The sequence below is a fragment of the Pelecanus crispus genome, chromosome 11 (assembly GCF_030463565.1).
Source record: "Pelecanus crispus isolate bPelCri1 chromosome 11, bPelCri1.pri, whole genome shotgun sequence".
Classification (NCBI taxonomy): Eukaryota; Metazoa; Chordata; class Aves; order Pelecaniformes; family Pelecanidae; genus Pelecanus; species Pelecanus crispus.
In genome coordinates this window covers 7,637,872-7,782,050 of record NC_134653.1, presented here as the reverse complement: position 1 = coordinate 7,782,050, position 144,179 = coordinate 7,637,872, and the positions used below count along the sequence as shown (strand labels likewise).

Sequence of the window (144,179 nt, the reverse complement as noted above, 5' to 3'; positions counted from 1 at the left end):
GAAGAAGTGCTTATAATGCTTGGAAACATCTCCTCCACCCATGGGGAGCTCACAGCCCCTTGGTTTTGCTGATGACAGTCAAAACTCATTCCACATTCCTGGTCATAATTATAGGAAAAATCAATCTGGGACCCCAAGGAGCAAGTCATAGGCTTTACCCAGCTGGTAGTGGTCTGACTCACCATCTGTTCTTCCCTTCGCATCATTTTCCTGTTGGGGGATGGTTACAACCATCAAATTACAAAGTAAAAGCCAATGTGGCTCTCCACAAATAATAAATAGCCAAATCTCCTAGAAGATGGTACACATAGAACATGGAACTGTGTTTTTCCAGTCTTTCAACGCTTGATTGTCGCTCACATATCCTTTGTGCCTTTGAACATCTCCCTTTGTACATGAACACTTCCTGTGCTGTCAATGATTTGTATGAATCATACACATTTCCAAATAACTACATGGCCCAGCACCTAATGGTAAGCTCAGAAACCAGAAGCAGTTTGTAAATCATTCACAGATCAACCAGAAAACAGAGCCTTGGAAAATACATAAAACATCTATAATATACTTAACAATATTGCAACAAAATGTTGATACCTGGAAATCAATAAGGTCTGACAGACTAAGTATAACTCTGCAGTCACAAACATGAGTTTAACTAACTTCAGAAATATTACCTGGGCTGGATGAAGATGAAAATTGGCCTTTTCCTTTACTGAGGGAAGAAAACAATGATTTCCTGCACTGTGGTCATGTAGAAATTTCACCCCCCTGCTGCCACGCCACTCTCCTGATAAGAAACTGTTTAATCTCCCTGACCCAGGGAACACCGATTCTGCTGATTCTTTGCAGGAAGTCAAGACATGCAATATGCCTTCATCTCAGACGTGTCCGGAGCCCTGAATGAAGCAACATGACAGGACGTGCACCAGAGCTGCAGTGAGGCTTGAGTCAGCCTCCTCCGGCCATAAATCTAAGTCATTGCAAAACTCCCTTCCATTTATTCCATCTGATCCTCTTCCCTGATTAATTTTGCAATGGTGTAATTTTAAAAGCACAGTTATGCTCTCTGAAGGAGGTACAGGATCTCTCAGGGAGTCTTGGAACAGCGTTGCCAACTCACATGATTTTTATCTCAAGTCTTATGATTTCTGAGCGTTCTTCAGCTATGGCTGCCAGAAGCATGCAATGACATGAGAAACTCAGCTAGCTCCTCTCTTAGTTTTTATTAATAGTAATTTTCTAGACTTTATGATTGTACCCTAAAGACCCAGAAATCAGAATGCAAAGGAAAAAGGGGCCAATTTAGTAATTTTAACTGTGATTTTTAAGATTACTATGTAATTCATAAAAACCTGACTCAAGATATTTTTCTATTGAAGTTGGCAGCACTGTTTGCTTTTCAGCCTCACTAGACTGCCCCTTAATATTATTCTAATTTAACTAAGTTATTAAAGAAATGGGGAATACAGCTCTCTGTATCTGGAGGCAGAACAGCAACCTGAGTCATTTTCTTCACATGCTTGCAAAGGGCTTGTCAGTACTGGATGAGGAATGGGGCCATCCGGATCGTGGGGAGAAGAGAAGGAGCTAGGTCCTGACTGGAAAGGCAGAGAAGAGAAAGAGAAGATGAGTTTGCCGTACCTTAAGGAAATGACGCTTCATAGAGCCTCCTGGAGGCAGGACAGCCTCTTTGGCTGCCACGTCCAGCATGAGACGAGATGGGCTGGCAAGAAGCAAAGGCACCTTCTGCAAAGCAGGTCCCCATGCACATGGCTGAGTCTGCTTTTCCTCTGGTTTCCACAGGACTGCAACTAGACCCAGCTCAGAGTCAAGGAAATACTGTTCTTGGGACAAAGAGGAGTCCGTGTTTAACAGCTTTGAACCCTGAGGGGCAAATTATACATATACTTGCAGTTACCCAGCTTCCAAGCTGAGTTTCTCCTTTGCCTTTCCAGGTGCCAGGGGCTATGCACAGGGGGTGCATTCACAATGTCACTGCTTTTCAAAACATAAAGGCTTGCAAAAAATGGGGGGTTTAATTCTCCTCTTGGACATTCAGAAAGGGTTTTGCTGAAGTCTATTGTGGCCAAACCATGCTGCTGACAGGGCCAAAGTCTCTATGTCTTTAGTATAGCAGCCAAGCTCCCATAAAGGGGAGCTTTGTTAGACAGTTTTGACCCTGAAGAGGCATATGACCATCAGAGCCGCTGTGTTTTTCAGGGGTAGGCAGGAGGTTGTGCACAAGTTGCTTTTTCCTCTCTAAGAAGAGCTGCTTTGACACCAGTTAGGCAATGGGGACCATTGCCTGTAAAGGAAGTGCCTCTGCCCAAAAACAATGTGGCAGAATATTCTGTGGGTACATGTTCCCTTGCTGAGCTGTAGCCCCGTCACTAGCTGGTGGCCACGACATGAGTCCTGTTATACTTCGCATCTTTCTGAAAGTGTTACCTACTGAAAGCGTTTAATTAACTGATAATTTTAACCTTCAGAACAAACAAAACAAAACACAACTGTTTAGCTCTGATGACTTTGGAGAAAACCTCAAAAACATAACCCGGGCATCCCCTGTAGGCACCAAAGGCAAGTGGAAAGGTTGCCAGACTTTGTATTTTGCTTTCAGATACTGTGGTTGTAAAGTCAAAATCCTACTTTTAGAGAACCTGACATCATTTTTGCATGGGAGGATGCATTAACGGCTTGTCTGGGCATTATCTTTGAGAGAAAAATCATTTAGCAGATATTAGCTATCTCTGGATAGTAATGGGCCAGTGAAGAAAAATGTGTTTTGCTTAAGTGTTCATTACCATTGCAAGTTTCACTTGCTTTAAAACAACTTGCATATTAAGTAGCAATAATGTAAGCCTCATTAGGGGCTGCCCATATGTCTGGCAGTGAAAGGATACATAGCTCTGGTACTGTGAAAAAAATAAAGACTTGCAACAGTAAGCTGTTCCCAACCTTTTCCACTGGCAATCCCACCCTGCCAAGCTCCTCATCCAGGTGGAGGCTCCCACTTCCGATACTGGGTTGACTTGCAGTCATTCCTCCTCTCCTTTATGAATAACTACTCGCATATCTTTCCATCTGTCAAGTGGTATATTACTCTCTAAGTGCAAAATAGATTACTGGTATGTCCATTACTAGATTGGACTACTAGTGAAATAAAGTGATATTCAAGGAAGATGAGTAAATGTATCAAAATGCAGCACTAAGGAAGCATTCATCGCAGTACAAATGGAGAATTATGCTCAGCTGTACTGAGCTTTGCCCCAGAGAGGAGGAGAGAGACCTAGAGAGCTAAGCTTTATAGCTTGATAATATATATAATATTACTGGGAGAAGGGTTTTGACAAATTGAACATGTAAATACACAAATTTGCATTTGTAAATTTGAAAATGTAAATTTGCACACAAAGATGCAGATTTCTAAGTGTACTGAATACTCTGGAAATGTGGAGATTTGGTTCTTTCTGAGTGAAAAAAATCAAGATCTGGTGTATTCATAGCCAGACCCAAACCAATAATAAGACAAATTTCACCCAAAGCTGTAAGATGTATTTTGCATGCCTCTAAGCAATGAATATCGGTATTTCCTGCAATCTATAATACAAAATAACTTTAATTTCTTCCAAGCATGCATTTTTATGAAGTTAGAGGAATAAAAATTCTGACCTTGAAACACAGTCACACTAATAGTAATAAACTACAAAATATGTATGATGCAGTTTATCATTATGCCTCACTTAGATGAGATTAGCTAATCGTGCAGCTTATTTTCCAAACATCTATATGCTGCTATTGTTTGTTGATTTGTTTGTAGTTCTGGCAGACAAGCCTCAAAAGGATGAAAAACATTATTAAGGATTTATTTACATTTTCTTTAAATATCAGCAGCATTATAGTATGAACGACACTTTTAATCACCTACCCAGTTCTGTGTTTATGATGTTGCCCATAAATTCTGAGTACTGATTCATTTTTTGACAAAGCAGTGCTGGTTTTATGCACAAACCTATGGAGCTTGCTCTAACCCTCATTAGAGTCAAGAATCAATGGCTGAGCATTTGAGCATTCAGCCAGGTCCTATTGGTATTTTTTCAATCTCTATCAATCACACAAGAGCAACAGAGAACTTGCAGCTTCATCTCAAAATCTAAAGCCATGTTAAATCTATAGTTTTAAAGCTAGTCCTTGGAGGGGCAGAGGTGAATGCACTGGCTTTTACAAAGAGCAGACCTACTCTTGTGGGTGACTTTTTAGCAGTAGCTCTGAAATCGGTGTACAGAGGAAGCATCTTTATCCCTAAATTTCAGATAGGCAAACTAGTATGAAGTTACACGGTACACCTGATCAAATCCATCAGTTTACCATTGCTAAATGTGGGAATCCTGCTCCCTTTGCCATCACTGCTCCTTCCTCCCCTCACCCCCAGTCTTGCCTGCGCAGCTCCAGCCTCCACTTTGCACAGCCTGTCCCTCGTGAGACACCCCACTGAGCCAGTTCAACCCACTAAGCAGCAGAAAACTACCCACTTTTTCCACCCGGTTAGCAAGTTTGCAGCAGTTTTTGTACCTCCAAAGCCAACTTATTGCGGAGAACTGCCATGATATTATCACAACATTATGTAAAATTATCAGCATCAAAAGCCTTGAGCCTGCTTTTACTGCCACTCACACAAATCAAGAGGAACCACACTAGTACATAAAAGAGCTGTAAGTGAGGGGAGACTCAAGGCTTCAAGATCCCTGGGTACCCCAAATTGCTCCTGCCTTTGTGGGCTGCACACATGCTGCCCACTCAGCACCTTGGATGCTGCCTCTGAGAGGGGAGGGAAAAAATCAAAGGCTGAGAACAAAAAAGGTAATTCAGCAGTTGTTTCAATCCTATACTTATTTTAAGCGTAGCCCCCAAGAACTAAGAGCTGGAAAGACTTCTTAGGTCATCCTAGTCAACTGCTTGCTAAAGCAGGAATACACTCTGTAGGTATTTTCTTGAGGGTTTTTATCCAGCTTATATTTAAATGATTCAAGTAATGAGGATTCCACAACTGACCAGACTTTGCTGGTTGGAAAAACACACTGACAACCAGCTTACATTTTCTTCTGCTCATTTTCATGTCGTTCCTACTCGCTGTGCTTCCTTCTACCAACCAGCACAACTTTTCCTGTGCTTTTGGAGCAGCTTCCCTGTCCCTGCTGTGCTGCACTTGGGACAGGATGGAGTGAGGGGAAAGGTTGATTCATGTGAAATGCAGCTTTAAGCACAAATTTATCTCCAAGATATTGGGAATATTTGCTCCTTGGCTGCTGGCATAAAACACAGCAGTCTTGGGAATGTCCTGAGAGGTTTAAAGCACAAACTGGTGGTCTTAACAAACTAGATACCCTGCCCTGCTGGGTGTCTCCAGTGTCACTATTGACAGCTGAATTATACCCCTCCCTTGAGCTTTTATTTAAGCCATTCAGGCTTCTTTTAAGCATCCCTCCATTTACAGCCCCCCTCCCTAACTGACATCCTTCCAATCTGTCCAAGGGAGCCTTTGTTCCCCTGACCCACTCCAGAGGAACAAGGCCCTTTGCAAATTTCAGACCATTCTCTCAATTATATTTCTATAGTAATGCTGGCACATTAGTTCCACTTATCCTTGGTTAATAGTTCAGCTTATATTCAAACATCCATTAACATAAAATCAACACAGCAATTTTGTATGAATTCTTATATCATTAATCCATTTAAAGTGGATACACAGTTCACACTCCAAATTCACTTAATTATTGACTTAATAACATTTAAAGAGGCGACGGTCTTTAGCTCTATTGGAATGCAATCTTCCCCCCCCCCCCCCCTACTTTTATAGGTTTTCCGTAGAAGTTAATTTTGCAACATTTGGGTAATGGTTGGAGGTGTGTCAGCTCTGTGAGAAACCCCCACCTAATTATAGGTTCAATCTCAGGAGGAACAACCTTACAGAGCCCATTGGCTGGTTGGTTGGCTCAGCTGCGGGAAAGGGGGTAAATGTCCATGATGGGCTGCATAAAATAGACCCCATTTGCCCAGACCCCTCTGCAGGAGGCAGCCCGTAGCATCCCAGCCTAGAGCATCCCAGGGGCCTCCTTTCGGCCTCCTCCATTGCCATGGCTGCAGGAGCCCCTCACATTGTCCTGCTCTGGTGGCAACCACGAGTCCTGCTGAGGAAGGGGAGATAATTACATCTTCCTCTCTATCCGATATAATTAGCTTTCTAGCTCTGGCACGGACAGTGGATATATCATGATAATTTCTAAGCACTACACACAAAATAAATAGTTTCATCAAAATTGTCTATGGAGAATCTTGTTTTCCTCCATAATTTGATTCAATACTTCTTTTTTCTCACTCCTTCCCCATCCCTCTCTTTTCTCTCCTTGTCATCATCCATGGCAAATGATGTTATTTGTGCTTCAGCTTCTGTTACAGGGCAAAAGCAATCAGCAGGTCTTGCATTTCACTTTGAAAAATATCAGGTTAGGACTTGTCTGAATCTTCGCATAATTTGTGCCGCTGTTGGAGGCCTTTCCCAGTGACTCATCTTCCTCCAGTGGCTCCATCTGGGAGCACAAACAAAGATCTGGGGAGCATCAGAAAAACATCCGAGAGCCATGGGGAAACGTGTGCATGGGTGACACAGGCCACTGTTCCTTCTAGTCTCCTCGTGTGGTCTAGGCACTTCCCTGAGGGCCTCTGGTGCCAGCAGAGGAGGGTCCCCAGCACCATGCAGTGCCTCAGGCTCACTGTCATGCCAGGTAGGGCTATCAGACTTGAGCAATAGGCAAGTCCATGCTGGACTTGCTATTTGCCAAAAGTCCTTGAAAACTACTTTGAGCCATCCCCGTGGTTATGGTACCTCATTTCAATTACCTTAGAGCCACTTGTGTTTGTCCTGGCTACACAGCAAGCCACATCTCACAGTACAGACATATCCTAAACACCCTTTCTCCTCTCCAAGATATCAGGGCAAGCCAGGCTTCCCTGCTGCCCGTAACACATTCATAGCACTATATTGGCAGGAAAATTTCACTATAATAGACACCAGTGGAGACTAATTGCATTAGGCTTTGGGCTGGAGAAGGGTCACTGGAGCCTATGAGGCTACTCTGCTTTTTCCTGCCTTTCACAGAGAAGTGAATGCTTGGAGGATCACATCAATGGAGAGAAGCCAAATTTTATTAATGCACTTCTGCCACAGACATCAGCAAAAGCAGAATCAGATGCACAGTGCCGCAGGTTATAAGCAAAGGTTTTAATTCAGGTATTGTAGTAAAGAAAAGAGCAGAACATCCCAGGAGAGACAATAACCGTAGCGTGTGGTTTCTTCTTCTCAGCTGGGCACTAGGATGCTTCCCACATCTTCACCACACTTAACACCGTTCCCTCTTAATTCAGGAAGATGGGAATTCCCATGTAGTGTTTGCTTGGGACTGCCTTTAAAAGAATGGGTAGGTACTTGATAAAACTAGGTGCAACTTTGCACCCATTTTATTGCTTGCTTGGTTATTGCTCTGGGAATAAATGTTGTTTCTTGGTTGAGGCTTGAGACTTATCTGCACCAGTAAAAGCAGTCCTTTTTTGTTTCATGTCTACTGATACATCTACTTATTTTATAAGGTAACACTGTAATCCTGCTTTTACTATAAAACACAATAAAAACATTGAAAGGAGTCATAAAACTGCCCCTCTCTGTGACATTTCACAAATACTGGCAAACATCTCCATGTTCTTCCTAAATTTGCCACAGATTTTCTAAACATTGTGTTTAGAAAACACAGTCCTCATAAAGAACAGCTTCTCTAAACAAGGTCCAGAGCCTGGTTTCAGGCATTCTGTGGATCAGCACTCTCACTGCAGGCATTTACATGTTCTTTGGGATCATGGCCCCTCTTGCAATTGCTGGGGAGATGAAGTAATTGAGCACTTGCCTGTCCCTACCTGCACATGCAGCAGCGATCGTGATTCTTGGCAATTTGAAGGGTATGACAAGACAGGAGAAAGTCTACTAAAAAACACAGACTGCTCCTAAACAGCCAGATTCATGTCAGGATACTCATTATATCGCCCAGGCAGTGGACAGTGTGCAGCACCCAGGGCAGTATGATTACAGCAAGGGCTGGATCTTGCAGTGGCCTTAGAGCTCAGCCCCACAGCACCAGCATCATACAGGAGGCTTGAGAGCGCAACAAGCTTTGTAACCAAAATGGCTATATTTCTACCTAGCATTTTCAAGAGAGGAAAAAAAACCCAAACAAACAAACCTCAAACTGTTTGGGTACAGCACATGAGCAGGTCATGCTGCAGAGCACACCCACAGTCTGCCCAACAAATCTCCATCAGACAAATCCCCCGTGCAGTGACTCAGACAGCGTGTCCCCCGAGCAGCGGGTCGGTGCATGCGCCCGCTGGCACAGGCAAGCTTTCTGGGCAGGCAGCCCTGCCAGCGCTAATGGTCTCACTGTGCGGCTGCTCATCCTCAAACGCCCAACCTGGGACATGTCCGGACAAACAGGGCTGCTGAGCTCTAGCCTCGAGCCAGAAAGGACTCAGCAGCAGGAGAAGAAAAATGCCTCTTTCCCACATGTATCCATTCACTCCTACTGGCTGCTGCTCCTACCTCCCCATTCCTTTCCATGCTATACATGAGTTAATATAAACTAACTTGGAGGGCTGCCCTGCTTTGGAGATTCATGTCATGCTTCCTGTTGGGCCCCTCGCCATCCTCATAAATATGTACTAAAATTACGGTCATTGTTCCCAGAATAGATCATGTTGTAATCAAATCTGGAACAATGTGGTTAAATATTTTCTCCATCTTACTGGGTCCGGCTACTTGCTGTGGAGAAACACCTTGGAGGGGACAATTTAAGGTTACCAGATCCCAAATTTAACACACACACACCTTTTCCTGAAGACACTTAGGAGAAAGAAAGGAATTGAGTCACTGCTGGGCTCCTCTGGGGCACCCGCCAGTGATACTCAGCTGGAGGAACGTACCTGTGGACACCCCAAACACAGTCAAGTCCTGTACACAGCTTCCCCCTTCCAAGGTGCTGCCCAAGAGGACCACAGAGAGGCTCAGAAATACCAGTCTCAGAAATAAAGGTGATTTCCTGCAAGCCAGCTGCCTACATTCCCATTGACTTCAGTGGGATGACAATTCAGAGTCGAGTTGTAGGCCTGGAAACCACAAGAAGGTCCAGTGGTGCACAGTTGTAAATCAGAGAACAAACACCGAGAATTGTCTTTATCTCTGGAAGGTGGAAGTTATGCAGACACATTCATACACACCCCGATGGAATTTGCACATAGCAAGTATTACAAGGAGGACACTACAGCACAACCTGCTTTGTCTTTCTTGCAGAAGCAGAACAAAGAAGAGCAATACTTTCATTTCCATGTTTGTATGAAAACAGCATAATACTGACTACTGTATATGCTTCTTGAAAGCTAGAAGGACACATCTATGCTGACATCTTTTTTTAGTACAGATGAAAGAGGAAAATGAGAAAACATGTTCATACCAATCAACAAGACAGATTAGGATTTTATCCAGTGTATGTTTTAGACAGATGGGCCTTTCTTAAGGCCTTGGATTTTCCCTTTCCCCACTTTTTGCAGTTAAGATAAAGATGCCCAGCCAACTATTGAGTCTTTTTCTATCTGTGCTGAACCAGGCCCACTCCCCAGAAGAAGACACCCAACACCCCATGCCCAGCCTTGCTTCCCAGAGCTGAGAATCGACCCTACTTTTTATAGAATTATGTGTCTCTGGTAATTCAGCTCTACCTGAAATCTTTAGATCCTCTCATGATTATCACCTAGAGCTCTATGATCTGCATAGTCCTAATCATTTCCACATAGATAAATGAGGTGCAGAAAGACTGAACTGCCTGCATATAACGTTAGAAAGTCTGTGTTAATGAAAGGACTTAAAGTCATATCCACCCAAATGCGTGATGGTGCTCAGACCACTGGAATTTTATCTGTAAGAGCATTTTATTGCAGCCCTGGGTCACAACCAGACAGCTTGTTTCATGGAGGAAATGTTCAGATGAATTTCTCTTCCACATTAGAACACACCACCACCATTTCAAAACTCCTTGCAATAGAAGTTTTGAAGGAAAAAGTTGCTTTGGATTTATCAAAACATTTGGTTTCTGCATAAATTACTTATTTTTTGACACTTTCTATGACAGTAGGAAAAATATAATTTGAAATTCCCCAAGGGGTAATTGAAGTTTCTTGTTTTACTACTGCAGACATGAACCATTATGAGACTGCTGTAATTTTCTTGTCTCCACTCCCCCCCCCCCCCCCCAAAAAAAAAAAAAGACTAAACATGATTTCACAAATACTTTTGATTCTGGTGGAATTCAGTCCATGATAGAAAGATACTCAGTGAACATCCCTGTGAACAGCTCTGTCTTCTTGTCAGAGGTACCAGTCAACTGAAGGGCTGCAGATGAACAAGCAAGTTCTGCTCTGCTTTTTTTTTTGTTTGCAGATGTGCATGCACTGCTGTAGTACCACTGCCTCTTTCCCACATTCCCCCCCACCCCCTTGCTCCATCAACACAACTTTTCTGTGACAGAGCAGGATGTAAGGCTTGAGTTGGTCAAGCTGTAGTTCGGCAGGATCCTAGAGGTGCTGGAGTTCTCAGATTATGAACAAGGATTTCAAATAGGAGGTATTTGCTGTAACATGAGGCAGATAGAGTTTTAATTGACTTTTCAGAGATGAGCAGGAATCTCAGGCTGCTTTTTAGGAAGAAAGGCCCATCAAAATTGTTACATCAGTTCAGCAATGGGGTTTCACAGTACTCATGAGATTCCTTGGAGGTTTGGGGGGGATTTTTTTTTTTAATTTTTTTTACTGTGCATCAAATATGTATTGCTGCCCATGTGGTGTTTTGCTGTAGGCTGCCACATGTTTTGCTATTGTCTCTTCCTTCCTCCAATGCCAGTGCAAATTCCTCCGCCTCATGTTTTATTTACAAGTTTTTGTGGTTTCTTGTTTTATCAGTTTAGGTGGGTGGGGGAAACTCAGTTTTATGAATTTTTTTTTGCAGAAAAGCAGAGAACAGCTTCTCTCAAAATCTCACAATAATCGTTTGCAACTTGTCAGGGAGTATCCTCCTTTATGGAAGATAGAATATAAGTTCCTCTGCTTTGGGTCCTGAACCGAAACAAACTTTCCTCTGAGCAGGCTGCAATAAAAAAAAAAAAGAAAAAAGCCAGCACTGCAGTTCTTTGTCATGCAGTAATCTGTGGCTGACAGCTTGTTTTCTAGTTGTTTTTGCTGTACTTACTGGATTAGGGCAAAGCTCCTCCTGTGCTACTCAGGAGTCAAAGATGGGAGGCAGATTTCTACCCTCAGAGTATCAGGATCCAAGGAAACAGCAAATGGAAAAAGACAGCACCTACATAAAAAATAAAAACTTTATACAAAGAGCTTAGAAAATACGGTAGTGTGCAGCACTGCTTCCTTCTCCTTGGGTAATGTAAAGGTTATACAATGACCATCTCTTTTCCTGGTCTAATTCGTTTTAGCAGAGACCACAGCTCCACCTCAGCACGTGGCACATCAGGTGATAAATTGTACCAGCCCAACTCAGAGCAATTCTTCGGAGATCCACATGTTGAACAGTCCTTCCTAGCCAACACGCAGGAAAAACAGCTGGTTTTTTTCCCCACGCTCAGGGGCTGGGAACAAACAACACTCAGGACCAGAAACATTTGCCTCTTGGAGCTAGCAAGGGGAAGAGGTCTGCATGAAACATTGTTTGTGCAGGTGAAAAAAAAAGCCTTCCTCTAGCTGAGAGGCCACCCATATTTTTTCAGCTGCATTCAGTACAATTTTATATTTGCATTTAAATCAGCACCCTCGGAACAGGGTGGAGTCCAGGTTTGAAAGCCAAGAGTCATTTGAAAACATCTTTCTCTAAGCCAAACTTTTCTTATTTGATATGGCCAGAAAGATGCGAAATGCTTCAATGGGGCCTTAGAGAGAGTATGGAGTTGCTCAATGTGAAACATCCTTTGAGCCTGCGTTCACACAACAGCTACACACTGCTCACAACACTCGCTGCCTGCTGAAGAGAAGAGTGCCTGTCCCAGTGCAGCTTATTCCTCCAAGTCTAGGGCTGGCTTACATTAGGAAGGATGTGCTGGTACAACTTGACCATGCATACCCCTAAGGGAAATACAGCTCACACCCATAAAAGAATTCAGTTGTCAGGATAGCTTCAGTTGGTTCTCTGAGAAAACAAGCCATTACAGCAAAAGGATGTTGTTGCTGTATAAAATGTGTGTCCACTGAGGCTTTTCTCCAAAATTAAAAAACTGAAGAAAAATCATAGTTCTGTGGAGAAGTAAAGTGAGGGTCAGCATTTGAGAAATTTTTTTTTTTTTTTTTTTAGAAGGAATTATATATAGTCCTGATTATTTTTCACTTCATTGAAAGAAATCAGGGTGGGTACTGTTATGAAACAGTTTTGAAGAGAGGTCACAAAAAGGTGGTAGAAATCGGCTATTTAAAATTAGAGGAAAAAACTTGTGTTTAAGTACAGTACAATTTTACTCAAGCAACTAAAAAAGATCAGTGATAAACATTAAATAACTCATAAAACTATTTTATTATTTATAATACTTACTACAAACATGGAACACAGATCTGAAATAGGAAATCAAGCCAATTTTTTAATTACTACTGATAAAATGCTTTAAACTCTACATTAGCTGCAACCAATACAGCGCCTTTGATTCCACTAATCGATCTTAATCGATTAAATGAATGCACTTCATCTTTGGATTTTATTGCCAGCATATTCTGACACTTTCTATTACAATCCATTTTGGAAGATACCTGATGATCATACCTGAATACCCTTCAATTTCATTCTCAGTTTCATCCTCTGATTAATTATCTGGTTTCAGCAAACCTGGAGCGCGTGTGTCCCACTTCTCATGAAAAGATGGCCCCGCTGGCTGCCAGCCAGCTGCTGACAACCCAACTTCCTTGCAGCGAGGGACTCCAGCACACAGACACATCTAAAACATGGCACATCCAACCTGGCCAAGAACAAATAGCTTTTCTACTTCAGTGTCTGCCTTGGTCAAGTGTTGTACTGCACAGAAGACACCTTTGGTTCATGTAATCTTTTCCATTAAAGGATCTTCGGGCATTTTTCTAATGAAGTCTCAATATACAGCTGCTTAATAGAGAGTTTTGTATGCATTTCAATATTCTGTTTAAATCTAGTTAATATTAAGATGTTTTTCCTCTGAAATTTACTCTGGGTTTCAGGGTGCAATTCTCATTCTATAGAGAATCTGCAGAGTGCTTATATGAAGGGGACGATAGTGGAGAAAACCTCAAGAATTTGGATAATGTGAAAACTGCATTATTCAAGTTAGACAACAGAATTTATTCACCTAGAAGGAAAATATTCCTTGACACAGCAGACAGTGGAACACCTAAATTATATTTTGCATAACAGTAATCATGAAAGTATAGGTACCCAAGCACTCACATAATGAGCAGCGTACTACAACCAAATTACTAGAGGAATACAGGCCTGTATTTGGGTTATTTGTCCCTAGAGACTTCAGTCAGAGCTCATCATGCAAACTCAGAATATAACCTGACCCATATATGCTATTAGAGTATTGCACATAGCACCACAAGGATTTCTGAATGCAAGGGAACACGTGTTAGCACAATCCCTAGAATCTATATTCACGAGACCAAGTGAGGTAGATAATATGCAGAGACCAGCAGTGCAGATAATTAAGAGGAAAAGGAAAATAAGTTCTGCAAGGGAGAAAAATGGACAATCTCTCTTGCTCTGTCATTGTTTTGAAGAGAGAGTGTTCCAAGAAAAGAAAACGCTCCTGTTTGGTTTTGAGTTATCCTAATGACTGGGGATGTTGTCATTACAGTGATTAGGTAAGGCTGAAGAATTGTAAACCTGCAAAACATCTTTTTGTCCTCACCACAAAACAGAAATTCAAGAAATACTCATCCAAATAAGACACAAGCCTTGCAAAAACTGCTGACCTTAGCAGGCTGCAAATGATTGCCATGCATGTTAATACCGCATGAAGGCTACCTCAGAACAAACAACTAAACCTCCCCAGCCTCCAAAAGCTACAGAGAGGAGAATTACAACCTGCAGATGCCTTTGTTACAGTCCAGAGTCTCCAACAGCAAGTACATCTGGAGCCAACAACTGGGATTTGCTTTTACTACCAGAAACATAATTCCTCTATAACACAGTATAAATCAATGTCTATTTTCTTTTTCAAATTGACACCTGCTAAAGTTTGTTTCCTAGAGAATGGTGCTTCCAAGTTCCTGCTGCACTTAAGTTTTATCTTATATATAGATCTATCTTATCTACTGCATGAGTCAAGTAGGGGAGGAGGCTTTTTTATCTTTCTTAGTCAACAGGGAAGAGCTTAATGAAAAAAATCCTGTTGTTCTTCTGTAACAACCTGCTTGCAGCTCCCAGCGAGGATCTGATACCCAATGGAGATACACTGATACCCATCACACTGCTACAAACATTTCTTTAGATCCAAATCACACACCTGAGTTATTCTACAAAAGCCCAGACAGCATTTCAATACATTTTTCCTCCATCTTCTGGACTTCTCAGCATGCAGGTATTATTATATTGTAATCCCTAGCTAGGAAGTTTCTTCATTAATATTAAAGATTGTTAAGTGTGATAAAGTTAACCATGTTTACACATGAAAGGTGATTCAGATTAAGACAGCAGTCTTCACACCATCATGGCTGTTTCTCAGTAACTCCTTGTGCAGACAGCTGTAATTCCAAAACATCCTCTCCAGAGCAGACCTTTATTTGGGCCATTCATTGAATTCACAAGTTAATATCTCTGCTGCCACAGTTTCAGGAGAACTTGAAGACAATTTAATCTTTCTAAAGAAATGCATTAATAAGTTTAACACCTGAAGGAGAACTGCCAAAAGACTATTTTGGCTGAAGTGCTAGGAATTATTTTGACTTTGCTAATTTATTTTTGCAAGGGAAGGCAAATAAGCTGTCCCAGAATATGTCAGCTTTTATGTTTTTAAAAGTTTCATACAGGGATTCATACAGATATGTTTTTCTTACTCTTTCTAAATTAGGGACACCAGACAATCAATTCATCAGGTATACTGAGGGCCATAGCCCTCACTGGCTTTGTTTTCCTTTATCAAAATGCAATTAAAATACATATTCCATCTTCTCCTTGCATCAAATTTGTGAAAAGAAGCCATTTTCTTGCAATAAATTCCTAAAGATTTCATGACATGAGCAGCAGAGCATAGTAGAAGTGCATAATAAATCAGTCCAAATTCTAGCTGTGTCTAAAGGGTTTATAGAAAGCTCTCTATCCGTTTTTCATACTCCAAAATCTGAATTATAATTAATTTCAGGAATCAACCAACCTACCCTTACTTTAAAAATGTCAAGCTGAGGAGTGCATTATGTGAGATTACAATTAATCAGAAGTGCAGGCACACACACACACATCTTCCCACTTGAATTCTTTGGCCAAAAAATTATTACAGCAGCCTTGACAGATACTAAATGATCTTTTCAAATAATGCTCACTGATGATAAATGTTACAGTTTGCAGCCTCGTGCTAATACAGAGCTTTTCAGCAGCAAACAGGCATCATTTGACAACTCCTGTGTTAACTCTAATGACACGCTGATGGCCATGACAGCTTGCTTTCTCTTGCGTTCGCTATCCCATCTGGAAAGGACTCCAGGAATGGAAGAGCCCAGCACGCTAAATTATATAAAAAGAATTATCAACATTCACGAAACATTAATGAAATGTTAGACATAACTGTTTCTTAGGACAATGTTGTTATTTACTCATTTTCTTGCACAGATTAAATGAGTTATTCATAACTGCTGCTGTCTCTGGCCCCAGTGATGCTTTCTAGTCTTATATTGCCCTGATGAAAGGCAACGGGGGTTTCTCTGCCTGGGTCTAATACTCTCTAAAATATGTGACTGCAACCCAGGCTACCCAAATGTCCTCACAAAAAGCAACTTCACATTTAGAGCAGAGCACTGATATGCTTTTACATATGTGACAGGAGCAAACACAAGGGACAGGGCTGTGTGGGCACCCAGCAGGCACTGCCCCTCCCCGGGCAGGGTCCTTTCCATGCCCTGCCTGCTCCCTGCCCCTGCCCTTCAGTGGCTAACCAGCCTTACATGCTGGGAGGGAGGAGATCCAGGTCATGAGCATCACCCACAGTTAAAGCAAACCAAAATATGAGTGTTCATGAGCTTTCCTGCCCCTCCTTTGCAGCAATGCCCGACCTTCCCTCTCTTCCTGCCCAGGCATCTCCCCAAATCTTCCTGCCTGGCAATCACACCAAGGAAAACTGTCTCCCTTCCCCTGCCTCAACTCCCGAGGCGCTAATGAAAAGGCTGGACATTGTCTGTACAAGGCAGTAGTCCCAGAAATATCATTTTGCTTCACTATCACCTGCAAGGGGTGAGAAACAAAAATAACCGCTCCCTAATTTAATATGGACTTCAAATAAAAGCACCTCCTCTTCCATTTATCTACCCATAGAGCTATTTTTGTCCAGTTCACTGGGAGAATTGTTACATTCTGTTGTGCCTAAAATATTTTGCTTCTTTAATCACTGCACAGGGCTCCTACCTGCAGTAAATGAACTGAGCCGACAAGAGAAATTTATTACAGCCATCAGCCAGAAACCAAATTCTTCTCTCATCAATTATTTGGGCCACTATTGTTTCTAGCAGTTTCTCCTCTTAGTAAAACTGATCACAGCTGAATGTTTGGCTGCTTCTGTAGGAAATGCCAAGACTTGTTATTTCATTATACATGTATTCTCCTTACTTGTATATTCTCTGGAAGGGTTTTATAAGTGATGAGAATTGTCTGGTTGACAAAGTATGACTAAAGTACAAGCCGAAGAGCTGGAAGATAAATTTGTCCTTGCAGTGCTGCCGCTGATTTTCTATGCAACAATTAATAAAAAGCACTTCCCCTCCCCCTCCCATCAGAGGCAGGGCTTGCAGTTTGGTTTTTCAAGGAGAGGAAAAAGTGCAAAGGAGAAAAGGTCTGGGCAAAGCCCATCCCCCTAGTCCAGCATTGAAAGGAGGACATGACTTCTGTACAACCCTCCAGGGAAGGATTGACAGAGCACAGGACAGTCTTATCGCCGAGAAAGCTCTTCGATACATGGGGAACCAAATGCAGAGATCAAGTGATATGGACTTAAAGCCTACATTACTTTTTCCTTCTCTTGTAGGGCACAGTTAGGATGCCCTCTTCCAAAAGAAATCCCCTTGCAATTCCCACCCCACCTCTAAAGCAGCTCCAAGGACCTGTGGATGGGAAAGCAGAGTCAGCCATAGCAAAGGCTTAGGAGCAAAACAGGAGGAGAGCCAGGAGAGACGCTGGTCTGGCAGGGAAAATGCAACACCACTAACCTGGGAAGAACTGGAGAGAAAACATGGGGGGAGCTTCTCTCAACTCAGAAGGGGCAGAAAACCACATCAGGAGTCACAGCTCTGCAGTGGCATGACCCATGTGAGCTGGGGAGCAGGAAGCTGGAAGTAAATGCATCTCCAGCCCCTGTGTAGGGGGCCCGGGCACAGGGCATTACACGGAGAGGGACTTGGTCATCTCAAGGACCAGCCAGCCTGTTTCCAGGACCCACCAGTTGCTGGAAGGTGAAGCTGGATCACAGGATTTATCACTGGAAACACAGATGATTCACTCGGAGGAGCCGTCCTGACAGCATCATAGAAACAGGAGATCACAGTGGCATGCGGGGAGATGACCAAGGTCTCCCTGCCACTGTGAACTTGGCACCAGTGGAAGGGCAGCAGCAAAGGAGCTGCTGGGAACAGGCCTATTTCCATATGTTTCTTTTTAAGCATGGCATCACCTCAGGAGGGACTAGTGTGAGAAGTCAGGGCTCTTCCCCAGGCTAGCAGGAGCTCAGCATTTCATAAAAGAGATGCTGGCAGCTTGGGGACCCTTGGCAAGCAGGTCCAAAGCAACATGCCGCAGGAAAGACACTTGCTTGTCCTTGAATGAAGGGCTTTAGCATATCGTGTGCTGTGCACACAGGCGGGGTGCTCCTTTTGGAGGACTAAAAACCATGCTCTCACCTCCCCAGAATGAGAAACCAGCGAGAAGGAACTGACAGCTCATGAAAACACTGAAATACAGAGCATGTTCCTAAGGGTTAGAAGCCTTTTCTTTGGCAGAGGTGCCATGAGAAATCCTTGCCAGGGTTGAGCACAGAGCAAGCTAAAGCAGCACAGAAGTAGAGGCCTGGTTGTATCTCAAGGACTTTCCTCATTCAGCCTAAAAGCAGCTTTTACAGCAGTTTTCCTAATGGCATTAAGGTGAACATCTCACAGCTATGCTATCTCAAACTCACTTCATGTATTTGTCCTGAAGTCTAGTTGAGCAGCCTTAACCAAAGATCACTTCAGCAGTCTCTAAAAGAACAAGTTTCCATAATACATATTTTTCCAGCTCTTTCCAGTGTCTATACAACATTTATTCAAAGGCAATTGAGAAGTAACAGTCAAAAAAGCAGGTGCTATAAAACTTCTTTCCCCCCGTGCTTGCAAGCCTCCTCATCCAAGCAGCCTGGAGGAAAGAACTCTGCTGTGAGAGACAAAGCAGAAAAGGTGCTGAGGGCAATTACTCTGACACTGGCAGGAAGATTCAGGGCTAACTCCATTAGGGCACTTTGGTGCTCCATTGCTCTGCCAGGGCATGTGAGGTCTCAGAAAAACAGGTTTCAAAAGCTAGGCAATTTAACACCTCTACCACTTAGTGAACTGAAATTTTATTCCCATAAGATGACTGTTGGGTCCCATTCATGTTTCTGAAGACAATTCCTGGCTGGAAGTGAAGCTCCCTTAAGTATAGATGCAACTGTGATAGTAAATGCCGTAAGTGACTTAATCTGCTAGCAAAGTCATCCACATCCCTAGTGGTGTAGCACAAGATATTCTTAATCTTGGTTTCATGGATTGTAGGGCTCCACACGGCAATGAAAATCTCTTATTTAATCCAGTTTTTAGAACTGGATTTCACACTTGCCTTGTGACATGAAGTGGAGAGAGAGGTTGCGGTCATGTGCATGTCTGATTCCTGACAAACCATTTTTATATCTGGTTTTGAAAAGACATCATTCTGCAGCCCCAGTCCAGGATTTCACTGAAGTCAGTAAAAAGTATGATTTGAAGAAACTGTCATTCACTTGATCACCTGAATTTTCCTCCCATGTTTCTCAATCATAAAACTCTTATTCCCTCATTTTCAGCTATGGTTCATTGAATTAGTTGTTTCAGAGGTCAAAACCCAAACCACCTCAAAGCTCCAAGCTTCTTTTCATTCTGCTGTTTCTAACCAACTAGAAAAGTAAGGAAGAAGTAAAGGTGAGACTCAGATCTCATTCATCCAGAACATAGAAGGTGGGTCTCCCCTTTGAGCAAGCTCACCTTACCTGGCTGAGCACCTGCATGCACATAAACAGTGTGAAGAGCAGTCAAATTAAGCTAGAGAAAAAAGTTTGTACACATCCTCCACCAGCTCTGAAGACATATCCACTGAGTATCCTTTGCCCCAATTCAGAAGACTAGCTCCAAAACCACTGAAATGAATGGGGTCTTGCCATTCACAATGAAGACTTTTGGATTACCTCCGTTATCTTGCACAAGTCATTTCACCTCCCTTTCCTTCAGTTTATCACTTTGCAAAGTGAGAATAAGAGTATTCCTTTACTTGACTGAATTACCTCTGAGATCTCCCAGTTTACCTTTGAGGTCTCCCAGTTGAAATTGCCAGTCTGTATTATTACAGTCAGATCAGTCTAAGACCAGCACTGGCAAAGCATGTCAGAAGACCTCAGCCTTGCAGGTCTAATTAGAACTCCAGGTTCTAGCAGGAACAGGGTGCTTAATCTGGAGTATAAAGAAAATTTTCTTGAATCTACTATATAAATTGATTTAAGAGATAGATGAAAAATTAAATGGTATAATTACAAAGGTTAACAAACTCAAGGGAGTCATTAGACAAACTGTGAAAAGATCATCAGTTTTAGAAAAGAGCAGAATCAAAGATAATAGAATTCAACTGTTTCAACTCAAGTTTTGCTCATTTTCCTCAGTTGAGAAAACATTATAAGCCCATGTCAAACAAAAATGTTAAATGGTAATTTCTACAACGTTTATCTTTGAGTATTAGGTTTAAATGAGGCTTTATAAGGTAAAGGCTGGTGACTATTTAACTTGCTGGAGTGGAAAAGTATTTAAGATCTTAAACATACTAAAATTATTGCTATAACCCATCATTTCCTGATCCCTTAACTCTTAGGGAGGATTTAAAATAAATTATATAAGCTCTAGTAAACAAATAAATATACCATATAGGAAACTAAAATTGAAGCAGACTACCTGAGAAGAAAACATACACATTGCAAGTGAATTTTAAGGGAGTGTTTTCCAAAGTACCTTGATGAATTAAGAACCTAATTCTCATTTATAGGAACACTTCAGAGCTATGATAAAGGAAAAATTTTCTCCAGGAAAATTTTTAACTAAAATTACATGACAGAAGTACTTATTTTATTATTTTTATGACAACAAAAATACACAGTGCAAAAAGGCTCCTGGAGCTCCTGATTGCTTTCATTTCAGTTCTCACCACAAAAGTGAAACAAGAGAATGAAGGGAAGATTATATTGCCAGGTTTCTCATTATTAATGGTGAAGGAAATAGTTGCCTTAATGCATTTGATTACATCTTAATAATCAGTCACCCAGTTCCTTTTCAAACATGCTGAAATGTATAACAGAAAAATATCTTTACACCGACCACAAACTGTACAGTCCTGACCACTGACAAGTTGTGACAACTGCACCGAGCCTTCTGGGAAAGTGTAAATATAACTGGCTTTGCACCCACATGAGTATCATCTGTCAACACGAGAGCATTATCAAAGCTGCAAGGAAGGCAGGGCCGTGCATTGCAGAAGTTTCCTGAGGTGCTTTCGGAATAATAAAGAGAGCAGTGCACATGCATATGTAGGAAAGGGTTGCTCAGTAAAAGTGTCCAATGCAAGAGCTGCCCTCTGAATTCCTGATGTTCCCAGGCTGTCCTCAGGGATATTCCTGGGAAAAAAAAAAGTTTTTTAATACTGGTAGAACCAGTTGAGGAAAACTCTGCACCTAAAGTGTGTCCAAATGCTGAGATAGGGCTATCAAGTGTGCCAAGCTGTTAAAAAACTGATCTTTAATAGAAAAATAAAAATCAGTCACTGGAATGTAACTGAAACATCCCAAGCATGAAATGGGCTTTCTTGGATTTGAGCTAAAGTAGTGCAGAGGACTTTCAGGAGCTGCTTCCCCTCTCCTCTTTTCCTGTTTTATACCTCTCGCAAGCTTTTGGGTCTCTCCTGAAGGGCTGACCAGCCAAGGCTTGCAGAAATTGCAGCGTGGCTTGTAAACTGCCTCAGTCTTAGCCTTTTGTCTGCTGCCCAACAGAACCAAAATTCAGCATCAGAACTGAGACTCCTTTGTGAAGAGCGAGTCAGCAGTCACACGGAAAGAGCAAAAATGCAAATCCACCACGCAGCTTCCTGTGGAAAACACAGACCTTTCAGCAACAGCTGTGTCTGACTACAGCTTTGTCTCCTCTATCACTTATTGCTAAGTAAAAGAAATTAGAAGTTTGAGAATTAAATGTTCCTTTAATAAAAAAAGCCATCTCAGTGAAGTCACATGCACAGGCTTGTATACTGGGACTTGGCACTCTGACACCCTTTGATGAGATATTGCAAGGCAGAGACACAGAATTTCTTCTATCCACCAGAATTCCTTGTTGCCTCAAACCCTAGGAGCACAGTCTCCAGCTCTCTTTTTAGTCCCTCACAGGTGGTTGTCCGGAGCAAGATCCTCGAGGGATGGAAATGAGGGAAGTGTGAAAATTTGCAAAAAATATGCAGTAAGGGAGACGCACATGGAGGAACAGTAGCTCAGCGCTACCCTGAGACTGCTGTAAAAGGATGCTGCAGATGGGAAGGGAATAATCTATTCTTCATGTGCGTGGTAGGTTAGACAAGAAATAATGAGATAAAATTACAGCTAGGGAAATTCAATTTGGACATCAGGAAATACTTTCTAATGGTAAAGATTGTTATGCCCTGGAACAGATAGCTTAGGGAGACTGGGGAATATATGGTGCTGGTGGTTTAAAGAGACAGATGAACTAAATGACCTCCTGAGGTCCTTTCCAAGCCCATTTTCTTTAATTTAGGGTAAATCATTTCAAATTTCTCTATAGACTCTTGCACCTGTATAACCTCTAACTTTCCAGACTTAGTGGATGTGCTTACTTCTGAATTAAGTGGGCCTTTGGGTTTTTTAAGAACAGTATGTAACCCAAGTAATAATAATTATAGTATTTTATGATATAGTTTTACCACAATTATACACAGACTATATAGCTCCACTTAATCCAAGAATGTCATTAGGCATCTGGCTATGCTGCCTTCATTCAAGAACATCAGCCATTTCAAATAATATTTTTCAGCTGCTCCCAGACAACATTCACAGGTTACAAGGCATCAGTCTCTGTATTTAACTGCCTCAAACACTTCAGTGTTGTTAACTGGAATGGCTCAGTTTGGCGTTACTCTGGGTGAAAAGTTTCTGATAGTGTGCATTGTAAAAATTCTGCGAGAAGGACCTTTTGGGGGTGATTTATTTAGTGTCATCACTTATTTTTATCAAAATCACACCTTGAAGAGCAGGCCTGAAGAGGCAATAAATGAAACCATACAGACCTCCTGCATGCAAAAACCGAAGCAAGGCTCTGATGATCGCTACGAATCTGATCTTGCCACCCATTGCACACAGTGGCATCAACCCAGCAAAGCACTTAAGTGCATGCTTAATTTTAAGCATACAGGTAGTGCCATTTAAGCTAATGGAATCACTTAAGTGCTTTGTTGGATCAGGGCCAGCCTCCTCAGCATCTTGCAGTGTCAAGTACGCAGAGCAAGGGCTTCATCTAATTGCATCAGACTTTAACTGACAAAAATCAGTGATGCAGCATTCAGACCGAACCCATCTCTAAGGCAGCTATTAAAATCACAGTGAGCATGACAGGTTTGTTTGTGCTGCCCCAGTGCCTGAAGTGTCCTGTTGGATTTGATCCACTATGCTTCATCTCTGGTATAAGCCCTTTCTCAGCAACTCTTGTCTAAGTCTTCCATCCAATATGCTCTCATCGAAACAATTGATTTGTTCACCCACCCCCGATGATTACACTAGCTTCTCACATAACTATGTTGTCTTTCATAGCAAGCATGTTCTATCATTTGCTGTTATCTCCTCTTGATGTACACTCACAGTTAGACTCCTTTAGAAAGTGTTTTCACTTGTGCTTTGAAACTCTTCATGCATCTGTGGAACAACAAAAAATTAATTGGGAGAAATGCTATTGATGCTGCAGCAGCTGAAGAGAGCAGATCACATAATGGACAAGCCTAGCATCTCCATAACCTGAAGAACAATACTCCTTAGATATCTAACTTATTATTTAGCTTCCAAGCAAAGGAATAGTGTGTACATAACGACCCATTGGTTTAGGTAGTCTCACCTATATATAAGCTCCTACAACAGCAACATTGCAGTTCTGAAACAGTCCATTTCAGCAAAAAAACCCAAGACATCTAATTCAGCACAGATGTAGAATTAACTTCTCACCACAGTGTATTCCTATAAACACAGTTATGAAAGGGAAAGAAATGACACATCTGGGAGATTGTCAGACTATTGAGTTTAGTTAATGCAATTACTGAAAAAGGGTGGTTGAGAGCTTTGTTAGTAGTGTGGGTAGAGCACGGTGACAGCAAAGTGCGAGTGTTCCTGCATCTTTATGACCCCACTCGCATGAGCAAGCCCTTTGCTTTAATTGCCTTTATCCAAGCATGAAACAAGTGCAGGGCTGATCCACAAGCCAGAATCAAGACATGGCAACCAAAACAGTAACTGGGAAGGAGGGGAAGACATTTCCAGAAATGCAAGGGGAGTTTGTAACATCTTTTCTCATTGCATTTTTCCATGGTCACAGTTAGAAAATAATCATCTTTCATCTATAGCTGCTGAATAGACATATGTCTGAAAGGCACAGTTCCCTATCAAATAGGGAGATATTAAGGAGGTGGGGAGGGTCATGTAGTTGGACCTTGCAATGGCAGTATTTCTGTAGTAGCTCTCCGAAATGTAATTATGCCTTCAGAAATGCAACCACATTTTCCTGTGCCTCCTGCAGGAAGTGAATTTATGCAGTTAAGAGCTCAGGAAGCAGTTTTTTGCAATACTTCAAAACGATACACCACTGAACACAGACAGTCCTCGCAGTAGCTGAAGGAAGTGAAATCCCCCAGATCTGTAGCATCTCAACTCTGTATGCTCTGGTAGTACCTGTGCTGCAATCATCCTGTAACAGACAGGGAGGCAGGAATAATTCAAATACAGAGGTAACACATAACAAAAACACATTTAAGTTAGCGTATTTGCAAACAGGATTCCTCTTCATGCACGGTCTGAAGAAACATGTCTCCCCTGTATTGGAGAAGTGTTGAATTTCTAAGTTCTTACCCACTCCAGACTACCATGGAAAGTAAATCATGTGCAACAACTTTGAAGATGTGAAATTTCAAAACCAACTTGAAACAGCACTTTCTGAGGAAAGACTTCACTTGTTAGCAACTTCATAAAGAATTTTGTCTTTTGTAATGACCTGTTAGAATTTGAGCCCTTGTATGCACATATGAAACAGGTAACAATCAGTGATCCTTGATGAACACACTTAAATGCACATGAATTTGGATACAGTAGCAATTTTGATACTCCAGATTGCAGGTGCACCTTCACATCTCGCTGACTATACGCAAAGTCATTGGGACCCTCCTGCAATTGAGTTATTCATGGGGTTGGACCCTGAATGAGTGCATGAGCTTTCCAATTGCTCTTTGCAACTACCTCATGTGTAAGGATCACTTCCTAAAATGCATGGGCAATACAAATATGAGGATATAAAAATCAGTTCAAGGAAAAACTAATTTTAAAATGTCAACAAGACTATCCCTCAGCATTTCCTCAGATCTCATATCAAGTCCTACAACTTGACAGTGGCTTTCTCTACCAGAGTGTTTTCCCTAAAAAACACATTCTAGCTGCAAAAATAATCCAAACACATTTTTCTCTTTTGTGCCTGTCCCACAGAAAAGGACTTTCAGTTTAACTCAAAATTTAGCTTTTAATCATATCTGCTCAAAACAGGGTTGAAGCTGTGATGCAATGCACAGCTTTCCTGCAAAGCATATGGTATTGAAAAAGCAAGTAGAAGGGAAAAACGACAGACAGGAAAAGGTTCAGACTTCTGTAGCCTCAGTTTTGCACTGCATGGTAATTATACTGAAGAATTCATGACTCACTTTGGTGCACTACTGTGCGCTGCTAAATTAGAAGTTTGGCAAGGACACCAGACAAATGATGAAAGATATAATATTGGTTTCTCTAGCATAACTCATCCCTATAGTCTCATGGCGTTTCAAAGGTCTTTTTTTAGCACGCTAAGAAAACAAGTTCTTTTTTAAGCAAGAGCAACATATTGAATCAAAAAATGTACTTTATGGAAGTTGGCAGAAATAGGTAAATTCCTCTTAAAAAAAATCAGCCTTTCAGGTAGTTTGGTTAACTGTTCCCTAAAACTTACTTCTGAGTCTACATGGAGTATCTTACATAGAGACTATTTAACACTGTTGTGCGTTAAAGCATGTGATGTGGAGATGAAGCTCTTCCACTATATAACATTCATAAAGGAATAAAATGTTTTCTTTACACCAGCTTACAAATGTGTATTGTCAAAATTATTTACATAAAGGCTCCCTAGTCATTTGACAGCTGCAATGATGCCAAGCACACTGGAAGATGTACACATTGGGATAGCACTTATATTAACTCTTAAAGACAAATCCTTTTCTCACAAGGATTGCAGTCATTCTGGAGTTATGCAGCATGTTGGAATTAATCCAGTTTTGCCAGATGCAGCCCATCCTCCATGTAATGCTGAACTAGTTATTCTGATTTGTAATGAGAAAGAATTGGTACCAGTCATAAGAAAGAGGCACCAGCATTAAAAGAGTTTGCTGTGTGATCCAGAATTAACTTCTCAATTACCCGGATACAAACAAAATAAAAATACCCAGCTCCCCAGTAGGGCAGGGATGGGAACTAACTTCTATTAGGCATTTGAACATCTTTTCACAAAAGTTACAGTAACATGCAAGTGGTCGTAAAGATTTTCACAGCTCATAGCAGTCAGAGGGTTTGAACATGAAGAGAGTGCTTAAAATGTTAGCAGAAGTCCTGCCTATGAAACTTGTCATTAACTTCAAGGCCCCCCCCGGCATAAACCTGGCAAACTCTCTGAAATAGTGGAGGCAATTATTAATGTTAAAGCTCCATATGCTAAACAACCACTGCCCTGTATATTATGTATTTTGTTTGATGGCAAGTATAGAGATTGCAAACAGTTATTTTTAACTCTTTTCAGTATACAGTACATCTGTTCTGTTTTTGATTTCCATTAAAAATCAGAGTCATTTACTGATCTGGCTGTCATCCAGATTTCTACACGAAACACATGGACTAAGCACAAAATAATGCTGTTTTATGTGCATGGGTCCATGTATTGTATTTATTATCTGCTACGATAATTAGAAATGCAGTTAAAAAAATGCTGGGGGGGCTTTGAAGGAACAGACTATCATACTTATCTTCTCATTTCCCTGAAGTTCCTGGGCTTAAAAACATTAAGAACAAGGTTGTGAAAGCTTTCTTTATGTTTACATGTTGCTGCTGTGACATACAATCCCATTGCCTTCACTTACTTGAGAAGGGGATCCCGCAGCTGGCTGTAAAAGGGACACAGATCAGCGTGTACCAGATACCTTGAACATAGCTTTAAAGAACACACATCAAGAAAAGCCTCCAACAATAATGAGCTACCAAAATATCTGCCAACATGGACCTCAGCCAGTAAGTCAAGCAAATTAAAAGCTGCAATCACTTCTTTGACAATTCTCCAGCAAAACTTGTCCTGAGTTTTGCTTCCCTGGTGAAAAACAGAAGATGATCAGTATGCACCAAAGGTCAGTAGGTTCAAACTATCTGAGACCAGCAAAGGAAGGAAATTAAAACGTTGCAAGGACACTGCAGAGTGCCTTGCCAGCAGCCTTTTATGCGCTTGCTCCAAAGCCTGCTGAAGTTGACTGGACATTTTGTAGATGCCACCAACTTCAGGTCACATCCTGGCTCATTGCAGGGCTCCTGTGCCCTCCTCTCTGCTGATTTCAAAGGTGGCAATGCAACATTAGAAAAAAGAGGGACTCTTTTTCTATATAGAAATAAGCACTGAATTAGGGCGAGAGAGGCCAACACACCACAACAATGCTCTTACTGAAACTTTGAGCTGAGTGCAGAAGATATAAAGATATTCACTTGAATTTGAAAATTAACTCCAAGGTCATTGTCTTGGCAACCTTTCAGCATTTGTTTTCCATGCCTGCATGCACAGAGACCTATTTCTAACCAGGGTCCTTATAAAATCAGCAGGCCTAAAACGTGAACAGCCAGATGTTCAGAAAAAGGTGAAATCCAAATTGTATATTTGATTTCTGATGCGATTACATAACCTGTCCAGGAGAAGATGAGCCAATACCCTGCAGCTTATACAAGTGACCCAGATGGAGCTTTGCTCATAAGGCAATTCCTGTTATTATTAGCAAAGGCACATCTGGCTGGCCAGGGCATCCCAGCCACAGCCAGCCCCTAGCACATGTAGGTCCCCACCCATTGCCATTAGGGGATAGTCCTCAACAGGGGGAGTTATGAGGCTCATCTGCCTTCTGTGGCAGATCATGACACAGAGATGTTACTGGGTTCCCTCACCCCAAGCAGGGCAAGTGCTCACCATGTGCCCGCTCACCCACGGGCCAGATGAGAAAGTACAGTTGTTTCAGATGTGCACAGTCTCAAATTTTTCCTCTTTAAGTACAATGTGATCTTCTCTCACTACAATTTATTCCTCTGGCCTTTATATGCCAGCTGCATATGGTACTAATTTCACACCCATTTTCAGATGATGCAATGAAATTAAATGACATGGCCACAGTAACACAGGTATGGCAGCATTAATGCAGACTCTGGGAAGAGCTCCTTCATTTTTGCTCTAAATATGGGTGTACCATTTCTTTCATATTGTGTTATGGCTCTATGGCTGCCAGATTTGCCAGACTGACAATACCATCTTATGTTATAAAACCTACAGTTCAATTTAACTTTAGTGTCCTTCAGAGGTTAACTTCCATGGGAAATCATTGTTGCAGAAATATGGCTTACATATGTTTGTGCCAGAAAACTGTTTCTGCTGCTCTTCTCCTCAACTGTGATTCCTGCTTTTTTTTTTTAATCATGACTCAGAATTAATCAAATAGAAGTTCAGCTTGGGTTTCAAGAATGCAAATGTGCATATTTAGCACCCAGGGCAAGTTTTCCCACTACTGGTGTTAGCCTGCCCAAGTCAAAAGAACTGCAGTTCTGGAGGATCTGGCTGGCAGCAACCAGAGTCACCACCTGCCCTTTGAATGCTGGGGTCTGGAGAGCAAAGAAAAGGAGAAAATAATTTTCCACAGACCTTTCTATTAAAAGACTTCAGAAGTGATTGCCACTGCTGTGTCTCTCACCTCTCTAAGCCTCAGTCTTTTTTTTTTTTCTCCTTGCTCTCCTTTGCTGCTGTTTGTTTCTCAGCCCTTCTGGCTGTCAGGTGCCAGTAAGTGAAGAACTAAATTACTTTAGATGGCACTTACTGTGGGGTACAAACAGGAGCACATCTGCAGTCTTCACCCATTTCTTGCTGCCACTGCAATGAAGGAACAGATGAGAAAGTGCTGCTGCGTCAGAACACAGCCTCTATAAATTTAATGGTGGAAAAGAGACTACAGGGGCATATAAACTGCCAATATTTCCCTCTGGGGTAAGGCTATTTGTATTTCAGTGCCTTCCAGCATCCTTACCCCTCCTGAACTCTTTTGCAGCAATGCCAGTGTATCCTTTCTGAGAATAAACCAAAATGCCAGACCAAGTATGGAGGGGGAAGTTCAGCTGGTTTCTTTACGAGGAAAACAGTTTGGGTCTGGCTGGACTCACGAGATCCATTGGCCATTTCACTTCCATTTTGCCACAGGTTTAGAACACAAAAACAGGTGGAAAATAGCGTGATTAAGCTCTGTGACTTTTGTGCTGCCTCTGTAATGGGTCCACCCTGGAGTGTGCTTGGGCATCTGTTACACACCATACACCCGCAGCAAGCCTTGTCCCTTACCCCAGTGCTGCTGTCACTCTGCCCTGAGCATCAGTGCAGGGGGAACACATTTGGAGCAGCTGCACAGCGGGACCTTTTGGCCCTAATTTATATGCTGATCTCCACATCAAGTTTTCAAGTAATAGCTACATGCCAAGACTCTGGGAAATAGCGTCTTCCTTAGTGCATAAAGTAATCCTATGGATTTTATTAGCAGTGGTACTTCATATCTTCTTCTGCACCTCTCCATAGGTGGCAGATGGGACAAGTCACACATTGTCAGACCTACATCGAAGACTCCCTAGGGAAAGCAGCCTCCTCCCCATTCTCATGCAGCCTTCATCCTACTGTTATGCACACCCCCAAGTCCTACCCAAACTCAAGCACATACTAGTGCTCTGCCCTTTGCCATCTGCAACCCCCTGCCCACTTCTGCCACTGCCAGTGGTACAAAGCAAAGCATCCAAGCAGTTCTTGACTGTCCACAGGGCTATTTCTGTGGTATCCCTAGAGACTAGAGGTAGAAGGCACAGCCTACCTCCTAATTTTTATTAGAAGGAACCTATAATTATCTTCTCTGGGTTAAGGAACAATAAAATAAATGAAAGAAAATAAAATAGGAAGTATAAAGCAAGTGTTCATATTGGACTGTAAGAACCTACGCAAACGATACTCAAAGCTGCATCTCATACTGTTTGTTATTCCCTTGTTTCATTATTCCTTCATGTCCTTCATTTTCAGTCCTTCTGTATAAGACATTTTGTTCTTTTGCTTCATAATTTTGTTCTTTAATTTATTTGTCCCTATTTCCTTTTGTTCTTCCTTTGATGTTTACCCCTTTAATGTTTCTTTCCAAAAGCTTTTTTTTTTAAAACCCTACCAGTTTCAATGTGCTGTCTTTGAAGCATTTTTGGATTTGCTGCTACTTTGCTCTTCATGCAATTTTTATTTTTCTTGCTGGCTTATGTGTTATCTGTGGCACAGAAGCAATCAGATACCAGGAACCTTACTGCATCACACTCCACATCTTAACTAAATACAAATATTAAGTTTCATTTTTACTCTATTACCCCTAACACTTGACTTACCTACCTCATTTCCATTTGTAGACTGGGATTCTAAAGTGGACCTTATAGATAACAAGCAAAAAAAATCTTTGTGGCCTTACATTATATGAACATCTCCGATATTATGAGTGTGGGTTTTACAGAACTTACTCCAGCAAAGTGTTGACCATTAGCGAGTTGAGTAGGACCTCTGCTCACACTGATGGTGTTATGGACAAGGTCTCTACCATGAGCTGAGCAGGACCTGACTCCTGGTGATGTCATTATGTGAAAGGGCTTCACCAGCCTTTCAATTCAATCTTAGTCCTTGTATGTCAAGCTGAAGACCCATGATCAGAGCTTCCGATGACTTCAGTGAGAAATCAAGGAGGCCAGCCAGGTTTTGCTGCCATCTCAAGCTGAAGGGAACTGATCCAAATGCAACAGCCTCTTCCTCATCACATCAAGGCAAGGAGCTCCAGGGGCATGGCACTACCCCTTTGGGGTCTCAAGCATTAGCCATTTTTCAGTTTTCTGGCTCTGGTTTTATATAAGTGCTGAAAGGAGTAACACCTATGCAAAAGACACAGAGAATTCCAGTCCCTGTGCCCTGACTAACCTGCCAGAAGGGCACAGTCTATATTTGAAGACAGCTGGAAAGGAAAGAGGGAGATGCATACCTTCATGCAGCAAAATGTGAGCATAGCAGAGCTTTGCAGCCACTGTTACTACAAACCCCTCATGCTCTTGAAACTATTAGCTCCAGTAGAAATAGAAGATATGCCATTTGAAGAAGGATTCATATTCATATGAGTCACCATATGTGGTGGGTTGACCCTGGCTGGATGCCAGGTGCCCACCAAAGCCACTCTGTCACTCCCCTTCTCAACTGGACAGGAGAGAGAAAAAAAATATAATGAAAAGCTTATGGGTTGAGATAAGGACAGGGAGAGATTGCTCACCAATTACTGTCATGGGCAAAACCAACTCGACTTGGGGAAAATCAGTTTAATTTATTACCAGTCAGAACTGAGTAGGGTAATGAGAAATAAAACCTAATCCTAAAAACACCTTCCCCCCACCCCTCCTTTCTTCCCAGGCTCAACTTCACTCCCAATTTTCTCTTCCTCCTCCCCCCAAGAGGTGCAGGGGGACAGGGAATTGGGGTTGCAGTCAGTTGATCACACATCATCTCTGCCGCTCCTTCCTCATCATGGGGAGGACTCTTCACACTCTTCCCCTGCTCCAATGTGGGGTCCCTCCCATGGGAGACAGTCCTCCATGAACTTCTCCAACATGGGTCCTTCCCACGGGCTACAGTTCTTCACGAACTGCTCCAGCGTGGGTCCCTTCCATGGGGTGCAGCCCTTCAGGAGCAGACTGCTCCAGCGTGGGTCCCCCACGGGGTCCCAAGTCCTGCCAGCAAACTTGCTCTAGCATGGGCCTCTCTCTCCATGGGTCCACAGGTCCTGCCAGGAGCCTGCTCTGGCACAGGCTTCCCACAGGGTCACAGCCTCCTTTGGGCACATCCACCTGCTCTGGCATGGGGTCCTCCCTGGGTGCAGGTGGATCTCTGCTCCCCCGGGGGCCTCCATGGGCTGCAGGGGCACAGCTGCCTCACCATGGTCTTCACCATGAGCTGCAGGGGAATCTCTGCTCCAGCACCTGGACCACATCATCCCCTCCTTCTTCACTGACCTTGGTGTCTGCACAATCGTTCCTCTCACATATTCTCACTCCTCACTCCAGCTGCAGTTTGTGTCCCATTGTTGGTTTTCTTCCCCCTCCCCCCCCCCACCCCTTCTTAAATATGTTACCCCAGAGGTGCTACCGCTGTCTGTCATTGGCTCAGCCTTGGCCAGCAGTGGGTCCATCTTGGAGCCAGCTGGCATTGGCTCTATCGGACATAGGGGAAGCTCCTAGCAGCTTCTCACAGAAGCCACCCCTGTAGCCCCCCGGCTACCAAAACCTTGCCACACAAACTCAATACATGATATTAGCATTTGTATGTATGGTAGTCATGTTTAAAGGATCTCAGCTGAGATCTGGGCCACACTAGCCCTGCTCTAGCGAGCTTTACTTGAGTTTCTGAAATTTTACAAGACAACAGCTACTGCACTGGTTTGTACCTATTCTGCATGTTTTCCTATGAGGAAGGACAGAAAACAGCAGACAGCCATGTACAGAACACTAATCTAAAAGATAACAGGAAAAGCTTTGCAAGGAGAGAATTCAATTCACTTTATAGCAAGAAAGTGTTCATTTCTCACAGTGACACCCAGAATGGTCAATGCTCGGTTCCTGCAGCCTCAGCTCTGTATACAAAGGTCATGATATTTTGTCAGCAAAGAAAACAAAGGTGCTGAGATGGGCTAGTCAATAATTGACTGAGCCTTGTTACTCACTGCAATCTCTATCATGTCACCATGTTCCTGTCTCAACATTTCAGTGAAAACCAGTGAATCACTTTACTGAAAAAGACTTCTTACCTTGGAAAAAAAATCACCATCACTGACAACAACAACAAAGACTTCCTATCTGGTTTTGTCAAAGGTCACTCAGCAGTTAGGTCCATTTACACTGTGACTTCTATCAGCTGTGAAGAACACAGAACAAAGCACACACTAATATTCACTCCTTTGGTTTCAAAAATTACCATGGAAACCTTTTTTATTTTCCTTTTTAAGTTACCTCAGTCTTCAAAGAACCAGAGAAGGAAAAAGCCTGCACTTGAAACCACTTTCACTTTGTATGTCTGACATTCGTGTTTGCAGCCCACCTAAGAGTTATAACCTTGACACATTTCTTGGCAACTGCCCAAAGTTTTTATCTTCCAGCAGAGAAGGTAAGTGAGCAACTGTTTTCACCACTGGATTACAGGTGCTATGCATGTATTTTCCCCATCCTCCTCCTAACTTGTATTCCACCTGAGGACACTGTTCTCTTGCTGTAGGCACTGTACAAACACAGAATAAAGGTTAGGCCCTGCCTCAAAGCATTCCCCCCTCTGAAGAGACAGAGCAGATAAATCAAGTCTTATTACTCCAACCTATATATGGAAATCCATGTTGGTCTCTCTCAACTAAATGACAGCCCCAAAGGCAATTAGGTCTGACTTACAAAGGAGTCTATGGCAATTATGCTTCCAGCTCAGGCACCTAAGCTGTCTCAAGTGTTTGAACCCAACCCTTGGAGAAGCCCAAGACCTGACAAAAAATAAGACAGCCAGAAAATAAACCTGCCCCCAGCACCCTCACACACTCCCATGCTTATAGATCTTCCCTCCCTCATAACAGCACGGCTGCTTTACCATGAGGGCTACACACATCCTCCCACCTTCAACAGCAAATGCAAAATAACCATATTTAATCACTAGAGTTTACTATTGCAGCATATCAATAGAACAACCCAAGAAAGTGAGACACTCTGAAAAAACCCTTAAGGAAACAAAGACAAATTTAGGACCAAAAGAGTGGAAATCGCTGACAGCAAAACGGTTCTAGGAAACCCCATCCTGTTGATGGGAAGGGGGAGAGAGGCACCAGAGACCCTCACCACCTCCCTTGGCAAGCCAACAGCAGAGGCCCCACATCATCATCAAGGGAAAGGCCAAGCCAGCTCTCAGCCCACCTTAACTCAGGCTAGAATGGTTTAATTCAAATCTCAAGGGTGTGTAGCAAGGACTGTGCAGGCTGGGATCAGAGCTGCTGCCTTGGCAGGGTTACAGCAGCACCAGGACGCCCTGGCAGAATCGGGCAAGGAGAGGCCCAAACCACAGGGCAAGTGGCAATTCATCAGAAAGGAATCTCACACCAAGCTAATAAACGAAAAAAAATGTATTTGTTGGGGACTAGGAACACACAGAGAGTACATTTTTAAATTTAAATTTTTTACAAAGTTATGTTTTCACTATGACATACTAAGCAACAATTAATGAGGTGGGAAAGAAAAAGGGCTGCTGGAAATTCAGGCATCTGCCTTTCACATGCCTTTCTCTAATCTCACAGTAAGTTTTATGGCAAGGCTTGATTAGGCAACAAAAATATCATCAACTCTTGGGAAAAGGGGATTTTTTTTTTTTTTTTTTAAAGTGACAACTATCACACAGGAATCCTCTATAGTCAAAGTTTTCAGTGTCTTTAATATCAAATGACCAGAAAAGGATCTGTGATTGTGACTGAATAGTGTTCAGGAAAACAGTGTTAAGGACAGGGAGAGCAGGAAAACAGAGGGGACTGGGGAAAAGAAGAGGTACAAGGAGGTCCTCACAAGCCCCCCTCTAATGAGAGAGAGTCACTGCGCTTTGCACTTCTAGTCACATCACACTGTCCTTACGTATTTAAGCAATCATGTATCCCTAAGGACACTACTAAGTTTAAGGGGGTTTGTGACTCAAGGACTTACCCAAAGTCCCAGTGTTTCAGACCTTCCTATATAGAATATTCTTAAGAGTTTGAATTCCTTGTGGGGTTAAAGTCAGGGGTATGAATTATTCTCCAGAGAAGTGAGACCTAAAATATCATCATTGTCTCTCTCCTGTTGTGGCTTTTATTAATAGATCTCAGAATGCTCTAGGGTATTCTTTCTATCAGATGAGGAAGGAGAATTGAAGCAACTTTCCAGCACCAACACAGCCAGGGAGCATCGAAGTTGGGGAGAGTCCTGGTGTCAGAGCAATTCACAGCCTGTTAGTTTACACTAACTAGTTGTAAGACTCTCCCATGAGGGTTTTTAATTAGTATTTTAATTTCTATTTCAGGCTGTGGCATGCTTAAAATGTCTTTGTGGTTTGCTCTCTTACTTCCTCAGGTTTTTTAAAATTACCTGATTGAAAATTTAGCCAGCCAAGAAGAAAAAAAGCTCAAGTTAAGTCATCAAAACATCCATACAAATCAAAATTAGACAGCAACAGAAAAAGAGTTCCCAGAAGAGCTTCTTCAGTATACAATTAAACTGTTCATGTGTGCATGCATTCATGTCTTTGTATGCACTCAAATGGGTCCATGTGCAACTGCACGCTGCAGCATGCAGAAGCTACCTGTGTGCATGTGTAACTACATCTTGTTTTAGTATCAGGACACATTTTCCCAAGGCATAAATCACATAGCTCCATCAATTTCAATGAATCTGCAAAATTATTTTATGTGTAATTTAGCAAACCATGTTTTACACAGTTTAAGAGATTCATGCACTATTACCTGAACTCAGAAAGTCCACAAGGAATACAGGTTATGTGATCACAATTCTTTTTAAAGGTATCAGCTGTTACAGGAAGATGAAATTATGATAACTCAAGTAGTGCATGCTCTATGTCATGCACATCAAGATAATTTGTTTTGACTTAGTTTAAATAATCATTTTTAGATAAGAACACAACATCCTAACAGCTAATTTTCTTTATGACATCCTTCCACTTAAGGAGGCAGTTTTTCAGCCTCTTTGTAGCATAGCTATATGCAAGATTACTACTCCATTTGAATGACTAGAGCAAATGTGATCCCTCCACAGGCCAATCATATTGCTCTAGCAACAACAACAGCTTTTGTTCTTGCATTGCCAGGCAGCTCTTTGTTCCAGCCAATGGAAGAATTAAGCATTGTGGACCAGATCCTCAGCTGATATAATTAGATGGCATTTCATTGAAATCAAGCCCAGCTGATACCAGCTGAGGAGCTAACCCTTGATCTGCAGCAGCAACAGCTGAGGAGTAGCAAACAGGCAGGGGAAAGCCTTCTGTTTCATTGTCTTAATATAATGACAAGTTCTCTGCTTTCAACAGGTTTATCAAGCAATCCCTGGGATTTTGGGTCATCCAGAATACTGTATCCCAAATTAAAGAACGGGAGCATTCAAAGCAAAAGGCTGAAGCTGGAAGCTTTGGCTTTCTGAAATCAGTTGAGGGTGGTGATGCATTTCCAGGATGAGCTACTACCCTTTGCCCAGCTCTGATGGTTTGACAGTACCAGCCAGCTCTGCTGGTAACAGGGGAAGCCAGTCACATGTCCCTCCTTTCATTGCTATTTAGCTCAAGCTTGCAGCTCAATTCTCCTCCAGTCAACCTTAGGAAAACTATTACAGGAAGGAATGGCTGGCCACACTGCCTGTTTGATTTGGGGATGAGATTTGGTTGAGATTTGTTCAAAAAAATTCACATAGCTAACAAAATCCTGGGCAGGAAGGCAACAAAGACAACATTAGTTTGCTTTATTTTTTTAAAAAATATACTGGAACACCACTTTAGACTGGTATCACTGATCCTTCACACACCATCAAGAAGCTGACTATGAAATCAAGCTTATGGAATTGGCTTCTGTTCAGTATCAAGCATATTCCTTAGCAATAAAGGTGATTTTCACTGTGTGGGAGGTTAATATGCAGTACCCATTAGATTGCCCATGTGATCTGTGTTTATAAGGCAAAGCACAAATAAATTGGGTCAGCACATGAATCTTCAGAGGGAGGAAAGAGAGGGAGAGCAAAAAGAGCACCCTAGGCAGCATCACCGCAGGGGCCAGGCAAAGCACATGGTGCCCTCAGGACTTCCAGCATCATAGATAGAGGTTTTCAAAAAGGAAAATCCATTTTTCCAGTAGAAGTAACAATAAAAATATTCCATTGATTGAAATTGTGCAATCAGGCCTGACTTACAGTTCACCCTGCTGCATTCAGGCTTTATATCAGAAGGCTGTAAACCGTTATAACAGAAAATAATAGCTGGGTATGTTTACTCACCCAAACTGTGCTTCATTTATTTACCTGAACACATTATCGTGTACACTGACCATTGTCGCTGCTCAGTGAGGCAAGCAGACAAAAATGGGAAAAATAAAGATCTACACAGATTTCACCAGCAGATAAACTATTAATTCATACACAAAACAATGAAGAAATGCCAGGATATACGACAACAACCACTCCTGAATTCTCGATTGTATTATTAAATAAAAGAAAAGGTAGAACATGCAAAAAGAAGTGTTAGTGTTAATTTGTAATATCAAATTAAAAACCCTGTTAGATCCAAAGCAATAGTGGCTTGTGATTGTAGTAATTCAATGGGAAATTTCCAATAACATTCAAATACTTCCAAGAAAACAGAGGAAAGATTTTAATTCAATGGCCAAAAAAGAAAAAAGAGTTGATGTAAGAGACTGGATTTCACTGAAATTATTGAAATGAACCGTATGCAACAACTTATTAATGTCATAATATTCTATTAAGAACTGATTATTTCCTTGTTTACATAATGCTACCAATCATAGGGGTAATGCTGGTCCAACACACAGCACAGCAGAAACGAAAAGCCATTTGCCACATACTGGAATTCCATATGAAGGCAGAGTTTAGATAAGGAGAAATATTTATGTTTTTCTTACTGACTCCAAGACCTTGGAAACTAAAAATAATAAACAACAAACTTCCGAGACTACCCAAATCAGGCATTATTACAAAGACCCTATGGTTCTATGCACATGAGTTCTGTGGTTAAAAGCTTGTTTGAAGAAAAGGCTGAACAACAGTCAGCAGTTACCAAAATTTTTTCTTTTTCCATCAACTCCAAGTCTCAAAGACAACTGTTTGAAACCAGGGAGAGGAAACTTGCATGCAGACACTGCACTTGCACCGAAAGTGAAGGGGCCAGGGCATCAAGGTACATAGACAGGGAGGTAGAGCTGAAATCCAGCTGGCTGGACACAAATCCCCATTCCTTCCCTTGCAGCAGGAAAAGGGAACCATTCCTTACTGGGGGTGGGTCACACACACCCCAGATCCAAGCAAAAGCACAAAAGCTCTCCTGCACCAAGTTCACACTTGCCTGGAGTCAGCAATGAGATTGTCCTGGGAAGCTGCACCACCCTTGGTAGCCCTTAGACCTTGTCCCTGAGCCTGCCTGCTCCTTATCTTGTACCTGCTGCCCAATTTCCAGGCTATCCTGACCTGCAGCCCAGCTCCTGACTTATCTCAGTGACTTAATGCATCTACAATCTGTGGCTTCCTGACCACAAACCACCTCAGCCCTCCCAACCCAGCAGATATTCAGGTTCCCATCTCCAGCCTGGACCAAGCACCAGGCTCCCTGCCAACCCCACAGGGCCACCAACAGGAATGCAAACATGAGATTGTCACTTACTCTCTGTTCCCAAACAGATTATTAAAGAGGCAAGAGGAGACCCTTCACTCACCCCCAAGGCACAGTGGCTCCAAAACAAGAGCAGGGTTGTATTCTTGCACCTACTCACTGGAAAGATCAATGGGAATGCAGGGAGACTGGTGTCCTCCTTGTGTTGAGTTGTGCTAGAGATGGAGCCCACACAGGAGAGGGAACCGCTAGATATATCTTGGCTTCACTCCCTTGCTTTGCCAATCAGCACGGCTTGGAGGCACAGAGGGGTGTAATATACTACTGATGCTAGTCATTAACAGTCTCCACGATGGAAGAAGAAAGGCTCGGGAAACAGAATTACACATTGCCCCTTAGTCCAAAGCAAAACCACAAGCTCGCTCTCTGCTAGTGTTTGCCAGCTAACCAGCACGTCTTATTTCACAGATGACCACATCAATGGGTAAAGGCATTCATAGATACTGAAGTTGAGAAACAAAGAATTATCTGATGTTATTTTCCTTTAAAGCTTGCTTTATTGCACTGAATAAGACAAAAGAGAAATCTGATTCAGGTAACAGCATCAGCTCATCCCTGCTGGGAAAGACCGAAGCCTGAAAGATACCAGGCAATTTAGGGAAAATATACCTGGAGACCCTCAAGAGGAAAGGAAAACTTCACACTGAAGGCAGCCCAAGTTAACCAGTTTGTAAGTTATTTCCCAAAACTTTAAGGAGGCTGGGAAGGCTGGGACCAGAGCCAAGAGACATCCTGTTGTCCGTGTGAGAATGGCACCAGCCCAAGTGACCCACAGGAGGTACAAGGGAGGATCACAGCAGGAGCTGCCCACATCTGTGTTACCAGCACTCTTCATCCTAAATCACCACAGAATGAGGGGTACTTGAAAACAGTACATTGAAACACCCCATGGGTCTTTTTTTAACCAGACTTGCTAAAAAGCAGGTGTTACTGCTTATTTAGCAAACTGAGGTGAGGTGGCCCTTGCACTTGATGGGCACCTCAAAGCAGTTAGCTGCAGGCCAATAGAGCCATAACTCCATTGCAGACCATCACAGGAGATTCTCCAGCTGGTGACACTTGCTGTTTCAACATTTTGACTTCACTAGCATATGGGTACTATTTACACTATGGAAAAGCTCCCCCCAAAAGTAGTAAGTATAATCTTGCAAAAGTGAGACTTGGTTCTTCCAAATCCCACAAGAAAGAAGGAAGGTGAGGGAAGAAATGCAGAGATATAAGACAGCTCCCCTTTATTTGCATCTCTGGGGAACTTCAGTCCTGGCAAAAGTTGCCCACAAAGGTCAGTTACAGAGGGGAATAGGGTACATCTACCAGTCTCCCATCTCCAGATAAAACTCAAATGTTTGAAAAGCTCAAGGGACAAAAATCTTATGGAATAGAGTTAGGGAGATTCAGCTCAGAGGCAGAGAAAATTTAGATGAAACCGTAGTTAACTGGACAGCCAATAGGCACCAAAGGTCATACTGAGGAGAACAAAAAAAAAAAAAAGTAGCTTCAAGGAATCAGCTACTTGTTCACAATACTGCTATTTCACCTTTTGAAAACTATGTAGTTAATTACATTTAGTTGCTTGTATTACATTTCAAAGCTAATCTCACTTTCACATTGAGTTACAACATGTTTGACACAATGTTCTGTTACTGCAAAGTAATAGATGTATTCAAACAACTTTAAGTTAAAGAACTCATTTAAGTAGTTTGCAACTTTCTCTTCATCATACCTGTTAAGGCTCACCCCTCATCTAATACCATAGCCTTCAGCTTTAGTAGGTCAAACACTAAGAAAAAAAATCCATGTAGCTAGAACCTGTAACCTACAAATGCTATTGTGCCATGCTAAACCAGATAATGTGTCTATTATCTATCCTCACATGAAGTGCTACAAGCACTTCACCCAGAACCCCTTAAAAAAAGCCACAACAAAGGGAATACACACAGGGAACTGCATACCCTGCACTCACCCCTCCTGGAGCACTGGCTTTGGCTGCTCTCCTCTGTCACTCCACTCCCTGAGGCACAGGCTCTAGCTTCCACCTGCCTCCTTTTGTCTCCTTGGGCTTGATAGATAATCCAACTCAGCTGACTTCCCTAAGAGACAGCACCAGAAGCTCAGCAGGAGAAAGGCTGCAGCCACAAAAAAAAATGCTCCAAAATAAACAGATACTCCTCCACATGCCACTCATGCTGCAACCCCATCACATGTCATATCCCCTTCCAGCAGCAGTGGCTTCCCCAGTTGAACCAAAACTGCAGGGCTCTTCCTGATGGACCTAAAAGGCCAACTTGCTAAACTAGGTTAAAATAAGCTGAAGTTTAGCTCACTGCATAGAGAGGTAGTTAACTTATGAACTGAACTCAATTTCCCAAGCAGAACCGTACAGACTTGCTATTGAGCCGTGACGGGAGGCAATGGTGTACAAGGAACCAGCGTTACTGTCCTCATAGTCAACTGACTTGATGCCCTTTGACTGAGCTGATCTTGGTGAAAAAGTGTAAAAAGATGGAAAGCCTTGCTTCTGGCTCCACAGCAAAATGTTCTGCTATGATTAAGTACACCTGTACTTGAAGGATCCAGGGTGATGTAATGGCTTCCATGGGAATCAAAGTGCTGCATCTGCAATGAGCTGTACCTCTGAACTCTGGTGCTAAAAGGTCCCCCTAGGACAGCAAGTCTTGTTCCTCCATAAAGGTACAGAGCAGTCCACAGGATCATGGCCCTGTCAGCTCTTTTTTTTCATGAATCTTTTTTTCCCATTGGAAAAGCAGTGACTTCCCTTGTGCAAAACATGTGTAACAGTGCACGGATGTGCTGCAGGGGAGTGCAGAGCACAAGGCTCTGCAGAAGCACCCAGTGAGCGAACAGTGCTTGGATGGAGCCTGGGTTGGCGGGGGGAATACTTTTTGGGGGAAAGAAAGACTTTAGTGTTGCTTAATGCAGGGAAAAATGGGCCAGCATGATCAGCGTTGAGATGATTCTGTAGAAAGCTGGTGGCGGGTAGGCAGAAGCACATTACCTTTATCACTCCTACTACAGCCCCACTCGGCAACTGTTTGAGCCCTGCTAAGAGCCGTAAAATCCAGGGGACTCCCTGCCCAAAGACAGAATCAGCAGCCCAGAGCACGCCTGCCTGATCACCTGAAGACCACTGGAGTGGCTCGTCCCTTCCTCCAGACTGCCCTCAACTTTAGGCAACCCTCAACAGCACTCGCTGGACTCTGGAGGCTGCCCTGGCCCTGGGACCACCAGCTCCATTAGCCATTAGGCCACCCAGACACAGAGCCGACTGCGCAGCTAACGGCAGCAGGAGCGGGCAGATTACCCCACAGCACGCTCACGGATTATCACAGCCCACAGGATCTCAGATTAAAAATAACGACTGTTCCTCCGGAGCAAGCAGAGCACGCAGCTTTCCGTGTTGACCTTGCTCCGGCGAGGGGCTGGGCGCTCTCCAGCCCAGACAATGACAGAGCAGAATCGCTGCTCCCAGCTTGGGCACACAGACCGCGCTTATACTTTGCAATGCTGTTAGTGCAGATTCCTCTCTCTGCTACCACTTTATTTATTTTTTTTTTAATTTTGCAAACCTTTGTGGAACAGACGCCCTCTCCTTGCCCCAGTTGGAGCTGCAGTAGAATGAAAAGGGGGGTGGGAAGGCGGGAGGAGAGGAGGAGAGAAAAAAAAATGCTTTTGGTTGAGGTTTTCCTGTTACTATCACTGTAGCATTTATTTAGCCAATCTCCTAACTATGACGTGAGGAAGGCAGGAATCATGGCTCGCTCATAATATTTAACACACCCACTGAAAGCTGGAGCTGCAGAGCTACTAGTCCAACCAGTCTCCAGAATCCAGTGTAGCTGAAAGAGGTTTTCACTCTGCACCTGCCAAAGATCTCTCCCCCCTCTTCCCTTCTCTCCCCCCTTCTCTCTTCCTTTCTCTCTCTCTCTAAGGCAGATCTGTAAGACCCAGCAGAGATCAAAGACGGGACCTCTTTGCTAAAAAGAACCTCTACTGATTTGTATTAGTTTCTTTCCTCTAATCCTTCCCCCCCCCCCCCCCTTTTTTTTTCTGTGCCATATTTAACCTTTATGTTGCAGTTGTGCCATCAGACAGTTTTGCAGCCAAAAAAAACCAACCCAAGCCAAAGCAAAAGCTCAGCTCGGATACAGCAGCCACCCAGACTTGATCTCAGTTGAACATATTAATCTCTCCCAAGCACTGGACGCGATGGATGAAGAAACTGGAACTGCTCTAAGAAAATTATTTTCCAGCTAATGTTCTTAAACAGTCTCAGAGAAGACAGGGAGCGAGAGCGAGCGGGAGAGCGCTTCTGCTGCATCACTGGTCAAATTCAAAGGAAGGGAGTCAGCGTTTCCAGCACAGCCAAATATTATGGATGATTTTTTTTCTTCTCTCGCCTTTCCGTACAGGTTTTCTTAATATTATTCTTCCCCCCTCCTCCTCCCCATGTTTTTTTTTTTTTAATTTTATTTAATCAGAGCTAGTGTCGGATGCCGGTTTCTCTTCAAGAAGCAGTTTTCCCTATTTGTTGTGATCCCTGTAATAAAAGGAGAGAGAAATCGTGAACAGATGGCTTTATATATTGCAATGCCGCTGGCATTGTTTTCCTATTGATTTTAAAGGCTCGCTCCGGAGCTCCTTTTTGCAATTTTTTTCCTTTTTTTTTTTTTCCCCCCTCCCCCTCCTAAGTTCTTGATGATACTGAGAAATGAGGACCTATTGTTCTTAGCCTGTTTATTTCTCGGCGCCTATGGAGATAACTTTATTGACTTGATCGCTCGCTTCCCGATCCGAAAGGAGAAAGCCAAAGCCCCGGGGGGGGGCTGGAAGACCCACGCCCGCCCGGGCTTTTTCCGCGAAAGCGCTCCCGGCCGACCCCGCCGCCTCCACTCCCTCCCCCTCCCCCGGTAATTTATTAGCCGCCCCGGCCATGAAAATGCTCCTGGTCCGCAAGTTCCGGGTGCTGATCCTCATGGTGTTCCTCGTCGCCTGCACCATGCACATCATGATCGACCTGCTGCCGCGGCTGGAGCGGCGGGGGACCGAGGGCCGCCCCGGCTGCTCCTGCCCGCCGCCCGCCGCCGCGCCGCCCCGCGCCGCCCCGCGCTGGCCCAGCAAGCACACGCTGCGGATCCTGCAGGACTTCAGCGCCGAGCCGGGCTCCAACCTCTCCTCGCAGTCGCGGGAAGCGGCGGAGCGGGCGGCGGGCGGCGGCGGGGCGGGCGGCGGAGCGGGCGGCGGCGGGGCGGCGGCGGCGCGGACGCGGCGGCTGATCGCCCCCGGGGCTCCGCGCCCGCCGCCTCCCGCCGCCGCCGCCGCCCCGCTGGCCGCCCTCTTCCAGCACCCGCTCTACCGCGCCGCCCTGCCCCCGCTCGCCGACGGCGACCTCCTCTTCAATGTCAACAGCGACATCAGGTTCAACCCCCGGGCCGCCGAGCAGCCCGAGTGGTGAGTAGCGGGGCGGGGGCGCGGGGCCGGCCCGGCTCGGCTCGGCTCGGGACCGAGCGTGCGGTGTGCCCCGGGCAGGGGTGCCCCGGGCGGGGGGAGGCCCGGCGGGTGGCTGGGCGCTCGGCGTGGAAACGTGGCACGGCGCTCGCCCGGCTCGCTGCCTTCCGTTTTACAATGTAGGTTTTTACCCGGGCGTTCGCGAGAATTGATGTCATGGCTGGTTTGGGGTAGGCGGCGGGTTGAGCACAGCGATTCGGTGTCACCAGGAGAAAGAGAAATCGTACACGGGCTTGCCCCGTTGCGTTCCTTCAAAAAAAAAAAAAAAAAAAGCCATGAAATACAGAATAAACTCAGGAGCGCGAGAAGGCTGGAGTGCTGAGGCCAAAGGGTCCGTGTGCCCGATATCCCCTCTCCAGCTGTAGCCAGAGGTAGGTGCCAGCAGAACAACGGTGTCAGGAGGGCGAGCACACAGTGAGCCTCCCTCTCCAGTACCTTCCTCGTCTCCCACGCAGAGGTGAAGGGGCTAAGCAGTGAGAGCAGGCAGTAACACACTACCTTTTCTCAAAAGTGAGGTCTAATATCACGAAGGCATTCATCCTAGCAGGTATTTCTGCCTTCGGCGTCTGATCTGTGCTACATTTTTCATCCTCAATTAATTCCCAGTGTCCTAGCACCTCTGCTGCTCTCCAGCCTTCCAAGCAGTTAGTTGCCTCTGGATCCTAAGTCCCTGTTGGCTTCTAAGAAATGCTGAGAAATTTCAGTGACTGAAAAATCAAAAGGCTTGTCTAATACAACAGCACCCTCTTCCAAACACCCTGACATTGTAATGTTTAAACAGCTGCATTGTGCCGTGCAAAAGCTCTGTCAAGCCGCAGAGCAGCCAGCATGATCTAAACCTTTAGAGAGGATAAATATTTCTGATTTCTGTCCCACAAGCATGTGTATTGTCCAGGCCCCTTCCATCTAATAATCAAAACTGACTGTGAAGTGAAATAACCTGAAAAAGTTTTGGTTTCTCTGAGAGGAAGAAAAAAAAAAAAAAAAAAAAGGGTCACAAATGTATGAACATCTGGAGATGACTAAAAACACAGAGGACTTCTGGATCAAAGATACCTGATAGTGTACCCAGTAGGTGAAGAGCAAAGTTATCATTGATGTCCACCATGCAGCTGCCTTTTGTACATACTTTCCTTAACGGCTGCAGCCAAAGTTCACAGAACTAACATGAAATTTAGGAGTTAAAAGTCATTTTAACGATTCTTTTCTGTAATAGTACCCTACTGCTCTGGAAGGGGCAAAGGCATCCAGAGTTACTCTTTAGCAACCAGTTCAGAGTGATCCAGTTTCTTCTCATTCTCTGTATTTAAAAAAGAGAAGAAGAGAGAGTGGGAGCATTTGGTACAACAGGTCAAGTTACTGCTGCACTCTCAGTTTCCAGCCCCAGGTCCCTGTGAAATGAAGGTTCAGGATGATGCTGTCATTTGGGTCAAACTTGTAAAGGATGTGTGCAATGTAATACAGCCTAAACACAGTGTAAAACTTGCAGCTCTGTATTTCTGCTATATTAGGGCCTCTGCTAACGCTCAGTGATGTCACCTTGAGTTTTGCTCCTGACTTCCATGGGCTTTAAATAAGGCGTGAAGAGCGGTGGTGAAAATCCATCTCCCCCTCGGCCCCAGGTGGGAGCCGGCTCCTGGCGTGCAGCCGGCGCAGGGACAAACCCGCGACTTCTCCCACCTCTGTAGCGCTTTGCCTTTCCAAGTTGTCACATTTTGAAGCCCTGTTTCTTGATGCCTGTTACAAACTGTAACATTATTTCTTTCTCCTCATTTTTGGGTTTTTGTTGTGTTGTTCTTTTTTTTGGTGGTAGGCAAAACGAAGATAATGAAGAATTTTTGCCAACTGGAGAAACCTCCATAGACTCCTACCCAAACTGGTTAAAATTCCACATTGGCATTAATCGGTACGAGTTGTATTCCAGACATAATCCTGCAATTGAGGCTTTACTACAAGACCTGGTCTCCCAAAAGATAACCAGTGTTGGTATGTTCGGATATATATCATTTTTTATGATTATTTGCTCATTGTTCAGGATCTCATTGCTGTTTGAATATGAATGAATATTTTGCATGGCTTCCCTCCGGCGTGCCTACAACCTTGCTTCCCAACTTCTGCGCTCATTTTCCCTGTTACACGTAAAGAGGTATCACCAGCTCTATATTACCTGAATAATTGAAAAGGTCTACCAGCAAGGCAAACCCCATTAATTTCGGAGATCTTTTAGTCACAATGAGGCTGGAAGTGCCCTATTCAGTTATTTAAAATAAATATGATAATAAAAAAAAAAAAAGGATGGCAAAAAGCAGATAGCATCTTGCACGAGCTAGATTTGTATTATTAGCTGATTATTATTTAAAAGGCTGTGTCTGGCAGCGCTCGTCTTCCCGAGGAAGGAGAGAGGCGGCTGACCTGCAGCGATGGCTGCGGGAGCATCCGGCACCGCGGGGCTCTGCGGCTCGGCGGAGCTGCAGCTTCCCCGGGCATCGGGCAGGGAGCTCCAGGCGAGCCGGCCTCCCGCTGAGCAGAGTTCAGCTCTGTTTGTTCTGCTTGTAAATCAACAACGGGGATGTGCCCGTGCCAACCTTTGGCTCTGGTTAAACAAGGTGACACAGTTCGGGGCTTTTCTCTCGGGCTGTTTAATGATAACGTGTGTCTCCTGAAATTTAGCTGTGTAGCTACGCAGGGAAAAAGAAAAACACAACCCCAAACGAAAGCCCTGGGATACTAAGCAAATGCACACCCCGCGGTTTCCAGAGGTAGAGAGCTGCAGCACAGCCAGCGGTTTCCGTCGGCCCCGCAGAAAATGAAGTTATTTGCGCTGACCACAAAGTTGCTAAGTCTGTTTCAGAGGGATGAAATAGCAGGAGCTCTGTAAAAGTGCTGATGGTGTGTTGGCACCGCGGGATGAGGTCAGCAGGTCTTTAACCCCGCAAGGCAAAAATTCCCCTGGCTTCAGCAGGAAATGGCCTGTGCACGAATAGCACAAGTAGCCCCAAGGTTTACATTTTCCATCGTGTGAATCACAGCGGCTGCTAAGCAGGAATAAGGGAGATCCTTGGTCATCAAGAGCAGGCTGATTTAGCTGATCCAGGTGGTGTAAAATGCAGGATGCCACAGGAGAGCTTGGCCTCCATGAATCGAGCTGCCTGGTAGCTGTACTCAGCACACAGCTCTGCTCGGGCAGGATTTTGCATGAAGCAGTTTGCGGTACCCAGGTGCCATCCCACAGGTTAGACTCACGGGTCCAGTGGACACCTAGCTCATGAAAGGTGACAAACACAGGCTCGTTTATTAACCTGTGATGGGTTTTCTGTCCCCAAAACTCTGGATCGGTGTAATTCATTAAGGAGCTCAGGTTTGACAATTAAGCCATGTTTTTTCCCTTCTCTAGCTCAGATATGGCATGGCCAGGTAGCAGCAGGCTCTGCCCATGCTCCTCTGGTCTGCGCTGGCGGGTAAGGAGGGCACTGTACGGACATGGCCTGGGTGATTCTCTCCTTGACATAGCCCTCATCTTTCCTGACCTCTCCCCTCAATACCAACTGATTTCTGGAATATTAGTGACACGTGCGAATGGGGATTGAGATTGATTGAATGGGCGCTTTCTAACACGTGTGTTAACGTTGCTCTTTGAGCACATCCATCGAGGAGGAAAAGATGCAGGCTGTGCCCTTCCCTGTCCCCTGCAGAGAGCGGCAGTGCCCCAGGCAGTGCCCAGGCTGTCCTCAGCTCTGCGCAGAGGTGATGCTCAACCAACCAACCTCCTGGCTCGTCTGTTGAGGTTTACACAAAATGCATTGGCCGTAGCGGTGTTTTGTACTGCATGGCTGCTAAGTGTATCAATCTCTGTTTACCTCTTCAACACTTGAGATCTGAGCTGTGTTGTCTATGCAGGAGGAGAGCGGTGTTTGCAGCAAACTTGGCAGCGTTCAAGCCATGAAGTCGTGTCATTTCTGCAGAGCAGTGGGATGGTTAAGGTTGATGTAGCAATGTAGAAGCTGGTGGGAGAAAAAGGGAGGTAGGAATGAGAAATAATAGTTTAGTACTCACTCTTCACTTGATCTTCACTTGTGCTTCTGGGCATGTTGCTTAACCTCTCTATGCTTCAGTTAACCTAGCAGCAAAATGCTTATCATAAAAAATGGGAGTGAAATCCTGACCCCAGTGACGTAAATGGAAGTTTTGCCATTTACTTCCCTGGGGCCATGATTTCACCTAATGTGTCACATAGATGTGTCATGAGGTTTCCATTAATTATGGTTTTGATAGAGCTTTCAGATCAACAGGGGGAAAGGGCCACGGGCCCACAGAGGAAGATTTATGATTGTTATTAGCGATTTCCTACGGGATTGTCTCTCTGTTAATGTTTGAACAAGGCTCTTCAGAGCACATTAGAGCCTCTTGTGCCCCTAACAAAAACATAAAGCCATGGTTTCTACCAGTGATTCAATACAATTTCCATAAACTAAAACATGAGATACATTTGGTATTGGTATCGGTCGCTGTGGGAACTGACAGGGAATGATAAATCCCAGTCTAAAATCGAGCCTATGGAAATGGAAGGGGACTTTTGCCAATATAAAGATGCCAGGATCTGAATTCTGCTGGTAGCATCCACTGCCTGCCTCTGTGGGGTTTCAGGAGCATTTATTCAGGTTACAAAGCAAGAAATAGCATATTGTTAATATATTTTTTTTTACATGGTGCAGCATCTCTTATTTTATGTTGCAAATTCTTTGGGTGTTTAAAAATATATATTTTAAAATAATACCTGCCAGTTTTCAGTTTTACTGCAGAGCAGCAGCAGGGATTCAAAAGCATGTAAGCTGATTAATAGAGTAATATGTTTGACCAAAGGACATTTGTAGGGCTGTTACTTTCTTTTGCATATTCCTGCATATTTTCTAATTTGTCTGGTTTTTTTCCTTATGGTCAAGTTTTGTTGTTTTGCTTTTTGTTTTCTTTGTTTAAGGCATCTGCAAAGATGCCAGGTGAGAAGTATAAAATAAATGGAAATCTTCATAAAGCCCAATCTTCAGATTTCTTTTTGCAAGCGGGATAATTAAAGATGCAAGCTTACATGCATTAGATGAAATGGGTTACTACTTTATCCAGTTTCTTCCCAGTATTCAGATTTGCTTTGGCTCTAATAGAATTAGGTGATTTGCTGTGCAGGTTCTTGATACCTACAGTAATTAGATCCAAACTGCAGCTAAACAACTTTCTTAGCCACATTGTACTTCCTATGCTCAGCTTACATTATTTATGGAGGAGAGTGGTGACCAGATTGATCCCCTGCCATCTATCAGAACCGCTCACACGACTCTGTAATGTGCAGTGTTATTTTAAAATGAAAACGGTGACAGAAGCAATTCCCAAGAGCAGGGAGCACCAAGGTGACATTTTCTTGATGTTAAAGTTTAAATGGAACAAATCCATGGATGGGAAGGAGCATCACATCCAGCTCCCACAGTGACACCTAGAGCTGGCCTTGAAAAGGACAGGGTTACCCAGAGCTTTCAAGCTGAGGATGTATTCTGTGCCCTGCATCAATATATATATTTCCTATTCGTTTTGTTCAGCATAAAGGGATAGCTCTTAATTTGATTTAGTTCACTGAAAATTTCCTCCTGCCATAAATAGGAGCCTAGAGAGAATTGTTTTTCCACTGAGCACTGAAACCCAGTTTTCAGAAGAAGCGCATGCACAGGCAATTGCACATTTCCTTTGCCTTTCATAACTGTTTATTGCATGCATAAATAACCATAGTTAGCTATTTTCTTGCATATTTACAAGACGTCTGTGCATAATTGTGGCAGCACTGTCAGCAGTTTAACAACAAATATGGCATGGTGCATCATTGAGGCAGTGTGGTCTTGATCTTGCTTGTACTGCTGTCCAGAGGAGCTGTGCTGTGGGATTGATTGCCTGTGAGCAGAATAGGCTTTTGTAATTCCTGTGTTTAGCTGCGGTTTATTTTTTTATTCTTTAAATTCTCTGGTTGGAAAAGTTTGGAAACATTACCTGACTGAGTTCATTTCTGAACCTGCGATGCCTTCAGTTTGTACAGACAGTAATTAGAAAGCAAGCATGCAAGATTACTCACGCAGTGAATAAATGCTGCAATTAACTAAGGTGGACTCTGCTTCAAGTCAGGAAAAAAAAAAAGAAGAAAAAGACAAGATGCTAAATATTGAACCTAAATTCTGGTGCTAAAGGAAATTATAAAAATCTCATCCAAAGGAAGGGAAAAAGTGCTGTTGAGAACATATAAAAAACATAATGAAATGTAGCACCATTGATTTACTGTATAAGAAAACAATGAATCTGCCAGGAGTCAACAGATTGATTTAACGTACAATTCCAGATGAAAGGAGGGGACTTAAAATGTACAACAAAGCCTCTGAATGATTTCACAGATCTCTTCCCCTCCAGAAGTCTTGTACTCTCTTGACTAAACCAAGAAAGGCCTTTAAAAACAAGTTAGCAGATTGGCTGAACAAGAACAAATTACGAGATGATGAAGGCTTGAAATTGTTTTGAAATATGTTCTTTACTGCTTGTACAGGGCCATGTCTCTAGCCTGGGGCAATGTATTACTTGTTAAAGCCAATCAACATGTTTATGTTAGATTTAAACTTGATCTATAGATAGAAATCCAAAATGGATCTAAACGACCTCTGTTTCAGATGTTACTGCATCCCAGGCTTTGACTGGATCTCACTTCTCAAGCATTAGCATTGCATAATTAAATACATTTTTAAATGTTTGTTGGATTCTGACCAGAAGCCAGGTTCAGAGGTCCTGTTGGGATTCTTGCTCTCCATCAGAAGACCACACGGTCTAGACAGGCCAGCAGGATGAGGGCTATCATGCAGGAGCTGGAAAGCCAGATCAATTGAAATTCCAAATCCTTTTGGGTCAAATCCCTTTGGGCAACTTTGGGTCTCTACTAGGGGTTAGTACCAGATGCTTTAGAAGAGAGAGTCAAGAAACCCTGTTTAAAAAGATAATTGAGAGATGATAGGTAGTGCATCTTTTACATTGGATGTTGTCTGTGGATCAGGAGGGGAATTCAGTTCTTGTATTGGTGAGGGGACAAGGTGGGGAAGTAGCAGACATGGCATGTGGCCATGACAGGGGGCTCACAGATGTAAATGGAGCGGGGAATTTTTTGCAAAGCCTCCTGAAGTTAGGAAGATTTCTGATAACACCCGACAGCCCTTGCACTGGGTTAACAGGGAAGGTTAATGCTACTTTCTGTTTTCTTCTACTTTGGGGGAAAAGAGGGGCTTCAAGTTGCCTGAAGATAAAAAGTAATGATTGTATTGGGATTTGTTTTTAACACTGTTCCAGTATGTCCAGGAGCTGTATGAGACTTGATTTGAGGTACCTGCTGGGAGCTAGCAGGTTTATAAAGTCTTTTACAGATCTGTTCATGACCTGTGATGTTACAGTATATTCAGAAACCTTAAAAATAAAAGGTGAATTCAGAGTGTGACTAGTGGTTCCCTTGGAGTCAGTACAGCCTTACATTGCAAGGCCTTCTTAAAAATACCTAAGCCTGCTGATCGTAAACGTGGTAGATTGCAATGGTGTAGCATCCTCCAATTTCTTGGAAAATTGTATATGCTGCTTCTGAAAATTCTTCAGAAATGTTCCTGTGGGCAGTAGGTGAAGGGACAAGGGCATCTCCAGATAAGCAAACAATGTTTGTTCGGGATAAGCTCCTGGAAGATGATGGGGCTCCCACTGTTTGGCCATAATGGGCAGAGGGACATGTTTAACTGAGGTCTGAGCAGGAGTTCCTGAAGGAATACAGCTCAGAAAATGAGAGGGAAGCCAGTACACAGATGTAACGCTAAGTTAGGACAAGGGAAGTAATCTGACCTGGAGGTCTGAGTGAGCCATCTCCAATGAGATCTGCTCTTTTCTGGCATTGCCACCCCCAAGATTTGGGCACCCTGAACTGTTCCCAAGTCTGCCTGGTTTAGGGGTGCATGAAGGGTTTTGCTGAGTTCAAAAGGACAGTCTAAGCTCAGATGTTTCCCTCTCTGTAGGGGTTACAATGTTAGACTCTAACTAGTCTTGACTTAGAGGGTGGCTTTGAATCCAGCATGGCCAGCACATCTGCGGCACTGAACGAGCAGCCAAAGTGGGAATATTTGCACGCGAGTCCAGATGACATAGGGGGAAGCCAACGTGGAGCTCTGGCACAGGTTGTTGTCCACGATGCATGTGGCTTGCAGCATGCCCTGCCGTGAGGCACGATGGGACACTGTTCCTACCAATGTCATCCTTTGTTTTGGGGAGTTCCAAAGTTTACTTCTAGCAGCAGTGGGGGGATAACATGCCAGCAAAATTGGTGTTTTGTGGAGGCAACTATTGCAACCAATTAAGGCAATACAATAAGATGGATCTAAAAAGACCAGGGAGATGCTTTTGTCTTACTTCGGCTCAATTCCTTCTGACAGGAAACCAGGCCTTTGTGTCTCATGGAAGAAGTATTCTGAATTGTTAATCTTCTTCATACATTTCCCTGCTTGGTGATGACACACTCATTGTTGAGTTCGACTGCTAACAAAATCGTTATCTGTCGAGTGTCTTCAGTTTGCTGAGAAACCAGTCCTCTTAGTGTATCTGAAACTTTGTGCTTAGAAGAGGGCATGCTGCAACATCCTTTTTTCTTCTTTGCATTGCTGTGATTTCCCAAATGCTTGGCTTCCCAGCTGTAGCTCAAAATAGGCTCTATCGTTCCCTTTTCGCTGATGGGCTTACAGGATCTTTGCTATATTTTGGACATATATGTCTCATGGAGGAGAGGGAGCCAATCTGTAAGCCCAGAGTTCCTCAGAATAGAATGAAGAAGCATAAATTGCATCAATTTTAGACGAAAAACTTCTGGTCTTCAGTTGGTGTGAGCAGTCTGCAAGCGGCTAAGTTGAGGTCAGTGGAGAAGGGGTGAGTTATATCTGACAGAAAGGAGGCAATTCTGCCCTTTGGTATTGAGGCTGATATTACTGACCTAAATGGAGATAGGCCACATGAACAGGGCTGCAAATACAGGTTATACCTTAAAGAGCTCAGCAAACCACGCACCTTTGGCAGCAGCTGGGCAGGGAAGGTGGTAGGGGTTGGTCTTGGGCATGGCCATGGGTCCCTGTGGGCAGAAGGCAAGGGCAGCTCCAGCTGCCTGTTTGCTGTCCAGGCTAACCAGGAGTGTTTCCAGACGGCATAGCTGGGCTGTGGTGGTCCTAGGGCAGCACATGTAGGTTTTTGGCTGGAGGATTGCTGCTTCTCATTGCCTTCCGGCTCCAGGGTAGGTATAAAAAGGTCACCTCCTACTCCTTCTTCCCTCAGGTCAGATCAACTGACCTGCTCTGCACAAGAGAGGGAGTTAATATGTGAAAACCATGTGCTTCTGCTTTACCTGTTCAGTGCAAGTTATTTAACGCCCTTTAATTTCTAATTATTTATTTGTTCCTGTGGGATAAACTGGAAATGCAAGAGAAGCCTGGGGTCAGCAAAACAGCAAGGCAGGAGGGATTTTATTCTCAGGGAAGTATAATTACACTGACCAGATTTGCATAGCATTTTGTTGCAGGAATATAGATTACAAGTGCTGAAACAGAGCTGATGACCTGTCAGTAATAAGGCAGAGAGATGAGTAATTAAAAGGACGTGCAGCTAATGGCGTTGGTTAGAGGAAAAAAAATGTACAAGCTATATAGGTGGAACAAGGGCAGCTCTAAGCCAAAATTTACAGAGCAAGGTAACTTGACATTTATGTCGTTCTCCAGTTGACACAGGTTTTGTCAGAATTATAAAGAAAGGGATTGATTGTCTGATCATTCGTAGGAAGCATTTTTCAAGGACTGACTCATCCACACAGACATGACTGCCATGGCCTGCCGCTCCGAACACAGAAGTGAATTAAGGAGGCAGGGTATAGGTCATTTCATTTATTCAGAGCAGTTTTGATTGAGATGGTAAAAAAGCAGCTGGTTTGCCAAAGTATATATTTATCTTTCTTAAGTAACTTTATAATCTAGTAAAATGCATTTTTATGAATTCTTACATATAAAAAAATTCACTCTGACTTAGAAACACTATAATCTGGCTGTTAACATGATATTGTCCAAATTGTTCAGACTGGTATGAATAAATGTCAGTCTTAAACTCCCATTTGCTCTCAGCTGGGAAGTGAGCGCATTTAATGTTTGAGCAAAGATGGTCCTCGGTGTGCAGCGTGGACCACAGCCCCTGCTGCCTCCATGTGCCCTCTCCCACCCTCCCAGCAGAGCCAGCGACCCACTCTGCACAGCTCTGTTCTCGTGTACGAGCCACTTCGGGATCCCTTGAAGTTAATGGAAGGGCTTACTAATTAATAGTATCTGCTCATACTTTTAATTAAGCAGACGTCTGCTGCGCATTGGACTGTACATCCCAGCCACAGTTGTCTTTGAAAGCACCCCATCTCCTTTGCCACTGTGTGTCCCTTGTTAAAAGGAACTGCAAAAGTGATTAAAGATGGAGAAGACAAGACTCCGATGGTCTGTTCCTATACATGCTGTTCAGTTAGGGTGTTTATGGAGCCCGTAGTGGCCAGTTGAAGAAGACAAAGACATGTCAGGGAGTACAATCCATTTTTAGTCCTGGCTGGCAGCTCAAAGCCCTCCCCTGTATTCTGCACCTGCTGAATAATCTGTTGTCCAGTTAGGATTACCCTGCTTGGTGCTCAGATACTGCAGTGCTGAATCTAATACAGAGCAAAAGATAAGTGATTTTGTTTCAAGGAAGCTGAATGTAAGTAGATCCACATGTGACATTTTAAAGTGGTTTTGTTTTTTTCCTACAGCGATGAAATCAGGAGGCACCCAGCTGAAGCTAATCATGACGTTCCAGAACTATGGACAAGCATTGTTCAAACCAATGAAGTAAGTAAAAAAAAGTCTATGTTGTAAAGTGAAATTGTGGTGGAATAGCCTGTTGCCATTTTCTAAGCTGTTAAAAGTTTGCTGTAGTGTCTCTCAAGGTTAATGTGTCTGGTTCCCTAGGCTTGCTGCTGAATGTAGAGCTTCAGGGGCTGTTGGAACCTTGCCCTACTAGCCTGGTCTTTGGAAAAGGTACTGAGGAGGCTTCAGATACATCACAGTCTTCTCAGGAATGTTATTCACTCTGATCTCTGTGAAACCTCCCATCATAAATACAGGATGTTTTCAGCACTTCTTTCTTATGTAAACTTACTCCACAGGTCTGAGCTTTATCTAGTGTCAGTGCTCCTCTGGAATATGGCCAGACAAGAGAGATGGTTCAGAACAGCTTTGGGAAGAGCTAAATAGTATTTGTCTGATAAATTATAATTTAATCCGTTGATTTATTGTTGTTTGTATTAAAGGGTTGTTTTAGTCATTTGGCTGCGGGTATGCTGACTGTGTAAATGAGTTTATTGGAGAGTGCTACGGCAAGGTAATGAATCTGGAGAGAAAGGGAAGGACTAGGAAGATGCAGCCTTGATTTGCACCTGCCCAGATCCCATTGAGATGAGGGAAGTTATTCAGATACAAAGCAGATGTAAATGAGTTCTGAATCCTGACCTTTATGTTTGTGTTGTACTAAGGAAAATGACTCTGTGCTTATTGTAGAGGGTTTAGTAAAGACACTTGGGGCTGCAAAATATTTAATGAAGCTACTCAATACCCTGTGTCAAGGGTACCACTGGAATAATAAATTAATTTCCTTCTTTTGTTCCCGCTGTAGGGAAGTTGAGTTAATTTCCTCTAGGATGGTCCATAAAAGACTAAAGTAACCGAGAACGAGTGGTTTGGAATATGTGTTGGCATTGCATTACAGCTATAGCAGGGAGCACAGCTCAGGGGGTAAGCTGCTGGCTAGAGACTGAGAAATTCCCTGTTTCACTATAGATTTTGCTATAGACTGACCTCAGACAAGTACAGCTTTGACTTGATCTTATTTGACTGCCAGAAGGGCCAAATAATTGGTCCCACTTTCCTTCAATTCACATTCGAGCAGGAACCCTCCGTATGTGCATTATGCTGGGAATCACAAGGAAATCCTATGAACTTCCAGGCAGCGCATGGCATTTGTGCAAAGGCCAAATGCCTCTGTGTTATTTCCCAAATTGCACACAAATTTATCCCTGTTTCTAGTGGATCACTGATTGCCTGGGAGAGGTCAGAGGAAACATAGATAATACTGACAAGTCAGAGGGAAGGTGCTATCAGAGAACATCTACTCCAACATCTTCCCTTCCTTTCTCTGCCCTCTCCCCAAATCCTCAGATCAGCAATGCATGGGTCCATCCCCCTACATCTGCAAGTTTGACGCATATAGGCACAATTCTTAATTGCGTCCTGTCCCACATGCAAAATCAAGAACCAGGTGGGTTCGAGCAGCCTTTAAGCGTTTGGCAGAATCGTGGTTGTGCTGTTGGCTTTTTGCATAGTGTGTGGTTTGTTTCTTCTCCATTTGCTGATATGCAGATAATCTCAATCTTTGTCATTGGTATGACATTGTAATTCTGGGAACGCTAATGAGGTCAAATCAAAAGTTTACCATTTCTACTGTACTATGCACAGCCTTGGCAAGATGATGGATGACAATAGAGCTATAGCCACGTTCCTGTGTAGAAGCAATTACTACCATCCACTAGAACAATAACAGAAAATGATGATGTCTTAATCATTCCCTTTGCTTGATTTGAAGGGCAGCAACACCCTATTTTCTCACTGCTCTTTGCATTGCATATACTACTGGAAGAAGCAGCATTCAGCAGCTGTGTTCCCAGGCACCACACCTTACAGTAGCAATGTGGCTGCGTTTGTTCTGAGTATCACTGAACATATCAGTTATCAAGGATGTTTGCAAGCTTTTGTCTGCATTCTGATAACAGTGAACAGGGAGCCAGATGCTCAGCTAGCGTAAATCTTCCTAGCTCCTTTGGCATCTGGTCCCATTGGCCTCTTTCACCAGCTTATGACTTGTTGTTAAGTTCCTGGACAGTTTTGCAGCGTCATTTCTTTATACAGAAATAAGCAGCCTAGAACTACAAAAAATAAAAAAAATTCAGGTTTAAAGCTATGAAACTTTTTCTTGTAGGACCCTCTTCAGGCCCTAGGCACCTTCCAGGCTGTTTCTGGTGCTCCCTCTTTTCTGCAGGGTACCCTTCTGATTCAGGCTTCACAAAGCTGGGTGTGCCTTCTCAGGACAGGAGGCTTCAGGGAGCTGACAGATCAGGGCCAGACACCTCTGGTCATCAGGACTGGTGGTGTAAAGGACACTTTTTTCTAAATAGCTTAATTTTTTTAATGAAACGTCATCCTGGTGGCTACTTCTGAGATCAGCTTGTTGAAGGAAGCCCTTGGACGATAGTCAGGACATTCCCATGTAGTGCACCCTGTGTGTTTCAGTTGTTACTGGGTTATCAGCTCCATGGCTTTTCAAAGCAGGAGAAAGTACGCTTTTCTCTCTCCTGAGTTGATAAGCCTCTTCATACATGCAACCTTCTTTATGGATCCCAGGTAACACAACCATTAGACAGCACTGAGTGCCCAGCTGCAAATGAAAACTGGGGCCTCAGTTCATCTCTTCAGTGCTGGAGGGGGCAATATGAGCTGCATCTCTATGTTAAATTGAACTGAGACACTGTTTTTTAGAGAAGAGAGTTGGTATCAGTAGGATTTCAGGCCTGATCCCAAGGAAAATTGATAATCCTGAGTTTCCCACCCTGTCTGAGATCTGAAGTACTGAAAGCTGGATGGTGTGAGGTACATACAGAGTAATATGCAGGCGTGAGGCCAGTCTCTACCTGGGATTAATTCATTTGGACTACCTGGAAAGCTGTTTTTGCTATACATAGCTGTACTCAGTGTCTTCCAAACTGAATTAATACCTGTCTGAGCAGGATTGTGGCAGATAGGGGAGACCATGGCCATGCAAACTCTTACCTGACACAGCCAGGCATCTGCTAGCAGAAGGAGAGGTCTCCAGACCTTTGGAAGTGACTTCTGCAGGGGAGTCACAGCAAAATGTATTCCCTGGCAAATTGCTTGAAACCCTGCAGAACTCATCTGACTTGCTCTGCCCTTTCCAAGCATCCCAATTCCATGTTGAATTTATCCAGGGAGCAAGCCAGCTCCAGAAAGGCCCAGGCAGGAGTTGGAAATGGGGAAACCAGAATCTGCCTTTGGCACCTTTTGTGCTCAGTGTTTGACATTAACTGACAGCTCTTCATCTGGACATTGATTCAGGCTAGTGGAGCAAATGAGAGGAGGGAAGCTTAACAGTCAGGGAAATGTGATAGCGGTAAATAAATCCTGATCAGCTGCAATTATTTTATTTATTTGTGGCTCTGCATCTTCATTTCTGAAATAATTCCCCATAAAGTATTGCAGAGGAAGCCAAATCTATTTATAAGTCCTATGGCCCAGTGTACATTCCTTTGCTAATTCCAAATGCGTGATAGAAAAAGCGAGTATTTGCTAAAACTCCAGGGAAGATTTAATGTATTTGCAATGTATCTTACAGTTAATGTGTAGTTTTATTTAGCTCATAACAGTTCAATCATACGAAATTATTACCATATGGGACAGGAAAAAATAGCAACCTCCCCTTCTCCTGTGATTAGTGTGTCTAACTGTACTAGTATTGTACAGCATAATAAAATTTATTTACGTGATCGCTGATATCTGCAGCCGTAGCTTTCTGTATGACTTATCAGGTAGGGATGGTGTACAGCCATAAATTTCAAAGGATTTTGGCTTATTTGTCCAAAAGGAACATGCGCTTTATAGTTTTATTTGGTTTCCCTTTGTTTCTGCTGGCTGGTGGAGTTAAATAGCTGGCTCAGCAACAAAACCAACACACTATTTTTTTTCCTCCCAAGGCTTTATTCTTGAAGGGGGAGATTCTGCTCCAGCAGAGTCAGTGTTAGGATTCCTATTGCATACCCTGGTGCCAGGATTTTGAAAGAGGTTTTTACAGTTCCTTATGGAAAAGCCAAATAGGATCGAATAGAAAATTATACCTTGTTATTGGAGTTGTGAGAAAAGTGTCTTGTGGTATGTGTTTAAGAATGACATCTCTCATTCCCAGTTTTATAGACTGCTTTGTAGAAATGTGTAGAAAGGGTATTCATTATAAAATCTTCGAGGTTTATTTGTTCCATTCAAAGAAATACTAGTCTATCTAATGAACTCACTTTTGACTGAAACAGATAAAAGCCAGCTCTGTTCCAACTTCAGATTTTGCTTGTTATTTTTAAAATCGTTTTTCTCCTGTTTTTACAAGTCACAGTACAGGATTGGTAAGAGCCACATAACTGTTTCTTTCAGTAGCCGAAGTTTACAGTTAAAGTCTTTATTAAAGTAGAACGAATTAGCATCAGGGTGTTAGCAGGCCAGAAGAGACTTTTGGGGTCACGAAACCCAGTCTCCTTGAATTGCAGGCGATTGTCTCATGCAATCCTGTTCATTAACTGATCAAGCACTCCTGACCATGTTGTTTGTACATTTTGCCCCCGCTATCCCTCCTGAAACGCGCTGCTGTAGAAATAATGCTACCCACTGGGAGCATCTCCTGGATCCTTCAGCCCTCAGAGACACAATCCATCCCAGTGCCAGCCACAAAATAAGCTGGTAGTCACAGTCTAGTGCAAAGATAGTGCTCTACAGAAATAAACCAAGCACACTCACCTTTCAGCTTCTGTAACGTTCCTCTAGCATATCTTTTGGCTCAAAGACATAGGTGCTGTTAGCTGGGCTGGAATCTGGCAGCCAAGGTCATGGGGAAGATAATATTTTTGTTTCAATTGCCAAAGCACAGCTTTTTACTGGCTTTTTAATGTCATACTTATAGCGACAAAGGATTAGCAACATTCTTTAAGTTTCTCTTTGATTTCCTTTTAGGATTGCTCAACAAATAATGCATCTTTTGCTAGGGATGTTAAATAGGCCAAACAATCCCCATAATACAAACAACTGTTGATCGCTTTCATTTCCTACAGTAATATTCCCTTTCTGAAGCTGCAGTGTGACTGTTGTACCTGCGAAATGCAGCCTCCAGGCCTGATTATCATATCAATTAGGCTGGTGTAATTCTTCAGAAATAGTAGCATTGCTTCAAAGTAAGAGGAGTTGAAATGAACTTCAGAATCGGGGCCACTGGAAGATTGCTTTCCTTATTACATTGCATATCATGCTGTTTTGAGGAAATACATTTTGCAAACCTGTTGCGTTTCAGCTGGCAGGCATCCAGTGTAAACATACTGCTATAAGTCAACATAGCAATTAAATCAAATTGCAGTGTTTTCTCTGAGCAGCTAGAGAAGTGAGATATGCATACAGTAGCTGCTATGCTAGAAGCCTTCTGGGATTAACACTTCGGCACACTGGAACGTGCTGCGCGAAACCCGACCGAGCAGTCGCTGGTCCAAGTACAAAGCTAGCCGCTATGTTTTATCACTCGGCTTAAGCCGCGTTACTGTACCGGTCACTGGAGAGCGCTGGTTCTGCACAAGGTGTGTTACTGGAGACCTAAGGTTGAATAAACTGGTTGGAAAGGTTGAAGCCAGTAATCCAAATATTCAGTTTATATAGGTGTATTTTTAAACCACAAGGAGTGCTGTCTCGTTACTTCATGAAGAAGTGCTTTCTTTGCTGCTGGAAGTAATAATCAGTAATCAGATATTCTGTGGACCTCATCCACGAGATTTTGGGCTTTTTAAGGGCATTCAAATCCTTACCTACCAAATTCCTGCTGAAATGTTTACCTGAGTGAGACTGGCAGGCAAATTTGATTGTATTTACATCAGGAATAAATCTGGAGTCAACTGGATGAATTATATCACTTGATATTTAAAGTACATGAGATCTGAATGTGGTCCTAAATAAAGACAGTAGAGGTTGCCATGTAGTATTTTAGTTCTTTAACTTTTGGTATATTACGCATGAACTGTTTTTCTCTTTTATAACTAATCCTGTTCATCAGATCAGACTTCTTCAGTATTTCAATGCAAATTGTGTTTTAGGACTCCGCAGTGCCTCTGGTCCAAATGTCATTTATGCAGATTGGAAAATTTGCAGTGACTTCAAGGGGAGCTGGATCAGGATTGAGGCTGACTGATGGCCCTGGACAGCAATGAAATCCAGTCTTCTGTCTGTCACAGTGCACTGCATTTCCCCTTGCCACAGCTCAGCAACTGCTGGCTGAAATATTGATCAATCCCATCCAGCCCAGGAGAAATTTGTTCTCAGATTCTGCAGGCATGTTTATGAAATGACCCCAGAGTCAATATCTGCAAAGTCCAGGTAGCTCAAAGGTTGTCCATTTAGATTAGGATCTGCAGGGATCCGTGACAGCAGCATTTCACCATGCTGGCAGCCAGGAAGGGGAAAACAAACCTCTTCCCCTCTTTCTGCACCAGCTCTGCTGTGCTATCCCAAGCCGAGCTGCCCTGGGTTATACCCTCCTGGAGCCGGGCAGGAGCTGCTCCGAGCCAGGACAGGACAATATGAGTCCCAGTGGTGGGAGGGAGCAGACGCTCCTCCAGCAAACTAGGGCTGTTTTGCTGGATATCACCACGTAAGTGGGGTGCAGCCCCATCCTGTCCCACTTCCCAGCACTGGGAAGATGCCATCCACTGCCACCCGTGAATTCTCCCCAAAATCCCTCTCCCCAACTTCCCTATGGTATCTCCGGCTCCTGGCAAGAGAAGACTTCATTCTGCAGCTCACAGAAACGTCAGCCCCATGGTCTCTGTGCCTATTTTGCAAGAATAATTCAAGCCTTGCATTTTACTTCAGCTCATTTGTTGGGGTTTCTCTGGCAGACAATAACACGATGCTCAATACCTGGTTTTGTTTTTGTGTTACACAGACACAAATGGCCACAGGTACTCACTGTACCTGCCCCTTATCACTGTTTAAGGGAGAGCTGAGTGGGCAGTTATATTTTACAGTAGTGAAGTGCCTCTGCTTGATTAGCCACCTTCTAAGTGCCTATAGAATCTTGCTAATTAGTCTTTGGGAACAAAGACATGCTAGTGTTTATTTTTTCTTTAAAAGCCAGTTGCAGCAGCTAACTTTTTTTTTTTTTTAACATGTTACCACAGTGTATTAGGAAAGAAGCATCTTCAGTGTCTGATTTTAATCAAGCTACTTCTTCATTTTAATTTTCTACATACCAAGAAATGCAGTCCTGTGGCTTAGTCTTTTAATCAGACACCCACTTTCAGTTCCTCAGTTTCTTATTTCTTACCCTGTATTGGCAGGGCAGAAAAGCAGCAAATGTTAACGAAGGAAGAGCTGACATGAAATGCATAACCTGTAATTTACTGCTAAGTAACAGGGCTTGGCACATGGGGGACTCATTGGTATAGCAGTGAGGTAAGATGTCCTTAGTAAATCTAAGCAAAAAAATGTGTTGAAAATGTTTTCAGTGGGATATGCAGATACTGCTACCCTGAAATATTTCATGGGAATTTGCCTCCATTTCTCTACAATTTATAATCCTTAAACTAGGCTCAAGAGACTGAAATTCAGGGAGGGAAAATGATTTGTGCAAGACTTGTGGCATAAACCAGAGGCTGAAGCTGTTTTCTCTCTGGAGCAGCACGCACAGCTTTATCTTGGAGATGAGTTGCACCGTGCTCATCTTCCCCTCTTGGGACAAGTTATTTTTGGATGGTTTATGGAGCTAAATTGCTCCCTCTCTGCCCCTGGTCTTTACCTCACACAGGGACAGCTCTGGGGATCCCCATTGCTTTGGAGGATGCAGATGGAGATTTGGCCACTCGTGCTGAAATTTCTTTGAAGTTTGTTTGCTCTTCTAACATCCAGCTCGTTAAAGCCCTCAACATTTCTATGGGTTTCTTGAGTTTGGGCTGCTGGCTGTCAGAAGGGGCAGGAGGTAAGCAGCAGTGAAATGGGTCTGATGAAACAGCGTGTCTAGTGGCTGAGGACTCACGTCCAACTTTGCCGGAGGTCACCGGTTCAGGCGACACAGTCCCATGGTTAGTGATGATGTGAAAGCTGGGTGGCGTTCGGGAGGGACCCATGACTGAAATAACAGTGTCTTGCAGGTCGAGACAGGAAGATTTTGGCAAAGCTGAGAGGCTTAGGAGAGAGCGCACAGCACACGTCCAAATTACGCCCTTGGCACAGTGCTATTGGTGACTCACTGCTGTAAACAAACAGAAAAAGTGTGTTTAAAATAGCCATAATAGCTGTTAATAACACAGCTTTAGGACACGCTGGACGTTTCTGACTTCTTTTTTTTCATTTTCAGTGTCTGTTTCAATAGTGTTAGTACTTTTCTTATTAACTTACAATTTTCCACCCTGCTGTAATGTTCTGCATGTGGGTAAATAAAAGTGAGAAAGCCTAAAAGACTAATTTGCATGTGAAGAAGTAGCAGAAACCCAGAGTAAATAGCATCTGCAAATGTGTGGGAGCTGGAGAGTAGGGGGGACAGCAAAACTGTTGTAAACAGAAGCAGTTTAAAGTGTTGGATTATGCACTACGGATAATAAAATACCCCAAGCTAGCACTTAAGCCAGATACTGTTCTCAGCAGCAGCATCCAACTGATCCTGTTAGCACTTCAAGCCCCTGTTGTAAACCTTGCTAATCGGTGGTCCAAATTCTTCATGCAGGGGTGATCACCCGGCCAGAGGACAAATAACGCCATGCCCATGCATGGAGACCTGTAATATTTAGGAGAAATATTGGACACAGACTGCAGATGCACACAGTCTGTGTATGGATTTTGAACTGCTTTGATAAGCTGGCATGAAGCAGCAAAAGAAATGAAGATGTTAAATTAATCTGTAGATTTATGGGAAAATCTAGTGATCATTATTACTATTTTATTTCATTTTCACTGTGACTGACTTGTATTTTGTTTGATTCTGTCTCATGATACACGAGAAGAGTATTTTGACCCAGCATATTTATGTTTCCCTCTATTTTGTGCCTGTTTGAATCGCTGAGATAGGATAATCCAGCCAAAATTTTCAGACAAACCTCTTTTGCATCTGATTCTTTAGGGGTTTATTAAGCAGAAAATCTGATTCCTGGGGCATAAAACCCAGAGGTTTTTCAGCCTTTCATGTTGCAAGCCCAGGTTTTGTGCCAGGGCCCTGAGTGAGCCTCAGCCAGGAGGAGGGGAGAGCGGTGCTGTGGTTTGAACGCCAGTGCTGCCTCCTGGGGCCGATGGTGGCAGAGACAGCTTAAAGCAAAATCCTGGGTTTCTCCGTAAGATCGGGTGCAATGAGGAGGGCTCGTGCCGGCGCTGGGCAAGGTGGGGACAGCAGCTGTCCCTTTTGGCATGGACCCAGTGCCGCCACGAGCCGCCGTGTCTCCCCCCGTCCACAGCAGCAGCCAGCCTGACGTCTCTGGGCTCTGACACCAGCAAAACAGGGTGCCCAAGGAGGGCAGAGCCTGCTTTCCCCATTACCTGCCTGATTTTCCTACTCCCGGAGCCAGCTTGAAGTTGAAACCATCTTTTTTGCAGCCTCTTAACCCCAGGTACAAGAGCTGGGTAACGGGGAATTTAGCCCAAAACATGCCCTTCTTTGCTCTGCCTGACCTACTTGTCACTGCCCGTGGGGAGCCGCGGGGGTTTCTGCTCCTCCCATGCCTTTGCTTCCCAGAATCGGGCTTTTGTGCTGCTGATTGTATCACGGTGCCTTGAAGTTGTCTTGGCGTGCACTGGGTATTTTGGTACAGAAGCTGCTTTTTATGTGCTTCTGTAGCACTCTGTGCTTTGCCCCAAGCAGTGGTGAAACCTCCGCTTTTGTGCTGTGGTACCGTGGGGCAGCGCCAATCCGGAGCAAGTCCGCAGCTCCGGGCAGCATGAGCACAGCCGGGTCCTGCTCTGTTAGCAGTCGGCGAGGCCATGCAGAAGAGATGGGTTTTGCAGCATATCCAGGCCACCTATTCAAATCCAGGCTCTTTTGGCACCCGTGAAATTGTCTGACAACTTGTGAGCAGGCACCGTGCCATGCAAGCAGATGGGCATGAATGTCCCAGCAGCCAAGAGCCTGGGATGTTCATCTGGCAGAGGGGAGCGAGAACAGAGCAGCAGAGCTCCTCAGTGCTCATGTCCAAATGCCCGTCCCTCCTGAAGTTACCATGGGAAGAGGGGGCATGGCAATGGGGTGTCTGGTTTGGGCACGGGGTGTTTCACAGCAGAGATGATAGCCCCCAAATTCTCCCCCCTGGTTCCTGCTACTCCATCACCAAAGACAAGGTAGTTTCTGAGATGCTTTCAGTCCAAGCTCCCCATTTTGTTGGGGACAGCTGGCACCCAGCGCTGTGCTGTGTCCTCCAGAGACTCACCTTGAAGGCAATAGCACAACGATTGTTTTTTTTTTAACTACCTCTGCTAGGTGGTTTCCTATGAGAGGCTGGCTCTTGCCAGAAATGAATCCTGAGATAAAAGGATTAAAACATCTTCTTTGGGGTTTCACAGAAATTGTCACAAGGGCTTTCTTTGAACCATAACTCCGGGGAAAGCCTTAATGCTTACTGCCCCGAGGGGCAGCTTTTCTCACACAGGCATGCACTTCATGATGATTGACACATCATTAATTAACTGTTATTAATTAACCCCCTAATCTGAAGGGATGCGGGGAGGAATTCCTCGCAGGCCTGGATCCTGTCATTTCTTTGAACACGAGTCCCCTGTTCTCCTGCACTCCCAAACCCATCTGTCTTTGGGACCAAAGAAGCTCATAAAGAAGGTAGGACTAATGAACAACCTTTTGTAGCCTCCCTTCAACTGCATTCATTTTCTGACAGCCGCAGTTCAAACCTGATTTGCAGGAGCGAGACTACTTGTATCTGTTACTCTGAGTTTAGAGGAAGAGAAACGTGAAAAAGAATAAATCATTTCTTGCCTTTCAGCCTCCCCTTGTTCCCTGCTGTGTAGGATGTGATGGTGTGAAGGATACGGGATCCATCTGTAGCATAACGCTGGCTCTGCGTGTGGATGGTCACATACCTTCTTTTAGGCTGGCCGTGCTGCAGAAGGTTTCAGCCCAAAGTTAGGACAGAAGACCTTTCTTGCTTCTCCGGTTTAGCTCCGGCATGATGACCTCCCCACTGCACTCCATAGCCCAAGCTGTGCTAAAGTGCCAAGCTGCGCCCAGAACAGCAGCAGAAGTCACAAATTCTTCCTGTGCTGATTTCAGCTGGGCTTTGCTGGTGTCCTTGAAGACTTTATTTTGCTCTAATCATTTTGAGCCAGCCCATATCTTCTGCCAGTTCTGCCTAGTGGCCTCTAACAATCTCATATGTCAGGCAGCAGCATGATTAAAGCTTTATTTAACTTACTTTGTCTGGCATTTGCCTTTCAAGGAGCAACAATGCAGCAATTCTGCAGACTAAATGTGGCCTAAGAAAAGCAATTGTCCTGTTTATCCACAAACACCAGATTCTTGGGGAGATGCCAATCTCGATAAGACATCAGTGATGCTGATAAGCCAATAGTCATAATCACTGATCAGTGTTTTGCTGATGTTTTGGCAAGGTTTTGTGTCCGATATTGTTGACCCTGCGCTTTTCCTATTATGTGCTGCATGCAGGAGAAAGACCTTCTCAGAGATCAGAATGGTACCTATATTGCAGGAGGTGCCTAAAACCCATTATGTTTGGCATGGCTTGTTCCTTTTATTCAGGGTCGTATATCAGGCTTCATCCCTCCCATGCAATTTCAGGCACAGCAGTATTAATCCTGCCATTTTGCATCTCTGCAATTGGGAACGGCCTCATGTTGCTGACATCTGAATTACATTTTTAACAACAATTTCCTTTGTCATATAAAACAAAGCCAAAACAAACACTGGTATTAGAGGCTCACTTTCTGGTTTAAATAACACAGACCTTTAAATGGATGAGGGCTATGAAACATTTTTGTGTAGATACCGGTTGTGGGTTGTTTACTTGCTTGTTTGTGAAGGATTTTGTTCTTTTTTTTTTTTCCCTGGCAATGTAAGTCTATCACTCTTAATGCAGTAGGACAGTTTGGAACAGCTCCCTGGTCCCTCTTACCTAACTGTACTGTTGTTAGATTATTGGATTCTGTCTTCTCTCTCTTCCCCTAAAAATTTCACTCACTAAAAGGGTGAAATTGCAGTGTATCGAATTGCCTGATATTGCACTGATTCTTTATTGCAATGTCTTCTAGATTTTAACAGCTACAGGCCTTGAAACTGTTTTGGTGTTACCAAAGACATTTAATATCTGTGAACTTAGGGAAGGTATTTTCTGGCACTCAGCAATGACTCCAAAGCCCCAAAGAATTACACTCAACAGCCCTGAATTTCAAAGCCTGACATTACTGTGAGCAAGGAATACAAATCCATCAACAGGAGCAGGATTTTAATTGCTTTTGAATGATTCTATAGAAATCTAAAATTGCTTCGTGGGATGAAAAAAAATCCCCACTTTTATCTGTGAAGAGTTTTTAATTCTGGCGAATAAAATAAGTGGCTGCTGTAATAATACAAGATTTTTTCCCTCTGACTGTGTAGCTGTTCCTTCAGCCCCTGCCTGCTGGGATTTTATCCTTGAGCAGTGAGACATCAGAGTTCATCAGATATTATACGTGGCAATTGCCAAACCAGGAGAGGCTCTTTGGTGGCTGGAAGATTTGTGCTTCTATTACGTTAGCTGTTAAAAAGTGAGACCACCTGCATTCTTTTGCAATGTGACCTTCTCTAGCTGGTCATATGCTGTGTTTTCTCTGTGATCTGATCTGATTGTAAGGGTAATCAAAAGGCCAACAGTGCTTTAAAACCCAATAATACCTTGACTCTTGCTTTACAGTTTTCTTTTCTTTTTTTTTTCTCTTTTTTTATGAAAGGAACGAAAACCTCTGCAGGCGTTTCTACATCTGGCTTAGCTTCTGGTTAAATGCATCCTCAGGGAGTGCTGGAAAATATTACTTCTCCTGTTTAGAAGAGAAGTAAATGAGTCATATTTTCCAAAATAGTTTTCAAGGAAAGGGATATCAGAAGTTGTTTGTATTTTCCTGTTTAATAGATCTGGTGAATACTTAAAAATGGTCTGCATCGCAAGAGAAACCACACCAGAGTGTGAGTATTTCCATTGCCTTGGCAAATGGCAAATGCCTAATGCCTTTGCAGCTGGCACATATCAAGGGAGCATGCATCACTGAGCCTGCCCCAGGATCGGTGCAGGTTGTGCTGGTCCCCTCCCTGTGCCACCCCTCTTCGTGTGTGAGGTCAGATATTGCGGCTGTCCCTTGGACTGGTGTGGGGACGGAGCCAGGCATCCTCCTTGCGGGAAGGGTGGAGGAGAGCAGCATGTCTCCTACCCTGGGCAGGTTGGCAGGCAGAGCAGAAGGCTTTTTCCCGCTCCTTCACCCCCTGGGTGGACTGTAAGAGGGGTCGCGGCAATCTTTGGGGCTCTGGGGCTATTGGGTCTCTGGGTGCAAGTGGAAGGACTCTCCTGGGTTTCAGAGGGAACCAGATCTGGCCTCTTGTCATATCAGCATTTCTGTTTCTGAATCAGCTGGAGGAATCCCCTTCCCCTGACTGAAAATATTCAGGATGCCTGAGGGAGGAATGACAGAAAATGAGATATTCAGGGCTCCCAAACTGGAGACCACAGCGGAGACGGGGACCCTGTCCCATCTCTTGCCTCTCCGTGTGGCTCCTCACCAGAGACACCCTTTCTGAAACCCTGAACAAGCCTCAGCGCAGGCCAGGGCACGAAAAAGGCGCCGTATCCACCATCTCCACCCAAACCAACATCACTGATGCAGCTAAACCTTTCCAAAGGCTCTCAAGGACATTAGCAGGGATCTCTCAAGTGGAGCCATAATAGCATATAATACTGGTCTGCAATCACATTTCCTTAACAAGGTATTAAAATTATTATTGAGCTTGTTTTAGGGAGAAAAAACCCCCCACAATCTGGTATTTTATATTTTAGTTAGCATTAAACTTACAAAAAGGTGATTGGTTGCAGCATCTGAAATTCTGCACTGATATTTTTCCTGTCGTTTGAAGCATGTTGATACTAGCATGTATTAAAGTACAGAAAACCTTCCTATTGAGGGCTTTAAAATATTTTTAATTATTTTCAGAAATAAAGCTAGCCATTATTGTATTTTTGAAGGACAATTATTTTGTCCTGTCTTGCATAACTACATATTTTGAAATACATTTTAAAATAATTATTTTTAAATTGTTTTTCTTCAAATTGACCATAACAAACCAGACAAATCTTTTCAGGATTAATTTTCCACCTAGCTGAAGAAATTAGCTATTGCTTTCCCCCTCCCACCTCGAAGCTGTGCTAGAATGGTTACCTGGATACCCTGCCTGTAAAGGATGTATGTGCTGAAGCAATTTGAACAACCTGATTTGTCATCTAACTGCAGACATCATTAGCAAAGCATTATTTGGCTGGAACATTGTAGGCTGAACGTGGGTAACTCCTCTGTGTTGAGGAGAGATTTAATTTAACCACCTTGTGACCAAATATTGCCTGTCTTGAATGTGGAGCTACACCAAGTCTAGTGTGAGGAATACGAGCTGTATCTGGCTGGGAAATTACTTTCCTGTGGTGTATAGCTATTGGAAATGTATTCTGCATCAGGATGAAAACAGGCTCTTTCAAACACGTTGTTTCAGAATCTACTGATTTGTTTATTTTGGGGCAAGGAGATAATTTTCGTATGGTGAGGAAGAGGGAAGGGAAGGAAATGTAAGCCTGGCTTTTGCTTTTTTCCCTGTGACTTTTCTCCTTGTCACAGTCCCCATTTCAATTTATTCCTCTGGTTATCATCTCTATTTTTAAAATGGCTGTGCCATCGGGCTGGAAGGACCCTATAGGCAGGTTTTTAAAAACAAGCTGGTGAAATTGCAATGATGACTTGAAATTAATTTTACTGCATATGCTACTGTGTAAAGCAGAAAATAGTGGCCTCCTCTGATAAATCCTGCATGTTTTAGAAGGAGAAAATAGTCATTTCCCTGGAATATGACTATTGAGTGTGGTCAGGGAGGTAGTAGGTAGTCTATGCATAACAATAAGGAACGCTTAAAAACAAATCTGAGCTTTAAAAAGAGGATTTTGCTAGTTCTCAGATCACTTTTTAGGCCTGGACTGAACCTAACATACCATTTTAAGGCCTTAACCAAAATCAGGTTATTTATTATTGATTCCAATATGATTTGGAAAACTCAGCTAGAGTCTGGATATTTGTCAGGTAGGTTTAATAGACCTGCATCCTCCCATCTAAGCTAATTCTGCAGCTACAGCTGAATCGCAGGAGCACCACAATTGCATAAGCTGCCAATTACATATTCCTGAACATCCTTCTTGGCAAATCAACTCCCAAATCATGTTCAGGAATCATAGTCTTAAATGAAGCACGGTTGCAAAATATTCTGCTGATCTACGGTGCAAGTCCTTTTCCTTTAGTCATAATTGATGTTACAGAATATTTTATGGCTTCTGTCATTAGTATTCCCGATTGGCTTGATCTACAATTTATTTCACGCTGTAAAAATGCTAAGAATTTTCTACTGATTAGCAGCAACAGTAGGGCACGTTTCTAGGTTTATCAACATGGGATATTTTTGGGTGGGTAAGGAGTCTTTTGTCTTTGAATTAAAATGTGTCTCTACACTCTTTTTTGTTACAAATCTAGCAAAATGAAGATACTTTTGAGGTAGTAATTAAATTCTTTCAGTGACATACAGTCTACTATGCACAAGGCTTCAGTATAATGAATATCTTTATTTCCAGGAAATCTGCAGTATTTTCCTTGTCATTTGTAGGACTCGGCATATAAATAATGCAGACCATGCTGTGCTGCTTTTCAGTTCATCCCAGGAAATTATGCCATTAAAAATGCCACAGTTCTTTCAGGCACACACAGACACAGCAGGTAAAGAGAATATTCATGTGATGAATAGTGACAGAAGCAGCATCAGCTAATACATAACCCTGCAAAGCACACCTCAGACGATGAAATTGTTTGCAGTAATTATAGCGTGGAATGAGGCTGTTGTTTAACTTAACATCACAGCAGTCAAACTATGATCCATCAAAGTGGGCTCTGAATTTGTAACCCAGGGTTAGGACTCGGAGGTGCAAAATAAGGTGAAGTGAAACGAAGAGCTCTGGAGCCTCCCCTGCCACTTGAAACACGAACAGTCAATAATCATAATGAAAGTAAGACTTCATTGGATCAGTTTTGGAAATAAAAGGTCCCCATAAATTCCTCACAGACTCGTTTTTGTTTGAGAGCACATGTTGCTATTTGAAATCTGCAATTCAGATGTTAAAATACCTCCTCTGCAAAAATAGCCGGTCGCTCTTGTTCAGACAACAAAGATCAGCCGGTTTATAAAAGCACAGTCGTGTCCCTTTGCTCAGAAAGGTAGGAGTGTTTTGTGTGTTTCAGAAGGAAAATTTACCATCTACCATTTGTAGGTATTACTTATGCATAGCAGAGCTTTAGTACGTGTTGCAAATGGAAATCAAGTACATGATGTGCCTGGAAGGAATTTATCTAACTATTTATGGGTTGTTCACATTTTGAGCTAGTACTGACTTGGTTATTTTTAGTTAAATAACGTTACAGTAGTAGTTGCATTTATAAAGAAGCAAGAAAATTCTCCTGCAATTCGCAGACCTTTCTTGCTGGGTCTCATTTCAAACCTTAATGTCCCCACGCTCAGTGTCCCTGGAGGAGAAGCTGAATCCCTAATGCCATGGGGCTGCCCGCCCAATTGCGGATCAATGAGTTGCAGCTCAGAGGCAGACTTTAAATTCCCTCAAAGCAGCTTTGTCTGTCTTTGTGCCTTTTCTTCTTCCCTTCCAGCTGCATGCAGTGCACTTGAATGGATTTTGCCAACTTGGAGCCACCTACTCTGGTTTGGAAGTGGACTGTGTCTACTCTCTGGCAACCCAGGTTGGGTTTTCCCATCCCTCAGAGGTGGTACCCACGTGGAGTGCATGTGTTTGCCTGATGGTTTTGGGACAGATTAGTTTTCAGAGTTGAAGTTAGGTGTAACTAGAGACTTTGTGCCGGAGTGAATTCAGCTGAGCGCAAGGCTCATGTGTAAAAAGTTTTTGCTGGGTCTCTGAGAATAGTTCAAAAAGTCAAAAAATCTCACTGTCTTTGGAAAAAAGCCTCAATCTGCTTTCTCATCTTTATTTCCATTATAAAAATCAACAATTTCAGGCAGTTGCTCTTTGATATGCCTTTAGAAAGAAGTTCCAGTAACTTCAGAGATGCAGATGTAAAACAGCTACAGCACTTCATTAGCATGAGTGACTATTTCTTCTTTCTAATAAAAAAGGAATGGAAAACCATTAAAACTCATGAAATAATAAGGCAGAAGTATATAATTTAATATGGTCATCTATTTGGAAATGCACATTGTGCATAAATAATCAGACGTATCAGCAGGGAATCCGCAGCCATCTAACAAGTAAGTTGTTCTGCAATTGCCATCTGACCTGTAGATAAGTGGAAACAATGTCTTCATTAAACTTACAAAACAAAATTAATCATTAGCAAAACCAGCACTGCAAGATGCAAGGGAAGTCTTGCTAGGTCCCCGGGAGCGGTGTGCATGTACCTATTGGCAGGATTTAACTATTAAGGTCGTATCAAAAATAGATCTGCTATTTGGCCACAGTGCTTACTGGCCTGCTACAAAGGCAATCGGATTTAGGATGTAGTTCAAATATTTATTGTATGTTGGGGGAGGAAAAGGTGTATCTGGAAATACGTCCTAAAAGACCTGACTTCACAGGCGGTGTCCAATAAAGAGTTTTTAGCGGGGATGAACTCGGTTTTTAGTGGGGATGAGCGTTGTACTGAATGCACTTTCTTAGAGACTGACTCGCTCCATTGCTCCCCCATCCTTTCCAGCAAGCTATGAAGCAATCTGTACCAGTGCAGAGGTTTTGCAAAGCATGTTTCCCAACTCTGCCTGAGACTGCTTTAGTCTAGTCCAGTCTATACAGGTTTCTCCAGTGCCTTCCAGTAGCACTGAGACAAGAGACTAATATCTGCCAGGTATGGTTTGTTCTCTTCTCTTCTTATTCTCTCCTCAGGGTGTAAATGATTAAGAACAACTGAGTGTTTAATTTTTATAGGACTTCACTGAAGGGTTTTTTTTTTGTTTTCGGTGTTCGCACTGCTCCGTCCCCTGCTCCCTGTTAGCAGGAGGTGGACCAGAGCTGGGTGGTGGGAGCAGGAGATGGCGATGCCCCGAGATTCCCGGGGCAGTTCATCTCACAGTCTTAGACTACACAGTAGTTATGTAGCTGAAATCCCTAATTTAAAGAATGTGATTAATGTGATGGTGTGGCACCAGTGTTTGCAATGCTGGAACTCAAAGGGTGAAGCTAATATTTTTAAAGTTGTGACTAAAAAGATCTGTATATGTGTAGAAAATGGAATGGCAAATTTAATCCTGCTTTGCACCTTTGGGTCATTTTGCAGGTATTCCTGTGGGTGAGCAATGAACCCACTTTATTTTGTTTCCTTTGTTTTCCCCTTCTACCTGTTTGAACCAATAAGCTGATTCATCAGAAAGTAGTCTGACTGTCTGTAACTAATCCTGTAATACTTCCTTGACATTCATATTGCTGTTGAGCATTTCTGTCAATACAGTCATTGCCTGTGAGCTGCATGGAAAACAGTGCCCAGGAAAAAAAAAAAAACCAACAGGTTTCATTCTTACCAATATTTGTGATAAAATGAAGATCTTCACTCAACTTTACTGAAATTTACTGAGGCATTTGGTAATAGCAGCCTACTGGAGATTGCTAAGGAGGGAGCTCAAGGGACCTGTAATAAAACACAAGAAGATGGCTTGTGTATTCCTTTTTATCCAAGATGTCAGTTCTGAAAGTGTCAGACACACAGTGCTTTGGACAGAGTTGAAATTCCAGTATTAATTTAAGAACCTTCTACTACTACTCTTGCTTAATCCTGCAATATCCGCCTTGATATTAGCAAGAGCTGTGGAATATGTCACGGACATATTTAAACTAAACACGAAAAATAAAGGTTATGTCCCCCACATCCAGGCATGGACAAGAACAGGGTATTTGCTGTCACAGGCGTCTCATTTAGTTACTCATTTTAATCTGCATCTGCTCCATGCTCAACTGAAGTCAATGGGAGGCTTTTCCCATGACTTTGCTGGCCTTTAAATGTGAGTATGGGCAGGTCAGGTCCCAGTTTATGAACTGGCTCTGTCCTTCCTGATCCAGTTCACCTTGAACTCAGTGGGAGACCTTTCACTGAGTAGAAGGAAAGTTGGATCAGACCCAGAGAAAAACAGTAGGTGCTGAAGGAATGAGACGATAAAGTTCAAAGATTAAATCATGTGATTGCTTTGCTCTGCCATATACTTATCCTCACAGTTCATATTAAAAGGTAGGAAAACTGAAATACAAGCGTCCTTGGCTTTAAGAAAAACATAGTCCTCTCTTTGAAGCCAGACTCCCACAAAACTCCTGTGGGCTATGCACACACATATCTATCACACTGTACAATAGATAAGCTTCATATTTTGTAGACATTTAAATGCAGTTAAAAATTCAAGGAGAAGTAGCCAGACATGCACTGTTAGAGAAAAGCAGCTGCATGTCATAAATCAGCTCCATAAAAAAAAAAATTTGGCAACAATGTCATTTTGCTAAAAGTTTTGCAGATTCTTCCTCCCTTCTCTTGTCCTCTACTCTTGTCTCTTTTTTCTTGGGCTGTTTCTTCTAAGTTCTGCTTTTATTATCAACCCTTGCATACTATATTGTAATCTCCCCTTATCTTACCAAGCAACCTCAATATAGGTAGGCTTTTAAGGTTAAATTAGCCGATACTAATTTCTAAGTCTTGTGAAGGGGAGCACACCTGTTTCACGTTGAACGCTAACTCAGCTGAGTCTCGGCATTGAGAAGTGTTCCCCTCTTCACGCCTGTACAGACGCGCACACACAGATACACGCACACACACATATACCCTTCTTTATCTTCACTCCAGGTCTGAGTGGATGCGTTTTTGCGATCCACCAAGCGTGAATATTTCTCTGCACCTTGAGCATGGGAGTTCACCGAATGCATCGCACTTGATGGGAGATGTTTCTATAAAACAGCAATTGCCCTGAGCAGCCAAGCCATCGAGAGTCTTTTTTCCCTTGTGGTGCCGCAGAGCAGTTCCCCTAACATCATTCTGCTCTTTATTTTTTCATATGGGATATTTTTCAGAGATTTCAGTAGGTCTTTTTTTACTTAAGAGGAGCAGGTTAGGCCAATACTGAGCCCTTTTGAAATCCTGCATCTGCTGTCCTTTTAAGTTATGCTCCTCAAAACCTCCACCTCCATTTTTTTCCTAAAATGCTGTGTCTATAACTAGGATTAAAGGAGGAGAGGGATAATGCTCTGTGGAGAGAGGAGACTGTGCTTGCAGCCCCCAGCAGCAGGGCCCATGTGGAGGCCGGGAGGTTAAAATCCTCCTCAGTGGAGATGCAGAAGAGGGAAGAGATGCTAATATGGCTTGATTTTCCCCTGGGAGTAACACAGTGACTCCCCGTAGGCTGCAGAGCGTTAACCCACCCTTTATCCAGATGGTTGCAAGCTAAAAGGACCCTGATGTGTAATTCCCAATGTAATCTGTGACTCGTGTGGTGCCCTTAATATTAAGCGTGGATTAGCGGTGGGGGTTTCCAGCCTGGAAGAGAAGTTTAGAGAGAAAGTAAAGTTTTTTATAGTTTTGTAAAGCGGCACAATTAATCTGTGAAATGGCTACAAAAAAGGGCTCCCAACTTACTCTTACTCAGCAATAAATGCACAACCAAGGTTGAGAAAGATACAGCTAGTTAATTCCACTTTAGCCAGGGAGTGAAACATTTGGGTTAATACTAAGACGGTCCATGGAGTCAGTCCTCTTGAAAAGTTAGGGCGTGCTCTGACTGAGGCTGAGAAACTCAGTTCCCAAGTACTTGATATTTAGGAGCGCCCTGGAGTATTTGCACTTGTAAATCACCTTGGCAGCTGCCGGTCAGAAATGCTCAAAATGGCAAAATGGTGATGTCAGCGCATTCCCAAACATGTAACACTTTGCAGATGGGAATAACCTAGGTGGGATATGTGTTTGTCAGGGGAAATCAGCCTCAGAGATGTGTTGATCAGCCACTGTTTTTTGCAGGAGGATGGGGCCAGTGCCCATGCACAACTGGGGAATGGCGAGCAACAAAGTGCTGTTCTGTGTTCCTTGTTTAGGCAAAATTTTGGTTGGGAAGAAAATACATTAAAAAACTGAAGTTTACCCACGAACTGTGGAACCAGCTTAGGGCAAAGAATAAGTTAGACACCTTTCACGGAGATTGTGTGTGCTGACAGGAGGAGTAGTAATGAGACAGGAATAAAAATAAAATAAATAAATAGAGAGGTTGCATAGTTTGCTTTATTAGAGCAATGAAATACCACACCATATCAAAGCAATTCCCATTTCTTTTGCAACCACAAAGTAGTCTGAAAATTACATCTTCTTTCCAGCTCAGAGAGGCACATCACCCTTTGCCACACATTAAGGAACGTTAATAGCAGCGGTAAGGTGAGTTCAGGGGTGCGTGTGCTTTATTGGGAAATCACACTTCCGAGGAATCAGAAACACTCAGCCCTGGGGAGCGATTATCTCGCAGTAACCACATGCCTGCTGTCCTCAGTGGCATAATTATGGAAGATTCTCAGGATTTGGGATTGAAACAAGCTTTGAAAAGCAGCACTTGCAGTTCTCCCGGGGAATATCCCCCTCTGACGTGCACAAGGGCTGGGCACCAGCACATCCTCTGGATGCCTCTGCGGGGTGCTCCTGTGGGGGCTGATGAGTGGTGACTTGAGCTGAGCCATCCACTGGCACTCAGAAGATCTGGGGTTTGCAGGAGGAAGTTGCACAAGATGCTTCACTGTTCTGATCCCATTTCTCATTTTGTACTGGAGGTGCAAACAGTATCCAGACTTTGAGATCCATAGCTGGTAAAAGCAGCTCGCTGTACAAATGAGAATTTCATGCTCTTTTTTTATATATTGGTCTACACATGCACATCATGTAGGCTCTGTCCTGCTAATGATTTTGATAGTAATTATTTATCTGCAATATCTTGGGCACTTAACTCAGTGTAATTTAGCATCCAGTAGCTCTTGAATGGTAAACTGTAAATAAAAAGCCAAAAGTGTTTGACTTCTGCATGGGTAGGTGGGAAGGGAGGAAGGGAGCACGCCATAAATTAGCGTGGTTACTCCTTTGGGGTCCTTGGGAAAGTGGAACTCCCCTATACAAATGCAGATATACAGGTCACCCGTGACACAAACCAGTGAAATTTCGAAGGATTTTTCACTTTCATAGCTGGAGACTAAGCATTCTTTTATTTATTCTTCCAAGCCACGATAAAATGACAGCCTCATTGTATGGCTGATAGAGAGGTGTGGTTGTATTAGGCTTTATCCCTATTATATGATCTTAAGAACTACAAACATTTCACTTGAGAGAGAGAGAGGAGAAATTCAAACTCTGAACTACAAACTGAAAGAGGGAGCCTGTACCGAATGGGCTGAATACAGAGTGCAAATACTGTGGTGCTTCTAGTTATGTCAGTATTCAGTCCAAACAACTTCTTCCACTTGGGCTAGAAAGGAAAATGTTTGGTCTGTGGCCCTTCAGCCTGTGGCCATACTGCCTGTGGCTCTTCAGCCTGTTCCTGTACCTTGCACAGCTCAAAATGGTGTTTCTAGAACACGAGAGCTTATAAAAGTTGTCTGAGCTTACTAGATCCATTTGTATTCCCCTGTGTGGGGCAGGAGACACACTGAAAGCAGGATTTTAGCCTTATTTCTTGTTAGTCTGGCAATAAAAGTAAGGGGGTTTTTTGTTTGTTTGTTTAGAGGAATTGCAGTGCTTTGCATGGTGCAGTTACCGGGGTACAAGGAGTCTTGAGCACACCTGGGACCTGCAGACCTCAGTGTCAACCTGAAGGGTGACATCTGGGCTCTACCAAAGCCCATGGCCAAACTGACTTGTACTTTTCATAGAATGACACATTTTTTCCCAAAGTAGTTGTTGTCATGGGTGGAAGAAGGAGAAGAAAAACCAACTGTGAGTCTGGAAGTGGATGGGGTGAGCGGCCAGAGCTGCTGCAGGGATCTGGTGCTTATCACTGGCTTGTTCTTGCAAAGTGCTGAGCACAAAAGAGCTCCAAGGAAGTATTAAGTCTATGCTTGACTGTCAAGGACACACATAGTTCACTGGCTATATGTGTGCCCAAAGTTAAGCATGTGCTTAATGAGGCTAGAGTGCTTCGCTTAGGGCAGAGCTGAATCCTTAATAGCTCCATGTTTTGCAGCTTTTGCTGAAAAACGGGGCTAATACTTTCCTGCTTCCTGGGAGATTTTGAGGACAAGCTTACTAGTGTTCATGGTTCTCGTAATGACGGCAAGGAAACTCATGAATAAAAAGGAAGAAGTTATGTATCAATACATCAGATTCACAGTAATTACTTTCTTCAGCCTATTTTAAACTGGAACCTATTGTGAACCCTGGAATTTCAATGGCACATACATCACGTACAGCAAAAAGAAAAAATCCAACAAGCTGAAAGAAATTTGAGCTCTGCTATGCTTCTAATGTTATTGTTCTGTTAAATCCCTACCCTTAATGACCCCAGACATATTAAATAACATTCTCAGGGCTGAAGAAATGCTTCAGACTTCTAATTTTACACATATTTTTCCTCCTGCGCTCTCAGAGCTCTACAAATGTTATATATTGAAAAACCTCTGTAGGAAATATTTTGCAGTCTTTTTTCTGAAGAAAGGCTGAAGGTATCTGGGCTCACACAGAGCTCTGTTTGCACTGCCTGTTTTTCAAAAATAGTTTTTGCAGCTGTATCATTTTTCATGTTTGCAATTTATGGCTAGCGGACAATGTACAACAGAGCCTCAAAGGGATAAATCAAGGGGAAAGATGACAGATATCATGGGCTTGGCATGGCAAAAATGCTCACACCACTTGTTTAAGAGCACAAAGGAATCCAAGTCATACAGGGGCAGAAAATAGTGATATAGTTTCTTAATGAAGATACCTTAAAGAAAGGCACCAAATATCGTTGTAGCACCTCATTAATGATGTCACCTGCTTATTTAATTGCTGTGATGGTTTTTTCTCCCTGCTGTGGCAACAGCATTGACCGTATTAATGTTGGCACTGGGAACTCTCTTGTTGTGCTGTCACGTACCTCTTAATCTTTCAACTCCTGTATGTCAGGTCAGGTTTCTATCTCAAAGATGAATCAAAACTTATTTCTTGGTTAAGAATGTTTTTATCTGCAAAGGAAATTAGTGACAGGACCTTCCCAGAGCTTGTCTTTCTCTTCATACCATGACTCATTTGTTTTTATGTACAAGCCCTGCTTTTTCTGGATGATAGAAAAAAATTTCTAGCTAACAGGCACTGCCAGTTAGCCACCATGGCATCACTGTTCATCTATTCTCTGTCCCACCAGCATCCCAAAAGAGGGAGAGGAAGATGAATTTGCAGTACGTCCCACACATTTGCACACCTGCAATTTCTGCACGCGTGTGCTGCCTCCTGCGCAATCAGCACACCAGTATGGATTATATACCTCTTGCTGAGCTCCCTGCACAGAGGGTAGGCTTTAAATCAAGGTATGAAGACCTGAGCTTCTAATTTTGGAAATACACACTTCAATCCCCACTACTGGCCAAAAAGCAGCCGTGCATGTCATTACTTACAACAGAAGCAGCCCTGTACGAAGCTTACAAAAGCAGTCGTGAAAAGCATCTTTAGTTCACTTAGCCCAGCATTCAGTGCTGCTGCTTTTTGGCAATAACCGAGATCAGCCTCTATGCCATAATGTTAGAAAAACTCATCTTACCTCAAGTATTTTAAACTTGCATGCTTTCTAACACTGTGCCTGCCTTTTAAATTTGAGATGTTTGTGGGGCAGGGGAAATACAGGCAAATATGACAAAGAATGATCCTACTTGTCTGGTCACATCGTGTCCAGTACCACAGCAGGCAGTATTAGATATTGTTTCATGTGTGGGATTATACATTAAGTGCACCTACATACATCCATCTAGAGTTTGGTAGCACTGGAGCTCATCTTTCTGGTTTTGTATGGCTTACCTGCCTTGTAACAGCATTTCATTTTGCTTTCTTTTCAGCCATCTTATAAATAATAATAGTAATAATTAATAAATAAACAAATGGTGAATCTGAGATCTGACCAGGCTGAGAGTGCAGCTCCCAGCACAGGGAACCCCTCTCCTTAGCCACGTTCCCTGGGAGAAGGAAGGGGACCGCTGGCTGTCATACCAAAAAGCACGGGTGGGGAAGGCATCCTGACAAATGTGCTTACGCTAATATTTTTTTTCCATTTGCTTTTCTCATGGTGACAGGCAGCTACTTACTAGGCAGAGCTGGAAGTAATATTCTGAATTGCTGAAGGAAATTCTCCCGGTTGGTCAGACTCTTATGTGTTTTGTGCTGATCAAAGATTCTCTTCATGTCTTATGTATCTGAAAGTGCAAAAGAATGAATGAAGAAAGAGCTATTCTTCTGTGCTGGTAGACAATGAAATGGTGATTGGTGAGATTATGCCTTGACTTTACTGTCAGCACAATGTCAGTGAAGGCAACGGTATAGAGAGGGTACATTTTGAGATATTAATACCAAATCCAGATCACTAGAAGGAACAGAAAAGCCCCAAAGAAGAGGAAAACATCTGGGTTTATTATTATTTTTATTTTTTAGTGGAGAATAAAATGAATCTTTCATATTCTTGGATCATATTAGTTACCCTGATTATTCATCCCTTCATATCGTATCTGCTTCTGTAGTAAGGAGTGGTAACTCATGTTTCGCTCAGGTGAAAATCTGCTTTTTTATATATATATATTTTTATATATATATATATATATACACATCCACACATCTTGTGCATGGAACAGCAGGAACCTTTCACTGGTGCTGCTCCGAGCAAGGGACTGCTTTTGCACAGCCTTTTCACAAACACCCTGGTCTATGTAGAGGAATCAGAGGTTGCTTCATTGTATTCTAGAAACTGTGCTGGTTTTAAGGGGAAAAGCCTAAAGTAGCCTTTGAAGGCTTTGGGTTGGTTGGGTTTTTAATGAATTAAAAGTAAATTAATTGTGCTTAGTAAAGAAGGGGCCTCTGAGCTGAGGAATCTGCAGTCTAAAGGCATTAAGGCTTAATTCCCAGGTCTTGGCTTGGGGATGCTCTTTTCAGGAATAGGAGCCAGTTGTTCTGGCATGTCTATCGCATGTATTCCTTCCTCAGAAAGGCACTCAGATCAGCTGCAGCAAGTCTTACTGTTATGGTTTTGCCTTGATCATGGAGTGAGGAGGAAAAGCGAGACTGGAAATTAGCAGAAGAGTAAGGTCAGCGCATGGGGACAAGGAGGAGAGGGCTGTAGCCTTGGGATTGTGAAAGGACATTTTGAAGATCACGTTATAGCAACGTCTGTCAAGAATGGTTTAGGTCTAGCTGATCTCGCCCTGAGGCCAGGGGATGGGTTGGGTGACCTCCTGAGCCTTTTTTTCTTCGACTCCACAACTGGAAATGGAAAGAAAACTCACCTTAATATACTGTTTCTCTGTGGATTTTCTCACCCTCTTCCCCCGACTATCCTCCTGTGCCAGGTAACAAGATATTTATATACACAAATGCTCTTTCGAAAGCTTATTGTCATTCTCTGCATCAGAAGTTTATGATTTGTATTAAGCTAACTGGTCCTTGAGCATGTGCTGTTGTCAAGCTCTCTTCATCTGCTCAGGAGAAAAGCACTCCGGGGCTGGCACGCAATAGCGTGATCTTGGTATTTATCCTTTTGGCGGTTTGCTAATTATTCCTGTTGCTATCACATCCCTGTGCGAATTTCTGTCTTTCTGCCACAGTAAATATTCTCATTTTTTCTAGCTGCAGAACTGCTAGTTAAACAGGAGAAGCCTGAATATCCTGCAGAGGCCCATATTGTCGTTTGGATGATAGCGATGAAACGGGCCAAACATCCTTTCTGTACCACTTAAATTGCATGTCTTTGCGTTCCTGGATTAGCCGCTCATTTTCTGGACCGTATTCTACTCTTGTAAACAGCTCGTATCGTTCCTGGGAGTGCTCTTTGTAGCAGAATGCTTTGATAAAGCCAAAGCCTCTAGCTGCCAAGACTCCATAAGGAGTCAGAAATAGGCACCAGTTATCTTTGCTACTGTAGATGTAGCTCCATTAGCAATATCATTTATCTTCCTAAGGACTTACTAAGCCACTAAAATGTATTATAAAATTAAGTGGCATTTTTTTCCACCTGCTCTAACTGGTGCCAAACGCATAGAAAGCCCTCCTGGATGATATGACTCTGCACGCAAAATCTAAGTATCCTCCTAAGGACTGCAACTGCCTCAGAGACATCCTTTTTTTTCCACAGGCTGCCTCCTTCACTTAGAATAATAAGCTTTAGATTATCTCAGGGCACTCTAGATCCCACTGCTGCACAATCCAATTTGACATAAGGGCTGCGGCGGGGGAAGGGCGGTGGTGGAGAAAATCTTGCAAGCAGACACCGGACTTTCAGTCTGAGTTTTCCACAAGTACAAAGAAGTTCATAGGTGAGGGCTGAGGAGATTTCATGCCTGTCTGTGTTGGAAGAAGGGCTTGCCAGACTTGATGGAGCATCTGTGCTTCGGTTGCTCGACGGAGCAAGGGGCTGCCTACAAAGCCCCACTGTGGTGCTTCCGAATGCAAGAAATCCCCAAGTCCCTCCCAGGCCACAGAGTAATTGAAACAGCAGCAAACTGCTGAGTGGCAGCCTTTTAGTCTTGTATTAACTATATTTTATCATTTAGGTAACACTGTATATTAACTGTTGAGCCTGCAACTTGGCTCCAGGACAGGTATTTAAACACCTTAAATACTCCACAGGAAGAGAGGAAAGCTGCTTTCCAAAGGAGAAGAATAGCGACCTATAGCTGTGGGTAGACCCAGATAATCTCCAGTTATCTGTTCCGATAGCCAAATTACTCTCTTACCAATGTTAGCCGTGTCCCTGCCAATGCAATTACCATGCCTCCTTGGCCTGTTACGTCTCTTAGTGATTTTGCTGCTGCCAGACTTCCCTGGCCGGAGAGGGTCAGGGTCTCCGTCTGCAGAATGGTCTAACACAAGCAAACCCACTCCCTGCTGCAGCAAAGCTTGTTGTCGTGATCCATAATCATCGCTAATCCCTGTGGTTGATTCGCCTGATTACATGTCAGAACAGGAGTGCAACCTATATAAAAGGAGCTGTTTTCAAATCAGCAGCACATCCTTTCATTAGTTAAGGTACGCGGGTTTGACACAAAAGGTGTCTCTGAAATGTCTCTGGACTGCGGCATAGGAAGACAGCATGTGTCTGTCAGGATAACACTTGACTCAGAATGGGCTTTTTGCCCTATTTTCTAGCTTTTTGGCTGCTGTACAGATAATAGGACGCCTCCAGAGCGGAGAAAGTCTGGCATCGAGGCAGGATTCTTTCGAGTAATACATGGCCCTGGTGGGTATTAATCCTGGTAATTTAGGCAGGTGTATGCGAGTGATCCTGGAAACTAAATATAGATTTCCATGTTAAAGTTTTAGTTTCTATAACGGGGTTTTCTGAAACGCCAGAGAAGTCTGTAGAGCCTGCAGTCTTACTGCAGTTATGAGGTTCATGAATGGCAGAAAAAACACCCCCAAGAAATTATTAATGTTGGGTTTTGGGGATCAAGTAATTGGCCAAAAAATGTTTACAGAAACATTTAAGAAGCGCTTGAGGCTTTGCAATTTTTTCAGCACGCAAATCACTATGTTGGTTTATCCAAATGCTACTGAACAGCAAAACAGGTCCCAACCATAGCTAGAATGGAGCTGACTCACCAGATTTATTCATGACTGTTCATTTATTGGAGTAGTTTTATTTCTTCTCTTTGTAAGCATGACTCCCTTTTCTATCCACAAGATCAGATCACAGTTGCATCTCGTCTTGTGTCAATGCAAACATGTCCCTGTCCTGCTTAAAATCATTCTTTACGTCCCCTGTTTTGTCTGAGTTGTGCCATGTTGGGGAAACTTTCATGGGCTTTGATTTCCCCTTAGTTCTTATTTCTCCTCTACTAGTATTACCATGCTGATTTGTCTTTTCCTCATGCTGTAATTGGTGTGGTGCCACTGTGTAATTTTTAACTGTGTGCAGTATCAACAGTCCTCCATCTGTCTCTCCTCCAGAGCTTCCCAGCCTGCCGTTACAAATATCTGCCAAATCCTGCTCCAAAGAGAGGATCACCAGATTCCAACTGTTTGCAAAATAAGAGCCGCTGCCAGAAGTCCTCTCCCACAGTCTGCAACCCGTGCAGAACCTGTCCCCTGCATGTTGTAAGATGTTACTGCTGGCACTGAGGAGCTCTGACCATTGCTTTAATTTATTGTCCCTCAGAAGCATACACTTCTGTAGAGGGTTCAGCATACTGGTCTGTTTGCTCAAATATCTCATTATGTGTATCATTTTCTTAGAAAGTAACCTTCAATCACCACAAGGTAATAAAACCAAAATAACTTGAGGGTTGGGGTTTTTTTCCCCTTTAAAATGCAGTTCTGGTTTAAAACATGCTGTGGGATGGATCAGTTCCAGTGTTGTTTTGTAAGGTACTTTACTTGACCTGGAAGGGATTCAGAGTGCGTGCCCCTTTCCCAGCCTGTCACTTAGAGACTGAGGGCCATTTACCACGGTCCAAAGCCAGTGTAACTGGTAGGACTTGCTGACTGCGCGCCCGTGTTGCTGAGAGCAGAGTTTGATCTTCCACATTTCTATACATACATGTCAGAATAGATCATTAGAAGAATTAGCACCAAACCAGGCAATGCGTTGTTTAGATTTTGCACACTAAAAAATAGCATGTTTTCTAATGTAGATAAAATAACATAATGTATAAATGCATTTGGATAAAGTAAAATATATAGATTACGGTGTAGGTGCCCTTTTAACACTGTTAAAGCCATTCTCATAACAGCCCATTGATTCCATCGATTTAAAGCCATTTGAGGGTCATGTTGCTTTTTAAACTCAGTTGTGTACCTTAGGCTATGATCATCACTTGTGTTAGCATTTGCTGGTGGTATGGCAGCTTACTGTGACTGAGGAATTACCAACGAATCTCTTGAGGTACTGCTGCAGACATCAAATTAACAATTAATGTATGTTTGAATAAAACTCTTGCCAGCTAAAGTCAGATCCAAGGAGCAAGGTTCCAGTTCTCTCTATGGGATATTGGAGTAAGTCAGCAGAAAGGATTTTTCAGGGTTATTACAGGAGAGTGTTTCACATTGGATCTGCTACATCTTAGTTCTGCAGAGCTTTGCAAAGGAACATAAGGCATGTAAAGCAGATTGAGGATTTGATAAATACTCCTTCCAGTCTACGTTGAGAATAACCCACTATTTCCAAGAGACAGAAAAGTGGGAGCCGTAACTGTTTGACATGGACGTGGACCGTGGGGACTGTGGCTGGAGGGTGTTTTTCCGTAGATAAGTAGAGGGAAGCACCTGAAGCACCAAAGAAATTTGGGAGTTTGTTTCGTGATGTATAGTCCAGATTAAAAAGTATCAATATTTCCATTGTCTAGATTGCACTGTGGATTTGGTGTCCATTTGTGAAGGTTTTAGGACAATCAAGTTCATGATTTTCTAGGAGGGTGCGCTACCACTTAATAATACATTATGACAGGAGAGAACTATGTACAAACAAGTCTAAGCCTGCAGGACAGCTATACTTACTCCCAAACGAATAATATCCTCAGCCATTGCCGGGGGTGGCAGGGAGCAAATAGAAAAGTGAAATTAGAGAGACCGGACTATCCCAGCGGTGATGTACTGACTGCCCGGTGTGTCGAGCAGGCAGCGCAAAGGAGCTGGGCTGTGGGTCTAGCTGTGCTTGCAAGATTGAGATCTACCCTTTATTTAAGCCTGATTTTCTGGAGCAAGAATTTCTTGTAAAGGAGCAGCCATGATTTGTTTGAAGTCTTTGGGAGATAAAAAGCAGATGGCATTGATTTGCTAATTAGTAATATTTTCTGCAACTTATCAGCTGTGCTGATATGTGTAGAGTTTGCAAAAGCTTGGGATTAATCTCTCTGATTTGTTGAAAAAATTGAATATTTTAAAATCTGGAGGGGAGGGAAAGTTATATACAAATGTGTAGTTTTCTGCCCAGCAGAAATATGTTAATCTTTTCCTTTGAATTTATATTCAGAGCTCATTTCTTCATTTTTGAGGGGAATATGCACGAGGTTGCAGGTCTCCTAGCTCTTGTCTTGATTGCACAGTGTATTGTGTGACGTGCCCCAGGTTTCTGGTTCTCCCATGTTCCTCTTTGTGGGCATGCTCCTTCTCCTTTTGCATTTATTATGGAGACAAAGCAAAATATTTCTTTTTTTATTTTATGCCAGGCTCACTTTTAGCTTGTGTCCTTGTGAACCCTTGGCAGCCACAGCAGCACCCTAGCAGGACTTCTGCCAAGTGTTGGCCACCTCCGTGACCACTACTATTACAGTGGTCAGTGCTGTTTTGGCCAGAGCATCACTCGGGTGTTGGAGGACCCTCCAACCTTGAGTTATACTGGACAAAAGTCAAATATCTTGATGTTGTCTCTATGATGGCAATTGTTCATCTTTTAGGGTGAGATAGAGTACCTCACCAACATGTTAATATGAAGAATGTCTGAGAAAGGATATCAGCCTTTCAGACCCTGCTAGTTGCACAGCAAAATCTTCATATAGCCAAAAAACATGAGACTCATCTGGTTTCTTCAGCAAGGTGGATATGGGAGGGCTCGCAGGCATACACAAGTCCCGATAGTCACGGTAGTCTTTGTGGGAATGAGTGTGGGTAGACACAGCTTTGGGTTCCTAGCAAGCCCCATAATTAGGACTTGCTGCAAATTCCCTGGAGGTTTGAGCTCTGCACCTGCACCACCCCAAAGCCTTTCATGTGACAAGGACCAGTGTAGAAGCTGTATTTTAATTGCCAGTGTGTAGCATGGGTGACACATGAGCTGTCAGCTGGCCACCTGTGACAGCGGAGAATGAGAAGGAGCTTTGCTTTCCTCTTCTGGGTAACTGTCCTCCCTTGCAGATGTTCTGCAGAACAACTTTGCAGTGCTTATCTCACATTTAAGACTTCAAAATAGGGCATGATGCAGTTTGAGCTGGGGCCCAGACATTGTAGTGGTCAACTGCCTGAGTTGTGCTCCATCCAAAAGCCATCGGGACTGGAAATTGCCTAAAGTGAGACAGAGATTTGCTTGTCTGTTACACAGAGCTTTCTATTTTCCGTGGAGTTCAGTGGTGAAGCTTTAGCCTTTCTATTTCCATCAGAATGACATTTTTTATTGGCTCTCAAACTGAAGAAACAACAAATTCTGCATCCTCTCTGGAGCATGGTCTTGTTAATGTTCTTTGAAACACGAGATGTATTGTGGCCTTCAAACTGCAATGATCCCATTTCTTCTGAAATGAGAAAAACATGTCACTTTTGGCTCTAAGTAATACAAAGGGAGAGTCGTATTATAGATAGGAGCTGCATGGCTGCCAAAGATGAAAGAAAAATGTTATTACTTTTGGAAATTTCATAATTACAGTTAATGATAATTTAATGAAATGACATTGTCTTCACTGCTATCGCTAATGAAATGTTTGAGAATGATAAAACAGATCTTGTTAAATAGAGTGAGAGTCTTGAGTGGAATAGTTTTGTGACAGCAACCTGCATGCACAAGTCTTGAATTCCTATTTTTTGTTACAGTAGTTTAAAAAAGAAGATAAATGAAGGCTACATGGCAAATAATGCACACATGAAGTATTTAAAGGCCTTCCATTAAGCAAACAATACTGAAGTCCTGAATAACATGCTGGTCACTGAGTACTGCTCCTTAGAAATGCTAACCCTTCATTAAAACACTTTCCTTGTTTTTCTTTGCAGACAAACCAGAGAGCAAGAAACCCCACCTGACTTTTTTTATTTCTCAGACTATGAAAGACATAATGCAGAAATAGCAGCATTTCATTTGGACAGGCAAGTAAAACAGATTTGCATTAAAAGAAAAGTGGAAATATTGTGATAAGTTTCTGTACTTGGTGAGCTCTGTAACTGAATTACTTTTAAAAGGGGGAAAATGGAACAAAGGTGGGCAAGCACCATGAATAAATGAAATGGCAGATGATGAAATGGTAGATTAATAATTAGGAAATGTGACTTGCTCTGGGAATAAGAAACCTGGCAAAAAGTAATTCTCAAAAAGAAAGAGAAATGATATTGAAGAGAAGCCGAGTAATTAATTTCCCTGGTGATCTTGAAGTGCATGTGGGGAGGACCCATCTCCCAGGGAATCCATGGCATAAGTGTGACGGGAGTCTGGCTCACTCCAATTAGCTCCAGGGCATGTGGATCTGAGTGAGATGTGGGGAATCATGTAGTGTTCAGAGAGGGGAGGGAGTTCTGGTTTCACAGAAAAAAGCTGGGGCCGTCCCACATCAGGAGCATATTTAGATCGTAAGTTAGTAGGAAAGAGAGGACACTGATGGTCATCCCATGCTCCTGTTAGCTCCTGAAAATGTCCCCACAGGCAGAGTTAGTGCAGGGTGTGGTGGATACCCCAAGGCTTGGAATGGACTGCAGCCCTTCAGCCTGCCCAGATTAGGAGCAGGAATTAATAATTAGTGAGGAGCTGTTAACAGTATGGCTAGAAACAATGGCATTTCACAGGCTGAGTTAGAACTGAAACATCTTTCACACCCTGAAGTGCCAAGAAACATCCTTCAAAAGCTTGATGCTTTGGGGCCACAAATTACTTGGGGATATATGTAGCATTGCTGCCTTCTGGGTTGATGGTTAGGATGAGGGAACCTGTCAGTGGGTGGCACAGCGTAGATTTGCCATTAAGAGCCATCCCAGTCAGATCCTTCAAGGATCTTCTATATTTTATATACTATATTTCGTTGTTGTTGACCTTGGTGTTGATCCCTTTTGCTTTATATTTTATACTGCCATTTTAAACAGATGGTGCTGTAGGAAAAAACATTAATGGAGTTCCTGCAGGGAGGTGTGTTAAAAATCCACACACTAAGCAGAAAAAGCAGACGCTATCCAATGTAGCAAATCTTACCAGCAGACAGTGGACATAAAAATCCCACCTACGGGGCGGCTTTGTATGGGGACTTTGCTCTTTTGCTGTATCTAATAGCAATGCTCCGTAGGGAGTTTTTAATGATCTGCTAAGGTGGGGGAGTTTGGGGTAGAGAAAGGCTCTTCACCCAGTCTTTGCCCATGGGAAAATTTCTCATCTCAGGGAGATTATTTAGGTTGGTGTAAGGGTATTACAACAGAGAGGAGCAGAAGCAAATAAATCAACCAAATACTAAGACTGTCAGGAAAAAAAGTCACTAGTTTTTAGATCTATTAGCTGGTGTTTATGTAAGAAAGAGGCTGAAATCCCATTCCTCAAGTCACTTAAAAAATCAGTGAGCAAAATACGTGTTATAACAATCCTGAAGTTGCACAAAGTCAAAAATAAGTTTCTGCTGTCTCTTATTTCTGGAATTCTTGATATTTTTTCATGGAACAATGTGTCCCCATACTCTTCTGTGTGTTGCATCTGCTCCATACTATGTAGGCAAGTCAGAGCTGATCATATTCAGGACATGTTTTGTAATATATTATACGAAGGATTATCCAGTTTAAAGTTGATGGGCTTTTTACTCCTTAAAGACCACAGATAAATGTGCCTTCAGAGTGTAATGAACCTTCCTAAAACCTATCACTATCATTATATTTTAATCCTTTACATAAACTACCTCCTTTCTCTTCCAGGATCCTGGATTTCCGTCGCGTGCCACCAGTTGCAGGTAGACTGGTTAACATGACGAGGGAAATACGAGATGTTACTCGTGACAAGAAACTGTGGAGAACGTTTTTCATCTCACCAGGTATTCTTGGAAATAACACTATATGCTTTCTATCTTGCTGAACACGTACTTAAGGGAACGATGTGTAGATTGCTTAATTGCTCAGATATTTCTAATAGAACTGTCTTCTAGACCTTTGAATAAAAATAAATGTGGAGACATAGCCTACAAAGAAGACTTTATTGTTTTGAATTGAGTGCCTTTTCCCCTTGACAAATTATCCGCAGAGACAGGCTTTTATGTTCACAAATGCAATGTATTCAACAAATGTTTTATGTAGAGTAATTTCTAAAGCAATTCCTTCTGTTGCTCTCAGTTTACCCAAAACCTTATTACTTAGCCCATTAGTTATTTAGACTTTTTTTCCTACTGCAATGTGATCTGTCACTTCTGTTGGTCAGATGCATTTATTTCTTGGTTTTGACAGGAGGATCAAAACCTAATTTTCTCAGTCATGAACCTCAGTTTTTGTTACAATAGGAGTGTGAAAAACATCAAGCAAATAGATGTGTAACATATCCTGCTTCCAGCTCAAATTCTCTGCTGGGTAGAGGCCAGAATAGAAGTGACCTGAATTGTTCCCAGTCCTCGTTCTTGCTTTGAGGGCTGACCCCAGGAACCAATACCATTCTCTCTTTCTATTACTCTTGACTCTTTCACAACATCTGGTGGCCCAATACCATTCTCTCTTTCTATTACTCTTGACTCTTTCACAACGTCTGGTGGCCCCAGCCAAGGATGGAGCTCCACAGGGTGGGAGTTCTATAAACACAGGGTAAAGCCATGCCCTGCTCATCAAAATATACATCTAGAATAGGTAAAGATGGGCAAAGGGTGGGAGAAAGTAGTGTCGTCTCTGTTTAGCATCTGGGATGCTGAGATGGAGAAGTTAAGGCTCTGAGTTAAGGCACAAAAATACATGCTTAAGTATGTTCTTAGAGAAAGAATGTATAGGGAAATAATTTAAAGCATGTAGCTATGTTCCAGTGAGCTTAACTGGTATTATTTCAGCTGCGTGCAAATGTGCTTTGCTGAACTCAAGCTGTGACTTGTGTAACAGGCAATCTGGAGCAGAAATCCCTGGAGATCTCTCCCATGCTCTGTGTATGATTGGCCAGAAGCTGTTTATCCTAGATCCCTAAAGTCAAGATCCAAAGACTTAATTACAGTTTCTCCTGACGCAACTGTAATTCATTGCTCTTAGCTAGAAACCAGAGCCCTGTCATGGCAGAGCTTTCTCTCTTAAAATGTTTATCACGCTTTTGTGACCACCAATAAAGTCATTATTATGGCTGTTATTTTTAGCTTAATATTTATGTTCAGCTCTACAGGACACACAGTTGAGCAGACAGTTATTCATTCCAGTAACTTCACTTGTAAAATACATTACATAATTACAAGAGATTTCATCTTACCCCGTGTTATGAGTGCTCCAATTTTACATGTACAGTCGTGGTGACAGTGGTGACAGTACCTGGTGACAGTGTTCAACAAACCTGATGTGCAGATGTTTCTGTGTGCTAGGCACTTGTATCTCAGTCGCTTTCTCTCCCTCTCTCCCTCTCCCTCTCTACATTTTTTTTTCTTGAAGTCTTTCTAGGCAAACAATCACACACAAAAGATGGCAAAAAAATCTTGTGACTGTTTATGTGCACAAGGTACTTTGGCTTACTTGAAATATAAGCCATTTTATTCCCATTTTAGCAAGTAAAGACACGGATTAGTAGGTTTGCTTGCTTTTTAGTCTTTCCAGGTTATATATCAAAGGCTTATGGGTGAATTTGAGTGATTTCTGAGAATTACAGAACTGTACTCAAGTACTGAGCAGCTTACAGCAGCCAGAGCATGGCAATGCAGAGTTAAGGCTGCCAGTTCGGATGAAGATCTTTATCTTGTCATTATAAAATTCCAGACATCCAAGGGATGATCCAAGCATAATCCTTTATACAAATTTATTTAGAGGCCTCAGATAAATTCAATTAAAATATTTGATTAACTATGAATCAGGCTTTTCTGGAGAATAAAACACTTAAGCAATTAATTTTTCTTTCAATTTTACATTCCCTAAATCAATATACTTTGCTTAAATCATGTTGGTTACTTGTCAGAGTTCTTCCCTACATGTCCCCAGTTTAATTAGCTGGATTCTCATTAACATATGCCCAACCTTCATCTTGTATTTCATACTGACCTTAAAAGGCAGACATTAATTAATGCTTAATGAAAAAGTAATAAAGGTCCTAAATTAAGCATTTAGAAAGAAATTCACAAACCTAACAGGCAGCTCAAGCAGCAGATTGAGGGCAGAAAAGGGAAAAGAGGAGGGTGCTGGGACGAGCCCCGTGGCCCGGGGAGGTGAGGATGGAGTGGGACTAGGAGCCTGGGGAAGACTGGAAGAGGCTGACTTGTCCCTTCTGGCAGACGAGGGGCAACAAATTCAGTTGGTTTTGAAGGAGAACTCATTACAACGCTGAGAAATCATGGTGTGATATATAGATACTTGCAAGAACCAGTCTGTGCGCCTGCATTAAGCTATCAAGGCCCCTCTGGGAGTCCCTTTCAGGTGGCTGTGTCTCTGCATCTCCATCCCTAGCAGTGCTCAGCGACAATTAATGGTCACGGGGACACATTGTGTCTGCTGGCAATGTATCCCTCTCCATGCACCCATGTACATCTCTTAAAATTAAATGAGCACTAAATGTAATTGAATTTATACAAATCTCTTCCCCTTGGGCTGGGAGACCACTGTTTGCAGTGGAAACCCTCAGAGGGTAAATATTGATGATCCTCATCAATACACCATTTTATTCCCTGGACCAGTGCCGGGATGTGTTGGAAGAAGCCTCACTGCATTTCCGCGCCTGGGCCATCTCACTTGTCCCGTCAGGCGTGGAAATCAGGGCCTCTTACTGCCAGGAAGCTGCGGGCAGTTGTAGCTTCAGAGCACGCTGCAGAGCGGCACCCCTTCTTCCATTGCAAAGTGGAAATGGCTGCGAGCAGACAGGTCAGTCGATGCATTAGGCTGCATTCAGAGAGAAAGCAGATTGCAGAAAAGTGCACTTCCAGGCAGTTTGGACTAAACATGAGAAATGAAATTAGGTCAGTAATTATTTAAATTAATTTTACATCCTTGGCAGTAGGGCAGACTGCAGTAGCCCTGCTACTCTTAGAAATGAATGGTAATTTGCTAGGAAAAAAGAGACATATTAATGATGTCAGCCTTCATTTTGGAAGTAATTGAGGCAGCAGCTTACAGAAATCAATGTTACACAGCTAGTAAGCACTATGTTTTTGTTCATATTAACCAATTCCAAGGGATTATGGATTTTTTTCCCCCTCTCAGCAAACAATAGCAATTCTGAATTAGCTATTATTTTGAGCAGGTAAAAGAAAGATCTTTTCATGCATTGCTTTAGTAAATATTCAGGATTATTTCCAGTACTCCAGTTGCACAGGCTTGCTAAATGTCCTCTATTAACAGTCACGCAAATCTCAATAAAAAATTGCTCTGCCAAGCACTTTGCTTTAAGGTATCTCCACTTGTTCCTTTTCTTCCTGAGAAGAATTATTGTTCAGCTATCAGGACGATGCACAGAAAATGTGCAGATGAGTACACAGACACTCTGGTTCTTAATTGTTGTAATTAGTTGGAGTTTCGATCACCAGACCATGATTTTTGCGTGGATTTCATTACAAATTGTATCCATTCATCCTCAGATAATGAAAATCAGACATTTGCAACACCGCCTGGGATTCTTTTGCCGCTCTAGTGCTTTGGGGAAACAATTTTGTCTTTTAATGAAGAAGGAGTTTGCATGTTGCAAATTCCCAGCATTTCAACATTTCAGCATGTATAAACATCCCTCCCTTTCTGGTTTGCCAGCACGGCTGCTGTTTCCATTTCTACCTACTCTGCAGGAGCACAAATTCCTGGCGGTCGCTTCTTTTGCAGGTGTACATAGGGATGGGGTTCTGTACAGAAACACCTGTACTCTATGAGAGAGGAACGTATGGGCTGGGCAATTTTAATGGGAGGAGAAGGACCACAGTCCAATTAGATCTCATCTCCCTTTTCTGTCTGATTTTTCCCTTTGAAAGGCCAAACCATGCTCTTACCGTGGGATTGCCAGCAAAGCACTGGGCTTGTGTCTCTAGCTGGAATTTCACCCTCAGCCTGCTGTGCAGAATGTGGGTCACCTACTTAGGTTTCAAAGAGGCTTGCTACTGCACCTTGAAGTCTTAAATGAGAACTGTGTTTTTCTGTATTTGGTATGTCTTTTTTTTCTGCATTTTTAAGAAACCTTAAAAATTAGTGTTTCCCCAGATAATTCAGGCTGCTTCATCTCACTGCCTGTATAGAAGAACTAGGGTAGATATACCAAGATGTCTATTCTGTATCAATCAAAGCAGTTAATTTTTTTAATAGTAACTTGAGATACAGCATTCTTTCACCTCCACTACCCCCAGAAATCGGACAGGAGCCATGGAGAGTAAGTTACCACAGGTCTGAGCCAGCAGGGAGAATAACAGCTGGCAGAAAAAGCTTTGCCATTGAAAGTAACTTCTCACAGAGAAATACACTTGTGGTTTTACTGCAAGTTTGCTGTCTCAATGACAGGACACATCCTGCCATCGCTCAGAGGACTGGACTCCCGTTGCAAGTGATGGGGGTTCTGTGGGAAAATCAATAGCTGGAGGAGCCCAGCAGGAGCAGGGATGAAGGGCCCGGCGTGGTGCAGGCACCACACGTGCTAGCTGTGTCAGTCACTCTGCAGCAGCAAATGCCATCACTGACATAGCCCCCGAGCTTTCCTGAAGATTTATCTGGATACGAATGTGTGATTACTGTCAGATGATTAGTCCCAGTTACTTTCATTGACAATACAGAGCAGGGTTTCATTGTTCCCAAAGTTAAATTCAGAAGCAAACTATTAAACGCAGTATTTATCTTCCCACTGTGCAAAATGCTGTGTTTAATGTAATTCCTTTTTTGAAAGGTCAGATTTACATAGTGAGCAGCAGAGGCTACAATAGCGCGGGAGGGGCATTGCTGGGCCTTTTGCTCTTTACAAAACAGTTAGGGCGGCAGATAACCGAGCATCGGCTTCCCACTGCCAGGTGGAAGTCAGGTCATAGAAACCCTGGAAGATAAATTGTCTCAGGCGATCAAGATAAATCTGTGTGGGTCCTCGCCCTCCACAGATGAGTGGGTGATGCTGACACCCCTGAACTGAAGCACAAGCCCCACTGCAGCTTCCAATCGGTGGAAACATAAACCCTCGCTGCAGCGCAGGGGAGAGCCCTACCTTCCCACTGAGGCAGCAGGCGCCCAGGAAATAAGGGATCCCTTTACATCTCCTAGCTCTTCTGTGCTAGCCTGCAGCAAGCAGCGTCTGGGTGTGATTTCTTGTAAATCATCCCTTGTGGCAGCCTGGAACCCCTTGAAAGATTTTATCTGCGATAATTTCTTTTAAGGGCATAAATCACAGATGTTTTTCCCCAGGTTTTATTTGCCGAGAATATCCCAACCTTCCTAATGGCCCAGTATGATCCTCCCGTTTTCAGGCCGTCTGCACCTGGCAGTTGCTGGCCACAAGTGCTTGGACAACTCTTCACTTTCATCCTGAATTATGGAATTGGTTCACAGGGAGGCATGAAGCCCTCTTGGTTTTGCCAGGATGATCAAAGGCAAAGTTGAGGCACCTGTGTTAGTCCTGCAAAAGCCATGCCAAGTCCATGCTGCAATAGCATTTTTGAAAAGGAAACCCGTGAGAAGTTACAGACTGCAGGGCAGCATGCCCAGGGCTTGTGTTAGGTTGAGTTTGTCTAGATGTTGACTTTACACTTGATTTTAGACTAATGAGATGAGTGAGTCCAAAGGAGGGCCACTGACATGGTCCTGGAGCTGGTGCACCTGGTCTACAAGGAGAAGCTGAGGGCTTCAGATTTTTTTAACCTGGAGAAGCTGGCCTGAAGCTGTAGCTTGGACCAGAGGCCTCCAGAGTCACTTCCAACCCAAGTTTCCCTGACTGCGATTACTCTTTTCCCGTGCGATTTGTAAAAAGGTTTTCAAAACTTCAGAGATATGAGTTATATTACTGAGTTGCTTAAAAGGAAAAATGAGTGGGGTTTTTGTCTAAAAGTTAATAGGCATATCGTGTGATGAGCAGTGCCAAGACTTGTGCTGGGGTTCATAGGAAATAGCCAAGCCGAGTGGCTTATTGGCCAAGGACATGGTCACTTCTTAGCTCATGGGAAGTCTCAAACTACTGTTCCTTTAATTAAAATGTTAAGGGACTGAGTATGCCTTATATGTAAGAAAAAGCTTTTAAAATAATTTTTAAGAAAGGATATTCTGCATGGTAAACCACTTTAAATTACAAAATTAAAAGTGTAGACGTGCTAAGTGCTCCCTTCCTTCCTTTTGTAATTTATGTTCATTTTCCTTCCCTGAAGTACTTTTCTTTTTACCTTTACCCTGAAGTAATTGTCAATGAGGTTTTTGACCACAGGGTAAATATTTCTGGACTGAGTAAGGATATATTTAACTGGTATGAGCCAAGCCTGTGAATGTAAATATACAGTTCAGGTTGAAGTTGTTCCTGAGCACAGATAGATGGGTGGTCCTTATGTCACAGCAGAGGGATTCAAAAAGGCTGTGTCCAGAGTAAAGTAGTCACAACTTAATGGACAAATATGATGGCCATCAATAGAGGCTTGGAAATGAAATGCTGAGACAAACTGTCAAGTAGTACACATCAGCCTTATAGTCCAATTATTTGGTGTAATTCCATGGTTAACAGTCGGTCCCAGATAATACGGTTAATTAATACAAACAGAAACATCACAAGACCTTATTGCTCTTCCACATTCTCCTTCTCCTCCTTCCCCAATCGCAGCTCCTTGCCCTGTTTCTCCCTCCATCCTGTTACCTCCGTAGCACTGGGGCTGGTATTGCTCCCTGTCCTCTCGACTCATCGTCTCCCCTGCGTCACCCATCAGCAGTGTACCATCTCCACCAGGCGCTTTGCCGGCCATAGGTTGGATCTGGACTGGGAGGATGTCACAGCAATGCGCAGGGCAGCGTGCTGCAGGGCATCGCTGTGATGGAAACCCACCAGCTTAACTACCTGAGCCACGGCGTCATCTGTGGCAGGCAGAAAACCACCTCCCTCTGTTCACCAGCCCTTCCTGCCTCATTTAGACTGATCCTGCCCAAAGGGAGAGCAGCTCAGAAGCAATATTTAAATTTGGAGGCCTTGTGAAGAATTAGGAAGCAATGTGACTTCTCAGCTTCGTGCATTACCATAAGGAAAGGGCACAGTTTTCCTCTAACGATATTTTATGTGCATAAAGCAATGTCAAAAGAGTTGTAGCACACCGACAAGAAGATCAGCATTGTGCTCCTGTTCTTGTTCGTAGTCCAGCGTTGGTGGGGTTTGAGGATGAGCTGCTCTCTCCCACCTCCAGTGAATTCACATGGGAATTGGGTTCTTGTAAAGAGGTGGGTGTTCCCGTTGGTACAGAGATATGTGGTGGCAACTTTGGGGAGGTTTTACGGTAACACACACTCCAAAACCTGCTGCGGGTTCTTTTTTGTGGTTGGTGGAGTAACATGATGTGTGGAGGAAGAAATTTGTGTTTGGGATGTGTGCTGACAGAGTTACGTCTGTGCTATTTCCACCTTCCACACACATCCCCACATGAGTCTTCATGGTAAATAATTCTTCATAGTAAAACTGCCAGTTCTTCTCATACCAGCAAGTAAATGAATGAAATGTTGTCTGTTCTTAAAGAAATGAGCGACGATTTTGGATGGTGACTTAATTTTGGCCACGTGTCACTTGTGGGATTTTGGGTTCCAGCCTGGGGTAACAAATATATCCCAAAGGATGTATCACGCTGGGAAAATGAAAGGAGAAAGGAAAGGAATAAAAAAAAATTGTGTTTCTGGAATATAAATAGACTGGAAACAGTCACAGAGAGCTCAGCATAGGGTGTGATCCCAGCCACTGAAATGAATGTCTTTCTAGTGGTTTCAGTGGAAGAATACTACGTGCAGTAACAGGGTTTTGGGTCTGAGATTTATTTCTGCTCGTGTTCCTTCACATACATCAGTGTTTTTATGAATTCTTGAATGCTAATTTAAGGGTAGATTTTAAAACTCTTTTCCTGCATTTGCCAGCCAACAACATCTGCTTCTACGGGGAATGCTCCTACTACTGCTCAACTGAGCACGCTCTGTGTGGAAAACCAGATCAGATTGAAGGGTCTCTGGCTGCTTTCCTACCTGATTTGTCTTTAGCTAAAAGAAAAACCTGGAGAAACCCTTGGAGACGTTCCTACCACAAGCGCAAGAAAGCAGAGTGAGTAGTGGTGAGCAAAGGGTTTGCCAGCTGCAAAGGGCGATAGGAAAATAAAATAGTGCTGCAGTTACTGCCATTGCCCGATCTAAAGCATTGAGACTTAGGAGAGCATCTGCATTTCTTCAGCGGGTCCAGCTCCTGGGAAGGGACAGAATACTTACACTTGTAAGGAGCTCCAGCTTATGGTCCTGAACCTGAAAGGAAGGACCTTCAATGGCATAACTCCCTCATGGGACAGATACTTCCAGTGGCTTTGACAGGATGCATCGGGACCTGTCTAAGTCCTATCAGATGGAGAAAGATTCACTGCTATCAGCAGCCCTAAAGAAGTCTCAGATGTTTTCATCATATGACTGATGGTGCAGCTGGTCTCCTAAATCTTGAAGCTATTAGCCAGATAGTTTTCAATCTTGTGATTTTCTTCCTTTTTCATCAGTCACAATCTTTATCGGTTGCCTGCATTACTGGAAGCAGCCTGAAGAATTTGCTGCCTCTACCTGACCCTGCCCTCAGTTGAACATGATACAACTAGATCTTTGCAAAATAACTTTTTTTTTTTTAATACTCGGTAAGCTTTGTATGTCACATAAAATATCAAAATATTGGCTTTTCCAGATGGGAAGTTGATCCAGATTATTGTGAAGAGGTTAAACAAACACCCCCATATGACAGTGGGACCAGAATTCTGGATATAATGGATATGACGGTTTTTGATTTCCTAATGGGTATGTTTCATTTCTTTCAAAAATTAAATGCAACATTTAATTAGAATAAGAACCTTTTCTTTCTACACCGCTCTGCATAGCTCAGCAGTTTGCTAAAGCGTGGTTGAAGCTGCATTTACTGTATGTGCCATTCTAGATGATTATGAGAAAATGCAGATTTACATGGTTATGTATTCCCATCAGTGCAGATTAAAGGAACAAAGATGTTCAGAAATGCAGAGTGATGATGAATGCAGGTCAGGCTAGTCTCCTTCACAGCAGTTAAAGGGCTTCACAGTTTGCTTAAGTGAGTGCTTTACCATTGTAACATATGGCTCCTGGATGCACATGCAAGGACTGTTCGTTATTGGCACATTGTTTTCAACCTGCAGTAGTATTCATTGCTGCTTGCTCTAAAAACTGTCAGAGGGAGGAAAAAAAAAGAGGTGTTGCTTTGTCACAAAGGCAACTGTGGTATGTATCAGGAAGTTTTTTTCTGTTTATATAACCTGATGGGAATAAAATAATTATTAACAAACAGGTAATAGTGACCTATTCCAAGCCTACTCAGTGGTTAACACTGAGACATTCTCATGTGAAACCTGTTCTGCTGCAGCTCATATACCTGTAAGGTGCCAATGTACATCCTCTGCCATTGCCACTACTGAGATTTCTGCAATAGGCTGCAGCAGGAGAGGCCAAATCACAGCTCAGAAGCCATATGTAGCACCTATAAGTGGCTCAAGACCCCTGCCATGAAGACAAAATTCATAGCTTGGCACTGGTACTCTGCACGTTGACCTTAAAAAGCATGTCTGCCTGCCATGGGTGCCCAGAAAGAGCTGTTCAGCTGTACCACTGCAGCAGCATCCCGATCCATATGTTAGAGCCATAATACCATTTTGGCCTTCCAGGCAGCCAGAAATTTGGACAAAGTTCTTATTAGAGGAAAAAGAGAATGTTTGGTCGTGGCTCAAAAAGTTTAATACGCTATTAGCAAAGTCATATGGATTTACATCCCTGCTTGAAAGATGCATTTTCCCCTCCCTAAGCTAAGCCTCGCACCCAGCACACATGCCATGGTTGCTTTGCACATCGTACTGACCCAGGGCTGGAGCAGCAGGGCTCATTTTCACCAAAAAACTGGCTTAGGACGTAGCTACCTCATGGGTGACCAGGCTCCCCAAGCAGTTGAGATGCCATCGTTTCTGAGAGGGATTTTCTTGGCGCACCACAGGAGGGGTTGCTGAAGGTGGGAAGGTTTGTTTTGTCTCCTGATGGGTCCTCTAGACCTTAAGTATAAAAGCTACAGAGAGTTTGAAAAGCTCCCAGAGGCATAGCAGCCCATCTTCCAGTATCGCACAATAGAAGCAAATGAGCTCAGCAGACCCATTGTTTCCTCTGCCCTACACAGCCATCATGTGTGGGGAGTGCTGGGCTTCTTGCTGAACTGTAGCTTTTGTATTGCCCTGACCTGCAGGCTCAGCAGCAAGCCAGAGTGAGATCGATCTTTTTTTCTCTTTATTCCGTAGGTAATATGGATCGACATCACTACGAAACCTTTGAGAAGTTTGGAAATGAAACATTTATTATCCACTTAGATAATGGAAGAGGGTAAATACCTTTAATAATCTTTCTGGGGGAAAAAAAAAAAAGGAAAAAGTTAGTCTTTAAGACATCTTTTGTCATGTTCTTGCTCTTATCTTTGAATAGGTTTGGAAAATATTCCCACGACGAACTTTCCATATTGGTGCCTTTAAACCAGTGCTGCAGGTATGTTTCATTTCCAGGGTTGTTTCCCATTTTATGCAGTTGTTTCCACTAATAGGACTGAAATTGTTCAAGTGAATCTTTTATTGCATACCATGGAGGGGAGGAGGTGTTATGATCCTGCCCAGTAAGCCTGACCCGAGCTAGTCCTGGGGACTAGCACTAACACATTATGTGCCTTGTTGAGATCAGGACCTTGCAGGAGCGTTGCTGTGAGCTGTTGTGAGAGAGGCTTTATTAAGACAAAACACGTGTCCTATTGAAGTCAAGTGGCAAAACTTTCCCCAGCTTGTTCAAGTGCTTCACAATGGCTTTCCATGGTGCCCGTGGCCAGGATTTTCAGAGAGGACAGGCGATATTTAGAGTTTCGGCTTTGCACGCCTGGGACACGGGGTGTGCTCTGTGTCTGCGGAGGCTCTGGGCATCCCTGCAGAGTGAGCTAGTGGCAGCCGCCGCCACCACCCACGCCCCAGCTCAATGCCACGTGCATCATGCACGTCGGTGCCGAGATGGACGTGACCCCACGAACGCTGCACCAGATCCACTCAGTGCCTGACCCAGCTGAGGCACATGAAGGCTGTCTGCACTTGACCGCAGAGCTGTGCTCCAAAACCAATCCACCTTTAAGGGCTCCCAAAGATCACTGGCCAGGTGACAATGCCAGCTGCTCATTAGGACTGTGACAGTGCCTGCTTCTCATCATTTCAGATCACATAATAAGGTTTTTATGCTGTTATTGCTATGCTGACTATAAGCCTTTTAGCCCTGTCAAGATCAGTAGTGATAAAAATACTGATTTGCATTTTTCTTCTCCTTTTTCTCTTAGAATAAGGAAGTCTACCTATCTGCGATTACAGTTGTTAGCCAAGGAGGAATACAAACTCAGCCTCCTGATGAAGGAATCTTTACTAAAAGATAAAATAGCTCCCATTCTCTACCAGCCTCACTTGGAGGCCATGGACAGGCGGCTGCGGATTGTCCTCAAGGCTGTTAGTGACTGTATAGAAAAGGATGGTTATGACAATGTGGTTGAAAATGACTTTAACACTGATGTTAACACTGTTACGACCGAGAGGTAGTGAAATCGCAAGACTACGTTTTTACCAGCCAAGTAAAGAAGATTCAAAGAGGGGGAAAAAAAAAAAAAGTCTTGCAAAAGACTGTATATGCCACTTTGTGAATTCAGTGAATTCAGAAATGAGATATAATTGTTCCCAAAGTAGGTAAAGTGTAGACTCTGCAAAGGATTAGTTCATTAAGAAAAATAAGTCTAATGTGATGCTTTTCATTAGTTCTTCAAGAGAGATTATGAAAAGATTCAGAAAATACTCAGATCATTGACAGACAACAGTCTGATAGCAAAACACCTCCTGTCCTTTTTGTATAGAAAGGAGGCCTTTACTTAATATTTTGTATTTATATATGGTATATCTATAAAAACCCAGACCTACCTACCAAATTTAACTAAGAGGGACGGCATAGTTTTGTGACTCACACTTTATTTGTGGTGACAGTCCACTTAGTATTTTGTGTTAACCCTTTAAGTGCTCTAATCCACTGTATCTTATTTAAATTGAATGCTTTTTTTTTCCCCCCAGCTACTCAGCATTTAAAGGGTTAAGGCATTATGAACTTTTAAAGGCAAAAAATAATAATTATTATAATAATAATAATAAATACAGTGGTTACCAGAAGGGAATTTCACTAATTGTGCATTGACAGGAATACTTGAATGTTGGTTTTACAAAGTGATGTAAAATGACAAGTTGTACTATTTGTCCATAAGGAGCTGGCAGCTCTTATCTTTCTAGACTATCATAGCTGAGCTGCTACTTTTCAACTTTGCTTTTGATAGTTTTGTGTAAATATATACATATATGGGTAAAAAGCTGCTTTCAGCAGCTCTAGGCTTACTTTTGCAGCATTTTTGTGGAATTGTTTGCAACGTGGTAAAAGTGCAATAAAGATATGGCAAAATGTGTAGCCATCGTGTCTAAATGGATTCATTTTTCACTGGAAATCTTGTTCAGAGCAAAGCTGTGCACAATAACCAAGTATTCTAGAAGTAGTTGTTTAAATTGCCCTCCCCTTTTGTAGCAACAGCAAGTCAAGCCAAAGTAGGGAATTGCTGATTAATATACGTTACAGCTCCGATAAGGAAAATGGCTAATCTTTCATACGACAGCATTGTTTTGATTATCATTTCAGCATCCCTTCCTCTTGCAATTACAGCTGTAGAAACAAGCTGTAGAGCAACACCTCTAGAAGATTATGGTTTGACACACTGCCCAGAGGATTTAGATACATCAGTTCCTCTGACTTGGGTAGCAAAAGCCCTTGCACAACCCAGAAAATCTCAGCCTAAATTATCTAGAAACATGATATTCTCAACAAAATAATTTTGAATCATGTACAGCTGAGTTCATTTAATATGTGTGGAGACTTTCAGGCCAAAAGCAAGCTATAAATTGAACAAGTGGCTGTATTTGACTTGTGAAAACATGGTGTGGTATGGAAGGAATCCCTCATCGCTCTTTTGGGTGAGGAGAGAATTTATTATGACAATATTCATCACAAGTATAATTTAAAGCTGTCATTTGTTTCATTTTATGTCTTTCTTCTCAGGGATTTATAAATATATACTTTAAAAGCTTGTAGCCAGATAGACTAAAATGTAGGCATATTAAAATTATGAATGAGAGAGCTGCTATGTAGTCTCATTCACTTCTTAGGTTGATATCACTAAAAAAAATTATGTCTTTTACTATTTCACTGCCTGTTTCAAATTCCCGTGACTCTCACATACATGGCATACAAAGACAACAGAACATGTCAGATTATACAACTGTCCATGAACTTGGAAAATTTCTGTGTTACCCCATGGCTATTTTTCACTTTCAAAGACCCACCTGTGGTAGCAAGGATGTTCTCTGTAATGCAATGCTTACACTGCAGCTCTCTCTCCCCATTAGCCAAAAAACCCAAAACATGGGATTGTAAAAAGATGAAATGGGTGATATTATCCTTGCTTTATCCTCAATGCCTGGCTGTGGTTTCCCTGCAGGTGCAGCTTTCTCTCACTGTGAGATTGTGCCAGGACAGCAGACAGGAGCTATAAAATCACCTCCGTGGCACAGGTCTGCTTTCTGCTTCTGGGGTCAGGTCAGCCAGAGGCTCTGGGTCTGCAAACCTGGTTTTCTTTTGGAAAGCAGCACTTGGCAGCCTCTTAGCTCATAGAGGAGCAGATATAGCGAAGGTCTTTGTTCTTTAGAAGCTGAGTTACAACCCAGGTCAGGAGCTTCTGGCAGGGTGGTTCAAGCTGAAGGTCTCTGCAGAAGGCTGCCTGGTGCTGTCAGGCATATCAACTTACTGTTATGAACCCAATTCTGTATTTCTGTAAGCAGAATTAGTAGTGTTTCTATAGATTAATTAACCGAAGGTCACTCATTCTTGCCATATTGTAACCAGCTCTGTAGGGTCTCCAGTTTCTTTCCTTTCCTGAACTTTGATGCTTCCCCTTGCAAGCTCTGTACTACAGCTTTCTAGACCTATCAAAATTCTTCTTGTCTCCAGTCCTAAATTCAACATACAGAAAAGCTGAAGTGGAGGCTTTTCTTTGGGATGAGACATGCGAGCATCTTTGAAGGTGGGAGATATTAGCTAAGAAGCTGTGAGAGGTTTCCTTTCCTCTCTGCTCTCAGATGAGAAATTGGGGTGAATTAACCACACCTGAGCAGTGCAAGTCTAAATGCAGTGCAAGTCTAAATGCACTGCAGGGTGCTCAGGCAGTGAATGGCAACAGCTGAGTTCAGGCCCTTTGTGTGGCTAGGGGAGCTGAGGACACGGGATTGATCTGCGGGTTATTTCAGGAGGTGGAAGGGCTGATTAATTAAACAAGCTGTGGAGTTGCTTCTTGGTATCTGCCAGGTAGCTAGAGCTTTGACTCATGTTAATTTTCTAGGTGTTTGGGAAGGGAAAAGAATTATTGCCTTGTTCTGATATTTCTTTTCTACGTGGACAGGGGTGAGTGGGCATGATAGATGAGAAACTGGAGTAGGGAAGTGAACTTGTGGCTCTGCCTTTCAGCTCTTGGGGCTAATACAGCTTTGAGAATAGCTCTGTACAGCCCAGGGAGGGGCAAACCTCTGCTTTTGGGGTGCATCTGCATTACCCAAAGACAGAGCTAGCAGCTGGCCTGAATGTCTTCTCCTGGTAAGCTCATGGGTTTTTGAGAGCCTTCAGGGAAAGGGTGTTGCTCTCCTGGAGTGAATTGCGTCTTTTACAAGCAATGAGGTCTTTCTGAGCTATCTCCACAGCAGGTACCATTTGAGGGTGCCTTTGCACAGGGACAGCTTGTTCTTGGGGGTTCTTGTAGGGAGGACACCATGGATTTGACGTGCAGAGGTCGTGCACTTCAACATGCATGTGTGACAGCAGATTACCACAGTGCAAGACGATGGCTCTGAAAGGGCTGTCATTGTGCATTAGGTCAGTAATCCATGAACTAAGGAGGATTAGCATGACACAGTGTAACATCTCTTTAGGAGTCCTACATATCTACCAGACAAAAAGATTTGCTCTGAGAAGATAAATAAATGTCAGAATGCAATTGGTTTGTCTCTGAATCTCAAAAATGGGTGTAGCAACAGCACCTAGGCAGTAACGTACCAAGGAATCTGCAGTAGTCTATCAGGGGATATGTTCAGCACAATAAATATAGTATGCACAATAAATAACAGATAAAAATAGATATTATACCTCTGAAAGCACCTAATTACAACTCTATCTGACAGCCTAGAATAGCTTACTGTGTTCTCCTGAGTAATTCAGATGAGAGCCTTTGTTTTGCTGTTTTTCTGTTATTTAAGCATCAAATGAAACTCACACAAATTAAAAAAAAAAAAAAAAGCTGTCATTGTTTGAATTAGATATCATTGTTGTGATCAGCAGTACGGGGCAGAGCCCATGATATACATATAAGCTGCAAGCCTGAAAGAGATTGCAATGTAAGCAACAGCAAGAAGTGTTGCATAGGAGTGAACCTGGAATTTCAGCCTGACTATTGCCTTTGGGTGCTGAACTGAAAATGAACTTGTCTTATGTGGGTGTTAAAGGGAGAAGTGTCCGAAGGGTATTCTGGTTCCTGCTAGTGGGTCTGTACATGGTACCTATAGGTGCAAATGGGATGTCCTGCTCTCTTCCATTGGAGCAACTGCATCGTCCCCTTAACACATCCAAACTACACCTGAAGACTGTCCCTGCGTCAAAGCTTTTGTGGCCCTAGCCTAAGTGTATTAGTTTCCAGCTTGGAGCTGAACATATACTAGAGCCCTGATAATTTGCATCCTGATGGAGCAAACTTCCTTCTAGTAGTGAATGTATGACCGCAAAATTCGTTTCCCAGAAATTATTCCAGATATTGGTTGTTTCCATGGACTTTCTTGCCAGTGGTTGTTTACTAAAATATTTGGGGCTCAATATACAGAAATGAACATGTATAAGGAAGAGTCTTTTTAAACTGTAAATTGAGTGTTTGAGGGAAATGGTTGAGGTGCCTGTAACAAGTTTTCACACAGAATTTCAAGTTATTACCAGTTAGAAGCTGCTGGATTTCTTGAGAATATTTTTTAATGCTAAAAGTGATTCATAGGTAGCCTCCAGCCATAACTCAGTCTGTGACCAGATCAAACTCAATTATCTGCTTGCTTCTACATTTGTATCAGTGAAGTACCAATCCAATGATTTTGGGGGCTGTCTAAAAAAAATTGAAAGCAAATCAATTTGGTGGGTCAAAAGACCTGAGAACTGAGGTCAGACCAGCTCTGGTCATGGGTGAAAATGAAGCATAAGCAAAAAGGAGGCTATTGATTTGGCAGTACCAGTACCTCTTCCTCTAATGCAATGTCAGAGCAAAAGTTTGTGTCTAGAGATTGTCTTCAAGAGCTGCTGGAATACCTGCTATCTGCTGCTCCATCTTTTTAGAGATGTTGAATACTTTCCAAGGTTTCCATTTATGCAACTTTGATGTAGTTAGCATGAATAAGTAAGGGGATTTTGAGCAGGATGAGGGGAATGCCCGCATTTGTATCCAATCCACTGTATGAAGACTTACATGCTGGGAGATCTGCTCCTCTCTTTCAAATGACTTTCGTACACTATCAGCCCCTGTTTCCTGTCAGAACTAGCATGTGTTAATGCCTTGAATCTTTCTCAGATACAGGCCCAAACCCAGTAACTTGCAGATGGAATTGGCAGCTTGAGCTAAAGCAGAGTATCTCAAAATTGGAGGTGTCAGATCAGAGCACTCTCTACTATGAACTGGGAATCTGGGTCACGTTGTGCCTTGGCCACAGTAATGAATGACATTAGGATCCCTACATGAATTCCTCTGCTGCTTCTTCTAGAAAGGTGTTCACTGATTGATAGACATAGATACAAAACCACTTACATGCTTTAGTTGACCCTGACACAACTTCAAAATACGTCCCAGGGTGACTTAAGATAGATCCTACCCAAAAGACAGACAATTTAAAATCTCATCCCTCCAACTGCTGGTGCTGTACTAATGCCAGCCATGTGTCACTCCAGAGGTGGCTGCTGGAGTCTGCTGAAATACAGTGATCTCTGTACATCAGCGTTGCTTGCTGGAGCACTTGGATGCCTGCAGAAGGTGCCGTAAATCAAGTGAGGACTATAATCTGCGTGCATCTTCTGAATCCTCATGCACAGCTAGATGACAAATGAAAGTTAAAGCTGTCAGCAAAATGTAAGCAATGCAGCTGAGGAAGCCCAAGTGGGGGTGGGGGGAGACAAACCCAAAATTACAAAAGCAAGTTGATGGCCAAATCCTTTCTTGCAGACACTGGTACATAAGCCAGGAGCAGTACTTATTGCCCTGATCTCAGGCTGAGCTTTGGGAATGGAGGACAAATCCTCTTCTAATTTGTAAACTAAGCAAATCATGCTATCCAAAATTGCAAGCAGCTTTCTTTCTAGCATATCCTCCTTAGTCCTTCACCATAACAATTTGTGTAACCTCTTAGAGTAGCACCAGGAATCTTTGCCACAGGCAGCACTTTATAAATAGTGATAATAAAAAGCTTTTCTGGTTAGTCCGTTGAGTGACGTTCACGTCATTTTCCAGACCAAATCAGAATTCTTTCTGCTGATTTTTAAGCAACTCCTTCCTAATCAGTGATGTCAGTGAGAGTTTTACAGAAGCAGAATTTAGGCCTATTATCTTCTTTCACTGCCTCATTTACAGAGGAATAGTCTTTTTGACTTTCTCATGGATTTCTTAGCCATAATCTTAAATACTATATTATTATTGTTTATCTTTTCTATATATTTCTAGCTGTTTGCTTCACTGATTTGCACTGCATTTCCATTTTTAATGGGTGCTTTTTTAGCCTGAATAAACTCCCAAACTCATTATTTATAAATTGAGGCATCTATATCCAAGTCTTTGCATTGTAATCAGAGCTTCATTTAAATGCTGGTGTAGCCTTTAGACTCAACTGTTTGCAGCAAGTTTCCTTGCGTTGGTCATGCCTACAGAGCCCTCACTTTGTAACACATCTAGTAGACTTCTATAGGAGCTTGTATGGTAATTCCTGTGAAATCACTTATTCTTCCAGAGCCCGTTCATATGAGCCTGACCAAGTGCTTTACCCTCATTGTCCATCTGAGGGCTATATTTGAGGACATCTTCTGCGTTATCTGTACCTGCACAGATGAAGACCCTGCCTCTGTATGTGTAGAAAAGCCTTGCTGAACTTTGCTCCTTAAATTCAGTATAGCAAATCCCTTCTTTTCTTCGTCAGGAGGGACTGCAAGTGTTGGCACAAGCAACCCACTTGTCTGATGTAAGAAAAAAACCAATTCTTATTGATTCAGTACCTACAGATCCTCCTGGCTTCAGTTGTTTTCCTGAAAGTTGCACTGAAACTGGTGTTCTGGTCCTTCAGCACTGCTCTAACACCAAAGTGTTTGGAGGGGGTGGTTCTGCCGTGGTAGCTGTTATGCCTTTTTTCCTCCATGTGTTGGCAACAGATGAAGTAAAAAAAGTAACTAGAAATTCAGCTGCCTGGATCCCCCTGATTCCTGGCTGTCCTAAAGGCTCTTAACAGCTGTTAAGAGCAGGGTAAGCAAGAGGAGCCTGTTGGCTATCTTCAGGTTTGATGCAAGAAGTAGAAGCAAACTCTTCTTTTTGAAGAAGCCAAAATAAGGTTAGAAAACCTGTGTCATGACTCGTGTATTTGAATGATAGCTCTAGTGGAAAAATAGTTTTCATAGTGTTCAGGACATGTGGACCCCACAGTGGTTTTTTTCACCTCTTAAATAGGCAATGGCAAAGCCATCCCACAAAACCTCCACACTCACCAGAAATGATCAGTATTTTCCTGTTAGAGGACCTAATCTGGTGTAGTTAATGGAAACCTTCCCAGTGGTTTCAAGTTTCTTTGGACCCATCCCCGAGCAGCTGCAGAGGGCCAGTGGTACAGAGCTACTTGCCTGAGCTTCTGAGAAACACCCTGGAAATAAGGATGTTAAAAATTAAAAGACCTTAATGGTTGTACCAGTGTTTTATTTGACCTGGTGGTGGTATATGTGGGTCCTGGTTAAAGAGTAACCCCTTAGCTATTTACATGGGGCTCAGTTTTGCAACAGGTAAAAATAAATGTTACCTACCAAGGAGGGAGGCTAAGAAATCAGAAGAAAAATATATGAACTATACAGTCCTGTGTAGTCTGCAAAGAGGATACAAACCAGCTGGCAGACTGCTGCATATTTATGAGAGCATCTCACACATCCTCACTCTTATTAGAGCATGCTACCTCATGCTTGTCATGCTTCATTAGCATTTTAACAGGTTCAGACACTTATTTACCAGGTCTCCACACTTTGCACCCCAGACTGGAGGATTCTGACGTTGAGTGCTGGTGACTCGCAGGTATGTTGCCTGTCTAAGAGCATCCCACAGCAGCCTGAGAGCCCGTTCCTTACACATTTCCCTGTGTTGCTAGAAATTGTGGTGAACTGACTGGTTAGGCAACACTTCAGCCAGGCAACAAGCTTCTTGTGCATTCATCAGCCTTCAAACTCCTTTGCAGAGATTCACCTAAGCCAGCACAGCACGGAAGGGTGGGTTATCCGTACTATTATGGTCCATCATTCAGTTTTCAGCCTTCAGTGCAAAGCTGCAGAGATACCAAGAGTGTCTCTTACTGCAACAAGGACCATTGCAGTTGTCCAGATGAAGTCAGAACCCAAATAAGTGATATAAAACAAGGAAACATGTTTAATTAGGACTGCTATTTAAATAAAATAATCGAATTAGAAGGTCAGCAGTGCACCAATATCAGCTAGTTTTAAAGTGCAGGTCCTACTACCACAGCTTTCATGCTGCATCAGCACAATCTGCCCACCCTGTTCCCCTATTACCAGACACAAGTGGGTGTCTAGCTTTTGCTGTAAATGAAGTCGAGAGGACTACAACAATCACCCTGGTTACAAATCACATCTGCTTACAAACATCACTTGAAGGAAAATATAGCAGCTATATCAATCTGTTAGCAAGTGGGGAGTTTGGTGCTACCAAACATTTCAAAACCTATGCGCTGGTGATATTTTCCTGGAAAACTGTCCTCATTGCAGCATTCAGAACTGTTGGTGCACATCATGCAGTTGTGGAGCAGGTTTTGGCAGGCTGTGGAAGGGATATGTGTCATTTATAAAGGATGTAAGTAATTTTGTAGGGATACACCCTATAGGTGCTCTCCTGATGGCTTTCTAATGTCTGAATTACTTTGGAAAATAATATATTTTTAGAACTGTCCTCTGAGTCATTGAAGGGGGAAATAAAAGCTCATGATTTGGTTCACTCGAGCAAGAAAAGTTGTTTTCCTTTCCGAGAATGATCACGTCTGAGTTCCAGATACTTGAGTCGAGGCTGATGTATGTTGTCCGTGCTTATTGCTGCTGCTTTGGACTTTGCTCAGTGTATGAAACCACGATGTGGCAAAACGTATTTGGAAGGACAGCTAGCAGCCCCTTGTCTTCCTGTAGCATGGATCTGGGGGAGGCTGGATAATCTCCCTCCCCTGCATTTCTCAAGGCAACTGTCCAAAAGCATTTTTTTCTCTCTCTCTTTCAGGGAATGTACTATGGGGAACTGAATTTTCTTTTTTCTCTGCAACATGTTCTAATTTATAGGATGAGATTTGTGATAATTGAGTTCCAAGCTGAATGTTGAGCCTTCTCCATATCCCCTGGGGTTTTCCTGGGAACAAGATGGATTGCCCAGTATGCTTCAGGCAAAAAATAATGAATGAATAAATAAATACATTAATAACAGCATGCCTCATTTTGCCTGTCTCTTAGAGAGAGGGGAAGCTAATTCTTTAAGTATCAGGAATGTGCTCATTATGCAAAAATGGCAGAGCAGATGCACATATTCATAATAAGTATATTAAAAATCTCATTTTAGCTCCTAGAGGACAAGTGCAAGTGCAAAATTGGGTGCAATTATATTTATCTTCCCACCTATGGTGTGCACTCATTTGAATATGTATTTGTTTGAGCTGGCTGTATCTAGAAGCATGGAGTTTCCTACGACTGAAAAAGCAAATTATTATGACTGCCAGCCTATGATACTTCATATCAAAGGCTGGATCCAAGGTCCCCTGAAGTCACTGAAAAGGCCCTTTTTTAGTTCAGCTGGCTTTGCATTCAGGAAAGGGCTGGTCTCTTGCGCAGCCAGTGCTAAGTGTGTGTTAACAGCAACACAAAAGAGCAGAGGACACAATGCAAGTGGGGCTGTTCATCATAACTATCATTTAATCAAACTAAAATGATGAACTGATAATTGGCTGTCCTTGCTCTGACTGCACAGAGCCAGAGCCCTGGGTAGGGTCCCTTTCATACAGAGAAATAAATCAGACAAGTAGTCTGCTGTGGGCAAAGAGATTAATCTTTGGCATGAGCATGAACAATAGTGGAAATAAGTGTTGCTCATGAGACCATTGGTCTGTGCCTGACTGCAGTAATATGCTTGATGCTTGTGAATGAAAGAAGCTGCTCTTTCCCACCCTTCTACATGCCCAGGTTTATTGAAAGACTCTGATGGTGAAAACCTGACTGAGTCTAAGGCAACTACTTCAGTAGAGAATTTTTTACACTTTCCCTTCAGAAACAGATGACATAGTGGTGGAGACGCAAGACTACAGCCAAACAAGGACAAAGACTTTGGGAAGAGATCTGGAGAATTGTCCCACCCAGGTAAGGAAGACACAAAGTCTTCCGCTGGAAATTCACCAGCAGGAGTGTCCTACAATATATTCAAGATTCTTTTTAATTAACAGTAAAAGTGGGATTTGTGTTCTCCTGAAATCCCAATCCTTGGACCATCTGGGAAAGTGTAATCATTTTTTGAAAAATTAAACAAAGTGGTTATGAAAAATAGCACTCTAAAGGCCCGAAGTTAAATGAATAGTAAGAAAAATAGGTTTTTGTTCACAGGGGAAAAATTACCAAGAACAAGAAGAAAATGCCGAAAATGTCCATGAAGACAACTATTTCCTAGAAAGTAGCCTTACAACAGAATAACTGAAAACTGTTGTTACTGTGTTCTTGCTTATTCCTGCCCAGCCAGCCTGCTTGGCTGTGAGGTTGTAGTAATGATACTGCTGTCACTGTCAGAGTGTTTGGGCGCTTTCCAGTACTGCCCTGCATGACTGACGTCTGTCACAGGTGGTTTTACTCAGCCAATGCAGTATGCATGCAGCAAAGTATGTATTTTGTCTGGGGATTTTTTCCCCCTTTAACTGATCCCATTACCCTGATTCCACTTGAGAAGGCAAAGCCTAAGAAGTTGCACTTCCATGTCAGGATCAAAGCAGAAAGCAGCAGGGTTCCCCACAGCCCCTTTCTTCTGAAGGAGCACAGTGTGTAACCTCAGAGAAAGCTCTGTCTCCTGCACAGATGAACTCTTCTCTTACAGACAACTATTTTGCCAGAGGAATGGAGCCACTGCCTGCTTATTCCAGGGTGCTATGTAATATATATCAGCTGAAAATCTGCTTTTCAAGCTTTGGTGAGCTGGGATTAATTGCAAACAGTTTGGCACTGCAGGTTCCCACTTGGCTCCATTTTTTCAGACACATAATATGTGTAATCTGAAGCCAGCACTTTTTCCATATTTTTTTTTGCAGTACCAACAATAATTCTCTTACTTTTTTCCTCTCTCTCTCAGCCAAACAAGTTAATAACTACATCTGCAGTTCCATTATCCCTAAAATAAGTGCAACTCCATAATTTGAGAGTTGGGCAGCTATGTTTAATTTTATAACAAGTGTAGAGTTAAAAGGTAAAAGCAGACAAAAAAAAAAAAAAGTCAGCATTGTGAAGAGTGCAAAATTCGGCATCTGTAACTCTAATTTTATTTCTGAAGTGAATGTTGAAACCAGGGTGATGGGTACTAATAAGACACTAGAGCAAGAATGCTAGTTAATTACATGAAGAGAAGAATCCCTGTTAAATTATTCTGGGGTTATTGTAAATATATCCAGAAATAACATGAGACAATATTAGTTGCAATCATTAGCAGAGCAACCTGTGTGGAATAGGAAGAAAAAAATTGCTGTGCTTCTGGGACTATTTTTATTTCTATAAGGAAGAATTTTGCAAGTGCTTTCATCCTCTCCAACTTATAAGAGGAAATATCACCTGCCTTCCAAGATTTAATGAGCAACACTTTTGAATAGTGCGATGGACTTAGAGGCAGTTTAATGAATATGGTGCCAGTGGAAAGTTATCGTTGTCCAAACTGAAAGAAAATATGGCTTACATAACAGAAAATCTAATGTTCAAGATTATGACTGGGGAATACAAAAGCCAAGTCTTGTCACGGGACAATGAGGTTCACACAAAATGGCACCTTCAAGGTATTTAACTGGGTCTAGTTCTGCCCCATAAGATGTCTAACAACTTGGGTCAAGCCCTGTGTACGGTTTCTGTCGGGTCTGCTGGGCCAAATCCTGATCCCTCTTGATTTGCACACTGGCATAAAAGCAGATGGGATTTGTCAGAATGGAGAGGTCACGGTGGCAAACATCTGAAACAGTCTGCCATCCTTTACAAAAGGTGAAAGGAGGAGACGAGAGTGCAGCTGAAAGCCAGTTTTGTAAAAGGAAATGAAACAAGATATATTTCTTTTTGCAATCTATTCTTGATTTCCTTACTTAGATGGAAACAAAGGCAACAACACAAATAGAGAGTGTGACATTTAGCTGAACAAAAAGCACAATGAACTAAGCTGGTAATTATACCTCCTATATGAAGACAAAAGACATTTTCCAAAATAACTAAATATTGTACATTTATCCATAATTAAGACAGGATATTGCCAGAGAGGAACACGAAGGTAAGAAGACAAAGACAGAGAGATAATTTTTTTTTATAGCTGGGGTTTTTTTGAAGATTGTTAAAATTGCCACCAGAAATATGCAGAAAAAGACAAGTTTGTGGGCAGAAGCACCACAGAATGAGGAAGAAATGCCACAGGAAGGAAGAAAAGTAATTCTAGGAGTAAACAGCTACTTTTAGAAAATACCATCTGTCCTGAATACGAGTTTGCCAGGTACTGTGACTCAAAAGGCTTTTTCCCACTGAATTCCCAGCTCTGGCTTTGTTAAAAGTCAAAAACCTTAGCCTGACTCAGATAAGTTTACATCCCATGATTAATGTGTACCTTCATCTGGAGCCAAAAGTTACTGGGTAGGAGAATCTCCAGTTCCAGAATTCATTGCAATTACTCCTGTGACCTTATGATGTCACTGCAATTTTTTTACCTCAATTTGTCCATCTATGGAAACTCGTAGGACCTGTCTGCCTTGGGAAGTGTGTGGGTTAATATGTTCTCACTTGCTAATGCATGTGGAAGATAAGGCAGTACATAAACACCAGGAGTCACGTCACAGTAGATGCTAAAAACCTGATATTGTTTAAAATCAAAGTTGGCAGGACATGGACAACAGGAGTAGAGGGGGTGCCCTCTGTCTTTTATGGGAAAGAGCCTGGGATATCTAAAATGCACAGAGAAATGAACATTTTAGAAAATGGAAGGAAAAATAGATTAATAAGCAGCTTTGCAAACCATTTATACTCAATCTTCTAATTATCCACAAACATTGGAGGTGGGAAGTTGTCTTCTGAAATATGTTATTCCCCATCAAAGATTGTTTTCTTCAGGGCTTTCTGTGATATCAGTAGGAAACCAGAAAATGAGAGGGAAAACAGTTAATAGATATAAACATCAATCAGGCTGGAAAACAGGCCAAATGAATTTGATCCTTTGAGTGAAGGAGGCAGGCTTTCATCGCTACATCCTAGGAACTCCTAGAGGATGAAGAACTGAGCAGAGAAGGAAAAAAAGTCAGATCCAGTTGAGGATTACATGGGAATGAGCTTAGACGTTGACTGTCCCCAAATGGCCTTGTTAGGGAGAGAGGCTTTTTTCCTTATATTTCCCCAGAAAAGACTTCCCTTTAGATAATAAAACTGTTCTGGGGACAAAACCAAGCAGGAACACCCCCACAAAGAGTTGTCTTGGGTCCAACCAGTGATGGTTCCCCACCCCCTTCCAGATGCAACATGGGGAACTGTCATTGTCTCATCCCTTTTGTACAAGGGAGCCCAAGTTGCTAATGCCTCTCTTCACCCACCTGAGCCAGCAGCAAAGAGGAGGGATAAGAGTGCCTAAGAGGGGTTTGCCACATCAAAAGTCTTTCACAGTTTATTCTGAGTTAGTGCAGTTTTTAATAGCACCCTTTGAGTATAATCATGGGGCTGGGGAGAGAGGGGGGAATGCATCCATCTACAGAAAGTGAAAATGAGGATGAAAATGCTTGATTTTTGGCTAGAAAATACTGATTTTCAGTGTTTGAGATAGCAGCAACCTTGTCTGGAGGTTGCTGTGTGGTGTAGCACATCTGGGACATGGGGCCTGACTGATTCCTCTTACTCTGGTTTCACTGTTCTGCAACTCCAGTGCTTTCCATGAATTTTCCACCTGATTTATCCAGCCATACATGAGATTACAATTTTTTTCTTCATTTCTCTATGTAGTCTCAGCTAGTCCTGCTCTGGAGCTCTGCTATTGAGCAGCACTTTCACCCACAATTGGCTCTCTGACTTTAAGAGGATTACTAGTGCAAAGAAAGTCTTTCTTATGTTGAAGTACTGGCTATTACAACACAATCTTGCATTAAGCGAACGAGTTGAGCGTGCTGAGTTTTCCGACACTAGCTGGAAACACTTTTTATACTGGTGCTGCTTTGGAGATCTGATGGCCACCAATAGGGACATTCAAAGTCAGATGTCCATGGAAATTCTCCAGTTGCTTCCTTTCAGCCACCCACTCTTAGCTCTTCCTGCAGAACCGGAATATGAACACACAGCATCCATACCATTGCATAGATGTGGACAGGGCCATGTAATACACACACACACGCTTTATTATTGTATAAATACTGTTTATCCCCTTCTCCAATCTCCTGCACAGTAGAATTGTAATACCACAACCTGCCACAACCTGCTCTCAAACACCAGTGTACAGAACAAATTATATATTTCAGCGTGGGTAGAAAGAGGGAGGAAAACTTCAGGGAGTCAGACTGCTCTCAATTAGCAGTTATTTCCAGCAGCTTGTCTGATTAATGGCTGCACCTCACACTGTGCCTATATAATAGGTGCAGGGAAGGTGCTTTAAAAGTGCTTTAAAATTACTGTGGAGGCTGAAACAGTGGGTATCTCTTGTTAGAGTAAACATCTTCTGCATCCTTCCCGCAGCTCAGATCTACGCAAGTGCCAATGCTGGACCTGGGCAAGCAGACCACATACAGATGGGAGCGTAGCAGGAACCAGCTGGCTGGCGCCAGCAGGAGCCTGAGCATGACGGACTTGGGTAAAGTTATGTGCTTCCATCAGCACTAAGCATCCTCGCTTCAGGCAACTTCATGCCCTGCACTGGAGTCTCTCTACCTTCATGGACCAGAGTCCAGCTTTTTTGGAGCTGATCCTCAAGGTACAACAGCACCGATCTGTTGTGCCAAGCACAAGCCTTCCCAGAGCCAGAAAGCTGCTACATGCTAGTGTAATGCATTAGCGCCTACAGCATGTCACTTCAGACCCAGCTTGTGCCTGAACTGTAGTCCCATTCCCTATTCTGCCACAGGTAGTGACTTTGGACAAATTAATTTATTGTGTCTTTGCAACAGAGCTGAATCAAGTATGGACATACTTGTGTCTTGGGGTAGCTTAGCTGAAGTGTGAACAGCCATATTGCACAACTGGACCTAAACTGCTGTGACTTGATGTCTGCCCAAACTTCTCAAGAACTTGTCCACTCTGCTTCTGGCTTACAGTGACCTGTGATGTGCTATAACTCTTTCCCAGTGAGTTATAGGAAAACCTTGTCTCTACTTCCAAGGGAATGCATTGGAAGATCACAGAAAACTTGGACAACTTCAGCCTACATCCTTGCTCCATGGGAGGAAAGCAAGCAGCACAAGTGAATCTCCCTTAGCCTGCAAGAATCAGCAAGCCCAGGCTCAGCACACCACCAAAGTTGAGCAAAGTGAGATTTTATGGCTGTGGGCAGGAGGCAGGGACTTGGAGTCACCTTTTTGTTTGGTTTGCTGAGAAAATGGTCATACTCAGTGGACAATTTGCTCAATGCCAAGTCTAGTTTAGCATCTACAGAGCTCTGTCTCGTACCTACAAATGAACAGGTCTTTGGGGTTGGTTTTGGTATTAGGACACACTGGTGCAACTTTCAGCCCAGATCAGTCTGCTGAACTGGTTTCAACAATGTGGAGCTCTGGCATGTCAGGGAGAGATGAGAATGACATTGCTCTTTCCTCTCCACCAAGCAGCTTCTTTGCTTCAGGCATAAAGGTGCAGATAATAATAGTCACCAGCCAGGAATTTGGAGATCTTTTCAGAAAAGTCACTCTACCAGCACCAAACCCATAGCTGTAGTATGAACAGGAATGCAACAGCATTTCCGAATCACAGCTGAAATACATGAAAATTACAATCAATTCATGGCTATCTGGGCAACCCTATTCTAAATCTTGCTTCCCTCTCCTCCTTTTCAGTAAGTTCACTTAATCGCACATTCACTGCAAAGTAAAGAAAGGTTTTAAAATACATTTACCTTGTAAAAATATCAAATCTTCTTTAGAAATGAGCATGGGTGAATTATGAATGAAGGCATGCAGTGCTGAAAGTCCCTGCTTATACATTTTTAAATGTAGCCTTTCACTTTTGATAACACTTTTAAAAACCCACTGGACTAGAGCTTACAGTCTATTGTAAAAAACCAGCCATATTCTTTGCCACCACATTCCCTGACCTGAAGAAATCCCAGGCTGCTCCAGTCATGCTGTCTCCCTTGCAACCTGGAGAAGAGGCCAGCAGGTCTGAGCAAAGGTCACTGGAAAGGGCAGGAGACAAAGAATTCATTGTAAATAGCAATTACACACTGAGAAGAAAATGTAAAGATTAAAAAATAATAAAATAAAACCACACAAAAATTCGATTCAGACAAATTTCCAGCACCAGAGCTCTTATTTTGATGTTTTGCTGGGCAGAATGGTTGCTGGTGTGGACATGCCCAACCCCACTGAGGGAGGTCCCCAGACAAGCAGTTTGTCCAGCTCCCCAGACCTGGGCACAGACTCAGATCTGATGTCTCCACCCCCAGCAGTGGCACATTGACCTGCCAGGTGCTGGAGGGGACGTGTTACCTTGGAGGGCAGAGCGAATTGCTGAAATGTGTGGGAATGAGCATTTCAGTGCTGCTTCTGAGCTCAGGTGCAACATTGTACCAACACAGCTGTATCGCACCCGGATGGCAGCTGGGTCAGAGCCGGTGCTGAATGTCCTTAAAAACACCTCAAGGCTCTCCTTTGCAAACATTGTTATTTTCTTCTGCAGAGTAAAAGACCTACCAAGCTTGAGATAAGAACCAACTAAATTCAAGTTACATAAGCAAGGAGGGGAGAAGAATATCCCCAGTTTATCCTTTCTTCTCACACACTGTTTCTATCAATCTTTCTTCAGAGACAATTTTCATTACTTTGGAGTTAAAGGTCAGAAGGGGACCTTCGACCTGATCTAAACCTGATCTTCCTTATGTCAGTGTTTCACCAGGTATCTCTGGACTGAGCCCAGTAATTATCTGACCAAAGCAGTTACCTGAAAAGCAACTACAGTTGATTTGAAGCCATGAGGAAATGGCAAAGTGGCCTGCCTCCCTCGGCAGTTTCTCCTGATGGCCTCCACTTAACATGGGTGCCTTCTCTCCAGTCTGAATGTGTCACTTTTTTGCTATGTCCTTTTTCATCACATTATATGTATCCTGCAGTCACATTCCCTTGCAACATTCCCTTCAGCTAAGCTCTTTCAATTTGGCAGTGCCAGTCTCTTCTGAGCTCCCATCAGCACTGCCAAACCCTTCAACACATGAACAGTCCTGTCACTGGCACCCCAGGTGCTTGATCAGAAGCAAAATGACCTTCTCCTATCTACCTATGCTCCAGTCCAGCAGTCAGACCACACCTAGGCAATTACCAACTTTGTAAACTTAGGCCTTATCTAGAAAATCTGTTTTCTATTTGTTTAATATTAATTATGTCCTGTCTATGCATTTTTATTTCATAGGATTCACTATCCACCTCTTGGATGACAAGATGTCCCACCAGCAGGAATGGCTGGCCCCATTCAAGTACTGATTTAGCAGTAGCATCCTTCTAGTCCTGGACTTTACAGTGTTCAAGCTACCCAAAAATGAATTCTCATGGGCCAGAGACTTCCTTGGCCAGTTCTTCTGGGATGCTTAGTGGTGAGATTAATTAAGTCTGATTTTTTCACTAGCAGATGATGCCTAACATTTTCCTAGCTGGATGGAACCAGGAGGTACCAGCCAAGCTCATGTGAGAAGAGAGCTGCTTTCCAAATACAGAAGGTAGCTATTGGATACCTCTCACTTTCCCATGGCTGTGTCAGCTTCAGTATCTTCACCTAGTATTAGGCCTGTCATGTTGCTAGGATATGTTTTTGCTTAAAAACAAATCTCCTTTTTCTGTTCCTTAACCCATCCTGCTCTGGATTCTTGGATATATATCTCCCCTCACATTGATTTTCTGGACCAAATGATCTCCAGTTTGTGTTGGCTGCTGCCCATTTGTACACACACTCTTTCTTATGTGGTACATGTTGCTTTTTTCACTCTGGCTGGTACATTTATTTCATCAGTGAATTGAAAGTGGGCTTTCACCTCAAATTGCTGTCTCAAGTGGAGTTTTTGCATTTTAAGAATTGGCATGATTTTATTCCCATTTTGTTTCCTTTTTTTTTTTCCCCCCCAATCAGTTCCACTTGACGGTGATCAGCTTTGCGAAATATCTCCTTTGCAGCACAGCATATACACTATTGGTTTTGTTCACTAAAAATTTGCAGTCAGGAACCTGTGGTTCTGAGCTATAAATGCACAAAAACATTAAACTGGGTCTCTTACTCAACTCTGGTATTTCCCTGTCTGACCTCCAAAACTCTGTGCATTTCCTGACAAAGACTCCTGGATTTAAGAAAACAAACAAGCAAACAAACCAAAACAAACAAAAAAACCCACCAAACAAATAGAATGGTTTAGGTAGAAACTTAATGTGCAAAATATCTCAAGGCACAATACAGTACAGTGCACCAGGTTTTAGGAAATATGCATATACCATATAGATCTGGCTCTCATCCCAACACTTAAGGGAATTACCAGCAGTTCCGGTGTTCCAGTTCCCAGTCTTTGGCAGTATGCCCTGCTGTAAATGCAATTTAAAAAAATCTGTGCCCAGAAAAAGAGGGAGAGACCCCAATCAAAGCAAATTATAGTCTTTCCTCAAATTTTTTATCAGACTGCACCATCTAGAGGGCAGCAGCAGCAGCAGCATCCAGCTCCAGCTCTGAACCGCTCCTGGAGGGATACCGGTGCTGCAAAGATATTTCTCTATCTCGCTGCATATGTAATAGAAAATATTTCTGTATCCCCACTGCCTCCTTGCTATAGCCGGCACAGCTCTGCAGGAACGTATGCTATTGCAAAGATTTTCCTGGCTCTGCGCGAACGGCTGTCAAGGTGCACAAAGGCAAGGGGCTGTGTGTACTTCCAGGGACGTGACCCTGACCGCATTTACTCTTCCCTGCTCTCATTAGCATTAGGCTCTTCCTTTGGCCCTTTCTTATTGCTGTCAACCTCTAATCAGTAAGAAGTCTTTATACAATATGAAGTATACAGACCTCTCTCATTTCTTCTGCTTACACTTTTTTTGAATGTGTATCCTCACCATCCCTGCATGGAAGATCACCGTGATCAAGCACGTCCTGTAGTCAAGCAGACCATCATCTGGAGCCAGTGTTTGCATGTGTGCTCTTATTAAATTCCCATTAAGCTTGATAGCGACCTCTTTTTCGGCAAGGGAAGTATTTCCATTTGCTCTGTGACAACTGATTTATCAAAACACTAATCAGTTTATTATTAGGTTATTAGTACATACTACTGTATTAATCAAGGCACTCTTCAGAGGAGGGTGAATTTTTTTGCCAGGGTATGTAGGGATCCATGAAGTTTTAGCTAGATCTGAGGTCATCTGTGAAGCAAAACCCACTCTTAAACAGTGTAACAGCTGGAGAATATTTATCTTTCGAAGAGGAAAAACCTGTTTCCAGCCCCTGGACTGCTTAGCTAGAAAGGTGGGCATCTAGTGGTGCAGTGAGAAAATAATTTTCTTATTGACTTGTTGCATTATCGATTGATGGCCGTTAGGTGCTACACAGCCAGCAGAGGACTGCAATGTTGCTACAAATGGCAGGGAAAGACTTAGGGAGCAGTAAAGCTTGGCAGAGCCACTAATTTCTGCCTCCAAAGTGTAGGTCCGTGTGATATCTCAGGCATCCAGCAAAAGATGAGCCCAGGCTCAGCTTTCCCATCAGATAATAAATAAATCATTAATAAAATTAATTAAATAAAATTCTGAACTACTTCAAAAATTGTTTGAAATAGGCCTAGAGACCGAGGCAAGAAACTGGCTGATGCACAAATATCTGCACATAGACAATGTTTTCACGTAATTCTCATTTCTAATGCAACCAGCCTAACAGCAAGAGGTTGGGCAAGTAGGAAGAAAGTGGGCAAACTAAATGGCCAGGACAGTGATGGTCACCCTCATTTTGCAGTGCAATGATTTTTAGCGTCATCCTCGTCTTTGCAGGACCTTGACCCTCCTCCTCTCCTCAGCGAGCACAGCACAGAAGCTGAGTTAAATCTTTAACTAGGTTTTGCACAAAGAGTCCTTGCTGCTCAGCCATCCTGGGGGGAGAGGCGTGAATATGCACCATGAAGATTTTTAGGCAGCTGTGCTTGGAAATGGTCTTTCTAATGATTTCAGCTCTGCTCCTGTGTAATGAAACCAAGCAGGCAGCATCTGGGGTCTTTCCCTCCAAGGGATTAAGGGGGATTTAATCCCGAGCAGTGAACAGCAGCTGACCCTGAAGGAATATAAAGCGAGGGAGCCTCCGCTCTTGCTCAGCCTGGCATACCCTGTGTTCTTCCCTTAGTCAAAATTGCATGAGCCTGTTTGGATCACCCAGATGAGCACCGAGGGGACAAAGCTGGCAGAGAGCCCTGCCCTGCATGAGGCAGAGAGGAGCAGCAGCGCAGCAGGCTCTGCGCTCCCTCACCATGTCCCTGTGTCCTGCCAAATCCTGGTACTTCACTGGGAGCATCCTGATGCCGTGGCCTCAGGACACAGCCAAACCTTTTCTGGGGGCATTTTAGTGGTGACAACCTGCTCCTGCATCACAATACTGCCAGTTTCTAAATGCGCTTTGACACCAAAACTTGAAGCCAAATTGCTGTCGACGACCTTATGTAATGCAGGTCTTACGATGATTTCATTAGCTTCACTGGATTAGTTTCCTCAGAACAGACAAATTATTTCTTTCTTCTGAATATCGAGCATTTTCAGCAGTTCAGCCCCTTTGAATCATGTTAAATAACCCCTGAATTGATAATCACCCATAAGCGTCATATTTTGCCTTCTGCAGGACCTGTGGATTGCCTTTCCCATTGTGGATGGAGGGGAATAGGAGCTTCTTGATGTGAAGCTGCTGGATCCATCCCCACAACCCCTTGCTCCCATTCCAACACATCACCATTTCCCCTCCCATCATAGCACAGCTCACACCATTGAGCACCATTGCATGGGGGAAGCCAATGCCAGAGCAGGGCAACAGGATGACAAAACTTCTCAGATGGGTACTCTTACACAAATGTGTTGTTCTTTCCCTAGACACCCCGAGGAAATTCAGAGGTTTCCCAGCCTGCTCCTCATCTGGTAACAAAATATATTGACAAGCTGCGAGACAGATTCGTTTGTAAGATTGAGATTGCTCAAAGAGCTTTACACTGTCCTAAGGAAAACTGGGGACATCCCTTGAAATCTGCAAAGTGAACGTTTGCTCTCCTTTGCTTCCAAAAAAAGATTAAGTTCTAAATTGCCCAAATCAGATATGAATGCATTGGGGTTGGAGCCAGGCGACAAGCTTCAGATCCAGACTCCAGCAACCAAAAATAACCTTGGGAAACAATCTTCTAAACTCCAAGTTTTAATCAAGAACATGTCCATCCCCACACATATTCCAGGGAAATTAATCTAAATACATCTCTGGCTCTCTGCTTGATGCTGTTCTACCCCGTACCAAACAAACAAACATAAATAGTTGTGATGCCTTTTTTTAGAATAATTTTTCCCTACAAAAGCTAGCAAGAGATATATAGGCCCTTAACTACAAAAAGACTGAGATGAATTCTGCATGCTCCAAATATAGAGTTATTGGGATCCAAGATTTCTATTGAGTTCTGTTTCAAAATGCAAATAAGATTTCATGATTCAGACAGCCCTTCCATGATCTCCTCATCCTGGTGTCTGATTTTTACTTATTAAATAAAATGAACAAAAAGATGCATTCTCTCCCAAGCTTAGTTATTGCACAATAGCTCAAAAATATATTGTATGACCTGTAAAACTCCCATGCTCCAGTTTTCTCAACTGCCAGAGCACAGTGATGCACTGCCAGCAGATATCTCTGCAGTATGTGCCAGAATAGGATTCTCTGCTTATTTTAAGTGATCATTTGGCTGCTTTGCCACTGGTGGGGTGGGGTGAGAAGCAGAAAAGGTCTTGACTCTGTGTCAGGACTGCTCAGCAATAACTAAAACACCCCTGAATTATCAACACTGTTTTCAGCACAAATCCAAAACATAGCCCCATACTAGCTACTATGAAGAAAATTAACTCTACCCGAGCCAAAACCAGCACACATGGGCACAGTGTTGTTTGGTTGGGATAAAACTAGAGACACGAAGCAATATATCCAGGACTGTCCTGTATCCTTGCTTCCTTTCAGATCAATGCTTTGTGGTGGGCAGTGGCAGTATGTGTTCTGGAGTGTCACTACATTCCTCATTAGTCTCAGAGCATTTAAAATCCCTTTTTGTAATTGTGCCTATTTTTTTTTTTCCCTCCAAATTGACTGGTATTGAAGTGGGGGTGGGGGAGCAATTTGTCAAGACTCCCAGACAGCTATAAAGAAAGAACAGTTGAAGTCATCACTGTGTCTCACCTCCACCCACTGGTCACTGCTTTATGGACCAGTCTACAAATGGGAACACCGAAGTTCATACTTAAGACTATCATTAACAACAGGAGCTGCAATTAAATACAGATACATTACTTGTTTCTTGGGTCATGTCACTACCTTTGTCAGCACCCACATAACTCCTCCTTCTCTGCTCCCATTCACCCAAGCAGCTGCTGCGGTGTCGATTGATACAAGTCCTTTGCTTGTGGCTCTATTTTACAAGTACAACGTTGGGCTACTTGGGTGCCCTTGGAGTTGTGGCTGCAGATTGTTGTGTGGACAGCAAACAGGGCACAAACCTAGCTCTGTTGCTTGTGAAGCCTCATGCTGCAAAATACCTCATATAATACCACTTTCACCATACAGCTGGGTTGCAGCTCTAAAGAGGAATATGCTTTGTTCACTTTGGGGACTATTCACCAGTATTACAGCAGATGAGCACACAAGCAGTTGGATTTAGGAACATCTTTTGCACGGTGAATGTGCTGACTTTGCTCCCCTGTGATTTCTGAGATCCTATTTGTTAGCTTTTGAGCACACAACCAAGTACAGAGTCCCTGAATACAGTTCCCCAAAAGCTCAAGAATTACAACCAGTATTTCTAAATTCTGAAGTCCTTCATAGGAGTTGATGAACAACTTGGAAAATAAGAAAGATACTAAAGAAAAATAAACTACTCTTACAAACACTCATTAACTGAGAGGTATGCTTGTAAATAACCGCCCCTTTGCTTATGCACCTAGTCTAACATGCCACTGCAAAAATAGGTTAGTCAGAAAACACACAGGATTCGACTCTCAAATAAGGAAATCTTCAACTCTTAATCAAGATATGCAGCTTACTGAGAACTTACCTATATATACCTGAAAGCACCAGACACCAGATAAATGGGAAGAAGCTGAGCTTCCATTAAAATACTCAGCTTCTTAAAGGTTTCATTTTGTTAAATTCAGATGTCTGAAGGAAGGCAGCTACATGCTGAGCATAAGGAAAGTGAGAAACTTTTAGTGCTACAAGTTGGCTTCAGACACTTTTAAATCCCAAAAACATTTCAAATTGATCAAACTGAAATGCTGATGAAAAAGAGTAACCTAAGGTCAAAACTTAATGAAAAGAAGCAGAAACAAAACTGGTTTGTATTTTTATATATATTCTTTTTATCACACTTACCCAGTTCAAACATAAAATATGGCTTCACCAATAGACAGATGGCAAAGCTCCCAACCTTCCTAAAGACAGCAAAACCAAGGACTAGCATTACACTACAAATATTTTCACCTGAAACTACTAATGGTGAGAATGCACTTCAGGTGGAAGACATCAAAGCTTATTTCTCTTTAGACTCTGCTGTGTGTATTGGGAAGCTTCTCATAAGATGAAAAGGATGGAAAAGCAAGAAGGGAGCTCACACCTTTTTAAGGAGCTATCAGCAGAAACCTCAAAATACAATGTTAGCTTATGGTTCTCTGCTGAGAGCTGCTTTCATGTGATAGATAGCCAAATACTTGAAGGATGATAAATGGTGAACTGTGAATGATTATTCTAATTCAGAGGAAGAGAAGGCGGCTTATGTCTGGCATTGAGGAAAATGTAATCAGATGTCCCTGACACATTAACCATCAAGTGTTTATCCTGGAATGAAGTAGAGTAGTTTAACTGGTATTATCAAAACATGAAATTTTTTCAGAATGAAGAAAACCCTTGACAATTGAACTTGTTTATGGGGAGAAATACATCAGATTAGATCTATGAGTTAGGAGGGGTGGGTTATGGGAAAAAGAAATCATAATGTTAATGACAAAATAGAGGTGGGAAACGTTTTACAGAGCATGATCCCATTTTAAAGATGAGTATTATGGAAAACTGGAGTATTCCAGGAGGTTCATGCAGCCACAAATTGCACCTTGTGGAGAAATTAGAAATTATGCCTGAAGGGAAACCAGTAGATGGAAGACCTGGTGAGAGGCAATCTGCAGCTCAGTTACAAATGAACACAGAGTCCCTGCCTACCATCGCCTTCTTCAGTAACAGCACTCACTTAGGAACCAGTTTCCAGTTACTTTTGTTCTGCAAGTTTGATCTGCGTTGTTTTGGGACTGTTCATGCAGCTCCCAGAAAACTTCTGCGTGGGTGAGAGTTATGAGTAAGTGAACTGGAATGAATTATTACTGTGAATTATTACAAATGAAATCAGCAAAACATAAGTGCTGCCTCTCTCTATCCCTTCTGTTCTCACAAAATGTAGAATTTGTAATGCTAAAGGTGCCAGCAGGGTGCAGAAAGAGTCAGTAAATGACCACTAGCTGCTCAGCCTGCCTATGTCCCACAGCTGTGGGTCCCGGCTCAATACACACCACTAAACCTCACAGGCTTGTCCAAGGCAGGAATCAGGAGCCAGTGGACTCTTGATTCAAATGGCCTCTTGATTCAGACTTGATTCAAACAGTCCCTGGTGGGTCACGGCTTCTCACAGTGACCATCTCTGGTGGCTGGAGACACAGACGACATAGACAAGCTGTGTATGTGCTCCAGCACCTCAGAGCCCACCTCCTCATCCATCAAGAAGCTGGTGACCAGTATCACCATGCACGTTGAGTCAGCTTGGGCAAAGCTTGCTTGCACCTTGTATTTGCTTGCCTTGTATTTGTCCATTTTGCAGTATCAGATAACAAAAAGTCCCTGATTCGCTGACCCTGAGCTGTGTGCAAGGCGCATGGGAGAGACAGATTTGAACTAGTTCGAATTTGCTGTGTCATGGGTCTGTCAAGTGTTTGTGTCACCCCCCCAAAAAATTCCTTAAACCAAGGAATGTGTGGTAGAGAGCAGACAAAACACCATAGACACTGGCCAGGCCCTCCAGCCCCTGAGTAGCTACCAAACTCCTAAATTTGTGACTGGGTAAAATGAGGCTGCTCTGTCATTTAGATTTACGGCAGTAGGAGACCCACATTTCCTATGGGATATATGATAGGCATCTCTGAGGCCTGTTGGTGCCACAACAGTAGACCTTAGCTTGGCTGGAAATTAGCTTCTTTGCTTCAGCATTCCTCCTCAATGCCTGGCTGACAGTTGTCCTTTCTCCTCTGGAATAATTATGATGGCTGAAAATAAATGTGTGGGACAACTTCTGCCAGTCTCCACAATTTAAGAGCACGTGGACATTTGTGTGAAAGTGTGAGCCAGGATGTTTGTGTTCATTCTCCTAATTCTCTCGACAAAATGGTTTTATAAATAATCAGGCCTTAATTGTGTGATTCCAGTTAATGCAGAGGGAGTTAATTAACATCTGGAACAAGTTTCCTGGCCCGAGCTATTAGCTGTGTCTAGTGCAGAATTCAAACAATGTATGAAGTGAGGCCTACAGCCAAATGATTTTGTACATAGCTGGAATGAGAAATGACCAAAGATGGATGAGGTATGGCAGCTGCGCCAAGATAATGTCCCTTTTTGGTAAACAAGTGTAGACTGAGTCAAGGCATGATTGTTGTGCCAGTCCAAGAGGTGCACAGTAACGGCAAAGAATAGGCATCACCTCTCAATTTGTCCCCTTTTGAAACCCTCCAGCTCTTCCTACTTGTCTCCAAAAGCCTCACAGATCAGTGATTCCGGAGACTTTCACAGCTAGGGAGGAACAATCCCACCAACATAAAGGCCAGGTCTCCTGTGCAACCTTGCACATCCCTACTGTGTTTTATCCCATCTACCTGTGAAGTCAAAGAGGAGGATTTAATTTTGTGCCACTGAGAAAGAGAATACCAAAGCACAAGCAGGAAAACTCTGAACCTCTGCCCCATGTATCTATATCAAATAGAGAAACTGGGATGTGGCCTTTTAACTGCCAGAATCCCTCCTGCAGAAAGGTGCTGGGCAAACCAAGGACAGAATGTAAAATTTTGAAAATACTTTCAGGTGAACCCAAACCATTTTGTCCAACCTAAACTGATTTTTTTTTTTAAGTTCTTTGTAGAGCTTTTTAATTCTCTTTGCCTCATTTTTGGTTTTAAGTAGAAAACGGATTTTAAAAAAATCAAGAACTTTGCTTAATAAATGTCTAAAAGCTAGCAACCTGGCCATGTTCTCCCTCCACTGTCTTTGAAGTCATGACCCCACAGAGGCAAAGGAGAAATAATATATTATAGTGCTAATTCGTGTGATATTACTTGAAGTCAACCCTCAAACGTCAGCACGAACAGCTCCACGAGGAAATGCAGCGCTCCCAGGAACTGGTCTCACATTCCTGCAGACTTTCTCTACAGCTCCGGGCTTCTTGCCCCTTTGGTGGTTGTCACTTCACTTGTTTGAGAGCTTCTCACTAGAAAAGGATTTGCTATGGTCTGGGAAAGATAATGTCAGAAAAAAGAACAGTCTGTTGCATTGGAGAGTGATGGAGTGGGGCACCAGGTCTACACACCAAGCACGTAAGAAAGTACCATCTAAACTCCTCCCTGGACCAAAGGGAAATACAGTCCATCCTTGTGACAACGAGGTCACAGGACTTCACCAGACTGTGGAAAGCCCTCAGCTTGGCTGGCTGAAATTTCTGAAAAAAAAACATTTTCTGACCAATAGTCACAACCCAAGAGTAGGTAGGAAAAATGGCTTTTCACCCTGAAAACCTTTATTTTCCTATTTTTCACTACCAAAACACACTAGGCATCTCCAGAAATGGATTTTCACATATGTCTTGTGAATCTCCATATCTAGCTAGGGCAGGGATAATATGTCTGAGCTAGTTTATGTAGCTGGTCTCTTATTTACCACCTCTAATGTGATGAATTGTTATTGAAGGTTTCTTATCCACATTCCTGTTTCAGTAGAAACCCGTGCTGTGTTTTATGCATGAGGTTTACACTGCTGCAGCTAGAAGGCATGCAGATGAGAAATGCCTCTCCAAATAATCCCCTAGCTAGGAAATATAAACAATTCTCACTAAGCTCCAGCAAACTGTGGTGCAAATTGTATTTCCATGAAGTTCTCTGCAAGAACACAAAAGAGAAGCAGAAGGGAAAGCAATTCAACTGATGGATGTGGGTGAAGCAGAGAGCAATTTAGGATGAAATGAAGGTGGACAGTGTGGCAAGACTCATCACTTTCCTAGAAACGAGGGTCACTGTGTTGAATGTCAGAAGATCCCTTGTGTGGGGTATCAGGTGCCATCGCAGTCAAATACCTTGCCAAGTCTGGGGAACTCTACTTCTCCTTATCCCATACCAGAGCAACTGGGAGAGTAAGTACCATCACCTTCATTTCCCCTCCTCTTCTTTGTTTGCCAAAGCTACAGATCTTGCACTAGAAAGAAAGCAGTTTACTGGTGGTATAGACTACCTTCGAGTGATCCAAAGCCTGCTGAAGGCCACCACTTGTTTCCACTGATTTAAACTGAAAGAGGGTAGATTCAGATTGAATATAAGAAAGAAATTCTTTACTGTGAGGGTGGTGAGACATTGGAACAGGTTGCCTAGAAGTTGTGGATGTCCCATCACTGAAAGTGTTCAAGGTCAGGTTGGATGGGGCTTTGACCAACCTTATCTAGTGAAAGATGTCCCTGCCCATGGCAGGGAGGTTGGACTTGATGATCTTTAAAAGTTCCCCTCCAACCCAAATAATTCTATGATTCTGTGATAAATTTAAAAATTTTGGGATAAAGTCCTAAACTGCAACCAGCTCTGGCTCCCAAGTCAGTGAGAGAGCAGGAGAAGCCATGCTGCTGAGAAATGCCAGTCTACACCAGTAAGAGGACTGGGATGTCAGCATGCAGTCCTACACACTGAGGCACCCACTGTTATTCTGAGGAGCTATAATGATTAGTAATTCAGCCCTGCTTGGATTTATGACTGGTCTGAATTTCACGTACCATTTTCATAATCTGTGTCATAATTACAAAAATTGCACATAACTTTTTAATATCAATGTTAAAAAAAAAAGGAAAATCTTTCACAGCATTTTTATTGCCTATTTACAATCTCAAATTAAGTGGTTTACAACTTCGTGTTCTGAAAATATACAACATGAGAAAACACTAGCCTGGCAAAATTATGCTTTTATGATAATGACAGGGATGAGTTATAGTTACTCTACTTAAACTATAATGGCTGCACAGATGCTAGGAAAAAGCTATTGTACAACATGTTTTGCCATCATAAGCATGGCACCTGCTAGCTCCACCACACTACATATAAGAGCATGTTAGCATTTCCTTATGAATATTATTTTCAAGGATTATAATTGGACCATAAACATTCACTTGGGGATAAAATATCAGTATGCAGGCTTTAAAAAATACCTTGAGAAATACTCAACCTGTTTTGCAAATCTGGGTTTCAGAAGCAGGTTTATGAGAGACAATATATAATTTGTTTCTGATCTTGTGGGACTCAGAAGTGGTCTGCATTCTTCATACAGTCTATATGAATTTGCAGCAGATGCATTTAGTGATATTTACAGACCCAGAAACTCAATCCTACAGCCCACTGCTAGCTATCAGGAAATAATAATATTTATCCACAGATTACATGTTACACAAATGGCAGCGGCAGGCATTTCCTATGTATCTTGCCAAGATGCCCCTGCACCATCCACCCATGGCCCCACTCACTCCTGAGATGCTGCTCAAAGACACCAGTGCTGGTTGCTATGACCCACCTCCATTTGCTGAATTTAGACTCACAAACCAGCCACTGAGATGGAAATTTAATCTAAGTGTTATTTTCCACTGAAATGGGTGAGGAATACAGTGGCCATGAGCTCTTGTACAGAGAGTAGAGCTAACCACCAGCCATAATGCATGTTATAGATGTGCTAGACATGGGCGAGCTGATTACACTCACCACAGCAAGAAAATACAAGAATTGAGGTAAATAACATTATTAAATATATGACACTACAATCATTTGCTCTAATTGCTGTTACAGAAAAATTTACCTATTATACACTGTCAGTAAATATGTGAGGATTTTGGTTAAAGTGTATTGTCTGACTTTCTTAGCAAGGCAATTTTCATAAATAGAGTATGAAGGACTGAAAAAAGGGCACTAACAGGTTGTGTAAAATCAGAGTCAACTAACCCAGTTCTGCTTTTTAAAAATTGTTAAAAAACAGAAGCAAGACTGTTTGAATTACTGGAATTTCAGTGAGGTAAAACACCTCCAAAGTGAAGAACCACTGCTAAAAATCAAAGTGGACATTTACTTGTGTCTCAAGGATCGCTGGTTTTAGTGAGGGAAAAATCTTCCCAAGTCTGTGGCCAAGCCTCTGCTTTACTTTAAACCTTTTCAGTCCAGCTGGACAGAGTATGAATGAAGATCAGACATTATATATTTCATTCTCCACCGCTGAATCTGGTCTATCTTACTCAATATTAAAGCCCTGCTAACGCCTTAGGCAGCAGTAGCTGACCCTTTGTATTAAGACCTCCTCTGCAGTGGATGCCTCATGCATATGCCTATTGATGTATTTTAGAGTAGAGATAATTTTTTATTTTGGGTATCTGCTCTGGCTTCCTATTCCCAAGAAAACACCTCTTGTATCTATTTTTTCATGCCATGTATTTCCCCCTACTACCTGCTATAATGTATTGTTATATTCCACAGAAAAAGCTTTCTTATGCTGTCTTTGTCAAAACTCCAGGAGCCACTTAAGCATCACTTTAAAGGGCTCTTTATCACTCAGAGGAATTTTCCCCTAATTGTATTCTTTAACTCCAAAAGGGGTTTGGGGACATGCTTTGTATGAAAGATGCTATAGAAAACAGAAGTTGCATTGCTAGTTGTTCTGCTTTCATATTCCCATCCAGGTAACTCTCCGCACACCAATTTGCTTTCTCTTTTCCAATACCCATTTCCTCCTGGGGCTAGTTCCTGGGACAGAGCTGTCTTCAAATAATTTAATTGTCATGTGGCATACACCTTTTTAGTCCCCCCTGAAATGGTGCATGGTGCCTTTGGTTTACATCACTTGTTGGAAAACACTCCAAAGCATTGAAAAACTATTAAATTGTTACAGTATTGGATGCCAGCACACAGGGCTATTAGTCTAATTCATCCTTCAGATCAAAGCCCACACAGGCAGCTCTCCTGCCTACAGCTATTTTCCTTTTACTTTCCTGCTTGACAGTAGTCCCTCATATCCCTCTGTTCTACTTTCTTTGAACATACACATTTTCCTTTAGTCATGGAAATATAATGTATGTCTATTATACTATATTATAGATTGCAGATCAGGACAAGCGTGCACTAATGCCTGGAATGTCTGTTTATTGTACATCGGGTTTCTAAAAATAAATAAATAAGAAAGCCACCCTGCTTCGCTGGGGAGAAAAAAATACGAAGGGGGAGGACTCAGGGGCTGGGGGGAGCTGCAGTCTGTTCTCAAAGTTTAATTTCCAAGTAGAGACCTTGAAGCATGATTTATTAACATCATGCTGTTTGCTTTTGTCACGTTGTGGATGTGGCGGGGGGAGTGCTGGCCCCTCTCCAGCCGGACCACCCAGCGAGCTGAGCGGAGCTACCGACAGTGCACACCCCGGTTCAAAGGTTCACCCCCAATTCACCAGCTCCATCAGCCACCAGCCGCCTGGCTCCACCACCAATTGGAGGCAACAGCAATAACAACAATAACAAGCCCCCCCAAAATAATATCCTAACAGACGGGCTGTCTGGGACGCGAGAATTGCAAAAACAATCCCCACCCCATCACGGAGAGTATGTGTGCACAGAGGAGAGGGAGCGTGAGGAGGGGGGAGAGAGGGAACAAGACAGACAGAGGGGAGGGAAGAAGGGAGGAGGGAGTCCAAGCACTGAGAAACATCACTCCATCTCTCTCACTCCACAGGAGCTGAGCAAGGAGCAGGACGATGTTTGACAACACGCAGTACCCCTATAACTGCTTTAATTATGATGGGGATGATTATCCTACCTGTAGTTCTGACGAAGAGAAAAAATTCACCAGACCGGCATACAGGTAAGATGAAGTTTTTCCAAGTCTCCCCATCTCTGGGGAGGTTTCTGAGCTCTGGGATGGTGGGATCACAGCTTTTGGGGGAGTGTGGGACCTCTCCCCAGGTGTGTGCAGTGGGTCTGGCCCCAGCGCAGGTACTACAGTGGGCAGATTTCCCCCCCGCTCCGTGTTTGAAGTGTTCACAATTTGTTTCCTCCTGTGTGGGGTCACAGCAACTCCGGCATGCCGTTGAGCCACCAGACCTTACATGGTTTCCTCGGACCTCCAGGAGCCTCGGGAGAAGGGGAATTAAATGTGCGATGTGCCAATGGGTGAATCGGGTGCAGATAATCCCCAGTGTGGTAGGAAGATGCATGGTGTAGATGTTTGCAGGGGCAGCTAAGGTCCTTTCCACGAGCAGGCAAGGTCTCAGGTCTCCAGAGACAGTGTCTCTGAGCCTGGTCTGTCTCACTGCAGCCTTCCAGCTCAGGGAAACTTTTCTGATGGGGTTTGAGAGGTGGGTGATTTTTCTGTAATCCTCCTGTATCTAAGCAGTCTTCACTGAGTGCCAGGGCAAACAGCCCAGTCGGGACTCAATTGCCTGGAAGTAACGCCTGCGTGTCACCCGGGGGGCTCGGGGCAGAGAGGTAGGACCATGCTTAAGGCTTATCCCTGGGATGTCTCAGGTCGGGGTGCAGATCCACTGGGAGAACTTTTGGAAGCAGGATATAGGCACGCATGTACCCATGTGGTCCTAAAAACTGAGTATGTGAGTGAAGTGATGGTGTAACAGCAAGTTTTCCTTTTTTCAGCTACATTGCCTTAATTGCAATGGCCATCCAGCAAAGTCCTTCAAATAAAGTCACCCTCTCTGGCATTTATGACTTTATAATGAAGAAATTTCCTTACTACAGATCAAATCAAAGAGCCTGGCAGAACTCCATCCGACATAACTTATCGCTTAACAGTTGTTTTGTAAAGGTAAGTTCAGTAACTGTATATTTACATACACACTGTGCATGGCAAAAAAAAAAAAAATATATATATGCAGGAATAATCTCATCACTAGGAAAGACGGGAAACAAACAGCTGAGCTGCGAATCACTTAAAATGTCTCTGAGTTGTCAATTAAAGAGATAAAAAGTATGTCCTTGTCTGATGCATGCTAATAGATAACAAATAGAAGAGGATGCAGTCTACATCCTATTCATATAATGAAAGAGAATAGGCTTTAAAGTCGTCATATGTGTTTACACCATTCTTGAATGTAAATGAATGCAGATGTTCAGCAGCAGCATCTGTAACACATACAAATACTGAACTGCCTTTAAATAAATACAGGTTCCCAGAACAGAAGGGAATGAGAAGGGGAAAGGAAACTATTGGAGCTTTGCAACAGGATGCGAATCCATGCTGGATCTCTTTGAAAATGGGAATTATAGGCGAAGACGGAGGAGGAGGAATGTGAAGAGGGAACATAAGGAGCAGAGACCAAGCAGAGGGAAAAGTCCTTCATCTCCTGATATGTCTTCTACGGACTCTGCTTTAAACAACATTTCCTCTTCCGAAAGTAAACACGAAAGAATTGAATCGGGACCAAGACTACTGGAGCCTCATGGGTTTGCTCCAAACAGTATGACCAACAGGCAGAGCCTAAGCAATTCCTCCTTAGCAAAATCAGACTCTGAAATTAAATTCAGCATCGATTACATTCTTTCAGCCCCCGACCCTTTGCCTGTCCTGAGATCTCAGTATAATACGCAAGAAAATAAATATCATCTACTGGAGGCGCAGCAAATTAATCTCCAGTTCTGGACAATGTGATGTTATTTATTCATGGTAACAAAGTCTGAGTTGCAGTGTATTCAGCAGCCTCATGTCACTGAAAATCAGCCGCCTGCCCCCTTGTTTTCTTCCTGAGCAGTACTCAGAAAGGGTTACCGATTCGCCAGCTGATACTCTGTCTGTACCCAAAGAACTTTGCTAAGGTTAAAGCATAAATAACAGTTACCAATATTGGGTTTCACTATGCTGAAATTCATGCAATTCTAGCTTTGTTTTCTAAACTGGCATGGACATCATTTAACACTACAAAGTATTTCCTTTCTCAAGCAGAATCCGGCAGAAAAGAGACTTGTTTATCACCCGTTGCTTTATTAAAGACAAAGTGAATTTGAGTCCACTTTCACTGGCTGAAATTAGGATTAATTCCACTGAAGTATATAGATCAGAATTTAAGCTGATCTAAAACAGTGTAATTCTGTTGACTTACACTGGCTGAGAATGTAAGGGGGGGGCTTGGTTTTCTTAAAATGAATCACAGCAAATCACTCTGTCTTCCCTGATTTTATTTTAATATCATGTTTCAAACTGTTGTGCAGCTTTAATTCATCATTAATTAGAAAATGTAGCTATTAATAGGTGTTTAAAGTATATTTTTATTGATATTCAGGGCAGAGTTGTGAAGTGGTATTCAAAATAATTCCAAGAAAGATTAATTACAAGGCTGTTGAACTCTGGTAGACTTTGAGGGGTGATGTGACAGAGCCATAGGGCCTCTTAATGCCTTGGTTTAAAAAACAACCACTTTCCCCTTGTACTATGAGAAAGCTTCCTGAGATGCTGCAGGAAAGTCCTTGAACATATTTCATTTAGCAAGTCTGAAGGGAGACACGGCTTTGCAAGAAGATGTATGCAGTGTTGACCAAAGCCAGAATTCCACCTACCTGCTTTGAGGCAAGTTATATATTCCTATTAAATAGATTTTTATTGATCTGTCTTGCAAGCAATTACCAAAGTGGTACTTTATACGATTTCAGCAAAGCTGGTGAGATTTGTAATTTACAGATAGCAATGTTAGATCATGAGCTCCATTTCTAAAGAAAGCCATTTCATTACCATTTACATGCAGTGGGGTACTTCAGAACAGAACCTGATGGACAACAATGAACTGTAACGAGCATTTAAGAACTTGCTTTTATACAACTTGTTCACGATTAATTGCTTCACAGTACTTAATGGCAGCATTAGTAAAGACTCCACAAAATCTTGGTTTTGGCTTGGCTACTACAATCTTCAGCTACAGCAGATAAAAGAAAAAAAAAGACAAGGATTCAGGTGGTTTTAAGCAATTATATACAGAGAGATAAAATTATCTTTGCAACATGAACTAAAGGTAAATGAAGGTATATGAGATAAGATTAAGCAAAATTGTGCTAGAGGTATGCTCAGGCATGACTTGAATTTTTATGCAGAAGCTTTGACATTTCACTAAGTTATTTTACATTGTGTCTAATATATACTGTACGTTTATACTATATATTCTTATATATTGTTATTGAGAAAGGGAGCAATATCACTGCACTTATATGTTGTAAAAATGCATGATATATGTTGTCATGATGCTGAAACTCCTGCCATATACTTAAAATTTACCATCAGTGGTATTTCACACTGATTGGTAATAAATGCTCGTTTTTTGGAAAACTATAAAACTTGCTATCTTCAGATATTTCCACAGCATGCAAAAGTCTTTGCTTCTTCTTCAGAAAAGACAAAATGGAAAATCATGTCAGTTACACCACTGCATGTCTTCCAAAGTTTGAAGAGATTACTTGTTATGATCAAATTCTGCCTTCAAATGGGAGCTTTCAATTCTCTGTGAATCAATGGTTATTCTGGGTGATTATCTGAAAGCAAAATTTGACTCATTAGACATAATTGATCTGCAGTTTACACTGACATTAGAAAAAGAAGAAAACCTCTGGGGTCACTGGACAGATGGATTCTCATTTGAAGAGGGACAAGAATTTGCTCCTTTAGTATTTATGCTCAGTAGTAAATAAGTGTGGGAAGAGCATGTCCTCATTTAGTACTTCAATGTATGCATGCACTCACATGTGGGTTGGTATGTGTGCACTTCTAGGATCTGACCAACATTTATATATTCATGCTTTATATGCAGATTTTTTTTCTTGTTTGTTTTAAACATGGCAATGCTGCTGTTAGGCTGATAGTTATAGTACACATCTGCAGTATATTTGAAATATATATTTTTTGCTGTGAAATGTGCAAATATGATTCTTCCTATGTGTTCTTTGTTAATGCTGTTAGCAAAAGGCAGCTCAATGACAGCAAAAGTTTCTACTAAGCATACACCTTACCCAGGTGAACACAGTGGACTGCTGAGACCAATGGAGATACTGTTATGGCTACTAAGAAATATAGGATAAATGTATTAGGAAAGGCAGAAATACACCCAAGTGGATCTACAGCAGAGATTCAAAACCATTTTCAGTAAGATGAATTAATATTCACAAATAGCCATGTCCTTTGCTCACAGTAAAGTGCCTGCTAGGAGAGACTGTCATACTTGAGTTTCCCTAACATATAATCAAAGAAATTTGTGTACAAATAGGTGTTAACATTTGTTTTGCAAAGGATATCAATCATATTTCAAAAAATGAAGGGACATATTTCAATTTACCCAGTATATTATATTCTGACGACTCCAGAAAGGTTTCCAGCACTTAAAGTGAATGGCATTTAATATAGAACAACATAACAGGGGTGAGGGCTAGACGTGACCTTATTCAAATGTCGTAGCCATTACAAAGCCATTCCCAATGTAATTATAATTAAATACTTTATGCCTTTCTTGCAAATCCTCTGATCGATCATTGATATTAACATTAATATTGTATTACCCCCGAGCAAATGTCTCCCACACAAGTGTTATGGATCACCAGGTTTCCATTAACAAAGTTGTGAGCTATTGCCATATGCTGGTCGTGGATAAATTTACGTAAATTACCTTTTCTCAGGGAAGAGAGGAAAAAGTCTATTTTTTTTCTTTTTACCCCACACTCTGAGTCTACAGCTGTTTCTTCAGCTCCATCACAGCCTGTCAGCCGCTTACATAAAGCCATAGCCAAAGAAGAAAGAAAATCCCACAGGAACTTCCCTCTTTGCCCTGAGCTGAAGCAGGTGAATATTCTCCAGACATAGCTGGTTTGGTACACGGGTTAAAAGCTGAGCTGAAGACAGGGCTGAGCAGTGCAGGGCAGGGGTCTGCACCCCACCAAGGCCATCACCGGGCTGGTTAGGCTGTGCCCAGCAGCCAAAGTGAGAAAAGGTAATGGTGTTTGGCTCAATTCCTCATCCTGGGGTCTCCCTGACTGCAAGGAGACACCCAGAATGAGCCAACCCCAAAAGAGGTGCTTCCTAACCCCAAAAGAGGTGCTTTCCTTGGGGGGCTGACACTGCCTGTCCCAAGCCCGGGATGAGGCAAGAGGCGGGCACAGGAGAGTAGCTCCTCCCTGCCGGGCTGGTGGGCAAGGTGGGGGGAGAGCAAACCTTTTGTCCTCTCCTTTTAGGATCATAAATACCTTTGCAATGGAAAGATGAAAGTTTTCTTTCTGGGGAGAAGCTAGGCTCAGCCTCACTGAGGGATCCTGGGGTGTTTTTTTTATTTATCCTTTTAAAGGAAGGCTTCCCATGATAAAACACAGATTTTGATGGAGATATGCCAGGTTATTCTGCAGCAATTTGGCTTCTAATGGTTTAATTTCTAAGGCTTTTGTCATTGGTGTTACAGAAGTGTTTTTTGCACAGCAAGATGATGCTCTGCCTCAGAATGAAATTCAAAGTAGTTGGGCAAGAATGCAGCACTTTTTTTTTCCCCATCACCAGTGAAGAGAGGCCACATAACACCCAGTGCAGGCCAGTGGTTGACTTCACCTACAGGAACCTCTCCCAGCAGAACCTCCTCCTCATTGTGGGATCATTAATGCAAATTAGGATAGCTGAAAACAAACCTTTTCTTTGTCAGTAAAGCCAAGTTCCCCTATTTTTCTGCCAATCAGATAGATCTTGTTAGTTGAGACTCATTAACTCCCCGTATAAACAGAAGCTGTGTTCAAGGAGTATTTGAAGGTCAAACCACACTGGAGAGCTGGCTCTCCCCACATCTTTGCTTTGCTGTGCTCCATCTTGTTGCTTGGGCTGCCACAACCTTCCTCAGCCATGCAGCAGGTTGGTCCTCAGCTACCTTGCAGAGCGATCTGCATGGTCCCTCGAAGCTGCACCATTTTCTGGTCACAGAGGGTTTTCCTTTGGGGTAGTGATTGCCTGTTCAAGTCCAAATCTTGTGTGTCCTCCCCACTCTCTACCAACAGAGGGGACACACTGGGAAGGAAAGGGGTTTGGAGGGACAAGCCTTGGGGAAAAAGCTCTGCCACATATCTTCCAGTAGTACAGAGCTCGTTTGGTCTCTGCAAATGGTACAGTGCAAGGACCCTTGGGGTTCTGTATCAAGCCTCTGTACTGTAAATCGAGGGCAGCATCTGCCCAGTGTCCCATCACACTTAAGCTCAGGCAAAAGAGGGAACCTAGCCCACATGCTCCTAAGCAAACAGGGCTTTAGTCTTCACCTCTGGCAGTGTAATACAAATCCCTGTCTGTGATCAGCACTTCAAATCCCAAATCCAAGACATGGAAATCTTGCACTGATTATTCCATCTGGCCTCTCCCCTCTGTGTCTCCTCTGGGGTGCGTTCTCCTCCCCGCTGTGCGGGTGTAAATCCTTGCAAATCCATTAACTTTGGTACAATTACTTTTGGAATTGAAATTGCATGTGTGAAACTGAACTTTGCATATTATACCCAACATCTCTACTCATACAGTCTGCCAAACTGTGCCAGCAACTCATCTCCTAGATAGAATTCTCAGAGCAACAAATGGTCCTGCCTCTTTGTCTTGCCTCGGCATCCAGCTTCTAATTGCTTTCTCCAGAACATGGGTACCATATGCACTGCAATTCACAAAGAACCTAGTACATACCCTCTGTCTCTGTTTTACTGGGAATGTCTTTCTTATTGCACTTAGGGTCATTAAATTAAAGAACAGGGTAGGTCCAAGTCCTATGGAACTTGCACTGGAATTTTTTTACCCAGAGAGCTAACATAAAATAACAAAGTAAGTTGTGCTCCCTCCCACCCTAGCTACAACGGTTGGAGGCAAATCCAACTGTGAGAATTTTGCCTGAGAAAGAACTGCCGGATTTCTCCCACTGTGAAATCCAGCTGTTAATTCAAACAGAAGGGATGGACCTGACCAGATAGGCCAGCTGGCTTGGTTCCATCCTGAAGTCCATTGTGTTCCACAAGTTCCTAAATTTATGGTCATGAAGGTCTTCCAAACCCTTTAACGAAGTATGGCATGCAATGTTTTTGTTATGGAATGTGCGCTGCAAAGGAAAAACAAGGTTTGAATTTATCTTTCAAATGAAGATCCTGGAATCTCTCAGGATAAACAGGCTAAATTAGGAATCAAAACACACCATGTTTCTCACCATAACTATGAAACTGAAAATAGCACTTGCAGAGTACTGTCAGAGAAGAAAACTAGAAATTGCAGTAAGCCCAACCAACTTTCTTTTTGTCATGAGTGTTTCTCTGTGTGTTCATTGTCACTTCATAGCAGGGGTCGGCAGTGTGCAGCAACAGGAACAACCTTTGATCTTTTGGGGGCTGTTGCTGGAGTATTTCAGCAAAAAGTTTTACACTACCAGTCTCCATCATGAGCATTTACATTAGGTGTATACTATCTTGTCTTGCTTTGAGCAGGTTGGAAATAAGATACTGAAATGCTCTTTGACTTGTCAGCCTGTATGGTGCAGCTCAGTGCAGCTTTCTCATTGCTAAGGCTCCACAAACTAATTGTTCTACACAAAAGCTGCTCCCTCTTAGGTTTTTGTTGGAGACATGATGAAGACTTAATAGGCTTGGAAGTTTGTTCAATTTTCATAGTGATATCAGTGGTTCTGATCAAAAAAATTAGGCTTCCTGAAATTTGCAGTTACAAGAATGCTACTCTTTCCCTCAGTCATTAAAACCTTTAGTCAGTACTAGCACTTGGCCTTACAGCCCCATGTATGCGGATCTAACTGTCCCCCTGAAGCTGTGGTTTCCATAGCTGCTAATGGTGAAACACTGTCATGTTTTCCTTTGTCCAGGAAAAAATTAGGATAGAATCCACTTTCCTCTTGAGCCCAAAGGCTCCACTGACCATTAGCCATCTGTCCCAAACAAGATCTGCTCTAGCTGAAAATCCTTTTTGGGGTTTCATGCCACAGATATTTATTCCTACAACCAAATTGCTCCCTGTCTTCCCCTCTTTGCCTTGAGACATTATGCTGTGCTAGTACTGACTGCAACCGGCATCCTCTGCTGCCATCCTCTCCTTCCAGCATGGCCTCTCTGAGACCTGGAAAAAGATGCAGTACTTTCCATAAAAGTGAATGTAGAAAATAACAGGTGCAATGAGCTGTGTTTTGTGATTAATCTGTCTCAAGCTTCTCCGAGGCTGAGGGCTATATGAGCAATTATCAAGTCCTGGGAAGCATTTCAGTACTAACCAGCCCATAACATTGTACTGCATTGGAGCACCTGGGACTGGCTCTATGGGTTGAATACTGACTGTCGTGAAATGAACGGGAGTTTTGCCATTGGGTTTAAGGGACCAAAACTTCATCTTCTGTTGCCAGGACCAGAGATTAATCAGATTAAAGGCCCTGTGGACTGCAGAGAAAATTAAATACCTTCTAGCAGTTACTTGGTGTCTTCTCAAGACAAAATAGCAGCTTGTTTCCACAGGTTTCTTTGGCTCTGTCTTTCAGCCAGACACAATTCTTCCTGAATTCAATGGGAAATGTGTCCAAATAAGGAAGAAGTTCCCCAAAGCCCAAGGGCTGAACACAGCAGAACCAGATGTTGGTATCTGGGATGAGATTCCTGGTGCAAAGATGTTTGTATGTTCTTTGAGAACACCTTTGTTCTGGGGCTGGTGTACACACTCAAACAAGTAAGTTACACTAAGCTAATACCCAGATTTGGGATCTCAAATTTTCTTTCAGCAGGAAACTGTCCCAAGATCTGCTACAGTTTGGCAAAAGGATGACACTGTATTACTTTCTATTTTGTTTTGCTGCTGTTGAAATTATGGGGAAATAAATATTTTCAAGATGATACATTGTGTATCCCTAATAAATACCGAGGGCATTTAATATAAACTATGGACACATGGTTTGCTTTGTTGTTCTAAGTAAGCATTTCCTTTTAACCAAATGAAAAGCTAGTTGTGCTGTGACGCTGCAGATTATAAATTAGCAGCTCTCATATGGTTTTGTGCAATTGTTTCTTGAAGAGCTTTAGGCTACTTCAGACAAAAAATTCAAATAAAATGTGAATTCATTGAACTGTAACTTGTGGTATTAGATTTATAATAAACAAAGGTAGGTCACATAATCATGTCATGGAAAACAACATTTTAAAACTCGAGCAGCAACATTTTAATCCAGTTTAGGTTCTGATCCTGCACTCAAGAGGAAGCTTGGCTCTTTCTGTTTCCCAGTGCATGAAACCGAGACAAGCCTAGACCAGGTGGAAAGCACACAGCCAGGCATGCACTTCCAAACAGGTTTACCGAGGTAGGAGAGGAGAATACAGATTTCTTGTCAACCAGAGGAGAAATGACCCAAAGGCAGTAGCAGCCTGCTTCCACGCCAGACCAGGATGGGAGGCTCAGGCAAAGAGAGGAGGGGGCCCAATTCAATCCTTCTACCAGCGCTTCCTCACTGCTGGTCCTCACCTGTGCTTGGGGGAGCAGCTGAGGAAGAGCTGAAATCAGGTCTGGCTGCAGCGCAAAGGCAAGCAGGCATGGTCTCCTGCGTTGTTTTACAAACACACCTGGGATGATCTTTGCCACCCAGGACATATATACCGCAAAGACCATTCCTTACCCTGATCTCACCTGACTTCTCTCCCAGGAGTGGGTCGAGGGGACAAGCCACATGAACTGTTCCTAGGCCATCTCCACTCCCAGCAGCCTGCTCTCTCCCATGTTTCTTCTCATCAGGTGACAGCAGAAGGGACACAAGATCGCTGGGGAAGACGTGCAAGGAGCAGACCACCTCATCTCTGGAGATCACTGCCTAATTTGTGTCTGGGTCTAAGTTCCTCAGGGAAAAATGGTAGCAGATTTTGCATGTTTAAAACAGAATAGGATCTCCTCCTCAAGAGATATTTGCTGCCCACACGCTGTGCAGTCCATGCACCATCCCTACCTGTGATGGGGACCAGGCAGTGGAGTTAGGTGTGGGTACCACCAGCATGTCGACTGACACCTACTGGCAGAGGAGGTTCTGTAATGAAGCACTCTCACCTGAAACACTCCTTGTTTGACAGACTTTTATTTGAAAGGAGGCTCAGTTGTTCTTTTAGTGGATGTTTGGTAAGACAAAATGAATAACCATGGCAGGTCTGTGCTACAGCAACACCAGACATTCATTTCAGA

At 42.8% G+C, this 144,179-nt stretch overlaps 2 protein-coding genes across 2 annotated transcripts; both read left to right on the top strand.

The window, feature by feature from the left end:
- The first annotated feature begins 43,630 nt into the window (after positions 1-43,630).
- On the top strand, positions 43,631-102,214 carry FAM20C (FAM20C golgi associated secretory pathway kinase). Its single transcript, XM_075718795.1, is given in 10 exon segments — positions 43,631-44,177; positions 46,039-46,191; positions 55,067-55,145; positions 88,314-88,406; positions 90,201-90,316; positions 98,481-98,661; positions 99,277-99,386; positions 100,898-100,979; positions 101,079-101,138; positions 101,962-102,214. Coding segments are annotated over 10 exon segments (1,674 nt in total).
- Positions 102,215-133,743: 31,529 nt separating this feature from the next.
- FOXL3 (forkhead box L3) lies at positions 133,744-135,650 on the top strand. Its single transcript, XM_009485856.1, has 3 exons — positions 133,744-133,850; positions 134,639-134,807; positions 135,168-135,650. Exons 1-3 carry the CDS (start codon positions 133,744-133,746, stop codon positions 135,648-135,650), a joined length of 759 nt encoding a protein of 252 aa, XP_009484131.1.
- Positions 135,651-144,179: the final 8,529 nt, after the last annotated feature.

Coding starts and splice junctions, on each gene's coding strand:
- FOXL3 (XM_009485856.1), top strand. CDS start 133,744: ATGTTTGACAACACGCAGTACCCCTATAACTGCTTTAATTATGATGGG. Junction 133,851..134,638: donor TTCACCAGACCGGCATACAG/GTAAGATGAAGT, acceptor TCCTTTTTTCAG/CTACATTGCCTTAATTGCAA. Junction 134,808..135,167: donor TTAACAGTTGTTTTGTAAAG/GTAAGTTCAGTA, acceptor AAATAAATACAG/GTTCCCAGAACAGAAGGGAA.